The sequence below is a fragment of the Mesocricetus auratus genome, unplaced genomic scaffold (genome assembly GCF_017639785.1).
Source record: "Mesocricetus auratus isolate SY011 unplaced genomic scaffold, BCM_Maur_2.0 Super-Scaffold_100037, whole genome shotgun sequence".
NCBI lineage: Eukaryota > Metazoa > Chordata > Mammalia > Rodentia > Cricetidae > Mesocricetus > Mesocricetus auratus.
Window position 1 is genome coordinate 137,708 of NW_024429215.1, and position 141,920 is coordinate 279,627.

At 41.2% G+C, this 141,920-nt stretch overlaps 3 protein-coding genes and 3 pseudogenes across 4 annotated transcripts; all 6 read left to right on the plus strand.

Annotated features, from left to right (window-relative positions):
• Positions 1 to 1,590: 1,590 nt before the first annotated feature.
• Positions 1,591 to 24,464, plus strand: LOC101826584 (zinc finger protein 54-like). The gene is made up of 9 exons (XM_040734074.1): positions 1,591 to 1,877; positions 5,689 to 5,925; positions 7,034 to 7,130; positions 10,878 to 11,001; positions 12,818 to 13,551; positions 15,378 to 15,468; positions 20,179 to 20,273; positions 21,809 to 21,935; positions 22,470 to 24,464. The coding sequence occupies exons 2-9, from the start codon at positions 5,819 to 5,821 to the stop codon at positions 23,693 to 23,695; spliced, it is 2,601 nt and encodes an 866-aa protein (XP_040590008.1). The 5' UTR covers positions 1,591 to 1,877; positions 5,689 to 5,818; the 3' UTR covers positions 23,696 to 24,464.
• A 14,201-nt stretch (positions 24,465 to 38,665) lies between these two features.
• On the plus strand, positions 38,666 to 50,601 carry LOC101832947 (zinc finger protein 54-like). 2 transcript variants are annotated; one of them, XM_013125660.3, is made up of 4 exons: positions 38,666 to 39,002; positions 43,867 to 43,958; positions 45,293 to 45,419; positions 47,777 to 50,601. In XM_013125660.3, the coding sequence occupies exons 2-4, from the start codon at positions 43,929 to 43,931 to the stop codon at positions 49,468 to 49,470; spliced, it is 1,851 nt and encodes a 616-aa protein (XP_012981114.2). In that variant the 5' UTR covers positions 38,666 to 39,002; positions 43,867 to 43,928; the 3' UTR covers positions 49,471 to 50,601. The 2 variants fall into 2 exon arrangements, with proteins under 2 accessions (XP_012981114.2, XP_021079030.2); XM_021223371.2 differs by having other exon boundaries at positions 43,872 to 43,958.
• Positions 50,602 to 66,500: 15,899 nt separating this feature from the next.
• LOC101832688 lies at positions 66,501 to 80,285 on the plus strand (annotated as a pseudogene).
• A 5,401-nt stretch (positions 80,286 to 85,686) lies between these two features.
• LOC106020764 (zinc finger protein 54-like) lies at positions 85,687 to 98,374 on the plus strand. The gene is made up of 4 exons (XM_040734076.1): positions 85,687 to 85,824; positions 92,297 to 92,388; positions 94,375 to 94,501; positions 96,133 to 98,374. Exons 2-4 carry the CDS (start codon positions 92,359 to 92,361, stop codon positions 98,124 to 98,126), a joined length of 2,151 nt encoding a protein of 716 aa, XP_040590010.1. The 5' UTR covers positions 85,687 to 85,824; positions 92,297 to 92,358; the 3' UTR covers positions 98,127 to 98,374.
• A 6,114-nt stretch (positions 98,375 to 104,488) lies between these two features.
• LOC106022586 lies at positions 104,489 to 108,036 on the plus strand (annotated as a pseudogene).
• Positions 108,037 to 117,134: 9,098 nt separating this feature from the next.
• Positions 117,135 to 118,211, plus strand: LOC121135377 (annotated as a pseudogene).
• The last annotated feature ends 23,709 nt before the right edge of the window (positions 118,212 to 141,920 follow it).

The following is a 141,920-nucleotide window of genomic DNA, read 5'->3' on the forward strand; positions in this document are numbered from 1 at the left end:
AACTCCAAGGCGTTTATCATGAAGGGGTGTTGGATTTTGTCAAAGGCTTTTTCAGCAACTAGTGTGAAAATCATGTGGTTTTTCTTTTTCAGATTTTTTATATGGTGGATTACTTTGATGGCTATTCGTATGTTGAGCCATCCCTGCATCTCTGGGATGAAGCCTATGTGATCATGGTGAATGGTTTTTCTGATGTGTTCTTGGATTTGATATGCTAGTATTTTATTGAGTATTTTTGCATCAATGTTAATGAGGGAAATTGGTCTGAAGTTCTCTTTCTTAGTTGTGTCTTTGTGTGGCTTGGGTATCAATGTTATTGAAGCCTCATAAAAAGAGTTTGGCAGCCAGGTGTTGGTGGTGCATGCCTTTAATCCCAGTACTCGGGAGGCAGAAGTAGTCGTATCTCTGTGAGTTCGAGATCAGCCTGGTCTACCGAGCGTGTTCCAGGACAGCCTCCAAAACAATACAGAGAAACCCTGCTTCGAAAGACCAGAGTTCATGAAATGTCTTGCCCACGCAAAGTTGATGACGTTGCTTGTCATGGAATGCCAGCTATTCGACTGTTAATAGTGGAGATGGGATAAAGATGGCTTTTTAGCTTCGTTTGCATCATGAAGGACATGGTCATCCAGCTTCCCAGGAAGACTCTCCATGGGGAGGGACAGTTACTGTGTCAAGCTTTAGAATGATATCCATCAGTGTAGACGATGTAGCTGGGATTTCACTGTCACATTTTACTAGTGCTCCTTGCCTGGAGCATCTTTTCTCTTTTTTAGTGCCCTTATTTGACTGAGTGATGCAGACCCTCTTACCTTGTCTCCGAGCACCCATCTTCTGTCTTCTACTTGATCTATTCTGGTGGTGAGACTTTTCGTGGATTTACTATTACGCTTATCGTGTTCTTTCCACTTCTTTCACTTCAGTTTGAATTTTCTAACTCCTTATTGCATTCAGTACTCACAGCCGGAATTGCCCTCATTTCTTGTCCTTCCATCACTTTGCTCCCGTCCTCTTTAATTGATGTCGGGGGCTTGCTTCCTCTTTAGGTACTTTGATCTCATTGAAAATAGTTCCATAAGGGGGGTGTGTGTGTGGGGGGGTGTTCTGCTTCTCATGTTTCATCCCCTTTGATCTCCTTAGGGGACACAGCTATGGAAATGGTGATACTTTTTTTTTTGGCAGCGATATTTCATCTTAGTTTGCGTTTTTGGTATGGAAGCTGAACATCTGGATTTCGGGTGGTTGCTGTCTTTTTCTGTATGAGTTTATAGGTCAGGAGCTGGAAACCCAAAATGAAGTGTTAGACTGAACAATTTCAACACGAATTGGTCAAAACTCAGGATAAGAAGGTCAGACCCCGGGGTGCAGCGTCCTCCCGGATGCAGCTCTGGTCTAGGCTGCAGCAAGCGTGTGTGGAGTCTGTGCAGAGCCGGTCCAGGGCAGCCTGACAGCAGCAGCCCTGGGGAAGGCGGGGGAGACCGAGTGGGAGGGGCGGGGCCGTGGGGGCGGGGACACGAAACCGGAAGCAGTGCATGGAGGAGGTTGGACCTTAGGTGGGTGTAGATGAAGGGTGCAGAGTTGGATGGGTTTGGGGAGTGACGTGAGCGGAAGCGGGAAAGTCTCGTGAATGAGGACAGGGAAGTGGACTGAGGAGCCGCATCCAGCAGTGACAAGTGTCCGTTCCCTGTCGTTGCCCGGGGGCCTGCACGGTGGGAGCCGCGCGCTGCAGACCCGGGTGCGGGGGACGCGGCGGGCGCCGCGGGGACCTGGAGACTCCGGAGCCGCAGTGTCCGCGCGGGGCGGGCGGCCTGGGAAAGTCAGCGTCAGCAGCAGCGCAGTGGCGGGAACCGCAGCCCGGCGGCCCTGGAACCTCCCAGGTCAGAGGAGCCGCGGGGCTGGGACCCGGGAGGGAGGGGACAGGGGGTACGAGCGGTTTCTCTGCTGCTGATCTGGAAGCCGGCTCCCAAATTCTGATGTGGGTGTCTTCCCTTGGTACATTTTTAGCTCATGTGATCTGAACTAACCCTGATACTTTTTTTTCATCGATCTTCACTGCCAAAATATTATCATAAAAGCAATGTAGTAGAATATTGGAATTCATGTCTTGATGTTTGCAAACACGGTTCTCTTTGCTACGATGGATAGCAAAGAGCTCTTGAAATTCGCATTGAGCGTGCTAACTTCCCTCTTAAGCCACTTACCTATTCAAGACAGTGGCATATGGACCTGGGGACTTGGCATTCCCAGAGACCTTTTAGATAATAGTCCTCAAATGAATACTTGCAAATTTGATTGAATCTGAAAACATTTTTGTTTCGAGCTCCACAGGTATGGTTGTAAATATTAACATTTAAAAGCAAATGTTTAATCCATCATTAATTTTTCATCTTCGATCATGCACTTTGATGTAAATACAGCAGTCTGAAAAGTGTCTTTGCCAAGCTCCGTGGCACAAGCCTTGAATACGAACACTCAAGAGGCAGAGGCAGGCTTATGTCAATAATTTCGAGACCAGCCTGGTGTATGTAGTGAGTTGCAGGACATCCATAACTACATGGTGAGACCCTCTCAAAGAACAAAAATGAAAAAAGAAAGAAAGGAAAAACAATGTCATCTTGTGCTGAGTTCTTAGTGTTGCTACTTAGAGTCTGGAAAGCACAGGCTTTCATGGTATCAGATCACAGTATTTTCACAGTTAGAAAAGACATTATTAACCAGGTGGTGGTGGCACAGGTGTTGAGTACCATCATTAGAGAGGCAGAGGCAGGTGGATCTCTGAGTTCGATGCCAGCCTGGTCTAGAGGGGAAGTTTCCGGATACCAAGGGCTACACAGAGAAACCCTGTCTTGAAAAAAAAAAAAAAACCCAAAAGGAAAAAGAAAAAAAAAAAGATACAGATGAAATTGAAAAACCATCTACATCAGATAAATGTCTAGATTAGTCTTTTCTTTCCTTGGTTTTTTTTTGTGGCGAGGGGGGAGGTGGGGGGAGGGGGGAGGGGGTCGTTGTGTTTGCTTTGTTTGAGACCTGAACTCTGTGTTGCTCTGCCTGGCCAAAAAGTCACCAAGTAGAACAGGTTGGACTGGAACTATGAGAGTTCCACCCACTTGTCTCCTGAGGGCTAGAATTAAAGGTGTGAATGTCCAAACTGTTGTTTATTTTATGATCTGTTGACAACCAGTGTGGACTTCTCCCAGGAGGAGGGGCAATGCCTGGACCCTGCCCTGAGGGCTTTGTACAGAGAGTGGATGTTGCAGAGTTGCAGCCGCATGGTTTCTGTGGCTAAGAATTGTTTCCTAGCAGTCTCCCTTGCTCCTGGCTCACACAAAGCTCTACAAGTGTGTGAGCTTTGTGTGAGCCAGTGTTACATCCCACAGACTAGAGTGAAATCCTCCAAGGAATAGGGAACGACTTCAAGAAAAGTTCTCTCTTCTTTGTGTGTGTCCCTTTGACAGGTGTGAGGTTTCCATCATCTTGGGCCTGTGATGAATTCAGAACCTCAGTAGTATGTGATATTCTCATCCCAATCATTCAGTTCCATTTCTGCCCCTGAGTTTTGACTGAGCTGTGATTGGAAGTGGGATTCAAGTTACGAAAAGTAAAAATGCTTTCTAACTGTTTTCAGTATTCTGACAGTGCAAGAGAGTATAATCCTGTATTTAGTTTTTTCATCTACTGTGTGAGAAATCCAGGAGCTTCCTGAACAATCTCTTTCTCATGTGCAGGGCTCACTGATCACCCTGACCTGCTCACCTGTGCAGCAGAACAAAGGGGCCTGGAAGGAGAGAGGAGACGGAAGCTAAGGATGCAGGTGTGGGGGAGGGGTTGGCGAAGGAGAGGAAGGGGTCAGGTGATGTGGAAGTAGAACAGGAAATCAGTTTTGCCATACTGTGTTTTGTTTCACTAGAAAGAATTCTGGAGACTTGCACTGAGAAAGGTCTCCTCACGATTACCTAATTATAGGTATGAGAAGAGGTCCTAAGTCAGAATTGACACTGGGAGGAAAATAAAATTGAATTCCACTATGCATACAAGTGCTGCTGTCATTCACATGTCATCATATATTAATTGTTCTCATGTCAGATTTTAATAAATGACAAAATAGTGAAAATAATGTCTCTAGGTGTATTTATTGTATTTAGAATTTTTGAGCTTTGGTATTCTAGCACATTTTCTACGTTTTAGTTTTTTTTTTTTCTCCATTCCTGAAAATAATGCCAACAGAGGGAAATAAACTGGGTGGTGGTGGTGCATGCCTTCAATCCCAGCACTTGCGGGAAGGTGTCAGGAGGATCTCTGAGTTGGAGACCAGCCTGGTCTAGAGAGTGAGTTCCAGAACAGTCAGGGCCGGCCATACAGAGAAACTCTGTCTCAAAAAATCAGGTATACATATATGTATATACGTATATACATACACACACACACCACACACACGTATGTATGTATGTATGTATGTATGTATGTATGTATGTATGTATGTGGATCAAACTCATGTAGCCCAGGTTCAAGGCCACCCTTGGCTACTTGAGTTTGATCCTGTCCGAAAGAGAAACAGAACAGGGTGGTGGTGGCTCACACCTTTAATCCCAGTACTCGGGAGTCACACTGCTTTATTCCCAATGCCAGGGAGGTGGAGATGGGAATGATAAGGCTGGGCAGAGAGAAGAATGTAAGGTGGGAGGAGACAGGAGCTCATTCACAGCATTCAGTCTGAGGATTCATTGGGGCAGAATTGCCCATTTGGTCTGAGGGTTCGGTAGACGTAAGAGCTAGTGTCTGGCTGCTCTGCTTCTCTGATCTTTCAGCATTAACCTTTGTCTGACTGGGGGTTTTTATTATTAAGACCAATTAGAATTTGTGTTACCATATGGTGTGCTCTTCTCCGGGGAAGACTATTTCTCCAGCTTTCAGAATTCATTAGGGTTTGACCAGGAATTAGGCCTAATGAGCTTTCTCTCTTCCATGTTATCACGTCTCTTGGTGTTATCCTTGTTGAGCTCATGTTTAGTCAGCCATGTTTGTAAGATTTCATGCACGTAGCTTCTCTGACATTGCTAGGAGACACAATCTTGCAGCAAGCATCCTGTTCCTCTGGCTCCTACACTATTCCTGCCCCTTTCTCAGTGATCCCTGAGCTGAGGTGAAGGAGTTGTGTTGTTTGTGTGTCAGTGGGGATGGAGCATCACAAGTCTACATTTTGACTGATTGTGCTTTTCTGTGATAATCTCCATGTGTTGCTAAAATAACTTTCCCTGATAAAGGGTGAGGACTACATTCATCTGTGAGAATAGGGGTAAATATTTAGAATGCAGCTAGGGATTAGGCTGATTTAGTAAAGCAGTAGCTGTCTATCCCCTTCCAATATCCTTGACTTAGGGAAACTGGCTAGCTTTCCAGTACCAGGTATGTTCTCCCTCTTGTTGCAAAGGTCTTAATCCAATTAGAAGCTGTTGGTCACCACCAAGGTGTGACACTCTTGCACCCTTAGGACTATCATGCAGTGTAGATCACTGTTGTGATTCATAGGTGTCATATCTGGTAGGACTGTTGGCTAGCTCCCTCCTTTGGAGAATTGCATGTTACTTTCTGATACCATGAAAGCTAGTCCCCAGGGAGGAGGCTAAAAGGTCATATCCATCTCAAGTCTTCTGCGTTTTTTTTGTTTTTGTTTTTGTTTTTTGCACAAAGGGCATGGCTTCTTCAACAATAGGGACTCACCTTCTACCTCTCTGAGGCAAACATGGACAACAGCAATAGCCTACAATGATTTAGGTGTATCTTGGACAGCGGTGACCAACAACTTCAAAGCAGGCCTCTCATGCCCGACGTTGGTTGCTTTGTTAGAAAATCCATGGCTCTTGTGAGGAGCATCATCAGCCCAGATGCAGTTTTCATTTTCATCCTAAACGTATATGCATTTTTTTGGTAGGTGGACAATAGTAAGACTCCTTACGATATTTTAGACATCCTTACTGTTCTTTTACCCTCCTTTGTCTCTGTTTGTATCTGTCCCTTCCCCATAGTTTAATGTTTCCCTTTAGACCACTTATTCCCTGTTACTGCCATGCCTATTCCTTCCCCACACACCACAGTGCTCTCTTGTTTCTTTTCTTGTTACTGCAGTCACTCCAAGTCGTGTACTCACATCTGAAGATTTGGAGCTAGGACCTTCCTATGAGAGAGATCATGCAATGTCTGTCTCTCTGGGTCTGGGTTACCTCGCTCAATTTGTTCTTATCGGCATCCATCCATTTACTTGGCAAAGCTCGTGATTTCCGTTTTTTTTTGGTTTTGTTTTGTTTTGTTTTTACAGCTGAATAGTATTCCGTAATGTATGTTTGTACCACACTCTCACACTGCCCATTTGTTGGGTAAAGGATATTTAGGTTTTTTCCATTTTGTAGGTATTGTGAATATAGCAGCAATGTCCGTGGCTGAGCAAGTGTCTCTGCAGTAAGATGTTGAGTCCTTTGAGAATTTGCCAAGGAATGGAACAGCTGGGCCAACGTGCCGAATTAATGTAACTTGAGAATTTGCATATTTACTTCAGGATTCTCCATTTTCCTTTCCAGAGTGCCTGAATTCTTTTGTTCATAAAGTTTTTATTCCACATGCTTTTTTTTTTTGATGGTGATGTTGCTGGTTGAATTATTCATAGTAATCCCTCTTCCTTCTCTGTGAGTACTAATGGTTTGCTGTCCTGCTCATAGATGATTACTTCACAGTTCTTCTATATTTATCTACTCTTCCTGTGAAATTTGTTATTTCCCATGTTCTCGTGGATGATTCCTCTAACTCTCTGTGTATGTTTTGTCTCTAACTTATTATCTGCAGTGCTGCTTTAGTGAAATCAGTTTGATTAATTCATGACTTTTAAAATGCATTCATGTCTCCCATCAATTTTTAGATAGGATTTTTCTTCAACAATATGGTAATTTTCTTCCCATGCTCTCCTGGCCGTTGTGTCATGATATTGTTTCTTGTGTGTTTTCATTTGGTTTGACATTTCTTTTTCTTTTTGACTCCTTAATAGTAAAGGGCAGCAAGCCATCTATTCTGTGTTTCTGAAAGAGAAACTCATAGAAGAGAAACAGAAGGAAATGGCCGATTCTTCAGTAAGCTTGTCCCAGGTCAGTGATCATGTCTCCTTTATTTATGGAAGTGTTATATTATAGTTTGAGATATTAGAAGTCTTTCATTTTCTGCTTCTGACTTTTTTTTTAACTTTCTCATTAAAAATGTTACAAACATACAAACAGTCAAAATGTGACATGCTGAAATTTACCAGACCATAGCGTATACAACTCAATGTACTGTTATACAGTTAGTCATTGGGAACAGAAGCTCTGGAGCCTCACATGGAAATTTATAGTTTTGATATTCCAATTTGTTGTTGTTGTTGTTTGTTTTTGTTTTTGAGACAGGGTTTCTCTGCGGCTTTGGAGGCTGTCCTGGAACTAGCTCTTGTAGACCAGACTGGTCTCAAACTCACGGAGATTTGCATGCCTCTGCCTCCCAAATCCTGGGATTAAAGGCGTGCGCTTCCCACTGCCGCCGCCACCACCACCACCACCACCACCACCTGACAATATCCAATGTATTTGTCTACCACCAAAAAAAAAAATGTGCAACAGAATTAGAACTAGAAAAACACGTAGTTTTATATTCTTCTTCATAACTGGTGTTAATTGCCTATATCCAGTCGTACCTCAACCACTGGTTATTTAACATTTCTTGTTCTCTTTTCTCCATGTTCTACTGTGTCCACGTGTACATTCTGTCTATAAACACATAATCATTGGCTAGATTCTTTCTGCGTATGAGGGAAAATAAGATTTCTTTCTGACACTGTATGACCTCACTAATACATGTTCTGACTGCAGCCATTTTCTTGCATGTTTTTATTATATTTTTCTCTTCAGATGAATGGTATTTCCCTATATATGGATATCATTTTAATTATCTATTCATCTGTTAGTAGACAATTAGGTTGATTCTAGTGTTTTGCTTTCGTGAATAAGCAGCAGTTAACATCAGTATAAATGTCTCTATAGTGGGCTGTGGAGTTCCCTGGGTAAATAGCCAGGAGTCAAATAGCTGGAACATACATTGGTTCTATCTTTAATTGTTTAATAATCCTCAGAATGGTTTCCATTTGAGTGTATTAGTTTGCACCCTTCTATACAACACAAACAGCGAATAAGCATATTTCTCTCTCCACATCCTCGCTAACATTTATTGTTAGGTTAGTTGGTGCCTGAGGGGAGGCAGTGTATCAAAGTAGGTTTAATTTAGATTTCTCTAGGGGAACTTTAGGGATCCTGAACACTTTTTGCCGCGTTCATTGGCCATTTATGTTTCTGTCTTTGAAAAGTGTCTGTCTAATTCATTTGCCCATTTGGCAACTGGCAGTTTAATTTCCTTGGAATTTAATTTCTTTAATTCTCAGTGAATTCTAGGTATGAGCTCCTAGCCAAAGTGTTGCTCGTTCAGATTCTGTCCCATTCTGTGGGGTGTCTCTGTGATCTGCTGATTGTTTCTGATGTTGTACAGAATCTGTTTATTTTCATGTAGTCTTGGCTGTTGATACTTGGGTTAGTTTCTATGCTGTTGGTTTTCTAATAAATAAATTCTTGCCCATTCTAATGTATACATGGGTATTCCCTACGTTCTTGTGTATCTTTTTTTTTCCTCTGTGTAGTGTCGGATGAGATTAAAGGCATACGACACCACCATCTGCTGTGTATCTGGTTTTCAATGAGGGTTTTGTTTTTTTTTTTTTTGTTTTGTTTTTGTTGTTTTGTTTTGTTTTGAGACTAGGTTTCTTTGTACCTTTTGAAAGCTGTCCTGGAACTCACACTGCAGACCAGATTGGCCTTGAACTCACACAGATCAGTCTGTCTCTGCCTCCTGAGTGTTTGGGGATTAAAGGTGTGCATCACCATCACCTGGCATAATCATTTATGTATTTTTATTTCCTGTGCATTGGCGTTTTGCCTGCATGTATGTTTGTGTGATGATGTCAGATCTTGGAATAACAGACAGGTGTGAATTTAACCTGGGTCCTCTGGAAAAGCAGTCAGTGCTCTTAATCACTGAGCCATCTCTCCAGCCCTTTGGATAGATTTTTATAATGTGAAAGATAAGAATCTAATATAATTCAAACAGAATTTAATATAATCATTTTCTCACAGGAAATCTAAGTCACTCCCAAATGGACGACAATTAATATAGTTATGTATGCATGCTGAGCTGCAGCTTAAACATTGTTTGATGTGATTTTGGACTTCCCTCAATTTTTATAATTCTTTGTGAGTGAAATCTTCAAAATGTCTGAAGTTGTTTGTCTAAGTCAGCTTCTTAATATTTTCAGAAAAATTTGGATGATACTAATTGTGGCTGATGCTGATTTTTCTATCTGCTTGCAAGTGGCCCAGTGTTATCATAAAATTAATTCTATATACTACTTGTTCTTATATATTAGCATTAACATTTGCAGTACCCAGTGTCACATTCAATGTTACCGTGGGAAAACACCAAACTCTTTGACTATCCAGGCAATCATAAATTTTGCTTTCCACACCTGCTTCCTTGCTATTTAATGATGTGCTTTTGGACCTAGAGTTTAAACATCCCAACTGAACTTGGTAGAATAGAATCATGTAAGGCCCAAGTACATACAGGATTGATTTGGTACCAGTATTGTAGCATGAGCTTCAGGTACAGCATTTAAAAATCACATTTTCTCATCAAGGATTTTCCTTTTGAAACACATACACTATCATCCTGCATGACACACACAGAATCCATAACAGATAGATAACCATGTCCAAACCTTAAATGCCTGTCTTGTTGCAGAGATATGCTTGTGAGACTATTATGTCATCCTGTTTTCTTTTCTTTTTTTTAATTAATTTTTTTGTTTTGTGTTTTTGTTTTTCAAGACAAGGTTTCTCTGTTTTGTTTTGTAGCCTGTCCTGGAACTCTGTAAACCAGGCTGGCCTTGAACTCACAGAGATCTGCCTGCCTCTACCTCCCAAGTGCTGGGATTAAAGGCATTTGACACCAACGCCGGCTTTAATACATTTTTATTTAAACTAGAAACAATCTTATTACCCAGTTCTGTCTCCCTCCCATGCCCCTCACCCATCCCATCCTCCACCCACTCCCCAGAGAGGGTGAGGCCTTCCATGGGAGATTTGTGGCAGGGCTTAGGCCCTCCTTCATCTATCTGGGCTGAGAGAATATCCGTCCATGGGAAATGGGCTCCCAAAGTCCATTCATGCACTAGGGTATAAATACTGGTTCCACTGCCAGAGGCCCCATAGACTGGCCAGGCCTCCCAACTGACACCCACATTCAGGTGGCATGGTTAGGTCCTATGCTGATTCCCCAGCTGTCAGACTGGGGTCAATGAGCTCGCACATGCTCAGGTCAGTGAGTTTTCCCAGCATGGTCTTGACCCCTTTGCTCATCACTCCTCCCTCTCTACAACTGGACTCCAGGAGTTTGGCTCATAGTTTAGCTGTGAATCTCTGCTTCTGCTTCCATCAGCTACTGCATGAAGACTCTGTGATGGCATTTAAGGTAGTTATCAATCTCATCATAGGGGAAGGTCATTTAAGGTAGCCTCTCCACTATTGCTTAGATTCTTAGGTGTCATCCTTGTGGATCCCTGGACACTTCCCTAGTGCCAAATTTCTCATCATCCTGTTTTCAGAGTTAGAACATTCATTGTACAGTGTGACTGTATTAGAAATCATCTTTTTCAGTAATTCTCTTTGCTCATTTACACCTCTAATTTCGTTATGTCTCCTTATAGCCAGAAAAAGCACTCTGCCTAGTGTCACATGATCAAGCTCTACCTTTTGTTTCAGGGTCTATCAACATTCAGAGATGTGACTGTGGACTTCTCCCAGGAGAAGGAATGCCTGGACTCTGCTCAGAGGACTTTGTACATTGATGTGATATTGGAGAATTACAACAACCTGGTTTCTCTGGGTGAGAACATTTTGCTTATAACATTCCTAACTCAGTCTTTGTATATACCTACTTTATAGGTTGTGAACTGTCAGGCTGTCTTGGAAACGACATGAGACTAGAGAGTGCGTGGTAGTAAAAAGAAGTTCTTTCCTTGGTATTTGATTTTGCTTTTTTTTTTTTTTTTTGCATTTTTCATTTTAGTCCTTCACCCTTCATGTTAGTTCCACAATGCATTCAGAAACTCACTGGCATATAGTATTTCCACCCCATCTTATAGCCTACTGTCCATCGTTACACCCGACATTGTTTTAATTGTGAGAAAAACTAAGGATGTGGAAACTTAAAATTCTCCCTCAATGCATTAAAGACTCTGATAGGAAATAGAAATTGGGACATCATTCCAGTGTTGTTCTACTTTGTATTCTCTTCATGTAATGGGCAGAGTACTATGTTAGATATCTGTATTTCTAAAAATTCTAGCATGGGTCACGGGCTACCTCACAGAACACATGGATTATTGTATGCAAGGCAGGCCTGGTCAGCTGTCTGAAGTAAATGAGATTGCCCTGGAATGTGGAGAGGAGAGAGAACCACAGCCAGGGTGGACTAGTGAATGAGCAGGACAACAGTGAAGACTTCAAGTGAAAGAGAAAGCCAGAGCTGAGAATGTTTTTTGCTTCCTTTAATTCTACTTGAAAGGGCTCCTCATCATTGAAATTAGTGTAGTGTCCTGGCCCCAGAATGCATGTGGCCTGTGGAAAATATTAGAATGCATTGTGCCTTGTTGCACCTGAATTATGGTGACACTATGTGTACAAAAATGCAATTTTATTTCAGTATGTTGGCAATAGATTAGAATAATTTTACGAGATATAAGCCCAATGTGAAGAGGGATTATTATTTAGTTGCCTACCTGCATGTATGTCAATGGTGGCTAGAAATAAGCAGTGACTTTTTGTGATAGCCCTGCCTCAAATAGTCTTGAGCAGCGGTTGTCAGCGTTGGTAATGTGACGACCCTATAATGCACTTGCGTACATTGTAGTGATCCCCAACCATAAAATTATTCTGAGTTCCACTTCTTGCCAAATTTTGCTACTAAGTGATGTCTCAGTTCCTAAGATCATCAGAATACGTGTTTTTTAGATGGTCACGACCCACAGGTTGAAAACTGCTGATCTAGAGCTTCTGACATCTGGCAGAATCCTTGCGTTTGCATCCATTACTTTTGAAGAATCTTAATTGGATTTTTTTTTTGGAGGGGGAACCTTTTGCTTTTCAGTAAGCCTTTGATCTTAAAAGGCATTGAGTCTTCTGAACTGTAGTCTTCATTACTGTTCATTAGTAAGTACAAAGACTGAACCTGGGATTGAATTATATTCTTCTTCAAAAACTTCTGAGAAAAAAATGTTTAAAAATACGGAAATGTATTCTGAATATATCCAGTCAGTGATTATTTGTTTCAAGTTACTTGAAGGCTATCACTATTTTTGTGAAAATCCATATAATTATAGTGAAAGGATGAGGTTAACTATTGCGAGCTCTATTCTAAGTAGTTGTTGGTTAAATTATCTTAAGAGAAAACTTAGGCAGAAAGTTATTTATCAAATGTTTAATCTTGGAGTGGGGCATTGGTGACGCACGGCTTTAATTCCAGCACTCGGGAGGCAGAAACAGGTGAATCTCTGAGTTTGAGGCCAGTCTGGTCTACAGAGAGAGTTTCCAGGACAACCTCCAAAACAATACAGAGAAACCCTGTCTTGAAAAACAAAACAATAAAAAAAAAGTTTAATCTTGGAACAAACCCTATTAATCTAAATTATCCTTGTTTTCAGAGAACTATTACATATGTGATCCTGTCCATCACCATGTAAAGACTGAAAAGGAGTCTTGTCAGTGTGATGAGCTTGACAAAGTGCTTCATGACCCCTCCACATGTGCACTTCATAGAACAAGTGAATCTACAGAAAACTCTAATGACTACACATGCAGTAGTCACAGGGATGCCTCTGTTGACTTATCAAACCCAGACAGACATGAAAGCATGCACTCTGGAGAAGAACCTTGCAGACCTAAAGACTGTGAGAAATCTGTAAATTTGTGTTCTAGCATTACTCAAGATCAGAGATTATATTCTGCAAAGAAACACCATGGACGGGGAGAATATGATGACTATTTCATCTCTGCATACAGTCTTATGCAGCAAACAATCTGTATTAGAGAGAAGCAACACCAGTGTAAGGAATGTGGGAAATCCTTCAGTAGTGCCTCAAACCTCAGTGTACATCGGAGAATTCATACTGGAAAGAAACCCTACAAGTGCACTTTTTGTGAAAAATCCTTTACCCAGCGTTCAACTCTTAAAATACATCAAAGGCTTCACACTGGGGAGAAACCTTACAAATGCAAAGAGTGTGGAAAGTCATTTCGCCAGTTGTCAGGATTTAAGAGCCATCAGAAATTGCATACTGGAGAGAAGCCTTACAAATGCAAAGAAAATGGAGAGTCTTTTATTGAAAAGTCAAGTCTTAAAGGGCATTACAGAATCCATGCTGAAGGGAAATGTGAGGTAAGTGACACATCCTTTCCTCTGAACTCAACTCTTGGAGCATATCAGAAAATGAATACCAGAGAGAGACCTTGCAGATGTAGGGAATGTGAGAAATCCTTTACCTCTAACTCGTATCTTAGAATACTGTTGGGGGTTCATAGAGAGAGAGAGAGAGAGAGAGAGAGAGAGAGAGAGAGAGAGAGAGAGAGAGAGAGAGAGAGAGAGAGAGAGAGAGACGTTACAGTAGTAAGGAATGTGACAAGTCTTACTAGGTGCTCCTATCTCAGAACACATCAGAAAATTCACACTGGAGAGAAACATACTATTTAAAATAATGTGACATGGCAGTTATCTGGAATTCTCTGCTTACCAATCTCAACAGTATACATAATAGAAACACAAAGGTCAGAGACTTGAATGCCTTTAGAGAAGATCTAAATCTTAGAAAAATATCATGGAGTTTATATTAAAATTAAACTCTGCAAAATAACTGGGAAGTTTTTTTGTGTTTTGTTTTGGTTTTGCTTTTTTTCCCCCTGTGTATGGTGGCACTGCCTGCAAATATTTCTCTACACTACATGTCTTCATTGTGCCTGGGCAAAAATCAGGCCAGAAGACGGCATCAGGTCTTCTGAAGATTGATTAACAGAAAATTGTGAGCTGCTGTGTGTGTTGGGACTTGAACCCCATCCTCTGAAAGAGCATCCACTGCTCTTAACCACTAAGCATTATCTCCTGTCCTTGGAGAATGCTGCAATAAAAACCTTTATCTTTTTCAACATGCAAAAATTCATAATAATGTCAAGCGATGTACTCCTTTAATGCCAGCATTTAGGAGACAGAGGCAGGAAGATCTCTGAGTCAGAGGCTATATTGGTCTACATTAGTTTTAGGACAGTCAGGACTGCATAAACTGCCCCAATAACAGCAACAAATAGTCATAATGAGCACAAAATGAATTAACAAAAAAATGTGACAAAATACTCCCATTTTGCTGTATGTCACAAAACTTGAAGTTCTGAGGAACCGTATAAAAATATAGCGTGTATATGTAAACTCCACGTGTTGCTGTTCATTGGAAATTCCAACCCCAAAATGTATTCATTTGGGTAAATCCTTTCCCTGGTTCTGAAATTGTACACATAAAAAGGATTCATCATGAAAGAAACAAATGGTCTAATAGAGCTTCGCCTTTTGTTTACCTTTAGAATCTTTGTTCTAGAGTGGAACCTTAAAAATAGCAAGGTCAGAAACTGTAGAGGGTTAGCGCATGTGACGTCTCTGGCATGCTTGCATACAGCTCACAAAACCCAAAGGCTTTCTACAGAGAGTGGGTGCTGCAGAGTTGCAGCAGTCTGCTTCCTGTGCGGGAGAACAGTTTGCTTGCAGTCTCCCTTGCTCCTCCTCAGGGTTTCTTGCCACATTAACCTGCAAGTGTGTGAGCTTTGTGTGAATGAGTCTCACAGAGTAAAGTGAACTCCCCAGAGGAGCAAAGAAAATCTACATGAAATGTTCTCTCTTCTTCTTGTGTGTCCCTTGGGAGGTGAAGTTTCCATCATCTTGCATCCATGATAAATTCAGAACGTCACTAGTGTATGATATTCTCATCCCAATCATTCAGTTCCATTTTTGCCCCTGAGATTTGACTGAGCTATGATTGGAAGTGAGATTCAAGTTACACTAACTGAAAATGAACACTTCTAAATATTCTCAGCATTCTGATATTGCACGACAGTTAGGAAATCATTTGTATAACCCGGTAATTCGTTTTCTCTTCATCTACTGAGCACAGCACTGTGTGAGAAATCCAGGGGCTTCCTGAACAATCTCTTTCTCATGTGCAGGGCTCACTGATCACCCAGACCTGCTCACCTGTGCAGCAGAACAAAGGGGCCTGGAAGGTGGAAAGAGAGGAGACAGAAGCTATGGATCCAGGTATGGTGGAACCATTGGTGAAAGGGTGGAAAGGGGTTCAAATGAATGTGGAAATGGGACAGGAAATCAGTTTTGCCGCATTCTGTTTCACTAGAAATAATTCTAGAAACCTCTACTTCGAAAAATCTCGTTATCCTGATGTAGCATACCTATAATAGGTATGCAGCAAAGGCATGTAGAAAGGAGACGGTTCTACAGAAAAATTGATACTAGGATACAAAACAGAATTTTATTTGAGTATGCATGTGAGTGATACTATCCATATCCATTTACATCACTGATCATGTCCCCATACCAATATTAGAAGTTCCCATTTCTATTATTTTAACATGATTATAAGAGGATGAAAATAAATACGTCTAGATTTATTGACTTTCAGAATTTTTGTGCTTTGTTATTCTAACACATAATCTTAGGTTAATGTCTCCCGTTCCAAAAGAATTTTGATAAGAATCAGGAAATATTTGCCGACTTTTAAACTCAGTCTAAACTGTCTTCCAATGGATATCTCTTATTGTCTGTGGTCATAACAATTCCATCTGGTTTCCATTGCTGTAATTGTAATATACTGTGAGATCACCTCTAAATTTTATCCTCTTAGTATTGTATGACTCTTTACTGTTTCTTGGTGCTCTGGGGATTACTTTCTGTAAAATATGCAAATAGGATGGTGATAGGAATTGCTTGGAGTCTTAGACAACACAGAACTTCTAGGTTGTCTTGTGTCTGAAAAGAACGTGAATTAACACATCAGTTTTCACTTTTTATTTTTAAGAATAATTTATTATATATACAATATTCCACCTGCAAGTATGCCTGCAGGCCAGAAGGGGGCACCAGATCTTGACGGATGGTTGTGAGCCACCATGTAGTTCTTGGGAATTGAACTCAGGACCTCTGGAAGAGCAGCAAGTGCTCTTAACCTCTGAGCCATCTCTCCAGCCCCAGTTTTCACATGTTCTATGTATTCTACTGTTTTCTGTCTGCTGTGGATGTCTGCATTCTGTTTAGGTGACATGCACCTGTGTTGAACAAGAACTTTCTATCTAATGAACCATTCTATCATTTGATAAGAATGATCACTTTGTATTTTGATGCTTTAGTCTTGATTTTTCTGTCACTATTTTAATTATGATCGACCGTCTTCTTTACTGCTGTCCAGATTTAAAAAAGAATTCCTTCTTTGTCAATTTGTTGTGTATTTAGATGTAAAATGAATTATTGGTTTAAAAAAATACATTTTTAAAGATTTGTTTGTTATGTATACAGTGTTCTGCCTGTGTGTATACCTGCAGGCCAGAAGAGGGCACCAGATCTCATTACAGATGGTTGTGAGCCACCATGTGGTTGCTAAGAATTGAATTCAGGACCTCTGGAAAAGCAGCCAGTGCTCTTAACCACTGAGCCATCTCTCCATTCCCAAAAATATGTTTTAAAATCAGCTGTAATCTTGTGTTTTATTTGATGAGCTTGGAAATATTACCTGTTTACATTTCAAGAAATTACTGAAAGAAATGCATTTGTTATGTTTTAGGAACTTGAATGTGTTCACTGACTAGGCAGAATTAAGATCTCTGTATATTAAATTTACAATGTCTTAAGACAACAATGTAGAACTTTTTAATATGTACATATTGGCCATTTCATTGGCTTATTTATTGATTATATTATCATTTCTATTTTTTATGGATCCTGGGTTTTCATCCATTGTACTATAAAAAGATAGTTAATAAATGTATCTGCTCAAATAGATAACTAAATAAATACATAAATCTGCTGTTTAGGCTTGTCATTTAATTATTTCCCTGGATATTTTTAATTTTACACAGAACTATTTGTCTGTCCCTGCTGCTGTATCAAGTATTGCCCCTTTGTGTTACTCTGTAGGATTCACTGTTTCAGATCATACATGAAGGTCTGTGATTGATTCATTGTATGGTAGGAGCGTCTTGGATGGAGGATTTTGTTTTTGTGTGAACCTTTTCCCAGTACCTCTGTTTGAAGAGGCTATGTAGTCTGCAACACATGTTTGTGGTATTTTGGTGACATTTATGTGGTCATGGCTATTGGGCAAGTTCTAGATCTCCTGCTCCATTGCATTGGGCTGATCTGGAATCACACTGGGATAACTCGAGCATTACATTTTCTTCTGTTACCCAGTAAGTGGTAGGTTTCTCTACTATTTTTGTTAAGTATATTATAGGGAATTGAATCTCATGTGCATTCAATTAGCTATATAAACCACTTTCAGGAACACTGCATATTTCTCAATGTTATGTCCCCTTCCATCTGTGTAAAACATCTTTCCACGTTCTAGTTAACATCTTCCCCAGTTCTGTCAGCAATTCATCATCATAGAGGCCTTTCATCTGCTTAGTAAGTTCATTCCAGGGCATCTATTTTGTTTCTTCCCTGTCTCTCCCCCCTAATTTTTATTTTCTATTCATTTTATTAAATTTACACATATATATGTGTGTGTGTGTGTGTGTGCTTTTTTTTCTTGCATGAATGACTATATCATGTGCATTCTGAAATTGTAGTTGGGGACAGTTGGATTCACAGTGTAGATTCCGGAATGGAACTTGAGTCTCTGCAAATCAACAGGTATTCATAACCATTAAGCTTTTTCTCTAACACCCTATTAAGTGTACTAGCAACTATAGAAAATATTATAAAGCCATTCTGATCATTTGTTTTTTTCATCTAGATGATCCAAAATCTTGACGTTACACGGGCATATGTTATTCCTCTTTCTTTCCTTCTTTCTTCCTTTCTTTCATTCTTTCGTTTTGTTTCTGACATTTCTAAGAGACACAGCAAATACCATTTTCCTCTGGCTCTTACTGAGGCTTAGGTGCAAAAGATGTATTTTGTAGTAATCTCCATGTGTTGCTAAAATAATTCCCCTTGCTTGAGGGCGAGGACTACATTTATCTGTGAGAACAAGGGTAAATATTTAGGATGCAGTTAGGGATTAGGCTGATTTAGCAAAGAAGTGGCTGCAGATCCTCTTCAGGATCACTGACTTAGGGAAAGTGGCTAGGCTTCCAGTACCAGGCATGATTTCCCACTTGCGGAGAGGGTCGTAAGTCCAACTGAAAGGCGTTGGTCACCACCACGGTGTGTGTCCACTCTTGCACCCTTAGCACTGTGATACAGTGCAGATTTTTGTGGCTCATCGGTGTCATAGCTGGCTTGGCTCTGTCCTTTGGAAGGTTACATGTTGCCTTCTGCTACCATGAAAGCTTGCCCTCAGTTAGGAGGTGTTAGTATCGGTTCCATCGTGAGTCCTCTGCAAGTTGTGTCTGAAGTGCATGGCTTCTTCAACAGTAGGTGTACTCAACTTCTACCTCCAAGAGGCCAATATGAGCAATAGCAATAGCCTGTAATGTTTGCAATTCTCTTGGAAAGTTGTTATCACGACTTCAAAGGCGTCTCATGGCTACTCTTGGTACTTTTGTTTAAATATCTCTGGCTCTTGTGTGGGGCATTATCAGCTCAGTTGGGACATTGCTATTTATATTCTAAATGTATATGCTTGCATAGACTCACATGTTATAGGCATGTTTTTGGTAGATGAATGATAGTATGATTCCATATGACGTTAGGCATCTCTACTGTTATTTTACCCTCCTGTGTTTATATCTGTCCCTTCTCCATCCCTGCCCATTTTTTTCCATTTTCCCCTGCGGATCACTTGTTCCCTATTACTCCCATCTCTGCTACTCCTGCACACCCCACCGTGATCTGTTTTTGCTTTTCTTGTTGCTGCAGTCAATCCAGGTCGTGTACTCAAATGGAAAGATTTGGAGCTAAGAACTTCCTGTGAGAGACATCATACAATGTTTGTCTTCCTTGTTCAGGTTACCTCATTCAATATATTCTTTTCGACATCCATCAATTTATTTACAAAGCTCGTGATTTCAGGTTTTTTTTAACAGCTGAATCATATTCCATATTGTAAATGGACCACATTTTCACTATCAATTTGTCACTTGAAGGAGACTTAGATAGGTTACTCTTTATAGCTATTGTGAGCAGAGCTCTGATGAACATTGCCGAGGACATATCCCTGGAGTAGGATGTAGAGTCCTTTGACCATATACCATGGAGTGGAACAGCTGGGTCATGTGCTGAATTCATTTAACTTGAGAGTTTGTGTATTTAATTGAGGATTTCTCATATTGATTTTGGGAGTGGCTAGATATTTTGTTGCTAGGGCTTTTATTTCCTATCCTTTTGTTTTGGGTGCTATGACAGGTTGGGTTATTGGGGGTGCTTTTTTCCCCCTTCTGTGTGAGAATTAGTGGTTTGCTCTCTTCCCATTTCTCCTGTATTTTTCTCTTTTAGTATGAAATTCATTATTTCCCATGTTGTCATGGATAATTCTCTGATACTCCTCAAATTTATTGTGTGTTTGCTGCTTTCATGAAGTAAATTGTCCAATGTTAATTCCTGACTCTTCTCAACTGCACTTAGGTCTCCATCAATTTTAAGAGAGTATTATTCTGAGTGCAACAATATGTATGGGTGGCAGTGATTTTTCTTCATAAGCTTTAAATTTGGTCCATACTCCCTTGGCTTTGGGACCACTGACCACATACATGGTAATATTCTGTTTCTTAGGACCTTTCATGTGGTTTGACATTGTTACTTAAAAGCTTTCCTTACTGATTTTTGCTTTTCTTTTTTAACTCCTTTATATGAAAGGGCAGCAAGACATCAGACATCTATTGTTCCTGAAAGAGAAATTCAACAAAGAGAAACACCATGAAATCACTGATTCTACAGGACATATGTCCCAGGTCATTCATTGGTCATGTCAATTGTGTTTTCTGGAAATGTTGTATTTGGAGACATTGAAAACCTTTGATGTTCTGCTTCTGATACTGTTTTAATTTTATTATAAAACCCCCACCCAACCCCCACCCCGTTCTCCCAGGAGGGTAAGGCCCTCCATGGAAGACCTCTAGAGTCTGTCATTTCTCAACCCTAATATTGAACCTTTCTTGTTATCTGCTGTGGCCACGTGTATGTTGTTTCCATAAACATACACCATTGGCTAGATTATGCATATGAGGGAAAACATGATTTCTGACACTGTATGGCCTCACTTAATATTACATATTCTAAATCAATACATTTTCCTTCACATTTTATTATATTTTTCTCTTTAGCTGACTAGTATCACACTTTCATTATCCATTCGTTATTCCATTTTCATTATCCATACATTTGTTGATGGGTGTTTAGTTTGATTCCAATACTTTGCTATGCTGAATACCCAGCAGTAAACATGGGGAATAAGTATCTCTACAGTGGGGCTGTGAAGCTTTCTGGGTATATGCCCTGGAGTGAAAAGCCTGTGGTCATTTTTGGTTCTATCTTTAAGTTTTCAAGAATTCTCAAGCTGATTTCCATTTGAGTTTATTAGTCTGTTTCCCCACTCACATACACAACACAACAACAGTTTATGAGGGTTCCTTTCTTGTCACATCCCCTATAACATTTGTTGTCACATTGGTTGATGACAGCCATTCTGCCGAGAATGAGGCAGTATATCAAAACATTAGTTTACATTTCCACTGTGGCATGTTAGGGATCCTGAACACACTTTCCTACATTTACTAGCCATTTGTTTCTGCCTTTGAAAGATACTTGTTCACTTCACTTGCCCATTTGTTGATTGGCAGTTTCATGCCCTTGGAATTTACTTTGGATAATTCTCAGTGAATTCTAGGTATGAGCTGCTATTCAAAGTGTCGCTGGTACAGATTCTCTCCCATTCTGGTGGTGTCTGTATGCTCTCCTGACTGTTTCCGTTGACACACAGAAACTCAGTACTTTCATTTAGTCCCATCTTTTGACACTTGGGTCAGTTTCTGTACTGTTGGTATTCTTTCTAATCCAGAAGTCATTGCCCATCCCAATGTCCTCCCGGGTACTCCCTATGTTTTGTAGTTTCTTTGTTTCTGGGTTTTAGTAAAGCTTTGATTCATTGTAGCATTATCTGTAGATACACTATTTAAAAGCACAGTATTTCCTCATCACATATTTTCCTTCTGAGGCATGTACACTCTTATTGCTCATGACACAAACATAGCATTTGTTACAGACAGCCATGTTCAGACTTCAAATGTGTTTCTTGTTTTATGTATATTGCTTGTAAGAATATTGTGTCATCTTGTTTTCACAGGGTTAGAACACTCATTATAGAGTGTGACTGTGTTAGAAATCATTGTTTTAGTAATGGTCTTTACTCATCAACATGCCTAGTTGCTTACATCTCCTTATTTCCAAAAAGAACTCAGTCCAGTCAAACTGTAATTTTTTGTTTCAGGGTCTGTTGACATTCAGGGATGTGACTGTGGACTTCTCCCAGGAGGAGTGGGAATGCCTGGACTCTGCTCAGCAGTCTTTGTACATTAATGTGATGTTGGAGAATTATAACAACCTTGTCTTTGTGGGTGAGAACATTTGGCTTGTACTGACTCAAAGGTTGTGAAATCTCTGTTAAACTATCATGAAAATAAGAGGAGACAAGGCAAAGTTTGGTAGTAGGAAAGAACTTTTTCATGGTATCTGAAAAAGACAAATAAACCTCTTTGATTCTTTTAAGTAGGCCTCTAATCTAAAAATGAACAATACTCTTCATGGCTGTTCATTAGTAGGTACAAATACTGTGAACCTGGGATGGAATTAAACTATTCTCCATCAATTTCTGAGGAAAAAAAACATAAAAATGGAAACATTCTAAATACAATCAATGACTGAATTCCTTCCCAAATTCCTCAATCATTTGTTTCGTCTTCCTCGAAGGCTATTACTGCCTTTTGTGAGAATCCATATAATTATAGTGAAAGGAAAAGGTCAATTACTGTGAACTTTATTTTGAATATTTGCTTTTGATTTATATTATAAGAGAATTTAGGGAGACAGTCATGTATCAAATGTTTAATTTTGGAACAAGCCCTATTAATATGACTTGTACTCATTTTCAGAGAACTATTGCAAATGTGATCCTGTCCATCACCATGTGAAGACTGAAAAGGAGTCTTGTCAGTGTGATGAGCTTGACAAAGTGCTTCATGACCCCTCCACATGTGCACTTCATAGAACAAGTGAATCTACAGAAAACTCTAATGACTACACATGCAGTAGTCACAGGGATGCCTCTGTTGACTCATCAAACCCAGACAGACATGAAAGCATGTACACTGGAGAAGAACCTTGTCTGTCTAAAGACTGTGAGAAATCTGTAAATTTGTGTTCCAACATTACTCAAGATCAGAGACTCTATACTGCGGAGAAAGAGCACAGGCAGGGAGAATATGATGACTATTTCAGCTCTCTATTTGATCTTTGGCATCAAGCAGTTTATATAGGAAAAAAACCACACCAGTTTGGTAAATTTGATAAATGCTTCAATACCACCTCAAACTTCACTTTACATAAGAGAATTCATACTAGAGAGAAACCCTACAAGTGCAGTGTTTGTGACAAATCCTTTACCTGGTGCTCAAATCTTGAAAGACATCAAAGGGTTCATACTGGAGAAAAGCCTTACAAATGTGGGGTGTGTGGCAAATCCTTTAATGTGAACTCAAGTCTTGAAAGACATCAGAGAATTCATACAGGAGAAAAGCCTTACAAATGTGGGGTTTGTGACAAATCCTTTAATGTGAACTCAAGTCTTAAAATGCATCAGAAAACTCATACTGGGGAGAAACCTTACAAATGTAGGGAATGTGACAAATCCTTTACCCAAAACGCACATCTTAAAAGACATCAGAGAGTTCATACTGGAGAGAAACCTTACAGATGTCAGGAATGTGACAAGTCCTTTACTAAGTGCTCAACTCTTCAATCACATCAGAAAATTCATACTAAAGAGAAAACTTACAAATGCAAAGCCTGTGACATATCCTTTACCCAGTACTCAAATCTGAAAAAACATCAAAGAGTTCATCCTAAAGAGAGACCTTACTTCTGTAAGGAATGTGGCAAATTTTTTACTAGCAACTCATATCTTAAAATACATGAGAAAATTCACACTGGAGAGAAACCTTACAAATGCAAAGAGTGTGGCAAATCCTTCACCCAGTGTTCAACTCTTAGAGTACATTACAGAGTTCATACTCGAGAGAGACCTTGCATATGTAAGGAATGTGGCGAATCTTTTACTAAGTCCTCAAGTCTTAGAGCACATCAGAAAAATTCACACTAAAGAGAAAAATACTGTTGTAAATAAAATGACATAGCATTTATCTTGTATTCTCTGCTTACAAATCCTAACAGTTTACATAAAAGAAACATAAGGATTAGAAACTTGTAAAAGCCTTTCAAGTTTTAAATCTTGAAAAGTATCAGAGTTTGTATTAAATTAAAATTCTGCAATTCTGAGTGAAAATCTTTTTTAAATATGTGTAGGTGTTTGGACTGCATGTGTGTCTGTACATTATATGTATGCTTCCTGTGTGTGGAATCCAAAAGAGGGTATCACATCCACTGAAGCTGGAGTTAAAGGCAATTGTGAGCTGCTGTATGTCTTGGCAACTGAAACCTTGTTCTCTGTAAGAGCAGCCAGTGCTCATAACCGCTACACCATCCAACTACTGGGGGAAAGATATAATAAAAACTTATCTTGTTCAGTATCCCAAATTTCATAGTAATGCCAGGCATGGTGGTTGTAGTGGTTTGAAAGAAAATGGCCAACAAAGAGTGTGGCACTATTAGGCAGTATGGCTTTGTTGGAGTAGGTGTTGTCTCTTTGGAGGAAGTGTCACTGTGGAGGTTGTCTTTGAGTTCTCATATATGCTCAAGATACCACGAAGTGTCTTGGGTCCACTTCCCTTTGCCTTTGGATCAAGATCTAAGGACTTTCACCTCAAGTACCACCTCTGACTGCCTGCTGCCTTGCTTCTCCCCATGATGATAAAGGACTAAACCTCTGAACTATTAAGTGAGCCATCCCTAATAAATGCTTCTCTTTGTAAGAGTTGCCGTGGTTGTAGGGTCTCTTGACAGCAATGGAAAACCTTAAAATAGAAATTGGTCCCAGGGACTTTGGTGTTGTTGGGAGAGGCCTGAGTATGTTTTTGTTTGAAGGAATGTAGGTAGGCCCGAGCGCTGTTGGTTAGGAAAGCAGTTATCTGCTTTAAATGGTGATTAATGGGGTATTAGTAGGAGCATGGAAGACTGTGGTAACGTGGAGAAGAATGTTAGTATGTGGCCTAGACATTGTTCTTGTGATATTTTGGTGAAGAATGGCTGCCTTTTGCCCTGCCCAAAGGGTCTGCCTGGGAGTAAAGGGGAGAGTTTGGGTTAATTGCATTGACAGAAGAAATCTCAAAAAAGCCTAGTATAGACTCTGTCTTGTGGTTGTAAGTAATAACTGTAATGAAGTATTTATAAAAGATCAATCAAGCTGGTCAAGAAAAAAAATATGGGATGTAAAACAATTTGAGAAAAGCAGCAAGAGGAATGCAGTTAAATTCTGTGTTCAGGGAGATAAACAGGTTAATAAATGGTACAAAGGGAGTGGGACCTCAGGACAAGATCCCACCCAGATAAATTTCTAACTTGTGAAAAGGTATTAAAGAAAGCTTAGAGCCAGTTATAGTGATGCATGCCTTTAATCCCAGCACAGGGATGGCAGAGGAAGGCCGATCTCTGAGTTTGATGCCAGCCTGATCTACAGGGTAAGTTCCAGAACAGCCACCCTTAGGCAGTGAAGAAAACTATCAAATACAGAAAGCTGGTGAAGATGTAAATTAAAGAAGGGGCATTGTTTCAATTCCAGTAAACCCTAATATTTCTGAATTCAAGGTTAGAAGAAAGTCTTGAATGGAGGGCCAGGAAGGTAATTGTGTGAAGCTGTTAAGAAGCCTGGGTTGCCATGGAGACCCCAACATGTTAGAGATGCCAGAATCATGGGATATCTTCTGAGGAAAGTTGCCAACAGGGACTGGAACCATCCAAGAAAAAGAATTATGTTGCAGTCAATAAAACTGAAGGAAGTTGAAACTCTGAAGAGCATTTTGACATCAGATGTGGAAATGCGCAGTTTGGAGTTTTGTCTTGCATTGGTCCAGTTTCTTCACTATGCTCCCTTCTCTGTGTTTTAGAATGGCAGTGCATGTCCTGTGCCATTATATGTTGGAAATATTTGATCTATTATTTGATTTTGGTTGTGTAGGGGATTACAGTTAAAGAAATTTCATGACTCTAAGAAGAGACTTTGAACTTTGGAATTTTAGACATTGTTGAGACTGTGACAGACTTTGGAGTCTTTTGAAGTTGTACTGAATGGATTTTTCCATAATGACATGGCTATAAGCCTTTTGGGGCCGAGGAGTGGAATGTGGTATTTTGAAAGAAAATGGCCCCTAAAGTGAGTGTGACTGTTAGGGAATGTGGCCTTGTTGGAGTAGGTGTGGCCTGTTGGCAGAAGGATGTCACTGTGGAAGTGAGCTTTGAAGTCTCATGTACAAGCCATTCCCAGTGAGATCATTCACTTCCTGTTGCTCTGGATTATTAAAAGACAGCTTACTCTGTTTCCTTTTTAGTTAAACAGATTTTGATCATGTCCTTAGCTAGAGGTTAAGTTTTTTAAGTAGTTTTTCCTCAGTAACATTGTGAATTGCACATTGCAAATGGTTTCCATTCTTTGGAGAATTGACTGACCATAAGATGTTTTGTGGTATTTTAACTCTCTGACCATCAACCCATAACATGCATCGTTCTCATGATCATAAAAATAACTTTTAATCATTTGCTTGGTGGGTATAGAGAGACTACTCTGCCTTTAATCTGGGCTGTTTTCATTCCCCTACTATGGGAGCCTGCAAACATAACAGAACCATTAATAAATTTTTCCTTTGCTATATCTTGGTGTTAGCTCCTGGTTCTTGACACTATAACAGGATCAAGATCTAAGGACTCTCACCTCCAATACCACCTGTGCCTGCAGGCTTCCTTGCTTCCTGCCATGATGATAATGAACTAAACCCCTGAACTGTCAGTGACTCACCTTTAATCCCAGCACTTGGAACACAGAACTAGAAGGATGTCTGTGATTCCGAGGCCAGACAGATCTACATAGTGAGTTCCAGGACAGGCAGGACTATATAAACCCTGTCCAAAAAAATTATAAAGACAAAATATCGTATCCCCAATGTGACAAAGACTTTAGTTTTCCCTATATTTTTTATACATAACAATATTTATGCTTCTAAAAAACCATATGAATGTATGCAATATATAATCACCGTGTCTTGCTGTTATTCATTGGAACTTCCACTCCCCAAGCCCATTTAACTTGACAAATCCATGACTTAGTGCTGAAATTGTAGACATAAATGTAAGTTCATGCACAAAATGTTTCAGTGCATTCTCATCTGTTATTCACTTTCCAAATCTTCAAACTATGGTCAAACCATACAAATGTCAAGAAGATGGGAAACTGTTGAGTTACTCTGTGATTGTGATAATGTGCATTCACACATAGCTTAAAAATAACCAAAGTCAGGGCTGGAGAGATGGCTCAGAGATTATGAGCTCTGATTGCTCTTCCATGGAACCTCTGTTTGACTTAAATCATTTACAAGACAGTTCTCAAGTGTCTGTAACTCTAGTATTAGGGGATCTGATGCTTTCTTCTGGATGTTGCAGGCACTGCATGTGTATACTGTAGCAGTCTTGCAGTGAACTTGTAATGGTGGCCACATCCCCTTGGGTGTGGCCTCTGGCAGGCAGAAGCAGAAAGAGGGAAGCTTGAGGTGTGGCTTTCCTTTACTCTTTCCTTTCTGGTGGGTCAGCCAACCAGGTAGGAAGAGCGGAGAAGCATTCCCGTGGTTCTTTGTATTTTTCTGTGTAATTGTTCCCCGATAAACACCTATTTGTCATGTATCTTGAGTCTAGAGAAATAATTACACCCTTGCCTTCAATATACTGAACAGACATAAGTGGGCAAAGTACCCATACACCTAAAATTGAAGAATTATTTTTTTAATCCAAAAGATGGAAAGGCATGGTAGCATATACCTTTAATCCCTGCAATCTGGAAGCAGAAGAAGGTGGATGTCTGTGAGATCAAGTTCAGACTGGTTTACAGAGCAAATACCAAGACAATCAGGGTTATACAAAGAAGCCCTGTCTAGAAAAAAGAAGAAGAAAATCCCTGGATATGTGCAGGAACTCATTTTGAAGTGCTGTAGAAACATGGGGAAGTATCTACTCCAATCTCTAAAAGAATGCACCTGCCCTTAACTGCCAGTACACTTTCACTGAAGGAAAGGAGACTCCTGGGACCCACCCGAACCATGATGAAATGGTAATCGTCCCAATCTTCCACAAATGCTCTCATTCCTTTTTGAACAGCTATTTAATCTGGATTAATCACTACTCACTGGAAGAGGAGACTCCTTTAACCAAGGGTGAGAGTAGTACAAATCATAATTATAAGCATGAATATTTAGATGGAAAATTAGCAACATGATCATTATCAAAACATCTATAGGTAATGCCCCTGGACCTGTAATTCCCCCACCATGGTTTTTTACCATATTTACTATTCCAGGCATGAATTCCCTTCTGTGGAGCTGATGTCAATCCTGTCAAGGGAGAGGATGGTTATGCCCATAAGCAGTAGTGATTATCACACCAGTACATACATCTTGACTAATGTTGGTTTTGTTAGTTCAGGATAAAGGTTGTGAATTATATTCCAAAGTTAAGGAGATAAATGCATTTGATTATCCTAATTCATCAATTATGAGTTGTAGGAGGAAAACAATGCCGCCATTAACCATGTGACTTACTAGAGGCACATACAGATGAGGTAATAAGAGAGCAGTTTACCACACCACTAACCACACCCACTTTAGGCATGACTAAAGACTTATACGGACAGATGTAAAGACGTATACGGACATAGACTGTGAACTATGTCACTAGCCAGGCCGACTTTTGGGCATGGCTAGGGGCGTTATGGGGGAAGGTATAAAAGACTGAACAACGGAAGTCTTGGTCTCTTTTTCTGGCTTTCGGTTTCCAGTTTGGCGGCAGAAAACTACTTGGTTCATCTGGGTTACTTGTTTGGTATCTTGTGAGTAATTTCTACAATAAATACTTAGTTTTACTTTCAGTAAGTGTGCCGTTTATCGGTAGAGCATCAGTGAGTGACAGTGTATTTAGGGACCCTGTATATGAAAACTTGGACAGGTTAAGGAAAATAATTTTGCTGGATGGTTGTTCTTAGCATTTCCAGAAAAATTGATAAAGATGGGGATGAGCTTCATGATAAAATTAACCAACTTCTAGCATCTCAAAATGCCAAAAAGGACAACCAAGAATCTAGTGACAAAATTGACAGTCTCCAAATGAAAATAAGCAGCCTAAAGGTTTCTAAGTGTGCCTTGGAAGGGAATCTCCCCTCCAGCAGCCACAGAGCTTGAGTTGCAGAGAATCACAATGAAGTCCTCACTTTGGGCTAATCTAAAGCAAAAATTCAGTCTCTGCCTTAGAGAGTTTCAGTGGTTAAAGGAAGGGCGTTAACTGGTAAAGAGTGGGATCATGTAACTTGGGATGGGTTTCTATTGGAGGACCCCAGTGAAGCTGAGAACTTTGAACACTAAATCCTCATAGGTGTATCTCACCTGAGGAATAGTAGTACCCTTGAAATGTTGCCATTTTTGACAGAAACTCAACGCAATTCCTCTAAAATCAGGAACAAGACAAGGCTGTCCACTCTCTCCATACCTTTTCAACATGGTACTTGAAGTTCTAGCTATTGCCATATGACAACAAAGGGGGATCAAGGGGATACAAATTGGGAAGGAAGAGGTCAAACTTTCACTGTTTGCAGATGATATGATAGTTTACATCAATGACCCAAAGAACTCTACCAGGGAACTCTTACAGCTGATTAACACCTTCAGCAAAGTGGCAGGCTACAAGATCAACTCAAGAAAATCAGTAGCCCTACTATATACAGATGATAAAAGGGTTGAAAAAGAAATCAGAGAAACATCACCCATTACAATAGCCACAAACAACATAAAATACCTTGGGGTAACACTAACCAAACAAGTGAAAGACCTGTATCACAAGAACTTTGAATCTTTAAAGAAAGAAATTAAAGAAGCCCTCAGAAAATGGAAAGATCTCCCATGCTCTTGGATAGGTAGGATCAATGTAGTAAAAATGGCAATCTTGCCAAAAGCAATCTACAGATTCAATGCAATCCCCATTAAAATCCCAGCACAATTCTTCACAGACCTTGAAAGAACAATAATCAATTTTGTATGGAAAAACAAAAGGCCCAGGATAGCCAAAACAACCCTGTTCAACAAGGCAACCTCCGGAGGCATCACCATCCCTGACCTCAAGCTCTATTATAGAGCTATAGTCCTGAAAACAACTTGGTATTGGCACAAAAATAGAATCGAATTGAAAACCCGGATATTAACCCACACACGTACGAACATCTGATCTTTGACAAAGAAGCTAATAATATACAATGGAATAAAGAAAGCATCTTCAACAAATAGTGCTGGCATAACTGGAGGCTGGCATGTAGAAGAATGCGGATTGATTCATGCTTATCGCCATGCACAAAACTTAAGTCCAAATGGATCAAAGAACTCAACATAAATCCAGCCACACTGAACCTCTTAGAAGAGAAAGTGGGTGGTACCCTTGAACGAATTGGTACAGGAGACAGCTTCCTGAACATAACACCACTAGCACAGACAGTGAGATCAACAATTAATAAATGGGACCTCCTAAAACTGAGTAGCTTCTGTAAGGCAAAGGACACAGTCAGCAAGACAAAAAGGCATCCCACAGAATAGGAAAAAATATTCACTAATCCCACATCTGACAGAGGGTTGATCTCCAAAATTTACAAAGAACTCAAGAAGCAAGTCTCCAAAACATCAAAGGACCCAATTAAAAAGTGGGCTGCAGAACTAAATAGTTTTCAATAGAGGAGTCTAAAATGGCTGAGAGGCACTTGAGAAAGTGCTCAACATCCTTAGCCATCCGGGAAATGCAAATCAAAATGACTCTGAGATACCATCTCACTCCTGTCAGAATGGCTAAAATCAAAAACACCAACAACAATTTATGCTGGAGAGGATGTGGTGAAAGGGGGACACTCCTCCATTGCTGGTGAGAGTGCCAACTAGTTCAGCCACTTTGGAAATCAGTATGGAGATTCCTCAGAAAAATGGGAATAAACCTACCACAAGACCCAGAAACTCCACTCTTAGGCATATATCCAAAAGATGCCCATTCATACAACAAAGATGTCTGTTCCACTATGTTCATAGCAGCATTATTTGTAATAGCCGGAACTTGGAAGCAACCTAGATGTCCCTCAACCAAAGAGTGGACAGAGAAAATGTGGTATATTTACACAATGGAGTACTATTCAGCAGAAAAAAACAATGTAATCCTGAGATTCGCAGGCAAATGGATGACACTAGAAGAAACCATCCTGAGTGAGGTAACCCAGTCACAAAAAGAGAAACATGGCATGTACTCTCTCATATATGGATTTTAGACATAGATCTGGCGAGTGCCAGCCTACAATCCCATGGCCAGAGAGTCTGGGAAACAGAAACTTCATTTAGTGGCTGATTGAAGAAGAGGCAGACTCCCTCGGTTAAGTACAGAGCTGAACTCAAGAAAGCCAGTAACAGAGAGGGAGGACTGATGACCAAAGGGATTAAGACTGGGCTGGTTTAACCCCCAGAAACAGCTGACCTGACAAAGGGTAACTCTTGAATCCCAGGCATCAGCCTGGGAATCCAGCATGGGACTGATCAAGACCCCCTGAATGTGAGTGTCAGTGAGGAGGCCTAGGTAATCTATTGAGCCTTGGGCAGCACATCAGTACCCATCCCGAGTATACACACAGACTTTGGACTCCCACCCAACAATGTGAGGTGCACTCTCACCCTGAACTCTTGGGGAAGGGTCTAGGCCCTGCCCTATATGAAATGACAGACTATGGGCACCCCCATGGAGGGCCTCACCCTCCCTGGGGAAATGAGGGGATAATGCGGGGGATTGCGGGGAGGGCATGGGAGGAGGGAAGGGAAAGGGAGAGGGACCTGGATCTGACTTGTGAAGCAACCTTGTTTCTTATCTAAATTTAAACTGAAAAATAAAAAAAAGAAATGTTGCCATTTTCACCTTTCACCTAAGAAAATAATCCTTCTGTTATCTGATAAACCAGCAGTGACTTTCTCTGAAGAAAATCTCATGTAAGACAATACCCATGTCCTTCAACACCCACCAATATTTGCTTCTAACCCTATAGCCAGGCTTAAGGCAAAGCAGGCTCCAAGAGGGAAGGTAGAAAGTGTAGTCCATGAAGAGGTATGCTACACTGCTAAAGAGGTTAATGATTTTGCTAATTCACTCAAGCAGAAGTCTGGGGAATATGTGTGGGAATGGATTTTAATGGTGTGGGACAATGATGAAGGAAACATAAAACTAGATCGGGCTGAATGTTTTATATGAACCCTATCAGTGGAGATTCTAGGTTTAATGTGGAAACTTTCAGAGTTAAAAAATATGTCAAAGCTTTGAATTATTGGCTGAAGCATATCAAAAGATGGCCTCCTGGAAAAGAGTTGAAGATACCTGATATCCCTTAGGTTTAGCATTGATGAAGGGCTTTTAAGGTTCAGGGAAATTGCAATAGTAGAGTGGGTGTCTTGGGATTTCTATTGCTATAAAGAGACACCATGGCTATGGCAACTCTTATAAAGGAAAATATTTGAGATGTCAGCTTATAGTTTAAGTGGTTTAGTCCATTATGGTGGGGAACATGGTGGCATGCAGGGAGAGGTGCTGCTGGAGAAGGAGCTCTTATATGTTGATATGCAGGCAACAGGAAGTAGACTCTCTCACTGGGTGTGGCTTAAGCATATACGTACCCTCCAATCCCATCTCCATGGTTGCACACTTCCTCCAACAAAGCCACACTTCCAAATAGTGCCACTTCCCTTGGAGGCCATTTTCTTTCAAACCACCACAGTGGGTATGCTGTAGAAAACCAACTCCTACACAACAGGAAGATCCAGAAGACATGCCCTTCATAATTCATATAAAATGCAAAATGATGAGAGGAGCACACATTTTAAGAGTTTTGTTGTTGCCCTTTTTCTTGTGCTAGCAATGCTGCTGCTCATTTGGATGAATTAAATGCAATTTGTTTAATATTAATAATATGGTCCCTAAGGTAGAAGGGGCCAGGTAGCAGTACTAAATTGCCAAAGGCAAGGTATCATAGTTATTATATTGGGCAGCTCAGACAAAGTAGAAACAATTATGGACATTTCCATAATTGCCTAACCAGTAATAGTCAGCACAGGCAACGTGAATTTAATGATGGCATGGCTCATGAACTTTTTGATACTGGCTAATGTAGCAACACAAAAATATAAGAGACTCAGAGACGAATATTGGGGATCAAACTTGAAGCGAAAGACCAGAAAAGCAAAGGAGCTGGTCACTGCTCTCCCTCTACCTCTGACTGAAATGGCTGATCCACGAGTGATGCTGCAACGATAAACAGCACACTTACTGAAAGTATAAGTAAGTATTTATTGTAGAAATTACTCGCAAGAGACAAACAAGTAACCTAGATGAGCCGAGTAGTTTTCCACCACCGAACTGGAAACCAGAAAGCCAGAAAAAGGGTGAGACTTCTGATGCTCAGTCTTTTATTCCTTCCTCCGTACACGCCCCTAGCCATGCCCAAAAGTGGGCCTGGCTAGTGATGTAGTGCACCGACTAATATACGTCTTTAGTCATGGCTAAAGTGGGTGTGGATAGCGGTGCAGTAATCCGCCCTTTTATTGCCTCTTCTGTATGCGCCTCTAATAAATCACATGGCTAATGGCAGAGCATTGTTTCCTCCTACACACGAGCTCTCCCAAACCTCAGACTGAAACCTCCTCACTCAACATGACTGAAGAATCCTGAGACTTCAATGTTTTCCTACCTGCTGTCAATGTGGCTGGAGAATGAATGCCCGATACCGACCCTGCTCCTAACTATTATACCCATCTAGTGCCGGCATTAAAGGTACGTGATCCCAGGAGCTAAGATAATCTTTGTATGAGCTGTTTCTCTTTAGTACTAGATCTATCTGTATAGATCTGGATGGCCTTGGGTTCACAGAGATCTGTCCACCTCTTAATCCTGAGTCCTAGGATTAAAGGTGTGTGCCACCACCTCCTAACTTCTGGCTGCTGAGACAGTCAATGTATCTCTTTGCCTTCAGGGAATATATGGAGGGGCCTCTAACAGGCCCTCGTGACAAATTTGGTTCAGTTGTTTCCTAACCATGAAGGAAACTCCTTCCTAGAGCAATTAAAGAACCTAATGCCTGTTATGAGACACCATATTGCTCTGTATAATAGGAAATTTATAAAAGAGAGAACAAAAATTCAGAAGAAACCATAAAGCAAATATTTTTGCAAACTTCTATAAAGGAAAAAAGAACAAAAGTAAAAATATGAATGGCACAGGTGCAGATTTCCCGATAATTGTACCAGCCTCTTGGAGTCCAAATTGGCTGCTTCAGGAGGTAAATGTTCAGCTCTTAAGGATTGTAACTTTATCTCAGATAAAACAGAGCACGACATGGATTGAATGTATAGGGCCAAAAGGAGACACAGGAAAATTAAAACTATATGTGGCTAATATAGCAATGAACTTATGGGGACATGGTTTGTCACAGCAATGGAATACTCAGATTAACATTGCTCCAATCTCAGAAACAAATCATAAATTAACATATGTTTCTGGAGAAAATATTAGAGAGGATTATAAATAACAGTCACCAACCATGCAATAATGCAGAAGCAATATTATCTTAGAATGGATCATTTTACCACATAAACATGGTAAAAAATTAAAAACTTATGTGGAAAGGATCTCTGATTTGATTCTAAAAGGAAAATTGAGACTTCATCAATTAGCAGGAATAGATGATGCAGAAGTTGTAGTAACTGCCAGGTGGTGGTGGCCACCCCTTTAATCCCAGCACTTGGGAGGCAGAAGTAGGTGGATCTTTGTAAGTTCAAGGCCAGCCTGGTCTACAGAGCAAGTGCCAGGATAGATTCCAAAGTTACACAGAGAAACCTTGTCTTGAAAAAAAAGAAAGAAAGAAAGGAAAAAGAAAGAAAGAGAAAGAGAAAGAAAGAAAAAGAAAATAAAAGGAATTGTAGTACCTTTCACTAATTGATAAATTATGGGCAGAAAGTGAACCCTGAAAAGACTTTGCCATAATTTTGGGGGGAGAGATTAGCAAATATGACAAAAGAAAGAGAATTCAAATAATAAGAACTAACTGGATGCTTCCTTGCACTGTACAGGTAACACCAACATCTGGAGTCCCTACATTCTATGCACATAAATCAGGAAAAGATTACTAATCAGGAAGTTTAAGCAAAGTGTCTCAATGACCTTGTAATTCTGTCCAAAAGTCAGAAATATACGCTATTCTTACGGTGTTAATAGATTTTACAGAACCTCTCAATATAGTTACTGATTCATAATGAGCAGAAAGAGTTGTTTTGCATATTGAAGCTGCTGAATTTATACCAGATAATACAGAATTGACTTCATTATTTATTCTGTTACAAGACATAATCAGTAATAGGAATCATCCCATATATATAACATACATCTGATCCCATAAGGCACTGCCAGGTCCTCTCAAACAAGGAATTGATGAAATTGATCAACTATTAATAGGAAATGTGCTGGAGAGCTCAGAATTTCATAAAAATATCATGTCAATAGGAAAGGTTTGAAAAAAAGAATTTACTTTGACTTTTGGGCTGAAAAAAAAAGGTTTTCAAACACTTGGCAACAAGCTAAGGAAATTATAAGGAATTGTCCTACTTGTTCTTTATACAACCAAACTCTACCACCTGCAGGAAGTAACCAAAAGGGTATTCAAAGGAATACAATCTGGCATATGGATGTGTTCCATTTTGCAGAATTTGGAAAATTAAAACATGCACACCACACCATTGATACTTATTCAGGATTTCAATGGGCAACAGCTTTGATTTCAGAAAAGGCTGACTCAGTTATGACACAGTTGTTAGAAGTTATGACCATCATGGGAATACCTATACAAATTAAGATACACAATACTGCAGAATATGCCTCTAGTAAGATGAAACAGTTTTTCCTTATTACAATATAAACCATATTAAAGGTATACCACACAATCCTACAGGTTAAAGCTTGCTTGTTAAATTAAAACTCAAAACTTGCCGGGCGGTGGTGGCACACGCCTTTAATCCCAGCACTTGGGAGGCAGAGGCAGGAGGATCTGTGTTAGTTCAAGAAACCCTGTCTCGTAAAAACAAAAAAACAAAAAACAAAAAAACCCTAAAAACTTCTGTTTCATGTCAAAACAGCCACCTGATATGCAACAGAAGAAAATAAAACTAAAGGACTATTTTATTACCAATTAGTATTATTTATTATTATTAATGTAAGTAGCAATGATAGCAAAGCAGTAATAAAATGCCCCCTTAAGACAACTCCATGGCCAGATTGACAGGACTCTATCAAAACTTCAAAGAACTAACATCTAATCTCCCTAAAATACTTGATTCAAAATTTAACACTTCCTGATTCTTGGTATTACCTGATATTAAACCAGGTACTGATACAACCAACAGGCAATTACAGAACATTTAAAAAACTATTATTAGCTATTTCACATAACACATGCAGTGTGTTTCTCTGCATTTTGTGTGCCTCAAACACTGCCCACTCTCACCTCCTACCACTCTAAAATCCTGGTCCTCAATTCCAACCAATTTCTCTATTGTGTTCATCTCTATTAATTTTGCTTGGGACCCAATGAGATTGTCCAGGGCTATCTGTGAGACTGTGGGTTAAGAGCTCTCTTTTGTAGCCTGAAATCCATCCTACAATCCATCCATGGACAACATTTGAGAGGTTAAGGGTGGGGCCCTGTGAGCCTTTCCCTTTCCTAGATTGACTGTGTCTAGTGTGAGGTCAGTGCAGGTCAGTACCGTTGCTGTTGGTTACTGATCACAACAGCTGTGTGGAGTCTAGAGAGTGGCATGTCTTAGTCCATCCTGATCTTTCTCTTCTTACTCCCTTTCCTTGTCCTACTACTTTTCCTCAGTGTTCCCACAGTCACTGACTTTTTTTAGGACTGGGTCCACATTCCTTCTAAAGGTCTGCTTTCACCATTGCATTAAAAAAAAAAAAAACTCTTACACTGACCAGAATGGCTAAAATCAAAAACACCAATGGACAGTCTATGCTGGAGAGGATGTGAAGAAAGGGGAACACTGCAAAATTGTGCAACCACCTTGGAAATCAGGATGGCGGTTTCTCAGGAAAATGGGAATCAGTCTACCTCAAGATCCGGCAATTCCACTTTTGGGCATATACCCAAAGGATGCACATTCACACAACATGGATATATGTTCAACTATGCAGCAGCATTGTTTGCAATATCCAGAACCTGGAAGCAACCTAGATACCCCTCAACTGAAGAATGAATGGAAAAAATGTGGTACATTTACACAATGGAGTATTACTCGTTGAAAAAAAATGAAATCTTGAAGAAACCATCCTGAGTGAGGTAACCCAGTCACAAAAAGACAAGTATGGTATATACTCCTCATGTATGGATTTTAGACATAGAGCAAAGGACTACCAACCTACAATCCACACCACCAGTGAAACTAGGAAACAAGGAGGACCCTAAGAGAGACATACATGGACCCCTGAAGAAGGGGAAAGGGACAAGAACTCCTGAAAAAAATTGGGAGCACGGGTGGGGAGGCTCATGGGACAGGGGAGGTAGGAAAAAGGGAAGGGGAGAAGATGAGGGGGAGGAGAACAAGAGAGATCAGGAAGACTGAGACAGCAGAGGAATAGAAAATAACAAGAAAATAGCCACCTTAACAGAGGGAGCCAGTATAGGTTTAAAGAGAAATCTGGCACAAGGGAAATGTTCAGATATCCACAGGGATGACCCCAACTAAGAATCTAGACAGTCGTGGAGACGCCGCCTGTGATGCCTTTCCTCTATAATGAGATTGATGACTACCTTAATTGTCATCCTAGAGCTTTGACCGGTAGCCAATGGAAGCAGAAACAGGCACCCACAGCTAAGTACTGAGCCGAACTCCTGGAATCCAGATATATAGAGAGAGGAGTGATGAGCAAAGGAGCCAAGACCGTGTAAGGGATACCCACAGAAACAGCTGACCTGACCTAGTGAGAGCACAGAGACTACAGCTGTAAAGCTGGAGAACCAGCATTGGACCCAACCAAGCCCTCTGAATGTAGGTGCCAGTTAGGAGGCCTGGGCCAGTCTATGGGACTTCAAACAGTGGTGTCAGTGTTTGTCCCTAGTGCACAAATGGACTTTGGGAGCCCATTCCCTATGGAGGGATACTATTGAAGCCCAGATACACGGAGGAGGCCAGCCCCCCAATGATGTGACAGACTTTGATGATCCCCCATGAAAGGCCTCACTATCCTTGGGCAGTGGATGGAGGGTGGGTTGGTGGGGGGTCGGTGGAGGGCATAAGAGGATGGGAGGGAGAGAGAACGGGGGATTGTTATGTAAAATAAGATTGCTTCTAAATAAAAAAATCTCTATCTAAAAAGCATCTTTAACATGAGTCACACAGGACTTAACTTGTTTCTGAGTTAGTTAAACGACAATACCGCCATCTAGTGGTGAAATCAGTACAGTGAGGGATGAGCTAAACCCTGGGCAAGTTCATGAAAAGTCTCTCCCCAAGGCACAATTAATTGTATTACTTGGTTTTGGTTTGTGATGTTTCTGTCGGGGATGGTACTCTCGCTTCGGAATTTAGCCTGTTATCCTTTGCTGTAAGTGTGTATCCGGGGAGTCTGGTAGTCAAGCAGGTTAGGCTGCCTGTGTTTTCTCTGAAGGTTTCAGAACTCACTGTGGGGTCAGACCCCGGGGTGCAGCGTCCTCCCGGATGCAGCTCTGGTCTAGGCTGCAGCAAGCATGTGTGGAGTCTGTGCAGAGCGGGTCCAGGGCAGCCTGACAGCTGCAGCCAGGCGGGGGAGACCGAGTGGGAGGGGCGGGGCCGTGGGGGCGGGGACACGAAACCGGAAGCAGAGTTGGGAAGAATGTGACACCCGAGCTCAGTGTTGCTAGGGTGCAGAGTGAGGGAGTTGGAGAGGCGAAGTGAGGGAAAGACGAGAACTGTGTGCGAGAGGTCAGGGAAGTTGCACCGTGGAGCCAAAATCAGAAGTGACAAGTGTCCGTTCCCTGCCGTTGCCCCGGGTCCCGCACGGTGGGAGCCGCGCGCTGCAGACCCGGGTGCGGGGGACACGGCGGACGCCGCGGGGACCTGGAGACTCCGGAGCCGCAGTGTCCGCGCGGGGCGGGCGGCCTGGGAAAGTCAGCGTCAGCAGCAGCGCAGTGGCGGGAACCGCAGCCCGGCGGCCCTGGAACCTCCCAGGTCAGAGGAGCCGCGGGGCTGGAACCCGGGAGGGAGGGGACGGGGTGCGAGCGTTTTCTCTGCTCTTCATCGGGAAGCCGGCTCCCAAATTCTGCTGTGGGTGTCTTCCCTTGGTGTGTTTTAGATCCTATGGAATAGGCCTGGCTTTTAAAATTGATCTTCTGATTGTGAAAAAATTGATATAAAAATAGTCTAGTAGAATATTTGAAGTCATTTCTTGATATTTGCAAACACAGTTCTTTCTGCTGTGGTGGAAACGACAATGCTCATCCATGCTAACTTCCGTGTTATACTTGGGGACTAACATCTCGGGAGAGTTTGTAGATATTAGTCATGAAAGTAATGGCTGCAGATTTAACTGAGTATGAAAATGTCTGTTTGTGAGTTTTATTTGTATGGTTGGTAACATTAACGTTTAAAAGCAAACTTTTTACCTATCGGTAATTTTTCATCTGAGACATACCCACTCTGTTAGATAAACACAGCATTCTGAAAAGTGTCTTAGCCATTGCACAGGTTTTCAATGCTAGCACTCAGGAAGCAGAGGCTGGTGGATCTCTGTGAGTTTGAGACCAGCCTAGTGTATGTACCTCGAAGTCGGGAGGGAGCGGTGTAATGTTTGAGGGTGTCAGGTCACAATATATTCATAGTGGTGTTGGCACATGCCTTTAATCCCAGCACCCTGGAGGCAGAGGCCCATAGATCTCTGAGTTTGGTACAAGCCTCGTCTACAGAGTGACTTTCAGGACAGCCAGGACTAATGACAGACCAGCCTGACTCCATCTTAAGGAAGGAAGCCATTTTGTTATGAGGTCAGAGGTTTATTTCTGTTTTCTGCCAAATTCAAGTTGACTGTGCTTTTAGCCTGTTTCTGGAATTTGACATGCTCCCTACCCTATGGAGTCTGACTCTCAGCTGGAACATACCTTGATATGATAAGATGTTCTGCCAGATAATTATAAATGTTCAGCCAAGTTCCTACTTAACAAAAGTTCGTCTGGAAATCCAGCAGCCCTTGAAAACCACCCCAGCCTTGCAGTTTGGGGGTATATAAGCCCCGCTTTATCCTTTATCAATGCTGCATTTTCAAAGCCTGCTTTGGGAAGATAACCGTGCCTTACAGGAAATAAAGCTCGCTTAATTTGATCAAAGAATTTGGGTAATGGCCGTTATTCTTGCTCGATGGGATTACACTACATAGAGGAAACCTGTCTCAAAAAGGAATTAAGGTATAGGATGATACTACAAAGCATCTTCTCAATAATTATGATCACTTATTTACATTTGAAAAATATCTGCATTAGTCTTTTGTCTCCTCAGTTCAAGGAAAGCACTCTGTCCATGACACTTGACCAAACTGCTATTTATTTATTTATTTATTTATTTATTTATTTATTTATTTATTTATTTTGGGTGCTGGGGTTTGCTGAGTTTGAGAGCTGAACTCACAATATTGCTCTGGCCCAAACTCACCTTGTAGACCAGGCTGGACTGGAAAACACTGTTCCACATACCTCTTTCTCCCAAGTGCTAGGATTCAAGGTGTGTACCAACAGTAAGATGTAAACTGTTGTTTTTTACTTTGTGGTCTGTTGACAGCCAGTGGTGTGACTGTGGCCTTCTCCCTGGAGTAGGGCCAATGCCTGGAGCCTGCCCGGAGGGCTTCGTACAGACACTGGATGTTGCAGAGTCGCAGCAGTCTGGTTTGTGTGGGTGAAACGAGATTTCTTGCTGTCTCCCAGCTCTACCTCGTGGTTCCTAGAGAAAACTTGTGTGTGACCTCTGTGTGAAGAGTCTCACATCTCAAAGAGTAAAGTAAAATCATCAGAGGACCAAAATAAAGCAGTGTCATTTCCCCTTGTGTATGTTCCTTTAGGAGCTGTGAGGCTTCCGCCGCTTTTGGTCCATCACCAGTGTAAAATATTCCCATCGCAACCATGCAGTTCCATTTCTCCCTGAGATTGACTGAGTTATGAATGAAAGGGGGTTCCAGTTACAATGACTGAAAATGCTCTCTGAATGATATCAGTATTCTGACACTGCAGGACAGTTGCCAAATCACTTGTGACTCCTCAGTTTATCTACAGGGCACCGTAGTGTGTTGGAAGTATGGGTGCTTTCTGGAGAATCTTTCTTGTGTGCAGGGCTCACTGGTCAACCAGTACTCTCCTTACCTGTCAAGCAGAGCAAACAACCCTGGATGGTGAAGAGGGAGGAGGTCATGGCTAGGGATGCAGGTGTGGTGGAGGGTTTGGTGAAGGAGTGGAAAGGAGATCAAATGTGTGTGAAAGTGGGATGTGAAATGAGTTTTGCCATGAATGTTTTGCTGCATGTATGACTGTATATCGTGTGCATTCTAGAATTGTACATAGGGACAGATTGGAGCCACTTTCTGGGGTGTGGAAAGGAACCTGAGTCTCTAAAACAGTTACAGACACGAATACCATCTCTCTAGCCCCTATTAAGTTTTGTGTATAGGAGTAGCAATAATAGAAAATTGTATAAGGCTCCTATAAACATTTTTATGTAGATGCTCTAAAATCTTTACATAGGCATTTATTATCTCTTAGTAACTTTTTCTTCCATTGGTGTTAAAATACAACCTACTCAGTCTGTTTTCACGGATGAACATTTGGTATTGGATAATCATCTAGTGCACTCTTCTCTGGGGAAGACCCTTTCTCTAGCTCTCAGAATTCCTTAGTGTTTGACCATGGTTGAGGCCTAGTGAGCTTTCTCCCTTCCATGTTATCGTGTCTCTGGATGCTATCCTTGTTCAGCTCATGGTGAAGCAGCCATATTTGTAAGATTTCATGCACGTAGCTTCTCTGACATTTCTAGGAGACACAATCTCAGCAAGCATCCTGTTCCTCTGCCTCCTACAATGTTCCCTCCCCTCTTTCTAGTGACCAGTGAGCCTGAGGTGAAGGAGTTGTGATATTTGTGTGTCAGTGGGGACTGAGCATCACAAGTCTGCATTTTGACTGATTGCGCTTCTCTGTGATAATCTCCATGTGTTGCTAAAATAACTTTCCCTGATAAAGGGTGAGGACTACATTCATCTGTGAGAATAAGGGTAAATATTTAGAATGTAGTTAGGGAAAGGCTAATTTAGTAAAGTAGTAGTTATAGATCCCCTTCCAATATCCTTGACTTAGGGAAACTGGCCAGGTTTCCTGTACCAAGCACGATTCCCCTCTTGTTGAGAGGGTCTTAATCCCATTAGAAGCTGTTGGTCACCACCAAGGAATGTGTTTGACTCTGGCACCGTTAGGGTTATTGTGCAGTACAAATTGCTGTGGTTCTCAGGTGTCATACCTGGGTAGGACTGTTGGCTGGCTCCCTCCTTTGGAAGCTTAAATGCTGCTTTACGGTACCATGAAAGTGAATCTCCAGGGAGGAGGCTTTAAGGTCAGTTGCATCTCGAGTCCTCTAGGATTTGTGCCTGAGGTGTGTGGCTTCTTCAGCACTAGGGACTCAACTTCTGCCTATGGGAGACAAGCATGGGCAACAGCAATACCCTGTAATGTTTGGAAGTCTCTTGGACAACTGTGACCAACAACTTCAAAGCAGGCTTCTTACGCCCGGTGTTGGTTGTTTTGTTACAAAATCAATGGCTCTAGTGAGGAGCATCTTCGGCTGAGAGATGGAAATTATATCATGTATACTCTAACTGTATATGCTTAAAGAGGCATATATGTATTGTAGGCATTTTTGGTAGATGATAATAGTAAGATTCCTTATGCCTTTTTCAGGCATTCTTACTGTTATTTTATTCTCCTGTATTTGTTATCTGTCCTTCTCCATAATTAAATCATCACCCTGGTTTTCCATTTCCCCTTCAGATCATTGGTTCCCTTTTACTCCTGTCGCTTTTACTCCCCCACACTCCACAGTACTCTCTTTTTTACTTTTTTGGTTACTGAAGTCACTCCAGGTTATATACTCACATCTGAAGATTTGGAGCTAGGAACTTCCTATGAGAGAGATCATACATTGTCTGTCTTTCTGAGGCTGGGTTACCTCAATATGATCTTTTCCAAGTCCATCTGTTTACCTGCAAAGCTCATGATCTCAGTTTTCTTTATAGCTGAATAGTATTCCATAGTGTATATGAACCACATTTTCACTATCCATTTGTCAGCTGAAAGACATTTAGGTTGTTTTTATTTTGTAGCTATTGAGAGTAGAGAAACAGTGAACATGACTGAGCAGTATCTGTGGAGTAGAAGGTCGAGTCCAGCCAAGGAGTGAAACAGCTGGGTCATGTGCTGGATTTAAGTTGAGGGATTTTTGTTTGTTTGTTTCTTTGTTTAATAGAGGATTCTCCATATTTATTTCCAGAGTGGCCAGGATTTTGTTGAAAAAATTTGTGTACCCTATGGCTTTGTTTTTGCTGTTGTTGCTAGCTTGATTATTAAGAATATTCTTCTTTCTCTATAAATAATAGTGACTTGCTGTCTTCCCCATGAGTACTTCCCAGTTCTCCTGTATTCAGCTGTTCTTCACATGAAACTTATTACTTCTATGTTCTAATAGATAAGTCCTCTTATTCATGTGTGTATATTTTTCCTCAAAATTACTATGTGCTGCACATCTTTAGTGAAATCAATTGTTTTAATTCAGGATTATCTTGAAATTCATTTATGTCTCCATCAATTTTAAGAGAGTATGTAAAAATATGGTTGATGGTGATTTTCTTTCTAGGTTTTAAAATGTATTTATATGTTCTCTGGGCATTGGGATCACTAACCAGATACCTGGTGTACTCTGTTGCCTGGGTCTTCATGTGGTTTGACATTGTTCTTTAACAGTTTTCAGTATTAATTATCCCTTTTTTCTTTTGTACATCTTTACATGAAAGGGCAGCAAGCCATCCATCCATTGTTCCTGAAAGAGAAATTCAAAGGAGGGAAAGAGAAAGAAATGGCTGATTCTACAGTAAGCATGTGCCAGGTCAGTGGTCATATCTACTATTATTATACAAATGTTATATTTTGAGACATTTAATTTTCTGCTTCTGCTTTTTTTGTAAACTTTGTTATAAAAAAAAGTTGCAAACAAACAACAAAAAATTCACATACTGAAATTAGCCAGACCCAAAGACTATACAACTCAATGTACTTTTATACAGTTAGTTATCAGAAACGGAAGCTTTGGAACCTCACATGGGATTTTATATCTTCATTATCAAATATATTTTGTTGTAATTATCACCCAAAACCAAAAAAAAAGGAAAAAAACTGTGACAGAATTAGAACTAGAGAAGCAATTAGCTTTATATCCTTTTTCATAACTGGTGTTCATTACCTGCATTCAGTTCTGACTCAGTCCCTAGTATTTAACCATTTTTGTTCTTTTTTCTCATGTTCTACTGTGCTCACATGTACACTGTTTCATTTGTCTTATGAGGGAAAAACGTGTTTTTGTTCTTTTTGGCACTGTATGACCTCGTTGCATACTCTAAATCCAACCATTTTCCTGAAAATTTGTATTACATTTTTCTCTTCATCTTAATATTATTCTGTTTTATATGTAGATCAGTTTCATTATCATCTGTTAATAGATAATTTGATTGATTACAATACTTTGTTATGGTGACTAAAGCATATGCCCAGGTGTGAAAGAGCTGTTCATGTGTCTGTTCATACACAGCTTCATTTATTTTCATTAATTTCCAAACTGATTCCCATGATGACTGTATTATTTTGCAACACACACACACACACTCACACTCACACACACCTACAATGAATAAGGGTATCTTTATCTCCTCATCTTCTCTAACATTTTTTTGTCAGATTGGTTGATGCCACTCTGCCTGGGGTGAGGAAGTGTTTCAGTGTAGTTTTAGTTTGCATTTCCATGATGGTATTTTAAGGATTCTGAACACTTTTAGCAGTATTTACTGGCCATTTGTGTTTCTGTTTTTGCAAAGTGTCTATTCATGTCATTTGCCCATTTACTGATTATCAATTTTATTCCCATGGTTTGTTTTTAAAGATTTTATTTATTATGAATACAACATCCTGCCTCCATGTATGCCTGCAGGCCAGAAGAGGGTACCAGATCTGGTTGTAGATGGTTGTGAGCCCCCATGTGGTTGCTGGGAATTGAACTCAGGACCTCTGGAAGAACAGTCAATGCTCTTAACCTCTGAGACATCTCTCCAGCCCGATTCCCATGGTTTTTAATGTTTGAAATTTGTTTATAAATTCTAGGTATAAGCACCTATCCAGGAAATCACTTTACCTTGGATCACATGATCAAAATGTAATTTTTCATTTCAGGGTCTATTGACTTTCTGGGATTTGTCTGTGGACTTCTCCCAGGAGGAGTGGGAATGCCTGGACTCTGTTCAGAGGGCTTTGTACATTGATGTGATGTTGGAGAATTACAGCAACCTGCTCTATGTGGGTGAGAACATTTTGATTGTAGAATTGCTAATTCATCCTTTGTTTGTACCAACTTTATAGGTTATAGCCTCTCTGTTGAGCTGTCTTGGAAACTGCAGGAGACTAGGGAAATATTAGGAATAGAAAAGAACTTTTTGATGGTGTTCATTATTTTCATTTCATTTTCTATTTTATAGGTGTCGTGCTCCCTTCATTTTGGTTGCAAGATGCATAATATTTCTATTATTATCTGTTTCATTTTTCCCTTTTATTGTTATAGACTCTTTCCTTATACAGTGTCTCAGTTAGGGTTTCTATTGCTATTAAGAGACACCATGACCATGGGAACTCTTAGAAAGGAAAACATTTAATTGAGTTGGCAGCATATATTTTTCAGAGGTTTTGTCCATTATCATCATGGCCAGGGACCATGTAAGCTGTGAATATGGTGAGATGTAGGCAAGTATGATATTGGAGAGGTAGCTGACAATTCTACATCTTGTGCATGCTACTCCAGTCTCTGTGAGTTCACTTTCACTTGGATTTTGAAAGTCTTGTTCTGTTGGTGTTCTCCATCCCTCTGGTTCTTACATTCTTTTCCCCTCTTCTACATAGTTTCCTGAGTTCTGAGGGGAGGGATTTGATGGAAATGTCCCATGTAGATTCTCTTTCCACCTACTATCTGGCCGTTGCTCCCTGCAGCTGGAGAAAATGTCTTTGATGATGACTGCATAAGGCAGCTATCTTCACTGCAGCAGAATATCATTAAGATTTATTTTATTGATTATTTTTTAGGTCAGTAGCATTTGGTATTACACTAAGTCTCTAGACTGTCTAGTCTCTGTCTTTGGTTATGCAAGATCTGTCTAGTATGTGTTCTGTCTTGTGGATTGGGCCTTAAGTCAAATGAAACGTTTGTTGGCTATTCCCACAATTTCTGTACCCATATTACTCTAGTATACCTTTTAGCATGACAGATTACAATCTCTGGAATGTGGAGAGAAGAGAGTAGTCACACATTTTATAGCGGATTCCAGCTAAATCTTAAAGCTCCATGTCCATCATTGAATTTCATATTGTCTTAATTCTGAAAAATACTTAAGATTTACAACATAAAATTCTACCTTTATATACCAAAGATTCTGATAGGATATATCAATTCCTAGATTCCTCTTCATGTTCTGAGCCCAGTACTGTGCTAAACTTCTGTATTCATCTTGAAAATGATGCCATGGGTCATGAGCTACCTCACAGTACATTACTGTTTGCATGGTCAGTCTGGTCACCTGTACAGAGCAAATGAGATTGCTCTGGAATGTGGAGAGGAGAGAATAGCCAAAACCAGGGTGGGCTAGTGAATGAGCGAAAAGCAGTGATGGCTTCAAGTAAAAGAGAAAGCAAGAGCTGAGAATGTTTTTGCTATATTCAATTCCACTTGAAAGGGTTCCTGACAATTGAACTTAGCATAGTGTCCTGGCCCTAGGATGCATCCTGTCTGTTGGAACTAGTAGAACACATTGTACCTTATTTTACCTGAGTTATGGTGACTTAATCCTGGTAGAAAATGTTATTTTCTTTGAATGTTCTGACATCAAATTGGAATAATCTTACAAATTCTAAGACTAATATGAGTCAATGAAGTAGGAGTATTCTGTAATTGCTTTCCTTGTATTGTATCTTCGTATTACACCCTTCATTTTCTTCCCAGTGGAGAATACACAGTCACCCTTCTGGGATAGTTCCAGGAGTCAGTGTACAGAGTGGACTTGAGAAATAACCTTATGAGGAAAGTTAAGAGACACAGCAGTGTGTGGAGCTCAGACAGTGGAGGAGAGAAATGGGCAATCGCTGCCCATGACAGCTCTGCCTCAAATGATCTAGAGCCTCTCTGGTGTCTACCAGGATGCTGTCTTTGCTGCCACTACTTTTGGAGAATCTAATGTGTTCGTCTTGAGAGAAAAACAAACCCCATGATGCTTTTAGTAAGACTTTAATGTTCAGAGGAATTCTGAACTATAGTCTGGGTTGCTGCTCATTAGTAGGTACAAATACTGTGAACCTTGGATTGGATTAAATTCTTTTTTATCAATACCTGTGGAAATAAATATTCATAAAGAGATGCATATTCCAAATATAATAAGCCAGTAAATTCCATCCAAGGAACTAATTACTGACTCTTCAAATATTTGATTAATCTTCCATGAAGGGTGCCACTCTGTTTTTATAAGAATCCACATAATTATAGTAAAAGAATATGATGACTTCTGGGAGCTCTAATTGAAATAGTTGTAGGTTAACAGAAAACTTAAAGAGAAATTCATTTATCAATTGTTGAACCTTGGAACAAGCCCTAATAATTTGAACTGTATCATTTTCTAGAAAACTGTTGCAAGTGTGATCCTGTCCAATACAATGTGAAGACTGAAAAGGAGTCTTGTCAGTGTGATGAGCTTGACAAAGTGCTTCATGACCCCTCCACATGTGCACTTCATAGAAAAAGTGAAACTACAGAAAACTCTAATGACTACACATGCAGTAGTCACAGGGATGCCTCTGTTGACTCATCAAACCCAGACAGACGTGAAAGCATATACACTGGAGAAGAACCTTGGCAATGTAAAGACTGTGAGAAATCTGTAAATCTGTGTTCCAACATGACTCAAGATCAGAGAGTCTACACTGCAAAGATAGAGCACAGGCAAAAAGAATATGATGACTCTTTCAGCTCTGGAAAGAGTCTTTTGCAACAACCAATCTACATTGCAGAGGCGCCACACCAGTGTGGGAAATGTGGGAAATGTTTCAGTACTGCCTCGAGCCTCACTGTACATCAGAGAATTCATACTGGAAAGAAACCCTACAAGTGCAGCGTTTGTGACAAATCCTTTAACCAGTGTGCAAATCTTAAAACACATCAAAGACTTCATACTGGGGAGAAACCTTTCATATGCAAAGAGTGTGGAAAATCATTTCGTCAGTTGTCAGCACTTAAAAACCACCAAAAAATGCATACTGGAGAGAAGCCTTACAAATGTCAGGAATGTGACAAATCCTTTACTGTAAAGTCAACTCTTACAAAACATGAGAGAATTCATACTGGAAAGAAACCCTACAAGTGCAATGTCTGTGACAAATCCTTTAGTCAGTGCTCAAGTCTTAAAACACATCAAAGACTTCATACAGGGGAGAAGCCTTACAAATGCAGAGAATGTGGAAAGTCATTTCCTCAGTTGTCAGCACTGAACAGCCATCAGAAAATGCACACAGACAAAAGGCATGCTGGAGAGAAGCTTTACAAGTGCAGTGAATGTGACAGATCCTGTAGACACTATTCATCCTTAAGAAGGCATCAGAAAATTCATTCTCTAGACAAACTATACAAATGCAAAGAATGTGGCAAGTCCTTTCTTGAATTATCACATCTTAAAACTCATTACAGAATCCACACAGGTGAAAAGCCCTACAAATGTGAGGTATGTGAAAAATCCTTTACTACAACCTCAACACTTAGAACACATCAGAAAATCCATACTGGAGAGAAGCCATACAAATGTATGCATTGTGACAAATCTTTTACCCAGGACTCACATCTTAGAAGACATCAAAGAGTTCATACTGGAGAGAGACCTTACAGTTGTAAGGAATGTGACAAATCTTTTTCTAAGTGCTCAACTCTTAGAGAACATCAGAAAATTCACACTGGAGAGAAAACTTACAAATGCCAAGACTGTGACATATCCTTTACACATTACTCAAATCTGAGAAAACATCAGAGAGTTCATACTGAAGTGAGACATTACTTCTGTAAGGAATGTGGCAAATCTTTCACTAGAAGCTCATATCTTAGAGTACATCAGAAAATTCATACTGGAGAGAAGCCTTACAAATGTAAAGACTGTAACAAATCCTTCATCCAGCGTTCAAACCTTAGAACACATTGCAGAGTTCATAGTGGAGAGAGACCTTGCGTGTGTAAGGAATGTGGGGAATCTTTTACTAAGTACTTAACTCTTCGAGCACATCAGAAAATTCATACTAGAAAGAAAAATGCCACTGTTAACAATGTGTTGTAGCAATTACTTGGTATTCTCTGCTTACATATCACAACAGTATAGAAATAGAAACATAAATAAGAAACTTGTGAAAATCTTTAATAAGGTTTTAATATTAGAAAAGTATCAGAATGTATATGAAAATAAAATTCTGCAAATGTAACTGTGTAAACATTTGACTGCAGGTATATCTTGCACTCCATGTATGCTTCCTGCCTGTGGAGGCCAAAAGAGGGTATCATATCCCTTGAAGCTGAAGTTATAGGCAATTGTGAGCTGCTATATGTGTTCTGGGAATTGAACCATCAGTATCTGGAAAAAGAATAAGTGCTCTCAACCAGTAAGCTATTCTCCAGTTATAATAGAAACATTTATCTTCTTCAACATCTAAAATTCATACTAATTCCAAGCATGGTCGTGCTCACCTTTAATCACAGGATTCCAGATACAGAGGCAGGAGGATCTCTGTGAATTTGATGCCAGGCTGATCTACATAGTAGACCAGGACAGACAGGACTATATAAACCTTGTCTCAAAAAAAAAAAGTCATAAGTAGGAGAAAATGACATGTCAGAAGTTGTGACAACGCCTTTGTTTTTCCTCTAATCTAGCTGCACATCCTAAATGCAAGCTTCTGACAAACCATATTAAAAGTAAACCATATAGAATCCCTAAGTCTTGTTATTCATTGGAAGTTTCCCAAGTATATTTAATTAGACAGACCCTTTGCCTAGTGCAGAAATAGCAAACATAGAGAAATTCATCATGAAAGAAACACACACACACATACAATGCTCCAAGAAATTCTCATGTTTTATTCACCTTCAAAATCTCCAAACTATATTTACACCATACAAATAGTGAGAGGGTGAGAAACTGTAAACAGTAGGGCTATGGTTGTGACAATACATACGTGCTCACATACAGTTTAGAAATCCCCAAGGTCAGGGCTGGAGGGGTGGCTAAGAGCATTGGTTGCTCTTCCATAGGACCCTGGATTGACTCACAGTAAATGGCAGCTCTCAACTGTCTGTAACACTAGTACTAGGGGATCTGATGCCGTCTGGATCCCAAAGACACTGCATCTACAAAATGTACAGACAAACATATATAAAATAAAATTAATTACTTAATAAAGAATTTCTAAGGTCAGAAGGCGTGATAGCACATGCCTTCAATCCTTGCTTTTAGAGGTAGATATAGGTTAATCTCTGGGAGATGGAGGCTAACTTCATCTATAGAGCAATTACCAAGACAACCAGGGTTAAAATGAGACACCCTATCTCAAAAAAAGAAATTCTCAAAGGCATGAAGAAATTACTTTTGAAGTATTGAGGGAAATGGAAAAGTATTTACTCTTAGTTAGGGTTTCTATTTCTGTGAAGGGACACCATGACCACCACAACTCTTAGAAAGGGAAACATTTAATTGGGGCTTGGCTTACAGTTTCAGAAGTTTAGTCCATTATCACCAGCATGCAGGCAGGCATGGTGCGGGAGAATGAGCTGGGAGTGGATAAAGAGCTATGTTTTTGACTTGTCGGTGGTCTGAATGACACAATGAACTAAGCTTGATCAAAACAGACCTCAAAGCCTACTCCCACAGTGACACTTCCTTTGGGGACCATTTTATTTCAAACTACCACATACTCCAAACACTAATGTACTTGCCCATAACTGGCAGTAGACATTCATTGAGGGAAAGGAGACTCTTGGGACCTTCCTTCAACCATAACGAAATTGTAATTGTGCTAGTCTTACACAGTTGCTTGTTCTCAGTATCATTTTTACTTTTAATTTTTTTTATTATTTTACATAAAACCGCTATTTCCCCTGCTTCCCATCTGTTTATTACCTCCCCTGCCCTCCTCTACACCCCCATCCACTCCTCACAAAGGGTTAGGCCTCTCACAGGGAGTCAACAAAGCCTGGCATGTCGAGTTGAAGCAGGACCAACCTCCTTCCTTCTGTATCAAGGCTTAGCAAGGCATCCTACCATAGGGAATGGATTCCAAACAGCCAGCTCATGCACCAGGGACAAATCCCAGTCCCACTGCTAGGGACCACACAACTGTCACACACATGCAGAACAACTGGGTTGGCCCCATGCAAGTTCCTTAGCTGTCAGTCTAGAGTTCATGAGCTCCCACAAGCTCAGTTCAACTGTCTGTGTGGGTTTTCGTTTCATGACCTTGACTCCCTCCCCTAGCTCATATAATCCCTCTCTTCCACTGAACCCCCAGAGCTTGGACACTGCTTGGCTGTGATTCTGCTTCCATCAGTTACTGGAATGAAGGGTCTATGATGACAATTAGGATAGTCACCAATCTCTTTACGGGAGAAGGCCTGTTTCCACTATTGCTAGAAGTCTTATCTGGGGTCATTCTTGTATTTTCCTGGGAGTTTCCCTGGTACCATGTTTCTCCCTCACCCCATAATGACCCCCTCTATTAATATATCTCTTTAATTCCTGTCCCTCCCCCTACTCAATCATCCTGTGTCTTCATGTTCTCATCCCCTATCACTTCCCCTCTATATCCCCCATCCTCAGTTTACCTAGGAGATATATTTACCCTTCCCAAGGCAATCCATACATCCCTGATTCAGTCCTTGTTAACTAGCTTCTCTAGGACTGTGGATTGTGTGCTGGTTATCCGTAGTTGTTTATCTAAAGTACACTTATGAGTGAGGACACACTGTATTCGTCTTTCTGGGTCTGTATTGCCTCAAAAAGGGGTTTTTTTTCTGTTTCTATCCATTTACCTGAAAATTTCATGATGTTGGTTTTTTTTGTTTGTTTTTTGTCTGTTTTGAGGGTTTTTTGCCACTAAGAAATACTCCATTGTGTAAATGTACTAAATTGTCTTTATCCATTCTTCAGTTGAGGGGTGGCTAGGTTGTTTCCAGGTTCTGGCTATTACAAATAATGCTGTTATGAACATGGTTGAGCAAGTGTCCTTGTGGTATGATTGAGCATCATTTGGGCATATGCCCAAGAGTGGTATTGCTGATTCTTGAGGTAGATTAAGTGCCAGTTTTATGAGAAACCACCACACTGATTTCCAAAGTGTCAGTAAAAGTTTGCACTTCCACCAGAAGTGGAGGAGTGTTCACCTGACTCCACATCCTCTCCAATGTAAGCTGTCTTCAGTATTTTTGGTCTTAGCCATTCTGGCTGATGAAAGATGGTATCTCAGAGTCATTTTAAGTTTGCATTACCCTGAACGATAAGAATGTTGAGCAATTCCTTAAAAGTCTATTGGTCATTTGAGATTCCTTTGTCGAGAATTCTTTGGGTAGATCTGTACCCCATTTTTAAATTGGATTATTCAGTGTTTTGATATATAGTTTCTTAAATATCAGCCCTCTATTAGATATGGGGTTGGGGAAGATCTTTTCCCATTCTATAGGCTGTTCTTTGCTATGTTCTTTGCTTTACAGAAGCTTCTCAGTTTCAGGAGTTCCCACTTGCTAATTGTTGCTCTCAGTGTCTGTGTTATTGGTGTTATATTCAGGAAGTGGACTCCTTTGCCAAGGCATTCAAAGCTACTTCCCACTTTCTCTTCTATCAGGTTCAGTGTACCTGGATTTATGATAAGTTCTTTGATCCACTTGGACTTCAGTTTTATGCTTGGTGATAAATATGGGTCTTGTTTGCATTCTGTATGTTGACATCCAATTATGCCAGCAACATTTGTTGAAGATGCTTTCCTTTTTCCATTGTACAATTATGGCTTCTTCATTAAAAATCATGTATTCATAGGTATATGGATTAATATCATGGTCTTCAATTCTATTCCATTGGTTCACCTGTATGTTTTCATGCCAATACCAACTTGTTTTCATTACTTCAGCTACATAGTAGAGCTTGAAGTCAGGGATGGTGATGTCTCCTTGAAGTTCCTTTAAGGTACAGGATTGCTTTAGCTGTCATGGGTTTTTTGTTTTCCCATATAATATTGAGTATTCTTCTTTCAAGGTCTGTGAAGAATTGTGCTGGCATTTTGATGGGGATTGCACTGAATCTGTACATTACTTTTGGAAGGATTCCCATTTTTATTATGTTGATCCTACCTATCCAAGAGCATGGGAGATCTTTCCATTTTCTGATATCTTCTTTAATTTCTTTCTTTAAAGACTTAAGTTTCTTGTTATACATGTTTTTTACTTGATGGTTAGAGTTACCCCAAGACATATTATGTTGTTTGTGGCTATTGTGAAGGGTGATGATTCTCTGATCTCTTTCTCAGCCCTATTATCATCTGTATATAGGAATGCTACTGATATTTTTGAGTTAATCTTGTATCCTGCCACTTGACTGAAGGTGTTCCCTGTTAGAAATTTTCAGGTCACTTATGTAAACTATCATATCATCTTCAAATAGTGAAAGTTTGACCTCTTCCTTCCAGTTTGTATCCCCTTGATCTCTTTTTGTTGTCATATGGCTCTATCTAGAACTTCAAGTACAATATTGAAACGGTATGGAGAGAGTGGACAGCCTTGTCTTGTTCCTGATTTTAGCGGAATCGTGTTGAGTTTCTGTCCATTTAGTTTGACGTTGGCTGTTGGTGTGCTATATATAGCTTTTAATATGTGTAGATATGTTCCTGTTATCCCAGATCTCTCCAACATCTTTATCATGAAGGGGTGTTGAATTTTGTCAAAGGCTTTTTCAGCATCTAGTGAGATGATCATGTGACTTTTGTTTTTCAGCTTGTTTATATGGTGGATTACATTGTTGAACCACCCCTGCATCTCTGGGCTGAAATCTACTTGATAGTGGTGAATGATGGTTTTAACGTGTTCTTTGATCCGATTTGCCAGTATTTTTTTGAGTATTTTTGCATCAATGTTCATGAGGGATATTGGTCTGAAGTTCTCTTTCTTAGTTGTGTCTTTGTGTGGCTTGGGGATCAAGGTTATTGAAGCCTCATAGAAAGAGTTTGGCAAAGACCCTTCTGCTTCTATTGCATGGAATAATTTGAGAAGAATTGGTATAAGCTGCTCTTTGAATTTCTGGTAGGATTCTGCACTGAGGCAATCTGGACCTGGGCTTTTTTTGGTTGGGAGACTTTTGATGACTGCTTCTATTTCCATAGGGGATATAGGTCTGCTTAAATTGTTTATCTGTTCTTGATTTAATTTTCGTAAGTGATAGCTATGGAGAAAATTGTCCATTTCCTTTAAATTTTCGAATTTTGTGGAGTACAGATTTTCCAAGTATGACCTGTTGATTCTCTGAATTTCCTCAGAGTCCATTGTTATGTCCCCCTTTTCATTTCTGATTTTGTTAATTTGCATGTTCATGCTCTGCTGTTTGGTAAGTTTGGAAAAAGGTTTGTGTATCTTGTTGATTTTCTCAAAGAACCAACTCTTCGTTGCATTGATTCTTTGTATTGTTTTCCTAGGTTCTATTTTATTGATTTCAGCCCTCAGTTTGATTATTTCCTGGCATCTACTCCTCCTGGGGGAGTTTACTTCTTTGTGTTCTAGAGCTTTCAGCTGTGCTGTTAATTGTCTAGTGTAACTATTCTCCAGTTTCTTCATGTGGGCACTTAGTGCTATGCACTTTCCTCTGAGCACTGCTTTCAAAGTGTTCCATAGGTTTGGGTATGTTGTGTCTTCATTCTCATTGAATTCTAGAAAGTCTTTAATTTCTTTTTTTATTTCTTCTTTGACCCAGGAATGGTGCAATTGTGCATTATGCAATTTCCATGAGTTTGTACGGTTTCTGCAATTTGGGTTGTTGTTGAATTCTAATTTTAACGCATGGTGGTCTGATAAGATGCATGGAATTATTCCAATTTTTTGTAGCTGCTGAGGTTTGATATGTTGCCAAGTTTGTGGTCGATTTTTGAGAAGGTTCCATGTAGTGGTGAGAAGAAGGTATATTATTTTTTATGTGGATGGAATGTTCTATAGATGTCTGTTAATCCCAATTGGGTCATAACTTCTATTAAAAACTTTGCTTCTTTGTTAAGTTTCTGTCTGGTATTCCTGTCTAGTGGTGAGAATGGGGTGTTGAAGTCTCCCACTATAAGTGTGTGGGGCTTTATATGTGATTTGAGTTTTAGTAATGTTTCTTTTACAAATGTGGATGCCTTTGTGTTTGGGGCATAGATGTTCAGGATAGACACTTCATCTTGGTGGATTTCTTCTGTGATGAATATGTAATGACCTCCTTCATCTCTTTTGATTGATTTTATTTTAAAGTCTAATTTGTTAGATATTAGGATTGCTACCCCTGCTTGTTTCTTGGGTCCCTTTAATTGGAAAATTTTTTCCCAATCTTTAACTCTGAGGTAATGTCTGTCTTTGAGGGTGAGGTGTGTTTCTTGTATGCAGCAGAAGGATGGGTTCTGTCTTCAAATCCATTCTGCTAGCCTGTGTTTTTTATGGGTGAGTTAAGGCCACTAATATTGAGGGATATTAATGACCATTGATCGCTCATTCTTCTTTGATTTGGAATACTTGTTGTTGGTGGAATTATGTGTGGAATCCACCCCTTTGTTCTTTTGGCTGTTGGTAAAGTGGGATTATCTAATGTCTATGTTTTTCTGGTTGTAGTTAACTTCCCTGGGTTGGAGTTTTCCTTCCAGAACTTTCTGTAGGGCTGTCCTTATGGCAGATAAGAAAGAGCACACTGGCAATGAACTTGTTTTGTTTGGGGTGACAATGCTATCTCCATGCCCAGTAATTCTTAGATAGATAACCAGTACCTAGTACAGAGAGTTCTCCTCCTTTTTTTATTTTCTTATGAGGCATTCCTGTCTTAGGCCAAATAGGGTCGCCCTCTCTTTCCTGTCCTTGAGGTACCTGGCTACCCCTGTCTTAGGTGGAAGGTCTCTACCCCACAGGTTGCCCGTCATCAGAGAAACCACATCTTAGAATCATCTGTAATCAGGCTTTATGGCTACCGGGATTGCTGTGGGCTTAGCTGAGTAATGTTTGAACTCAGCATGAAGCCAGAATGCCTACCATCACTGTCACCATTCCCAGGATCCCCACTGACATAGCGCTTCTCTGTCGCCTACCCATCCCCCGATCTGGGCCATAGCATTTTACCACCAGCCTTTCTCTGTTACAAAGGTGATTTACAGTTACAATTTGACAGTCAAAACAGTGATAAAGTTTACAATCATTTTAAGATCCACTTAAGAAAGCATTTAGAAGGCACACTTGCATAGATACATTAGGTATACTCATTGATGTTACACATGCATAGTATGATAAAGTATGAACAAGAGTGGAGAGAGGCCAAAATCAGTTTAGAATACGTATCCACCGAAACATGCATGTATTTTAATTTCCCTGCCTGCGGCAGGTGAGTGACATCCATTTGCCAAAGATGGTTGGCCCTGAGGCCCCAGGGATTTACCCCCTCATTGGGAGGCACAGTCAGGGCACTGAGAGGTAATCTGTGTGGCTATGGATAAGGGGCACCCAGTGTGAAATTTAATGGAGCGGGCATTTAGATGATACCGCTCATGGAGCTGGTGGGCAAGCTGCTCCTGACTGCATAAGACCTTAGGGCAGGTCAAGGAGTCAGAAAATTGATTGCCTTAGGCAAGGGGTCCTGGAAGGTTAGTATGTGCATGAATAAATCCCACATAAGCAGGGTAGATGCACTGCCAAATAAGATGCTGGAGCTGCACTAATAAGGAACGAACCTGAGAGGTTGGAAGAACATATGGAGAGGTTTCTAAAGGTCTGACAATGTTGGCAACATAGACACTATCAGTATATAAATTAAAGGGCTCTCCCTCAAACATTTGGAAGGCCATAAAACAGGCAAACAACTCTGCGGCTTGTGCTGACATCTGCCCTATGGGTGCCCTCTTCTGCACCTGAGAAGAAACCACCACTGCGAAACCTTTGGAGGAACCATCTGCAAAGACTGAGTGAGCTCCAAAGAGAGGGTTCTCCTTTAAAACCTTGGGAAAAATCACAGGGTGTTGTTTAAAAAAAGACATCAAGGGGCTATTGGGATAATGGTTATCAAACTTGGCACCTGTAGATGTAATTAACAGGGTCCACCCATCATGGAAGGTCTGTAGATGTTCCACCTCCTCTTTATCATAAGGAAGAATAATTTTATCAGGACTCTTTCCAAAGATGCTAAACTTGTGCACCGTCCACAACAATTGCAAAATCAGATCATAGTAGGGGGTCACTACCTTCTTAGGGGAGGCTGACAAATGTATCCAATAAATAGGATCAGTCTGCCAAAACACCGCAGTGGGCGAAAAGCTAGATGAAAGTACAACCAGAACAAGGGGCTGCCCATAATCTATGTGCCGAAGGTGGGCTTGCTCTATACTTTTTTAACAACAATTGTAGGGCATCCCTGGCCTCTGGGGTAATCTGTCTAGGGGAAGTCAGAGTGGGATCCCCAGGAAGAATATCATAAAGGGGTTTAAGAGTCACTGTTTCAATAGAAAGAGAAGGGTGAATCCACTGCACCTCTCCCAAAAATCTCTGCCAGTCATGAAGCGTTTTTAAAGTTGAACAATCAATTTGGAGTCTTTGTGGCCGGAGGCCAGTTTGTTGAATTTGATGACCCAAGTAAGTATACGGGGGTCTCTTTTGGATCTTTTCTGGAGCCAAAATAAATCCACAGGCCTCCAGGAGCTCTTGTAGTTCTGCAAAGGCTATGTAACATTGCCTCTCCTCGGCTGCGGCCAAAAGAGCGTCGTCCATGTAGTGGATAATGTAAAGATCAGGGAACTTGCACCTGAGAGGATCTAAACAGGCAGCTACATAAATCTGGCATATAGTTGGACTGTTAGCCATCCCTTGGGGGAGCACCACCCATTGGAAGCAAAGCGAAGACTCCCTAAAGTTAATCGCAGAAAGGCTAAATGCAAACCGAGGACTATCTTGAGAATGCAGGGGAATGGAAAAGAAGCAATCCTTCAAATCAATGATAATCAAATGCCAGTCTCTAGGAATGGCCACAGGTGAGGGCAAGCCAGGATGGAGGGCCCCCATAGGCTGCATGGGCGCATTTACCGCCCTCAGGTCTTGTAGTAACCTCCATTTTCCTGATGTTTTTTTAATTACAAATATGGGGGTATTCCAGGGGGACATGGAGGGGACTAAATGGCCCGCCTCTAATTGTTCTTGAACTAGCTAAAGAGCTGCCCAGAGTTTCTCCGATGGTAAGGGCCACTGTTCCACCCATACCAGATCATCTGACAGCCATGTGATGGGTATGGGGGCTGGTGGCACAATAGTGACCCTCATTAAAAATGGCCAAAACCCTTCCTGTCCCCTGGGGCCCTGGTATCCAAAGGGAGGGATGCCACAGGGCAAACCTCTCCCTTCTCTAGTTTACCTAGTCCCCTCCTCTGACTCCAGCCCATTCCTTGCATCATCTGGGGGGGGGCCTTGCTTTTGGACTTGGGTGCCTGGGTGGTGAGGACCACTCCCATTTCTTGCAGGAGGCCCCGTCCCCAGAGGTTGGTAGGAAGGCCAGACAAAATATATGGCTGAAAAAGCCCTGTGTGGCCCTCAGAGTCTTGCCACTTTAGCATTCTGAGGCTTTTTGTGGCACAGCCTGTCCTATTCCCTGGAGGGTCACTGTCCCTTCCTGTTTAGGCCAGGCAAGGGGCCAGAATTTGTCTGAGAGGACAGAAATGTCCACGCCAGAATCTAAAACGCCTTTGAAGGACTTGCCTTTTATATTTAATGTAAGCTGGGGGCGGTTCTCCATGGTGGCTACCCAAAATACTTCCAAAATCTTGGTTACCCCTTTTCTCTTTAAATTTTCAGGCCTCACAAGGAGCTGTAGGGAGGAGGAGCAACTGAGCAATCCTCTCTCTCCTGCTGGGATGGCAACAACCCCACCGGCCACTGATGTCATTATTTTAATCTCTCCTTCGCTATCCTGGTCTATAATTCCGGGTGTACCTGGATGCCTTGAAGGATAGTACTGGACCGTCCCAAGAGTAGTCCAACCATGCCTGGGGGCAATGGTCCATGTACCCCAGTAGGGAGGACCTGGATCCCCATCTCAGGTGTTAGGACTGCCCGGGTGGAGGGACCGATGTCCAATCCTGCACTCCCTGAAGTGGCTCTGAGGAGATCTGAGAGATGAAGAGGTTGCTCTGGGGGAGAAAACGAATCTTGCTGCTGCCCACAGCAGGGGTCATTGCCACATATACATTGGTTTTGGGGCCCTGGGGCGAGGCCCTCTTCCAGTTTCCCTGATTATTATTAGCAGAAAGGAAATTGCCCCCCATGTCAGTTCTAGAGTGGCAGTCATTGGCCCAATGATATCCCCTTTGGCAACGGGGGTATAAACCAGGTCTCTTGAGAGGGCACTCTCTACGGAAGTGTCCCTCCCTACCGCAGCAGAAACATGTTTTTCTCCCTCCCTGATTAGATCTTTCTTTTCCCCCTTGGGGTTGAATAGCAGAAGCTAACACTTGGCCCTGAACGAAATTACTATCAATGTCTCTACAGATCCAGATGTAGTCATTTAGACTTTTGTTGCGATGGGGGTGAAGGGCCTCCTTACAGTACTTATTTGCATTTTCGAAAGCCATCTGTTTGATGGCTGGCATCACAGGCCCAATGCCCCCAAATATTCTCTCTGCTACCTGAGTGAGGCGGTCTACAAAGTCTTGGAAAGGTTAGGAGGGTCCTTGAAGGACTTTGGACAGGTGATCCCCTCCTTCCTTGGAAGGCAATGCTTTCCAAGCACCTTGGGCCACCACTGCCACTTGGGCATAGACAGCGATGTCATATTGCATTTGTTGTTGAGCGGTGGCATATTGACCACTCCCAGTAAGCATCTCCACATTTCTCTGGGGCTGTCCAGCCTGTGCATTTCTTTGGGCTGTCTGGCAGCATCTTTCTTGAAACTCACCTCTCCAAATCAAATAATCTCCCCCAGATAGAGCTGCTCTGCAAAGCTGCTGCCAATCGCCAGGTGTCAAATTAAGAGGCACAAAAGATTCCATTAAGGAAAGTGTAAAGGGAGCCTGTGCTCCATAGTTTAGAGTTGCCTCTTTAAGTTATTTTATGTCTTTGAAACATAAAGGGTCATGGCACTGAATGACCTGCTCAGGATTGTTTGGGTCTGGAACTTTCATTACTGGGGCCATCACTGGGCAGCATTGGACACCTTCTCTGGGTCTTCCCTCAAGGTCTGAGAAGGAGGAGTCCCTTATTTTAGAGTATAGAGGAGGGTTTCTCTCCCTGTCCTGTCTTTTTTTAATTCAAGTCCTTTTTAGTGCTTTTTTAAGGGCCGAGACCTCAACAGAGTCTGAGTCTGAGCTATTTTCATTTTCTAGGTCTGACAGAGTAGGATATAACCAATTCTGACTGGAGCCCTTCTTTTTGGGTCATGCCCCAAGATCTCTATCATTCTTTTGTTGTTGCTAAGAGACTCATCCTCATCTTCACTAACAATGGAGCCTCTAGTTTCAGGCAGGGTTTCTTCAGATGATTCATCCTCACTCTCTGCCTCAGAACTCAGGGAGGCTTGAGTCTCAGTCTCTTCTAATTCTGAAAAAGCCTCTTTTGTGGCCTGGACTACCTGGCAGTGGCTAACCTTATCTGTCAAAAAAGAACCCCTCACTAATCTCCATAAGGAGAATGTGGATGGGGGCAAGGACTCAGGTCCATTTTTTCGTAAAAGTTGATGAAGATCATGGTGAACCTCCTCCAATCTGGGATATTTAAGCTTCCCCCAGTAATGAACAATGGACTTGCTCGTTCAATCGATTTTAGAAAGCCTTCTAGAGTTTTAGCCTTGACTATGGTCCCCTGTCCTTCAAGTAACTTTTTTACTTGATACTGTAATTCAAGCTTCCCAGAACTGAACTATTCCCCATCGTTTCTTTTCTTATTTTCCACAATCTGTCCCTGGCCGGCAAAAGGAACAAACCCTCCCACTTACCTCGCTTTCACGATCTCGGTGGGACCTCCAATTGCCCACCCTCTTTTCCTTCTTTCTTCTTGCACAATCTCCAATTGAACATTTAACACATCTTCATTATATATTTTACTTGGAATTCCAAATGATGTGTTCCCATGTAGTTTCTTCATGAATATCCCGTTTGAGTGTACCTTTCAGCAGCCCTCTCTCTTCTCCATCACTGCACTACATATCTGAACTATTCTGATGCTAGGGTTCCTACTCTCTAATTACACATCACCTATATTCACTATCCTCCCTCTCTTCCTGCATCTCTGCACTACTGGTCCTTCCCTAGTTTCCTGGCTTCTGCATGTAGTCTAACTAGAATGCACAAAACAGAAAGTTTAAAGCTAGGACACAAAGTTTTATTTTTCCATGTGTCAGTTGATGAGCATCTAGGGTTGATGGGGGAAGTCCTTCTACCTTGTTGCAGTCAACAAAGCATCAACAGATATAATGGGGAAGTGTTCATTGGTAAAATGGAAAGTCATTGCTGGGCATTGGTGGCACATGCCTTTAATCTCAGCACTAGTGAGGCAGAGGCAGGTAGATCTCAATGAGCTGGAGGCCAGCCTGGTCTACAAAGTATGTTCCAGGATACCAAGGGCTGTTACACAGAGAAACCCGGTCTGAAAAAAAAAACAAAAACAAACAAACAAAAGAGGATGGCAAGTCATTGAATTTCATGGCCAGGAGTAGTTATTGTGTAACTGCTTCCTCTAAGATCAAACCTTTCTTCCTTGGAGAAATCTTTTTTTTTGTTTGTTTTTGTTTTTGTTTTTCGAGACAGGGTTTCTCTGTATTGTTTTGGAGGCTATCGGTCCAGCCCAGCCTCGAACTCACAGAGATCCGCCTGCCTCTGCCTCCTGAATGCTGGGATTAAAGGCGTGCGCCACCACTGCCCGGTGAGAAATCTCTTTAAAGCCAGATATTCCAATAGAGGAAAAGGAACAGTATGTTCTAAGACAGTGGTTCTCAACCTTCTTGATGCTGAAATTCCTTATTACAGCACCATATGTTTTGGTGACCCCCCATCCATAAAAGTAATCTGTTACTTCACATCTGTAACTTCTCTGTTATTATTAATTTAATGTAAATATCTGACATACAGGATATCTGATATCCAACACCAAAGGGATCATGACACAAGATTGAGTGCCACAGCAAAAACTAGAGATGAAATATTTCATCCTGCAGAAAACATCCTGCAGCATAGAAATAGAAAATTTAATAGATACTGGAAGTCGCATAAAATACAAGTTTCATTAGTGCCCTCTTGCCTCAAGCATATATAATCGGTAAGGGCTGCTGACATTGTCAGACAAGCTGAGCTGCACAGAAGACACTCAAACCAGTCATGAAGCAGACACCAGTCATGCTGCCTGAACTAGACAAGATAAGCTACCTGGGGGAGGTAGTGAGTAGCTTGAAAGATACTTCAACCTCCCTTGAGCTGCCTGTAAGCTGTGCAGTGATCCCCAGGTTTCCAGCTTCATTAGACATCACCCTGACATGGTGATACAGCTGCCAATGAGTCCCTTGTGCTTCTATGAGTAACCCCTCACCCACGCTCTTGTAAGTGACCCCAATAAAACTCACTGGTAGGCTTATCTTTAGAGATGACTCAGTGATTATGAGCACTGTCTGCTCTTTCCGAAGGCTCATTTTAAATTCTCATCACCGTCATGTGGGTACTGAACTTTAATCTTATCTCCAGGGCAGGCAATTTTCCCTTCTTTGTTAACACTAGGAACAAACATGGTACACAGACATCGATACAGATAAACACCCCTAAAAACGAAAACAATTTTCATTGGTTCACCAAGTAAGACTTCGTTGGCTCCCACTCTGATTTGTCATTGTCTCCACAGGAAGAGTGTCACATATCAGTATTGTAATTGGGCCATACAGTACTTTTTCTTCTTTCATTTATTCAGTTTTTATTCAAACATCTAGACTGATTTCAAAAGTTGATTCTCTAGTTCTCACTCCACAGCAGTGTATGATCTCCTGCCCCACATTTATGCCAATGTTAGTTTTCATTTCTAGTCCTGATGGTGGCCATTTTACCTAGGGAGACATGGAAGTTTAAAGAAATCCCAGTCTGCATTCTCTGATAGGTATATAATGTTTGCTTTTTTGGATTTAGTATGGTTTTGTTGGTTATTCATTTGTTTTATTTAGTTTCTTTTTGGGGTTTGTTATTGTTGTTGTTGTTCTTTTTAAATTTTGAGTAGATAATATAATTACAACATTTCTCCTTTTCTATTCCTACTACCAAATCCTTCACATACACTCCTTCATCTCTTTAAAATCCAGGGCCTCTTTTTTTTTTGTTATTGCATACACACACGTGTGTATGTATATTCATATCCCTAAATATACCCATGTTACTTGGATGTATGTTTTCATGCTAACCATTTAGTATTTGATAAACAAAGATTATGCTCTTCCTCGGGGAGACCATTACTCCTGTTCCCCGTATTCCTCAGTTACCTGTCCTTCTCAGTGTACAGCTGAGGCCCTGTGGACTTTTCACCCCTCAATTCGGCTGTTGTTTGTATCCTTGCTCAGCTTCCCCTTTGGGCAGACATGAGGTGAAACTTTTATGGATGTAGCTTCTTTCATTGCTGAGAGACATAATCCTACAGCAAATTTCTTCTTCTTCTGTCTTTTATAATATTTCTCTACCCTCTTCAAAAATGGTCCTAGGGCCTTTGATGCAGGACTGTTTTGTAGATGTACCTACTGGGCATGGAATCCACAAATTTGTGTTTTGATTACTTGTGGGTTTTTTGTAGTAATTTCTGTCTGTTACAAAGAGAAATTTCTTTAAGAAGTTAAGACTAAATATATCTGTGGGTAGAAGGACTAATGTTTATATTTTTGGAGGGATTATGCAGGTTTAGTAAATTAATTGTAGGTTCCCCTGGAAGATTCATAACTTCAGTAGCACTGAGTAAGTAGCAAGGTTTCCAGTACAAGTAACAGTGTCCCTGTTGATAAGAGGTAAATTATGTTAACTGATTTTTAAGCACAGTGACAGAGCTGTTGGTTGCCACCACAGCACCCTTAGGTTATCTTGCCATGATGACATTCGATGTGCCTCATTAGGCATCATAGTTGACTAGAACTGCTGCTTGGTTCCCTCTTCTGAAAGCTTACATTGTGCTTCTGGTAGCATAAATGTTACTCATCAGGGAAGCATTTGCTTTATTTTGAGACAGAGTCTCTCTTTGTATTGCCAGATGTCCTAGACACAATATTAAGGGCCAGTTGACCCTGGACTTAGGTTCCCCTTGCTTCTGCTTCCTGAGTACTGGTTTTCAGTTTTGCATGACCTTGTACAACAATATGTAACTTTTCCTTTTTCATGGCTTGAAAATTATCCCAGGTAACCTCACAACCTAAATGTTAGACATGAGAAATCAGGTGGGTCCTATTTTGCTGACATTAAAAACTATATTCCCCTGAAATGGAGACTCTAATTGAAAGAGATATGCTGCCAGGTGCATGCAACATACCAAATGTAAACATAAAATAAATAATGGAAACTACAAGCAGCAATGAGATGGAAGCATGAATAAAATGCCCCCTAGGACAGCCCCACAACCAGATTGACAGGATTCCATCAGCGCTCCAAAGAAAAACCATAGCAAAGCTACTTAAAGTGCTTCTTGACATGAAAAAGCAAGACTGCCTGACTCTCAGTATTACCTGATGTTAAATTAGATAATGATACAACCGAAAAGAAATTACAGACTTATGTGGAAATTTAAAAATTTGTTATTAGCTATTTCACAAACAAAGAGTGTGTGTGTCTCTGTGTCATGTATGCCAAAAAAATACTGCCAAACCTAACCTCCTACATCTCTACTATCCTGGCCCACAGTTCCAACAAATATCTCTGTTGTCTTCATCTCCATTCTTTTAGTTTTGAGACCCACTGAGTATAACTAGGTCCATCTGAGAGACTGTGGGTTTGGAGCTGTGGGTTGGAGCCTGCTGGGCTCAGCAGAGGACTGCAGCCAAAGGCAGTGATTCTCCTCCTACAATATTTGAGAGTTAAGTGTGGGGCCCTGTGAGCCTTTCCCTTTCCTAGACTGACTGTGGTCTAGTGTGAGGTCAGTGCAGGTCAGTACCGTTGCTGTTGGTTACTGATCACAACAGCTGTGTGGAGTCTAGAGAGTGGCATGTCTGAGCCCGTCCTCCTCTCTTCTTACTCCCTTTCCTCCTCCTCTTCCCCACTGTTCCCGGAGCTATAGACAAGAGGGTATAACTGGCTTTTTTTTTTTTTTTTGGACTGGGACCGCATACATTACTTATTTCTTGCATCTAGGACAGCAAAGAGTCTAGGCATTCACCACTGCATTTAAAGGCGGGGAAAAAAAAAACAGTTGTATCCAAAAGGACCTTAAGCATGAGTCACACAGACAAACTTGTTTCTCAGTTAGAAAAAGGACAAGTCCACCACTTTGGGATGAGAGCACGGAATGAACTCAGCCCTGGGCCGTTGGCAATGGGCTGACCACTGACTTCTGGAAACTTCAAACTCCAACTTCCTGAAATGTCTCTCCCCCAGGCACAACTTCAGTATTTGGTTTTGTCTTGTGATGTTTGTGTTGGCGATGGGACTCTGGCATCTGAATTTAACCTGTTAATCGTTTGGTGTTAAGTTGTAGCCCTGGAGTCTGGTGGTCAAGTCGAGGTTAGGCTGCTTGTCTTTTCTCTGAAGGTTTCAGAACTCACTGTGGGGTCAGACCCCGGGGTGCAGCGTCCTCTCGGATGCAGCTCTGGTCTAGGCTGCAGCAAGCATGTGTGGAGTCTGTGCAGAGCCGGTCCAGGGCAGCCTGACAGCTGCAGCCTTGGGGAAGGCGGCCGGAGACCGAGTGGGAGGGGCGGGGCCGTGGGGGCGGGGACACAAAACCGGAAGCATCCATTGGGAGGCTGTGGACCATTGGCGGGACATTGGCGAAGGATGGAAAATGGGTAGGTTTAGATTAGTGATGAAAGCGGAAGCTGGGAAATATCGTGGATGAGGACCAGGAAGTGAGCTGCGGAGCCGCAGCCCGCAGTGACAAGTGTCCGTTCCCTGTCGTTGCTCTGGGACCTTCACGGTAGGAACCGCGCGCTGCAGACCCGGGTGCGGGGGACGCGGCGGGCGCCGCGGGGACCTGGAGACTCCGGAGCCGCAGTGTCCGCGCGGGGCGGGCGGCCTGGGAAAGTCAGCGTCAGCAGCAGCGCAGTGGCGGGAACCGCAGCCCGGCGGCCGTGGAACCTCCCAGGTCAGAGGAGCCGCGGGGCTGGGACCCGGGAGGGCGGGGACGGGGTGCGAGCGGTTTCTCTGCTGCTCATCGGGAAGCCGGCTCCCAAATTCTGATGTGGACACCTTACTTTTCTCGGAAATTTTTAGACCATATGAACTGGACTAATCTTATTTACTCTTTTTTCATAGATCTCTGGTTTCCAAAATATTCTTATAAAAGCACTCTAGTAGAATATTTGAATGTATCTGTCGATGTTTGCAAACACGCTTCTCTTTGCTATGGTGGAAAGGACAAAGCTCTTGAAATTTACAATCCTCCACGGTAACTTCTGTGTTACCTGGGGACTTAGCGATTTAGCATCCCAGGAGAGCCTTTAGAATGAATAGATGCAGAGTTAATCGAATATACATTTGGGAGTTTTGGGGGTTTTGAGACAGGGTTTCTCTGTGTATCCTTGGTTGTCCTGAAACTCACTCTCTAGACCAGGCTGGCCTCGAAAGTGGCACAGGCCTGGAATCTCAGCGCTCCAGTGGCAGAGGCAGGTGAATCTCTCTGTGTCAGAGACCACCATAATGAGTTCCAGGTCACCCATTCCTACATGGTTAGAGACTCTGTCTCTAACGAAATAAACAAATACAAAAACAAAACAAAACAAAAAGAATAAAAAAGGAAAAGAAGGTACATATGTCTTCTTGTGCTGAATTCTTAGTGTTGCCCCTTGAAATCTGAAGGGCACTGTGTGGTGTTTGATTATTTTGACAGTTAAGAAAGGCATTATGAGCCAGGTGATGTTGGCAGACAAATGAACAAACAAACAAAAAAGAGTGAGTTTCCAGATAGCCATGGCTTAATGATCGACCAACCTGACTCCATCTTAGGAAGGAATCCAGTTTGTTATAAAGTCAGAACAAGTTTATTTCTGCTTGTTGCCAAATTCAAGTTGACCGTGCTTTAACCCATTTCTGGAATTTGACATGCTCCCCGAGCTATGGAGTCTGACTCACAGCTGGAACATACCCTGATAAGTCAGTGTTCTGCCAGATAATTATAAATGTTCAGCCAAGGCCCACCTTAACAAAAGTTCATCTTGAAATCCAGCAGCTCTTGAAAAAACCCGCTTTGCCCTGCAATTTTAGGGAAATATAAGCCCCACTTTTTCCTTTGTTCAGCACTGTATTTTCATACTCTACTTTAGGGATATAGCCCTGTCTGACAGAAAATAAAGCTCGCTTAATTTGGGCAATGCTCTTTACTCTCCTTCAGTGGGATTATACTACGTAGAGAAACCCTCTCTCCTAAAGAAGAAAAAACATTATAATATAGGATGTTTCTAGAAAACATCTTTTGAATAGTTATGGTAACTCATCTATATCAGAAAAATGTATGCAATAGTCTTTTGTCTCCTGGGTTCAAGAATAGCACTCTGACCATGGACACATAACAAAACCATTGGTTTTGGTTCTTGTGTTTGTTTTGTTTGAGACCCAAGATACCGTTGTTGCTTTGTCGAGCCCAGAACTTTCTCTGTAGACCAACTTGGACTGGAAAACACAGGGTTCCGCCCATCTGGTTCTTCCAAGTGCTAGGATTAAAGGTGTGCATCAATGGGACCTTTCAAACTGTTGTTTTTTATTTTGTGGTCTATTGACAGTGGTGTGACTGTGTCCTTCTCCCAGGAGGAGGAGCAATGTCTCAGCCCTGCTCAGATGGCTTTGTACAAAGATTGGCTGTTGCAGAATATGCATCTTCCTTGCTCCTCCTTTGGCTCCTAGGAAAACTAGTCTGTATTTGTATGAGCTGTGTGTGAATGAGTCTCATATCACAGTGTACAGTGAAATCTTCAGAGGACCAATGAAAATTTTCATGAAATGTTCTCTCCTTTTGCGTGCTTTTCAGAGGAGTAAGGTTTCCATCATTTTTGTTCCATGATACATTCAGAACTTCCCTAGTGTATGATATTCTCATCTCAATCATTCACTTACATTTCTGCCCCTGAGATTTGACCAAACTGTGATTGGAAGTGAGATTCAAGTGACACTAACTTAAAATGCTTTCTAAATATTTTCAGTATTCTGACGATGCATAACAATTGGGGAATCATTTGTATAATCCTGTATTTAGTTTTCTCTTCATCTACTGAGCACAGCACTGTGTTAGAAATCCAAGAGCCTTGAGGGAGGACCTAGGCCCTGCCCTGGATGAAATGACAGACTCTGGAGATCCACCATGGAGGGACTCACCCTCTCTGGGGATTGGAGTGGGGATTGAGTGGGGGGCTAGGGGGCCTGGTCGGGAGGGCAGAGGAGGAGGGGAGGGAAAGGGAGCTGGGATTGACATATGAAACAAGCTTATTTCTAACTTACATTAAAAAAATGTTTTCTTCCCCACAGGGGAAAAAAAAAAAAGAAATCCAAGGGCTTCCTGAACAATCTCCTTCTCATGTTCAGGGCTCACTGATCACCCAGACCTGCTCACCTGTGCAGCAGAACGAAGGGGCCTGGAAGATGGAGAGAGAGGAGACCGTGGCTAAGGATGCAGGTGTGGTGGAGAGATTTGTGTAGGAGTGGAAAGGGCTTCAAGTGAATGTGGAAGTGGGATGTGAAATCAGTTTTTCCGTGAGTGTTATGCTGCATGTATGACTGTATATCGTGTGCATTCTAGAATTGTATGGACAGATGGGAGCCACTTTCTGGGGTCTGGGAATGGAGCCTGGGTCTCTAAAACAGTAACAGACGCTCGTACCTATATACCATTTCTCTAGTTCCTATTAAGATTTATTTATATGAGTAGCAATAATAGAAAATTGTATAAGGCCCTTATAGACATTTTTATGTAGATGAACTTCAATCCTGACTTAACAGGCATTTATTATTTCTTAATAACTTTTTCTTCCATTGTCATTGTGTGTTTATGTGTATTCCTAAACATAAAAATGTAACCTACACAGTCCATATGTTTTGAGGGATGAGCATTTGGTATTGGATAACCATAAGGTACACTCTTCTCTAGGGAAGACTATTTCTCCATCTCTCAGAATTCCTTAGTGTTTGACTAGAGTTGAAACCCACTGAGCTTTCTCTCTTCCATGTTAGTGTGTCTCTGGATGCTGCCCTTGTTCAGCTCATGTTTAGCAGCCATGTTTATAAGATTTCATGCATGTAGCTTCTCTGACATTTCTAGGAGACACAATCTCATAGCAAACATCCTGTTCCTCTGACTCCTACAATGTTCCCTCCCCACCTCTTACTCAGTGACCCCTGAGCTGAGATGAAGGAGTTGTGTTGTTTGTGTGTCAGTGGGGACTGAGCATCACAAGTCTACATTTTGACTGATTGTGGTTTTCTGAAATAATCTCCCTGTGTTGCTAAAATAACTTAGCTAGATGAGAAGCAAGAACTACACTTATCTGTGGAAATAAGGAAAATATTTAGAAAAGTAGTAATTGTAGATTCTTCTCTAAGGTAATTTACTTCACTACCCCTGGGAACACTAGCTTGGTTTCCAGTAGTAACTATGATTTCTCTCTTGTTGACAGAGTATTAATCCAATTAGAAACCAAGGCATGTGTGCTACGCCTGCACCCTCAGGGTTATCATGCAGTACAGATCATTGTTGTTGTTCGCTGGTATTATATCTGGGTATGACTGTTGGCTGACTCCCTCTTTAAGAAGGTGACATGTTTTCTTCCGTTGCCCTGAGAGCTAGTCCCTAGGGAGGAGGCTTTCAGGTCAGTTCTATCCGGAGTCCTCTGGGTTCTGTGTCTGCAGTGCAAGGCTTCTTCAAATATAGGGACTCACTTTCTACGTCTTGGAGGCAACCATGGGCAACAGCAATAGGCTATAATGTTTGAAAGTCTTCTAGACAACTGTGACCAATTACTTAAAACAGGCTTCTCACACGTGGTATTGGTGGTTTCACCAGAAAATCTGTGACTCTTGTGAGGAGCATTATCAACCCAGATAGGAAAATTTCCATTTATACTCTAACTGTAACTGGATATCCAGACTTACATGTTATAGGCATTTTTGGTAGATGGTAATAGTATGATTGCTGATGACTTTTTAGACATCCTTATTGTTATTTTACCCTGCTTTTATGTTTATGTCTGTCCCTTCTCCATTATTTGCATCTGTCCCATTTTTCCATTTACCCCCTTAGATCACTTGTTCCCTGTTCCTGCCGTCTCTATTGCTCCCTCACAACCCACAGTGGTCTCTTTACTTTTCTTGTTACTGCAGTCACTTCCTATGAGAGACAACATGAATCGTCTGTCTTTCTGGGTCTGGGTTACCTCATTCAATATGGTCTTTTCTAGGTCCATCCATGTACCTGCAAAGCACATGATGTCAATTTTCTTTACAGATAAATACTATTCCATAGTGTATGTGCACCACACTTTCACTGTCCATTTGTCAGTTTAAGGACATTTAGGTTGTTTCTTTTCTATAGCTACTGTAAACAGAGCAGCAGTGACCATGGGTGATGTAAGTGTCTATGAGTGGGATGTCAAGTCCTTTGAGCATGTGCCAAGGAGTGGTGTGGCTGGGTCATGTGCTGGAACTGTTTAAATTGAGGATCTGTAGATTTAAAATTCTCCGCATTGATTTCCAGAGTGGCTAGAATTTTTGTTCATAGGTTTTGATTTTCAGGTTTTTATTTTATTGTTGCTGTTTGTAAGCATGAGGTTCCCTGTCCTGTAGCTGCTCTCAAATAATCTCTCAGGGGCTTATATTAATTATAAATGCCTGGCCAATAGCTCAGGCTTACTACTTACTAACCCTTACAGTTTAACCCATTTCTATTAATCTATGTTCTGCCCCAGGGCTCGTGGCCTTTATCTCTATCCCATTTTGTGTGTCGGACTCATTTTCCGTCTGGTCAGCAGCTCTCCTAATGCCACCCTTCTTTTTCCCAACATATTCAGTTTGATTCCCCCCCCCCAGCTTTATCCTGTCCAGCTACTGACCAATCAGCTTTTTTATTAAACCGATACAGTGACAAAGCTTCACAGTGTGCAAAAGGTTTTTCCCCATCCATTGCTGGTTAGATTATGGGTAGTATTATGTCTTTACTGTAAGAGTTAATGGTTTGCCCATGAATGATTACTTCTTCTTTCTCCTATATTCATCAGTTCTTCATATGAAATTTATTATTTTCCATGTTCTCCTGGATAATTCCTCTGATTCTCCTCTGTATATTTTTTCTCTAATTTATTATCTTCAGTGCTGCTTTACTGAAGTAACTTGTGTTAATTTGTAGCTGTTTTGAAATACACTTATGTCTGCGCATCAATTCTAGAGAGTGTTTTCTGGTTGCAACAATATGGTTGATGTTGATTTTCCCTCCAGGCTTTAAATGTATTTCCATGCTCTGTGTTTTTGGAATCGTTTATTGGACAACTGGTATTATTCTGTTTATTAGGCCTTTTCATGTGGTTTCACATTTTTCTTTAACAGCTTTCAGTATTAATTTATGCATTTTCTTTTGACCTGTTATGTGAAAGGTCCACAAGCCATCTATTCATTGCTCATGAAAGAGAGACTCAAAGAAGAGAAACAGAAAGAAATGGCTGATTCTCCAGTAAATATTTCCCAGGTTAGTGGGCAATGCCTCCTATTTTGTCTAGAAACGTTATTTTTTGAGACATTGGAGGCCTTTAATTTTCTGCTTCTGATATTTTTTTAACTTTATTATAAAAATCGTTCCAAACAAACACACAACCAAAAATTACACACTGAAATTAACCAGACCCAAAGGCTATACAATTTAATGTACTTTTATACAGTTATAGTTGTCATTGGGAACAGAGGCTCTGGAGCCTCTCATGGGATTTTATATTTTCACAATCGAATATATTTTGTTGTAATTATCCACCACCCAAAACCAAAAGACATGTGACAGAATTAGAACTAGAGAAGTAATTAGCTTTATGTCATTTTTCATAACTGGTGTTATTACCTGCATTCAGTCATACCTCAACTCCTGATATTTAATGTTTCTTATTCTCTTTTCTCCATGTTCTAGAGTTTCCACATGTACATTGTTTCTATAAACACGTATCACTGGCTAAATTCTATGTATGAGGGAAAATGTAGTTTTCTTCTTTCTAACTTGTATGACCTCACTTTCTAGTATACATTCTAAGTCCAATCACATTATTCTGCAATTTTTTTTTACATATTTCTCTTCAGCCATATAGTATTCCATTTTGTATGTATACTATATTCATTATACATTCATCTTTTGATAGACAATTAGGTAATTCCAATTCTTTGCTTTGGTGAATAACCAGTAACATATATGGTGTGTAAATATATCAGTAATAAAGTGTGGGTATATGACCAGAAATGAAAGAGCTGTTCATACATTAATTCTATCTTTAATCACTAATCTGATTTCCATGATGGTTGTATTAATTTACAGCACACACACGCACACGCACTCACGCACGCACACATGCACACACCCTAGCAGTGACTAAGGGTAACTTTCTGTCCACATCTTCTCTAATATTTGTTGTCAGGTTAGTTGATGACAGCCATTCTGCCTGGGGTGAAGCAGTATTTCAAAGTAGTGTGAGTTTCCATGATGGTGTTTTAGGGATTACAGACACTTTATTGTCAATTTGTATTTCTCTCTTCACAAAGTGTCTATTCAGCTCATTTGCCAATATATTGATTGGCAGTTTTATATCCTTGGATTTCTGTAATTATCAGTAAATTCTAGATATGGGCCCATATCCAAAGTGTCACTGGTACAGATTCTCTCCCACTCTGTGGGTGTCTGTGTGCTCTGCTAATTGTTTCCTTTGATAAACAGAAACTTTATTTTCACATAGTTCCATCGGTTTTGCTTGTTTTTTTCTATTCAAAAAGTTCTTGCCCATCCCATATCCTGAGGGTACTTCCTATGTCTTTAGGTTTCTGTGATTCTCATTTAAATACAGGTTGTGATCCACTGTAGCATGGTCTACATGTAAAGAATTTAAAATCACATTTCCTCATCACAGGTTTTCCCTCTGAGACATGTACACTGTAATCCTATGGGACATAAACACAACATCCATAACAGATAGTTATCCATGTTCAGACCTTAAATATGCATTGGTTCATGTATATTGTGTGTGAAATGATTGTGTTACCCAATTTTCACAGAGTTAGATCATTCATTTACAATGTGACGATATTAGAAATAATCTTTTTGAAAAATTGTCTTCTCGCATCTACATTCCTAATTTCTTCAAGTCTTCTTATACTTACGAAAGCACTCTATCTGATATCACATGATCAGTCTGTGCTTTTTGGTTTCAGAGTCTGTTGACATTCTGGGATGTAGCTGTGGACTTCTCCCGGGAGGAGTGGGAATGCCTGGACTCTGCTCAGAGGACTTTGTTCATTGATGTCATGTTGGAGAATTACAGAAACCTGGTCTCTCTGGGTGAGAAATTATACTTGTAAAATTCCTAACTCATCCTTTGTATGTACCAGCTTTATAGGTTGGAAACTTTTTGTTATGCTGTCTTAGAAACAATGGGACTGTGGAAACTTCAGTAGTAGAAAAGAACTTTTTCATGATATTTTTTTTTTTTCCTTCTGTTTTCCATTTTAGAGGTGTCATACACCCCTCATTTTGGTTCCATGATGCATTCAGAAAATTAGTAGCATATACTATTTCCACCCATGTCTTCTTTTTCATTTATTTCCTTTTGTTGAAAGACTCTTTTCTCAAGCAGTATATTCCAATTATACGTTTCCCTCCCTCTACTCCCAGTTCCGCCCCACATCCTTTTCCCTCAATACCCACTCGCTTTCCTTCTCTCATTAGAAAAGAACAGTTTCCCAGGAGATAACAAACACACATGACAAAATAAAATAATAAGACAAAGCAAAACCCATCATATTGATGCTATACAAGGTTACCCAACAGAAGGAAAAGACTCCTAAGAAGAGGCACAAACATCAGAAATCTACTCATTTTCACACTCAGGGGTCCCATGATAAGACTAAGCTTAAGCTATAGCACACATGCATAGGACCTCGTTCAGACCCCTGTAGGCCCTGTGCCTGCTGCTTCAGTCTGTGAATTCACTCGCACTTGCCTAGTTGGTTCAGAGGGCCTTGTTCTTCTGTTGTCCTCCATCACCTCTGGCTCTTACACTCTTTTTACCTCCTCTTCTGCGTGGTTCGCTGAGCTCTGAAGGGAGGGATTTGATGGAGACATCCCATGTAGACTCTCTCCACATACTGTCTGGCTGTGGTTTCTGCATCTGTTCCATCTGCTGGAGGAAGCTTCTCTGATGATGACAGAGTAAGGCACTGATCTATGAGTGTAGCAGAATATCATTAGGAATCATTTTATTGATACTTTTTTTTAAGCAGTAGTTTTTGGTTTTACTGTTTGTTCTCTGACCTATCTACTCTTTGCTTCTTGGTTGCCCAAGCAATGTTGACTATGGGTTCCATCTTGTAGATTGGGCTGTAAGTAAAATAAGATGTTTGTTGGATTCTCCCTCAATTTCTTTTCTACTATTGTCCTAGCATATGTTGCAGGCAGGATAGATTGTAGGTCACAGGATTCTGAGCTATTTCTACCCATATTTTAAGCTCCATGTCCATCATTGCATTTGACATCATTTTAATTGTGAGGAAAAACTCAAGGTACACAAACTGAAAATTCTCCCTAAACATGTTTAGAATACTTACAGGATGTACCATTGGGAAATCATTCCTACATTCCTCTACTTTGGGTTCTCCTCATGTACTGAGCACGATACTGTGTTAAATGCCTATATTGTTTCTAAAATCCCTGCCATGAGTCATGGGCTACCTCACAGAACATGTGGATCATTGTATGCAAAGCAGACATGTTTCCCTGTCAGGAGCAAATGAGATTGCCCTAGAATGTGGAGAGGAGAAAGTATCCACAACCAGAGTGGGCTGCTGAATGAGCAGAACAAAGGTGATGACCTCAAGTGAAAGAGAAAACAAGAGCTAACAATGTTTTTTGCGATATTCAATTCTACTTGAAAGGATTCCTAATCCTTTAACTTAGTGTAGTGTCCTGGTCCCAGGATGTATCGTGTCTGCTGTAACTAATAGATGTTGCACCTGAATTATGGTGACTTAATACTAGTATAAAATGCAGTTTTATTTGATTATGTGACATCAAATTGAAATAATTTTACAACCTTTCCATCTAAAATTAGCCCAGGGAGTAGGATTATTCTGTAATTGCCTTTCTGGCTATCTTTATATTACATCCTTCATTTTGTTCCTAGTGGGGAATACACAGACATGCTCTGGGAAATAATCTCAGGAGTCAGTGTACAAAGTAGACTTGAGAATGACCCTGATGGCAGCCTGAGAGCCCAGCTCCGAAGCCTACCTCCAGCGTAACCATCAGAAGGCCACAGGGAAGCAGAAGGGACTTGGGGATACCTCTGATCTAGGGGTAAGGGAATGAACTCACACACATGCTGTTGGAGTCATGTTCTTTATTCATGTATCCCTAGTTTCAAATCTCTGCACACACAACAGTATTTTGGCAATAGAAAAGTTACAAGGCTACTTCTCAGAATCACAGAGGATTCCTTGCAGAAAGATATGAGTCATACAAAGCAATACTTATCAACTCAACTGTTTTTATGGCTGACTGCAGTCCTGGCTGTAAACAGTTCCAGTTATTTCTTAAAAGAGAAGGGAACACAAAGGGGAGAAAACTAAACCAAAGAGGAATTTAAGGAGTAAACAGTAAAGTCTTGCACTAACCTACATATCTTAAGTGTGACTAAATTTATAAGCTAAAAGTGTGTGTTCAGTAAACACAAAAAAAGCAAACACCATTTATCTCCCAAGTAGAGAATGCAGGTTCACTTAGAAACAGTGTCAGAGTAACCACGGCAACCTGCATAAGGCATGGGGGAACATACAGTGCTGATTCGTATTAGTATAGTCATCAAATGTTAACCGGCAATAAAAATCCTTTCAATTCTAAAAAAAAAAAAATTGCATCTTCTGCCCTGCGTGATTAGAACAAAGAGGGAACCTGTATCTATTTTGTACAAAATCGGGGACTTGACATTTCCCAGCTGTTCTGACCATCTGCCTGTATTTCTCGGGGTAATCAATAACTATGTGAGAAAGCTTTCTTTCTCCAGAGATGGCTAATCAATTAACAGCCTCTTCCTGTAAATCACACAGACCTCAGAGCTAAAACGTAAACAGTTTCCTACACTAAAATCTTGTGTCAAGAAATGAGGTGGAAGTGTGTACAAGGTGTTAATAACCTTCAGGGTCAAACCAGGTCAGTGTTGCATTTTCTGGAATGGCAGGCAGGCTAAGTTATGGGCACTTCTTGGTCTTTTTAATCTCTGAAAGACTTTGATATAGCAAATCCAGATACACTGATATTCTGTCCTTGGGTATTATCTGGGAAAGTCCCACTTCTAATTTTTCTTACAAAGACACCTCATCTGGCCAAATTGTCCTGTCATTAAGATAATTATAGAGAATAGACTTCTAAGGTTTTTATTGCAATGTGGAACACAAGCGTGACTGTGACTTATTTTATTCACCAGAATTACACAGTGCGGGGAGAAATCATCCTTCTATTAGTACACAGAAATAATTGTGCCAGACATAAGAAAAGTACACTTCTAAGGTTGTGGGACAAGTCCCAGTGCTGGAATCAGAAGGGGACCATGTTGTCACACAAGAGAATCTCAGGTAGAGGCAACCAGCTATTTAGAAGGCAGTATTCTTCACAGGACATGCCTTGTGAGTTTTGTCCTCCAACAGATCACACACACACACACACACACACACACACACACACACACACATTTGGTGGGTTGGCCTTCTAAATATCAGTTGTGGTCTACTGTGTAATCTTGTAGACTCAGTGTGTGGAGCTCAGACAGTGGAGGATAGAAATGAGCAATAGCTGCCCATGACAGCCCTGCCTCAAATGATCTAGAGCCTCTGGTGTCTGATAGAATTGTTGAGGAAGTCCTGTGTATTTGTCAATAAAGCACTGTTGGCCAATAGCGAACTAAGATAGGTGGGACTAGGAGTCGATGAATCCCACTTCTGACACCATTATGTAAAGGGAAGCCTTTTCCTTGAGAGAAGCCTTCCCGCCAGCCTGTTTCTAGAGCCGCATGAGTCCCAAATAAACGCACAGGAGGCTATATTATTATGAAGCTGTTGGCCTTGCTTGTTTCTTACTGCCTGGCTCTGACTTAAGAAATTACCCCATAATTGTTAATCTAAGTATTTCTCTTACCAGAGAGGTTTCCGGGCTTCCTACCCCATGGCGTTACATCTTGACTCTCTGTGTTTCTCTTTCCCAGAGTCCTTCTGTACTCCTAGTCCCACCTATCTTAGTTCGCTATTGGCCAACAGTGCTTTATTGACAAATACACAGGACTTCCTCAACACAGAATAGTTGCTCGGCATCTATAAATTTGAAGCCTCTACTACATTTTTTAAGAAAAAAAGGAAAAGAAACCCTCTGATGCTTTTAAGTAAGCCTTTAATTTTAAAAAGAATTATCAACAGTATTCTTCATTGCTGTTCATTGGGACGTATAAATACTATAAATCTGGGATTGGATTAACCTCTTTTTGATCACTATCTAAGGAAATAAATATTTAAAAATAGATACATGTATTCTAGATATAATCAGTCAGTGAGCTCCATCCCAAGGCTAATCACTGATTCCTCTAATATATTTTTTATCTTCCGTGAAGGCTGTCACTCTGTTTTTGTGAAAATCCATATAAATATAATGAATAAGGTTGACTACTAAGAGCAATATTCTAAATAGTTGCTACTTGACATATAAGAGAGAGCTTAGAGAGTCTCATTTATCAAATATTTAATCTTGGAACAGGCCCTATTAATCTGAACTGTATCATTTTCAGAGAACTACTGCAAGTGTGATCCTGTCCATCACCATGTGAAGACTGAAAAGGAGTCTTGTCAGTGTGATGAGCTTGACAAAGTGCTTCATGACCCCTCCACATGTGCACTTCATAGAACAAGTGAATCTACAGAAAACTCTAATGACTACACATGCAGTAGTCACAGGGATGCCTCTGTTGACTCATCAAACCCAGACAGACATGAAAGCATGTACACTGGAGAAGAACCTTGTCAATCTAAAGACTGTGAGAACTCTTTAAGTTTGTGTTCCAACATTGCTCAAGATCAGAGAATCTACACTGCAAAGAAAGAGCACAGGCAGGGAGAATTAGATGACTATTTTGGCTCTACATACACTCTTATAAAACAAACAGTCTACATTGGAGAGAAACCACACTCATGTGGGAAATGCAGAAAATGCTTGAATACCTCCTCAAGCCTCACCATACATCAGAGAATTTATACTGGAAAGAAACGCTACAAGTGCAACATTTGTGACAAATCCTATAACCAAAGTACAAGTCTTAGAAGACATCAACGACTTCATACTGGGGAGAAACCTTACAAATGCAAAGAGTGTGGAAAGTCATTTCGCCTGTCAGTCGTACTTAAAAACCATCGGAACATGCATACAGGAGAGAAACCTTACAAATGTAAGGACTGTGATAAATCCTTTCCTGTGAAGTCAACTCTTACAAAGCATCAGAGAATACATACTGGAAAGAAACCCTATAAATGCAATATTTGTAACAAATCATTTAATCAATGTTCACATCTTAAAACACATCAAAGACTCCATACTGGGGAAAAACCTTACAAATGCAAAAATTGTGGGAAGTTATTTCATGACTTATCAGCACTTAGAAGCCATCAGAAAATGTATACTGGAGAGAAGCCTTACAAATGTAAGGAGTGTGACAAATCCTTTACTCTAAAGTCTACTCTTACAAAACACGAGAGAATTCATACTGGAGAGAAACCCTACAAGTGCAATGTCTGTGACAAATCCTTTAGTCAGTGCTCAAGTCTTAAAACACATCAAAGACTTCATACTGGGGAGAAGCCTTACAAATGCAAAGAATGTGGAAAGTCATTTCCTCAGTTATCAGCACTTTATAGCCATAAAAAAATGCACACAAACAAAAGGCATGCTAGACTGTAGCTTTACACATGCAGTGAGTGTGACACATGAATAGCCACTGTTCATCATTTGGAAGACAGCAGAAAATTCATTTTCTAGAGAAATTATATGAATGGAAAGAATGTTGTAAATCCTTTCTTAAATTATCACATCTTAAAATGCATTACAGAAATCATGAAATGTGAACTATATGACAAATCCTTTACTAGGACCTCTACTGTTAAAACACTTCAGAAAATCCATGCTGAAGAGAAACCTTACAAATGCAAAGACTGTGAAGGACAAATCTTTCATCTAGAGTTCATATTGGAGACAGAACTTGCATATGTAAAGAACAGGGTGAATCTTTTACTAAGTGCTCAACTCCTCGAGGACATCAGAAAATTCATACTGGGGAGAAAAATGCCATTGTGAATAATGTGATATAGAATTTATTTGCTATTCTCTGCTTACAAATCACAACGATATTAGAAACATAAAGATATAAAATTTGCGAAAGCCTTTAATGCGGTTTACATATTAAGAAACTATCAGAATGTATACTCAAAGAAAATTTTGCAAATCTAACTGTAAAAAGTTGTTTGTTTGTTTGTTTTAATTGGAATTTTGACTGCATGTATGTCTGTACACTCCATGTATATTACCTGCCTGGGGAGGCAAAAAAAAAGGGTATCAGATCCCTGAATGTGGAGGTATAGGCAGTAATCAGCTGCTATATGTATACTGATAACAGAACCCTGATTCTCTGTAAGAGGAGCCAGGACTCTCAACCACTAAGCCATTTCTCAAGCCCCTGAGAAAAGCTATAATATAAACATACTTCTTGTTCAGCCTCTAAAAACACTAATTCCAAGCATAGTGATGATCATCTTTAATCCCAGCATGTCAGACACAGAAGCAGGAGGATTTGTGTGAATTCAAGGCCAGCCTAATCTTTCTAGTTGATCAGGATAGGCAGGACTATATAAAACCTGTCTCCAAAAACAAATAATAATGACAAAAGTACAGTATCAAAAATTGTGACAAAGCCTTTAGTTTTTCCTCTTTTTCTACATCACTAAATTCATACTCCCGACAAACCTTATCAAGGTATACCACATATAATCCTCATGTCTTGCTGTTCATTGGAAGTTCCACTCCCCCCCACACACAAATGCATTCAATTTGACAAATCCTTTGCCTAGTGCTAAAATAGTAAACATGAAATTCATAATAAAAGAAAAAACACACACACATGCTCCAATAAATTATTTTATCCACCCTCAAAAATCAAACAATACAAATAGGGAAAAGATGAGAAATGTAAAAAGATTGAATGTGACAACATGTACATGCTCACATACAGCTTATAACTGCCCAGCTTGGGGCTGGAGAGATGGTGTTGTGATTGAAAGCAGTGTTGCTCTTCCATAGGACTTGGTTGATCACAGCACCTACCTGGCAGCTCACAACTGTATGTGACTCTGGTACTAGGGTATCTGATGCCTTCTGGATTCTGTAGGCACTGTATCCACATGCTGCACAGACATACATACAGGAAAAACACCCATATATATATAATTATATATATATAATTAAGTTAAAAATCCCCACTTTCTCAAGGCATAGTACAACATTCTTCTAATCCCTGTGTGCTATAGGTAGAGGCAGGTTGATCTCTGAGAGATCAAAGCTAGTTTGGTCTACAAAGCAAATAACAAGACAACCAGGTTACATAGACACTTTACCTTGAAAAAAATAAATCCCTGAAGGCATGCAGAAATTACTTTTGAAGTAACAGAAGGAAAATGGGGGAGTACTTACTCTGTTAGGGTTTCTATTGCTGTGAAGAGACACAATGACGATCACAACTCTTACAAAGGAAAACAATTAATTGGGGCTGGCTTACAGTTTCAGAGGTTTAGTCCATTATCACCATGGCAGAATGCAGGCAGACATGGTGCTGGAGAATGAGCTGAGATTGGAGAAGGAGTTACATCTTGACTTGTAGGCAACAGGAAGTGGTCTGAGTATCACACTGAGATAAGCTTGAGCAAATCAAACCTCAAAGCCCGCCCCCACAGTGACACACTTCTCTTTTTTTGTTTTGTTTTGTTTTGTTTTGTTCTCTGTATTATTTTGGAGGCTGTCGATCCAGCCCGGCCTTGAACTCACAGAGATCCGTTTGCCTCTGCCTCCCGAGTGCTGGGATTAAAGGCGTGCACCACCACCGCCCAGCGCAGTAATACACTTCTAACGAGACCAAATCTACTTTAACAAGACCAAACTTAATATTACCACTCCTTTTAGGGGCCACTTTCTTTCAAACCACCACATACTCTAACTAAATTAGTATACCTGCCTGTAGACCTTCATTGAGGGAAAAGACTCCTGGGACCCTCCCTCAACCATGAAATGGTAGTTGCCCCAATCTTGCACAATTGCTTGGTCTCAGTACGTTTTGAACAGCTATTTCAACTCTAAATTTCCTACTGCCATCTGCAAGAGAAGACTTCGCTCACCAAGTTTGAGAGTAGTACAAACTGATCATTATAAACATGCATATTTAGATGATAGATTAATAACATTATTGTTAACAAAACATCAATAACTTCTGCCCATGGACCTGTAATTTCCAAGCTATGATTTTTTTTTTAACTCTGTCTACAGTACCAGTCAAGAATTCCCTTCTCTGAAGCTGAAGTCAATCCTATCAAGAAACAGGTTGGTTATGCTCTTAAGCAGTTGTGCCAGAATTGCACAGATTTGTATTACTGATGCAGGGTAAAGGGTAAGACCATTAGCATTTCTTCTCTGCCATATACCTGAACAGAACCTTGCAGTTCTATAAAAGCTAGTTAGCAGGGAGAGTTCCCTATTAAGTTCAAGATTGCTTTTGATCTTGTAACCAAAGGGTTTTGTGTCTTCAGCAACACTATATAGTTATGGTGGTCAAGGAAGAGCACTGGCAATGAATGCCTGTTTTGGTTAGTGTGCCACTGATGTATCCATGACCAGTAATTCTTAGGCAGACAGCCAATACCTTGTAGATAGCATTTCAATTAATAGCCCTGGTATGTAAAAGCAGCATCATTTACCTGTGTGGGATACCACTGTTCAAAGTTTTAAAAACTGTATTTCCTATTATCTTGTAAGACAGTGCAATTACATAAGGCTTCTCCATATATCCTTCATTTTGGTTAACCCACCCACTATTATTCCTTTTTGTCTCATCCTCTGTTAAACACCGGGTATACATTATCCAATGGCCCATCCTTTTATATCATAGGTATTCTCCTATCCTCTGATTATATTGTTTTCCTTAATGGCAAAATGATAGATGCCCTTCTAGCTTTTCAGAAACATCTCATTTTAGTTGACATTTCTGCTATCCTTTCCCATCCCCAAGACTACTGGGTAGTTTGAATGTAATTGGCCCCATAGACTCTTGGGGAGAGGTACTATTAGGAGATTTCCAGCTTACTTAGCTATCATCCTCACAGGGTGATGCAGCTGTCATTGAGTCCTTTGTGCTTCTATGAGGAATGCCTCACCCACAATCTTGTATGTCACCCCAATAAAACTCACTTTTGCACTGGGCTTAGGGATGATTGAGTGGGATAAGAGCACTGTCTGCTCTTTCAGAAGACTCAACTTGAATTCCAAGCACCCTCACCTGGCACTCAATCTGTAACCTCACTCCAGGACATCCAATGCCCTCTTCTAACCTCAGGGGCCATGCTGTGAACCACAGAATTATGCAGTGAGAAGGCAGTTGACAAATCATGGAGCTAATCCACCGGAATCATTTTCCAATGGAGGAGGCCCAGGCACAGGGTGGTGGGAGGACTTGCTTTGTGAATAGTCACTGTCCTTACTGTAAGTTCCCTGTGAAGCCATAGTGCTCCCCTTCTGTGGTGGAACTCATCACAAAACCTCCAGGAGTGTATCAATCATTTACTGGGGACATTTATCCCTATGCACTGGTATATTGGATGACTCCCCCCCAGCACTGAGTGATTCTGGCAAGAAAGTAATCACAATGAATACCCTTATGGGAGGACTTGCTTTGTGAATAGTCACTGTCCTTACTATAAATTCCCTGTGAAGCCATAGTGCTCCCCTTCTGTGGTGGAACTCATCACAAAACCTCCAGGAGTGTATCAATGATTTACTGGGCACATTTATCCCTATGCATTGGATGACCCCCCCCCCAGCACTGAGTGATTCTGGCAAGAAAATAATCACAATGAATACCCTTACTCTCTCAACCAGGTCCTTGTGTAAACATAGAAGTTTGCGCCTGGCAATTATCTTCCTTTTGTAGACAGTTGGTCTATGTTAGTGTCCAGGAAAAGAGAACTCAATTAAGACATTCACAGACACCTGAGGACAAGAATTACAGAGTGCCTGAAGTTGCTGAGTCTTCAGATGGAGAACAAGAGTGTCCCGGATTCACTCTGCCAGCAGATAGGGAAGTGCTCTCCCAAGCTAACCTCACATTAACCAGAAAGCAAATCCTTAAGCCTTTGTACTTAGTTTTACCTTAGTCCATTATAGGAAGAGATTTACTGCTTGTATTTTACCCTGAGAGACAGCATAGAATGTAATCCTTAGAGCCAAAAAGGCTTTCGACCAACTAACATCTGGTGAAAGTGCTAACAGGAACAAAACACCACATGTTTCCTTTGTTTGTTTACAAACATTACACTCCCTTGGCCTTCTGGAGAAAAGCATCACACTTAGAAGAAAGATGATTCTTGTCTTGCTCATGATTTTCACTGATTATAACCTTTAGCTCATTTACCTAATTACAGTCAAGATAACCGAGAAAGCATACATATTCCCTCCTTAGTTTTCCCAAATGACTTAGCATCTCTCTCTATGTGTCTCTGTCTCTGTCTGTGTCTCTGTCTTAACCTCCTTTCCTTTGAAGAAATTCTTGGAAGCTTAAACCACTCCCACTCTTAGCCACACAGAAAGGCTGACGGTTACTGCTTTTATCTGTTTCTATGACCCTGAAAAGCTCTAGCCCTGCACTTGGATAGAGCTGGAGAATTGCGGATTGTTAAGTGTATATAAAGGGAAACTTTTGCAGCACAGCAGAGCAATAAAGAGCACATGTGTGGAAAGAATGTGCGCGAGAGACGGCTCTTTTTCCGTAACCTCAGACTAGCTGCAGTTACTTATTTTCTGCATCTGGGACAGCAAGAGTCTCCGAATTCAGCATTGCGTTTTCGAAATTTTGTTTATTTATTTTATGCTTTGCCTAAAACCTGAAGCCTGAGTCAGAGAAGCCAAACTTGTTTGAATCAGGAAAATGACAAGAACCCCATCTAGTGGCGAGAGTTGTTCAGCTTAGGACGAACTCAGCCATAAGCTGACCACCAACAGACACCCTGAGACTTCAAAATCCAAGTTCCTGAAATGTCTCTCCCCAAGGGACAATTGCAGCTTTTGGTTTTGGCTTGTGATGTCTGTGTTAGCGATCAGACGCTGGCATCTTAATTTAGCCAGCTATCGTTTGTTGTAAGTTGCAGCCCTGGAGTCTGGTAGTCAAGTCGGGGTTAGGCTGCCTGTGTTTTCTCTGAAGGTTTCAGAACTCACTGTGGGGTCAGACCCCGGGGTTCAGCGTCCTCCCGGATGCAGCTCTGGTCTAGGCTGCAGCAAGCATGTGTGGAGTCTGTGCAGAGCGGGTCCAGGGCAGCCTGACAGCTGCAGCTGTGGGTAAGGCGGGGGAGACCGAGTGGGAGGGGCGGGGCCGTGGGGGCGGGGATACGAAACCGGAAGCATCCATTGGGAGGATGTGAACCATTGGCTGGGTTTATGGAAGAGCGGACCGTGGGCGGGTTTCAAGCAGTGACGTAAACGGACGCTGGGACACAAAGTGAGCGCCGGGAAGTTGGAGATGATCGGAGGCCGGCAGTGACAAGTGCCCGTTCCCTGTCGTTGCCCGGGGGCCTGCACGGTGGGAACCGCGCGCTGCAGACCCGGGTGCGGGGGACACGGCGGGCGCCGCGGGGACCTGGAGACTCCGGAGCCGCAGTGTCCGCGCGGGGCGGGCGGCCTGGGAAAGTCAGCGTCAGCAGCAGCGCAGTGGCGGGAACCGCAGCCCGGCGGCCCTGGAACCTCCCAGGTCAGAGGAGCCGCGGGGCTGGGACCCGGGAGGGAGGGGACATGGGGTGCAAGCGGTTTCTCTGCTCTTCATGGGGAAGCCGGCCCCCAAATTCTGCTGTGGGTGTCTTTCCGTTGGTATATTTTAGGTACTTTATTTTTTTAATTGATGTACTGATCGCCATAATATTCTTGTGAAAATATTCTAACCGAACATTAGGATTCGTCTCTTGAGATTTGCAAGCACGCTTCTCTTTGCAATGGTGGAAACAACAAAGCTCTTGAAATTTACAGTCATCCGTACTAATTTCCATGTTACACACTTCCATATTCAAGAGAGTGGCACATTTACCTGGAGGCTTGGATTCGCAGCGAGCTTTTAGATTATAGTCATGAAAATAACACCTGCAAATTTCATTAAACCTGGATGTATGTGTTTGTGTGAGTTCAACCGCTTACTTGTGTACATTAGCTTTTAAAAGTAACCTTTTATCCACAATTAATTTTCCATCTGAGACATATGCACAGTGGGATGTAAATACAGCGTTTTGAGCAGTGTCTTTGCAAGGCCTGGTGGCACAGGCCTTTAACCAGAAGGCAAAGCCAGGTGGATCCGTTGGAAGCTGACAAGGTGTCCACAGTGACTTCAAGGACAGCCAGCACTATGCAGAAAAACGCTGTTTCAGGAGAAAATAGATAACGAAAAAGAAATGTAAATGCATTATAATATAGAATAATGTTAGAAAGCATCTTTTGAATAATTAGGATAACTCATGTATATCAGGAAAATGTCTACAATATCCCTTTGCCTCCGTGGTCCAAGGAAAGCATTCTGTTCATGGACACATGAGCAGACGGTTATTTTTTGGTTCCGGTGTTTGCTGTGTTTGAGACCTCGACTCACAGTGTTGCTCTGTCTAGCCAAACCTCACCATGTAGACCAGACACGGAGTTCCAACCAGTTCTTTCTCACAAGTGCAGAAAGAGGATGATGTAAAACTTTTTTTTTTTTTTGTGGTCTGTTGACAGTAAGTGGTGTTACTGTGGACTTCTCCCAGAAGGAGTGGCAATGCCTGGACCTTTCCATTGAGGGCATTTGCATTGGGACTAGATGTTGCAAAATGGCAGCAGTATGGTTTCTGTGTCTGTGATTCATTTACTTGCTGTCTCCCTTGCTCCTCCTCGGTATTTCTTGACAAACAGATCTGTGTGGGCTTTGAGTGAATGGCTCTCACATCCCACAGAGTAAAGTAAAACCCTCAAAGGAAAAAAGAAAATTTTCATGAGGTGTTCTCTCTTCTTCTTGTGTGTCCCTTTGGGAGGTGTAAGGATCCATCATTATTGGTCCGTGGTCATTTCAAAACCTCACTAGTGTGTGACACTCTGTTCCCAATCATTCAGTTCCATTTCTGTCCCTGAGTTTTGACTGAGCTGTGATTGGAAGTAGGATTTAAGTTACACTAACAATGCTTTCTAATTGTTTTCAGTATTCTGACAGTGCAGGAGAGTTAGGAAATCAGTTGTATAATCCGGTAATTAGTGTTCTCTTCATCTACAGAGCACAGCAATGTGTGAGAAACCCAGGGGCTTCCTGCACAATCTCTTTCTCATGTGCAGGGCTCACTGATCACGCAGACCTGCTCACCTGTGCAGCAGAACAAAGGGGCCTGGAAGGAGAGAGGAGACAGATGCTAAGGATGCAGGTGTGGGGGAGGGGTCGGTGAAGGAGAGGGAGGGGTCAGGTGATGTGGAAGTGGAACAGGAAATCAGTTTAACCACATCCTGTTTCACTAGAAATAGCACTCCAGGTTCCCAGTGAGAAAATTTTCAGGATTATCCTAATGTGGGCATGAGAACACTTTCTTCAGAACAATTGATAATGAAATCAAATAAAATTTTATTTGACTATGATTGTGAGCGATGCTGTCCTTATTCATTCACATCACAGATCATGTTTTCATACCAAGAGTGAATCATTTTCATTTATATCATTTTAATATATTATGAAAATGTTTGACAATGTCTTTAGGCTTATTTCTTGTTTTCAGAATTTTGGACCTTTGATATTCTAGCACATTCTCTCCCTGTTAGTGTTTTTTGTCTCTGTTCCTGAAAATAATGCCAACAATGTTTTGGTGAGAATCAGGAAGTATATTTACAGCCTTCTACACTCCATCTATACTGTCTCCTATTGTCAGTTGGCAATTAGGATACATATTTTTATGTTGATAAAGTAGTGGTTGTAGGTTTTCCTCCAAGACACTTGCCTTTGCTAGCCCTGGGGAAACTGTTGACTAAAGTCTTCCCACCAGCCTGGTTCCAGAGCCACATTAGTCCCAAATGAACACACAGGAGCCTATATTAATTATGAAGCTGTTGGCCGTTTACTTGGTTTCTTACTGGCTATCTCTGACTTAAGTATTTACTGCATAATTGTTAATCTAAGTATTCCTCTTACCAGAGAAAGGGTCCGGACCTTTTACTCCTCTGGAGGCTACATTGTGACTCTCTGTGTTTCTCTTTCCCAGAATCCTCCTGGACTCCTAGTCCCACCTATCTTGCTTCCCTGTTGGCCAACAGTGCTTTATTCAACAACCAATAAGAGACAGATTTCAGAATGACATCTCCCATCATCTCCTCTTTTCTGTCTAAACAAAAGAAAGGTTTTAACTTTAACATAAGTCAAATTATATGTAACAGAACAGTTATCAAGTAAGAACATAGTTACAATATTTTATCCATTAACATTTAGTAAGATTTAAAGAAAGTATCATCTATCCTATCTTTGTGAGTCTAAAGTCTTATACGTAGCTCATCTTTTATCATAACTAAAGAAAACTAAAACTACAACTATCTGTCTTCAACTCCATCAAAGACCACAGATGGATAATATATAAACACTAGGATTGACAGAGACATCTCACTACCTGGACAGTCACCGGAAGTTCCTCTGTAATGTTGGGGCATCCATCTTCAGCCCATAGACCGGAAGACTGCTGAACAAAGCAGGAAACTTCAAACTGTCCATCTGCATTTGCAGTCTGTCATTCATTTTTTTGGGTCCTGCAGAATGTCTGGTAGACTCTTCCATGAAGCAGGAACCCGGAAGGACGGTTTGAGTTCAGCAGTCACATTCCTATGGGTCCTGCATATCCAGTTTATACAGCAAAAGTCAAATGGCCCAGGCAAGAGCAGTTTCTTGCCCAAATGGCTAATCTTGCCATGTTGAAAGCAAACTTCATAACAAGTTTCTTTGATGCCCATCTTCCTCTCAAACGTAATTGATGTGCCAGGAGCCGACATTTCTCATTGTCAAGAAAAACCCTAAACCATTTTAAATACCTTTTTCTGAAGGTTTTTGAAAGGTTTGAAGACTGTCTATCTATCTCAAATATATCTCTATATCTAGAAAACTTAACTTACCTACCTATAAGTTCTGACTATTATAAGAAACTATCTATAGTTTGTATTTAATTATGCATTACACTTTAAAAGATCAGTATAAGTGCAATACTTAATCAAGAGGAGAAATATACACATTACAAAATTGACTTTAAATTTGTATCAATAAGTGAAAACCCATACCCATGCAAAGTATTCATTTCCATACCATAATTTCCCTTTTTACCATTAAAAAGAGATTGGTTGTGATCATTAACCAATTATAAGCAACCCCATTTAAATGAAAACAAAGATTTATAAATAATATGGGAATTTGGATGTCGCTCATTCCAAACTTCTTCCTGCTGATAGGGGATGCTGTTCATACCATGGGGATCATGACAAAACTCAGAAACCTGTGTAAGTCCTTAATTTCGGTGACTATAAGGCTGCATCATCTTAACTGTCTTAATTCTTGGAACACCTGGCCCACTGCTTCCCGGGTTCTTGGTTCATCAAACCACAGAAGCCTGGAAGGAATCCACAGCTTTCCATTTTCTGTGGAAACATGAACAAAAACGTTTTTCCCAAGTAACTGGTCTTTATATTTAAAGTTAGAAGTCAAAGCATTTTTGAAATATATAAGTTGAATTAATTCAGCAGCATTTATAATCAAGTATACTTTAGCAATTTTCCCTTCTCTGGCAATCAAAAAACTGAATAACACAATAGCATACAGTATCCAGACTCTGTGTATTTTCCATCTTTACATGGCTTATTTATTTATCTATTATTATTACTCTATTTGTTTTACTTTTATTTATTTATTTCTCTGAGACAGGGTTTCTCTGGAAATCTGCCTGCCTCTGCCTCTGGAGCAAATGTGCCACCACAGCCGACTTCTCTATTTATTTACCACTATGTCGTTTCTTTTTCTTTACCAATCCTACGTATATTTTTAAACACACTGTAAACCTTTAGAGGTTTTTCTTCATCTGAATCTGACTTTACTGTAAATCTTTATGTTTTTAGGCCATGTGTCTTATCTGCTAAAAAGCATGGCCATTTTTCCAAGATGGCGGGCGTAAGTTTGCCTCCAGCTCACCGCCTCAGTCTATCCTGACATCCAGCAGCATAGTGCCAGCTTGGAGATGTGGTCACTGCCACTTCTAGCTGTAGATACATACTTTTCAATTGTTAGCAGAGCCTCCTAAAAGAACCTTGCTGGGTTTTTTTGTTTTGTTTTGTTTTGTTTTGCTTATGTTGAGTCAGGAAGACTCCCTTAAGCAAGCCCTGTGAGTCTCTGCTTGTCACTAGCAAAACAGAGCCCACCTGAGAAAAATGCTGCTACCAAGAAGCTGTGCCTCTCTCCGTTCTTTTGTTTCTAAAATTCCTTTTAAGCTCTTGTCATTCTACATGGAAATTCAATCCTACTCCTGACAACCAAAACTGGCTAGCTTTCCAGTACCAGGCATGTTCTCCCTCTTGTTGGGAGTGTCTAAATCCAACTAGAAGCTGTTGGATACCACCAAGGTATATGTGCCACTCTTGCACCCTTAAGGATATCATGAAGTGCAGATCACTGTTGTGGTTCACAGGTGTCATATCTGGGTAGGACTGTTGTTTGGCTCCCTCCTTTGGAAGCTTGCATGTTGCCTTATATGCCATGAAACCTAGTCCCCAGGAAGGAAGTTTTAAGATCAATTTCATCCCGAGTCCTTTGGCATTTGTGTCTGAGATGTCTGGCTTCTTCAGCACTAGGGACTCTCATTCTGCGCTGGGAGGCAACCATGGGCAACAGCAATACCCTGTAATATTTGGAAGTCTCTTGCACAACTGTGACCAAAAACTTCAAAGCAGGCTTGTGTGGGTTGTTTGTTAGAAAATCCATGGCTCCTGTGAAGAGCATCATCAGCTGAGATGGGAAATTATCATTTATACTCTAACTTAACTGCTTACAGAGACTTAGGCATTTTTTTTTGGTGGGTGGATAATAGCTAAGCAATAGATGGATTCCTTATGAATTTTCCAGATATCCTTACTGTTATTTTACCCTCCCCCTTCAGTGTTTATACCTGTCCCTTCTCCATAATTAAATCCTCACCCTTATTTTTCGTTTCCCCCTTCACATCACTTGTCCCCTGTAACTCTTGTCACTGTTACTCCCACAAACTCCACGGTACTGTCTTGTTTTCTGGTGACTGCAGTCTCTCCAGGTTGTGTACTCACATCTGAAGATTTGGAGCTAGGACCTTCCTACGAGAGAGAACATGCGTTGTCTGTCTTTCTGGTCTGAGTTACTTCACTCAATGTGATCTTTTTAAAGACAACCTGTCTGCCTGCAAAGATCATGATTTTAAGCATCTTTACAACTTAATAATATTTATAGTGTACATGTACCACACTTTCACTGTTATTTGACGGCTGAAAGATATTTAGGTTGTTTCCATTTTGTAGCTATTGTGAGCAAGTATCTGTGGAAAAAGATGTCGAGTACTTTGAGGAATGGAACAGCTGGGTCATATGCTGAATTTATTTAACTTGAGGGTTTGTTTATTTAATTGAGGATTCACTATTTTGATTTCCATGTGACTAGTTTTTTCGTTCTTGGCGTTTTTATTTCCTGTTGCTTTGTTTTTATGTTGTGGATGGTTAAACTGTTGGTAGTATTCTTTATTCCTTTTGAGAAATGGTGGTTTGCTGTCTTGCTCATGGATGATTTCTTCCCAATTCTGTATTTCTCTGCTCTTCACATGAAACTTATTTCCCATGTTCTCATGGATGATTTCTCTGACTCTCCTGTGTATGTTTTCCCTCTAATTTATTATCTGCACTGGTGCATTAGTAAAATCAATGGTATTGGTTGGTGACTGTCTTGAAATGCACTTATGTCTTCATCAAACTTAAGGAAATAGTTTTCTTTGTGCTTGATGTTGACTCTGTCTTCAAGATTCAAATGTCTTTCTATGCTCTCTTGTCTTTGGGATCATTGACTAGACACCTAGTGGTATATTTTCGCTTGGGTCCTTTCATGTTGTTTGACATTGTTCTTTAACAGCTTTCAGTATTAACTTTAACTCTTCCTTTTTGACCCTTTTTTTAATCTCCCAAAGGAAAGCAAGCCATTTGTTCTTTGTTCCTGAAAGAGAAACTCACAGAAGAGAAACAATAAGAAATGGCTGATTCTCCAGTAAGCATGTCTCAGGTTTGTGGCCCTTCCCACTCTTTATATAAATATATTATACTTTGATATATTAAAAGCCTTTAACTTTCTGCTTCTGATAATTTTTAAAATTTTATTATGATCAATTCTGCAAACAGACAACAACAGAATCACACACTTTAATTACACAGGCCCAAAGACTATACAACTGGATGTACTTTTATACAGGTAGAATCATCATGGGAAAAATAAGCTCTGAAACCTCACATGGATTTTATATTTTCACAATCGAATATATTTTGATTTACTTACCCACCACCCAAACCCCAAAAACCTTTTTGGCAGAATTAGAACTAGAAAAGCACTTAGCTTTTCCATAACTGGTGTTCATTACCTGCATTCAGTCCCTGATAATTTAACCCTTCTTGTTCTCTTTTCTCCGTGGTATACTGTACCTGCATATACATTGTTTTTATATACATATATTATTGGGTAGATTCTGCATATAAGTGAAAATGGATTGTCTTCTTTCTAAAAATATATGACCACATTTAATATTACATATTTTGGGCCTGTCAATTTTCCTGCAAATTTTTATTGTATTTTTCTCTTCAGGTGAACAGTTTTTGTATAAAACTTTAAAAAATAATAATTCTTTAAACTTCTATTTTATACAATTTTCATTATCCTTTCATCTGTTGATAGATAATTAGTTTGATTCCAATTCTTTTAATTTGGTGATTAAACCAGCAATAAACATGTGGTATAAATATCTCTGTAATGGGCCGTGTTGTTCTCTGGGTATATGGCCAGGAATGAAAGAGCTGAGTCATATGTTAGTTCTGTCTTCAATTTTTTCAATAATCTCCAACTGATTCCTACAATAATGGCTGTGTTAATTTGCACTCTCCCCTTCATCAGCAGGGAATAACACTTCCTTTCTCTCCATATCCCCTCTGACATTTGTTGTTAGGTTAGTTGATGACAGCCATTCTGTCTGGGGTCAGACTGTATTTTGAGGTAGTCTTAATTTGTGTTTCCACAGTTGCCTTTTTGGCATCCTGAGTGATTTTGCAATGTTTATTGGCCATTTGAGTTTCTGTCTATGAAAAATGTCTATTTAGTCCATTTGTTCATTTGCAGTTTTATTTCTTCAGTATTTAACTAAGTTATTTTTTGGTAAATTTTTGCTATGAACCTTAATCAAAGTGTCACTGGTACAGATTCATTTCACTCTACTTTGAACATTTTTTGATGTATGTTTTGGACTTCCCTCAATTTCTACTACTATTTGAGAGTGATGTGAAAGTCTGTAAAACTTCTGAAATTGTTATTTGTCTTTGTTGGATTATGCATATTCTTAGGGAAAATATTAATTATATCAAATATGGCTGATACACATTTTTCTATCTGTTAGTAGTGGTCCTAATCTCATAAAATTAATTCCACATACTACTTATCTGTCAGTGGTAAAATAGACAATATGTAGTACTGTTACAATCCTTGCTACTATGGAAAAAACCAAAATTCTTGTCTATAAAATCAGCATATATTCTATTTTCCATACCTACCCCTTTGATATGTAATGGTGTGCCACTGGATCTCAAGTTTAAACATTCCAGCTGAGAGTGTTAGAATATAGTCATGTAAGGCCCAAGATAACACACAGGATTTATATATGTCAATGTTTTAGCATGATCTACAGGTACAGCATTTAAAGTACATTTCCTCATCATGAATTTTCCTTCTGAGACATGTACACTGTGATCCTGTGGGACATAAACACAGCATATATAGCAGATACATAACTGTGTCCAGACCTTAAATGTATTTCCTGTTTCACGTATACTGCTTGTAAGACTATTGTGTCCTTCTATTTTCTCAGAGTTAGAACATCCATGATAGAATGTGACTGTATTGGAAATCATCTTTTTGAGTAATTATCTTAGGTCATCGTCATTCCATCTCCTTATATCCAGGAAAACACTTCCAGGTAGCACTTGGTCAACCCATACTTTTTTATTTCAGGGTCTGTTGACATTCATGGATGTAGCTGTGTACTTCCCACAGGAGGAGTGGGAATGCCTGGACTCTGCTCAGAGGGCTTTGTGCATTGATGTCATGTTGGAGAATTATAGCAACCTTGTCTTTGTGGGTAAGAAAAATTTGATTGTAGAATTCCTAACCCATCTTTTGTTTGTTATAACTTCTTAGGATGTAAAATCTGTAGAGGCATTCTCAGAAATCCAACAGAAGATAAGGCAACGTGTAGTAGCAGGAAAGAACTTTTTCATGCTATTTAGTTGTCTCTTTCCATTTCCATTTCAGAGCTGTCATCTACTCTTCGTTTGGGTTCCAAGGTTCACCCATAAAACAGTAGCATACAATATTTCCACTCATATCTTAAAGCCCTATGTCTGTTATTGCAGTTGTCATAGTTTATTTGTGAGAAAATTTTAAGATATACAAACCAAAAATACTGAATATACTCAAGAATTTGATAAAAAGTATCAATAGGGAATCCTTGACTAACCTCCTCTGCTCCTCTTTTCTTGTACTGAGTGAAGTACTGTGTTAGACTTCTGTATTCTTTCTAAGTGTTCGACCATGGGTCATGGGCTGCCTGAAAGAACATATGGCTTATTGCATGAAAGGGATTTGGGGTAACCTGTCTAGAAAGAATGAGATTACCCTGGAATGTGGAGAGGAGAGAACCCCTACTAGGATGAGCTAATGAGTGAGCAAGGGAACAGTGAAGGCATCAGGTGAATGAGAAAGCCAGACCTCAGAATGGTTTTTTGCAATGTGCTCTTGAATGGATCCCTGATCATCTAACTTAGTGTAGTGTCCTGGCCCCAAAATGCAACCTGTCTGCTGTGATAACTGCAACAAGGCATCATATGTTTTAGTGATATAATACTATTACAAAATGCGGTTTTATTTGACTGTGCTGAAACTGGATTGGAATAATTTGACAAAATTTTAAGTCTAAAGTGAGTCCATGGAGTAGGATTATTCTGTAATTGCCCTTCCTTGTTTGCATATCTTCATACTACATCCTTCAGTTTTCTTCCCCTTGCTAAGTACACAGACATCCTTCTGGGAAATAATCTCAGGCGTCAGTGTACAGAGTGGGCCTGAGAGCAGACCTGTGAGGAAAGTTAAGAGGACAGCAGTGTGTGGATCTCAGACAGTGGAGGACAGAAGAAAAAGCTGCCCATGACAGCCCTGCCTCATATGATGTAGACCCTCTGATGTCTGGAAGAATGCTCTGTTTGCATCCATTACTATTGAGGACTGTAATGTGTTTTTCTAGAGAGAAACATAAACACTTCGATGCTTTTAAGTAAGACTTTAATCTTTAAAGGTATTGGGTATTTTGAAGAGTACTCTTCATTGCCTATCACCTATTATAAATCCTGTGTACCTGGTATTGGATTAAACTCTTCATCAGTATGCAAGAAGAAACATCTAAAGATAGAGACATGTATTCTAAATATAATCATTCATTGAGTTCTATCCCAAAGCTAATTCATGAACGTCAATTATTTCATCCATCTTTTTCCCAGATAGAGATTTTTGAGAAGGATGAAATATGTATTATAACTCACTGGCCTTTGAAGGCTATCATGCTGTATTTGTGAGACTCTATACAGTTACAGTGGATAAAAACTGTTACTGGATTCTCTAATCTAAATAGGTCCATGTTCACTCATGTTAAATGGCAATTTAGGGAGACAGTCTTTTATCACAAGCCCTGTTAATCTGAATTATACTCATTTGCAGAGAACTATTGCAGATGTGATCTTGTCCATCACCATGTGAATACTGAAAAGGAGTCTTGTCAGTGTGATGAGCTTGACAAAGTGTTTCATGACCCCTCCACATGTGCACTTCATAGAAAAAGTGAAACTACAGAAAACTCTAATGACTACACATGCAGTAGTCACAGGGATGCCTCTGTTGACTCATCAAACCCAGACAGACATGAAAGCATGCACACTGGAGAAGAACCTTGTCAATCTAAAGACTGTGAGAAATCTTTAAATCTATGTTCAGGCATTACTCAAGATCAGAGAGTCTACACTGCAAAGAAAGAGCACAGGCAGGAAGAATATGATGACTATTTCAGCTATGCATACGCTTTTTTTCAACAACCAATCTACATTGGAGAGAAACCACATCAATGTGGGAAATGTGGGAAATACTTTAGTACTACTTCAAGCCTCAGCGAACATGAGAGAATTCATACTGGAATTAAACCTTACAAGTGTAACAATTGTGAAAAATCCTTTACCCAACGTTCAAGTCTTAAAACACATCAAAGACTTCATACTGGAGAGAAACCTTACAAATGCAAAGAATGTGACAAATCCTTTGCCCACTATTCCAATTTCAGAAGACATCAGAAAATTCATGCTGCTGGGAGACACTATAGTTGTCAACAATGTGGCAAGGTCTTTCATCAGCTTTCACAATTTGAAAGCCATTACAGACTCCATACTGGAGAGAAGCCTTACAAGTGCAATGAGTGTGACAGGTCCTTTCCCCACTATACATCATTGAGAAAGCATCAGAAAACTCATTCTCTCGAGAAATTACACAAGTGCGAAGAATGTGGTAAGTCCTTTCTTGAATTATCACTTCTTAACAGGCATTACAGGATCCATACTGGTGAAAAGCCTTACAGATGTAAGGTATGTGACAAATCGTTTACCTGGAACTCATACCTTTCCAGACATCAGAAAATTCATACTGGGGAGAAACCTTACAAATGTAAGGAATGTGACAAATCCTTTCCCGAAATCTCATATCTTAGAAGACATCAGAGAGTTCACACTGGAGAGAAACTTTACAGATGTAAGGAATGTGAGAAGTCTTTTACTAGCTCCTCGTATCTTAGATCACATCAGAAAATTCATACTGGAGAGAAACTTCCTAAATGCAAAGAGTGTGATGTATCCTTTATTCATATGGCAAATCTTAGAAAGCATCAGAGAGTTCATACTGGAAAGAGACCTTATACTTGTAAGGAATGTGACAAATCCTTTTCCTGGGACTCACAACTTAGAACACATCAGAGAATTCATACTGGAGAGAGACCTTACAATTGTGAGGAATGTGACAAATCCTTTGCCCATTCTTATGGTTTAAGGAAACATCAGAAAATTCATACTGGAGAGAAACTTTATAGATGCAAAGACTGCGACGTATCCTTTATTCATATTGAAAGTCTTAAAATACATCAGAGAGTTCATACTGGAGAGAGACCTTACAGTTGTCAGGAATGTGACAAATCCTTTACCACTTGCTCACATCTTAGAAGACATCAGAGAGTTCATACTGGAGAGAGACCTTACAGTTGTAAGGAATGTGACAAATCTTTTACTAGGTGGGAACATCTTAGAACACATCAGAAAATTCATGCTGGAGAAAATCCTTACAAATGTAAAGACTGTGATAAGTCTTTTAGTGACTATACAATACTTAGAACACATCAAAGCATTCATGCTGGAGAGAGGCCTTACAGTTGTCAGGAGTGTGACAAATCCTTCACCACTTGCTCACGTCTTAGGAAACATCAGAGAGTTCATACTGGAGAGAGACCTTACAGTTGTCAGGAATGTGACAAATCCTTTACCAGTTGCACAGATCTTAGAAGACATCACAGAGTTCATACCGGAGAGAGACCTTACAGTTGTCAGGAATGTGACAAGTCTTTTACTAGGTATGAACATCTTAGGACACATCAGAAAATTCATACTGGAAAGAAACCTTAAAAATGCAAAGACTGGACATATCCTTACCCATATTACAAGTCTTAGGGGACATTAGAAAATTCATACTAGAGAGAAAAATCACCATTGTAAATAATGTGACATACCATTTTCCTGTATTCTCTGCTTACAATTCACAACAGTATATATAATAGAAACATAAAATAAGAAACTTATGAAAACCTGTAATGAGGTTTAAATCTTAGCAAATATCACAGAGTTCATGCCAAAATAAAACCCTCCAAATGTTACTGTGGTAAAATCTTATTTCTTTTCATGTGTATGGATGCTTTGCCTGCTGGTTCTGCTGTGCACTCTATGTAGCCCTCTATGTGCGCTCTATGTGCAGGTGGAGGCCAGAGGACCATCGATTCCCTGAAGCTGGAGTTCCAGACAATTGTGAGCTGCTGTCTTTTGGGAATTGAACCCCGAGTCCTCCGAAAGAGCAGCCAATCCTAAATGGTATCTCCAGCCCCTGGGAAAAGCTGTCATAAAAACATTTCTCTTGTTCAACTTCCAAAGATTCATAGCAGTGCCAGGCATGATGGTACAAGCCTTCAATCCGTCACTCAGGAGACAAGGGTTGGAGCAATCTCTGAGTTTGAGGGCATCCTGATCTATATAATGAGTTCCATGACAACAAGGATTACACGAACCCTGTCTCAACAAAAAAAAATCATAATGAGGACAAAATAAACTAACATAAAAATGTGGAAAGGCGTGAGTTTTGTCTCTAAGTTTGCTGTGCATCACAAAATTCATGCTCCTGACCATCCGTATGAAAGCATACTTTTATAATTCTCTTTGTTGGAAGTTCCCTCCTTGAAATGCATTATTAGATTTAACAGATTCTTTGTGTAGTTCCGAAATTGTACGCATAAAAAAATTTTGTGGGTGACCACACGAGAACCGCCCCACTGATGCCATTTAAATGATGACATACAAAAGGACTTGGGTGGAGGGGATTTTTATTAGGGGAAAGTGAACGAGAAAAGTGGAGGGAAGAGAGGAAACCGACCTCTAGGGACAGGATCCTCAGAAGAGAGAGGGAGGTAGGTAGACAAGCTCAGAAAGATGGGAGGTGAGGTGGGCAGGGCCATTTAAAACGGAAAGTAGTGAATGTGCACAGGCGGTGCTCTTAGTGACTGGAGCTGAGGGCGTATCCTGTCAGAATCCCAAGGGGCAGGTCAGTATAGATGCCCGAATACCAACACCCATTCCGGTGGGAGGGGGGGCTGCGGTGGTATGGAAGGGTTGAGTAGGATTAGTAGGCCTGGAAGTGATGGGGGCTGTGAGGGCATCCAGGACGCTGGAGTCACCTGGTTCCTTCTGAGGAAGCTAGGCTGCTCGGCTTGTCAGGAGACTCACAAGCGGTCTGATTAGCCCTGTCACTGACTGTCTCACTCCAGGTTCACTGGATGAGGCCAGCATGTGTGCCCTGACTGCTGCGTGTCCATTGCGGTTGCCCAGCACCCACAAGCGACGGCTGCTCCTTGCCAGGTTCCCCGTGCCCAGCACAGAACTCGGGCAGGTGCCTGGGCACCTCATTGAAGGCTGCAGGGCCCTTACCGGGGATGGATCAAGGAGGAAGAGGAAGACAAGCCAGGGTCTTGAGTCCCTGCGTACTTTACGGTGAATAGTGGGAGCTTGCACATAGTAGGTTCTTAATCTTCTAAACAGTGGATGACGTGGGGAAAATGTGGAACAACTTGAAACACTGGTGCCAGGTTCTATTTAGCCATGAGGGAGGAAGCATCACTAAATAGTGTGGATGTGAACTCCAGCAGGTGTCTGTCTGACCAAGAGAAAAGCATCAGTCTGGGAGAGTCCACTCCCCAGCAGCAGAGCAGTCCCTTAAGAGAAAACATTGCCTTGCAGTCAGGACTCAACCCTTCAAAGACCTTCTCGAGACAAAAGCAAAACTATGCCATAGAGATCGCTTAGGTTGTTGAAGTAAACATTGAGAAGGACTCATGTGCTACCCCGGGAGCAAGGCTTGTGCAAAGACATTCCTACTATTGGCATGCCACGTTGTGAGGGAGGAAGAAACATTCCTATCCTACAAACACACAGAGTTGATTGAATATTGAGAAAATGTTTGGTCAAACTGGAAGTGGCCTTCAAAGTCAAGAGAGGCGCTATGGAGTTATGTCCATCAAAGATATGGACCGTGTTTCCAGCCCTGCAGTCTGGAGCCCCTCTCTGAGGCTGAGGCTCCAGGACACTGGGTTTGTGTTTCTCTGTGAGACCTTACAGCAAGCAGTCAATGCCTCTCTTTCCAATAAAAGAAAAATCATCTTTCTCGATTAATGCTGGAGAAATGCCCTTTTTCTGCTGGCTCAGATTTAGCACAAGTATGGCATTTGATTAAACAGCATACAGCTCCTGTGAGCCATCATTCAACGTTTTTGATTCCTTACTAGTGTCTCCAGAAGATGAAGAGGATAGGCTCTGAGACAGAAGATGGCTTGGTGTCAAGGAAGGGGTGGACCCCCCTCCCAAGCAGCAAGTACATATATTTGAAGCTACTGCACTGATCAATGCATTATATAAACTGGGGCCAAAGTTAGCCAATTGGGATAACAGAAATAAATGGAGATTGTTCAGTAGTGCCACAAATGAGTTATGACTCAGAAGAGGATTCAACCACTCTGTGCCTTGAATCACAGAGACAGAGCAGCACCAGCTGTCCTGGGACAGCCACTTGCACCTTAGCAGACAGGAGCTTGGAAAGTTCATGTGCAGATCTATTACACCCACTGTTTTGTGCCACGTTTGCTTCCAGAACACAGGGAATCCCAGTTATTGGGGTGTGATGGGCCAATAGGAAGCAGAAGCTATTCTGCAAGGGAGACCTGAAGACGGTTTTGCTCAAGAACTCTGATCAGGAGGACTACCTCGTCTTCAGGTGCTTCTGCCTCCTCAACACGTTTACAAATGATCTTTTGGTTGGAAGTCACAACTTCAGTCTAGGCCACACCTCCCGGAAGCTTACAAAAGGACAGAGAAGAATAATCTATTTTGCTCATTGTCTGCTTGCTGGCTCATTTCTTTGCTAGTACATCCACTGAAGCCTATTTCTTTAGAACTCGAGCATTTGAGAGATATTTGAAAACCAGTCAAATAATCGAACATTGTAGATATAGCAACTAAGCTAGCTATCAATTGTATTAGCTGCACAGCAGCCTGTAAGCCATTCCAATCAATCCCCTGTCTGTCTCTGTCTCTGTCTCTGTCTCTCTCTCTGTATATATGTATATATATATATATGTGTGTGTATGTATATATGTATATATACACATACAGAATGAACACACACATCCATATATATACATATATGTATATATATAGAGAGAGAGAGAGAGATTCTATAAATTCTATTGCTCTAAAGAACCATATCTATATAGATTTTGAACCAGAAGTGACTCTAGAACTATGTATGGACTATGAGTCCAGCTCCAGCCCCTACCCAGGGTTCCAAAGGTGAAACACTTTTCAGGAATAAAGGAGGGGGTACATATTTCTTAGTAACTTCACACACAATATGAGGGTCATGCTCTTTATTTCATTTGTTCTTTATTATTCTATTTCTACTCTAATAATCATGCCCTGCTTCTAACTTATTTTTCTTTGCTCCTTCTTTTAGCTTCTAATTTCAAAACTCTGCTCCTTCAGGAGCCTTGAAGTGATAAAGAAATATCTCTCATTGGTCAAAAACACATTCCTAGAGCAAGTGATAAGGATATGATCCATTTCCATGGCAACACAATTATACAAGGCCATAGGAGCACGACCATTACCAGACAGGGACCACAGTGTCCAATCACAGCCTTGAGACACAAATCTGTTGTGAGTAGACAGGCAGGTGAAAAATTGGTACGATTTACTTAGTAACCTTGGTTGGACTTCTGTAGCTCTGAACTTGTACATATCTGGAAGGATTTAAATTTATGATTTATTTACAAAAGGCCTTTAGACTAGTTTCAACTTTCTCTGAGGCGAGAGTGAACTAATTATTTGAAGTTAGTCTGAGCAAGAGAACAAGGCAGACTGTTAAGTGTTCACAGTTCTTGTGGGATAAATAGATCTGGTTATGAGGCTTATTCCAGTATATATTCTATACATCAAAAATTACATAGCTAAATAAAAAGTCTTCTGCACCATTCACAGATATATGTGCCCAGTAGATGAAATATTTATTTATATGAGATAAACAAGCAGTGGGAAATACCAAAAGCTGTTGTTGATGGGGGATGTCTTTCTGTATGTGTGCCCCGACCCAAAGGACACTCAATATGGGTCTGGTGGACACCTAGGGAAAATATGGGGGGCAGGGGATACAAAGACGGACGCCAAGACAAGAGTCTGATCAAGGCGACAACGTTATTCATCCCAAAGGGATTTATATAGAGGAAGGGAAGAGGGGAAGGAATGGGGGATGTGCTGTAGCTGCGATGAACCTGGCGGAGCAGAAGGTCAGTGGGATGGGTAGGGCATCCTGTGTCCTCTGGTAACCTAACTGCAGACTCTAACTTTATCTTTCATACTCCACCTTCTATTAAGCCTATGCCCTAGATAAGCCGCAGGTCTGTTTCTGGAATTTGGCAGGTAGCAGGGTAGTCCCGAGTCACGTACTTTCTATGAGGGTCTTTTCTTATGAGTACATGAGGCAGCCGTACCTGGTTGATGGCCGGAGGTCCCTGGCATATGTGTTTCTCTTATTGGTTGATGAACAAAGCACTGTTAAGCCAATAAGGCAGGAAGATAGGAAGGACTAGGAGATGAGAATTCTGGGAAAGGTAGGCAGGATCCTGCCAGAGTTGCAATGTTGCCAGAGGAGTAAGCCACAGCTTCATGGAAATACATAGATTTATAGAAATGGATTAATAATTAAGACAGAACTGGCCAATAAGAAGCGCTAGTCATCAGCCAATAGTTTTATAATTAATACAGCATCTGTGAACTCATTTGGGATTCTCAAGGTTGGTGGGACCCTGCTGAGACAAAGAGCCTCCCATTATAAAATGGAGCTAATATGGGTTGCACAATTTTTCACGTGAAACCTGACAAAAGCATAAAAAGGAATTCTAAAAAAAAAAAATAGTGACAAGCACAGCTTCTGGGTAGCAACATTTTCTCCAGTGGGCTCTGTTTGAGACAAGCAGAAGTTGGAAGCTCCTTTAAGGGAGGTTTCCTGATACAGCATAAGGGGCAAAAAAAAACCCTGCAGGGCTCTTTTAAGATGCCCTGCTACCAAAGAAAACTAGTGTGTATGAGAAGCTGGCGGAAGCAGTGACCAGCATGCTGTATGGCAGATTTAGCATTTACTCATAAAGGTTTAAGAGTGGAGGCAGTGAGCACAGCCCCCAGTGCTGGCAGTAAACTTATCCCCGCCATGTTGGAAATCCAGCAGCTAAAACATCCTAGCAATGCTGCTTAGCAGACAAAAGACTCATGGTTAGAAAAAGATAGAGATATGCAATAAAGACAGATTCAGAGGGAGGAAAAAAAAACCTCCTGAGGGTTTGCAGTGTGTTTAAAAGTATACGGAGACTTGGGAGAGAAAGGGGATAGAGAACGTCCTTAAAAAATTAAATAAGAAATAATGTAATAAAAAAACATATAAAGATGGAAAGTGCATAATGTGTGTGGATACTGGATGTTATGGCTTTGTCTTTGAATTGTCCAATTGCTGAGGAAAGAGCAACAACTGCTAACAGATATTTGATTATAAATGCTGCTGGATTAATCTAACCTATGGATTTTAAAAAATGCTTTGACTTCAAAATTTAAGTCTAAGGACAAATTACTTTGGAAAAGAAGCTTTCTTTTTGTTTCCACAGAAAATGAAAAGCCGTGGATTCCTTCCAGACAAATATGGTTTGATGAAGCAAGACCCACTGAAGCAGTGGCCCAGTTGATACAACATCCAAGACATCTTGGATGATGCAGTCATGCAGACAACTACAGCCAGGATTTGGACAGGTCTCTGAGTTTTCTTAAGATCCCTACTTTATTGACAGCACCCCCAAACAGCAAGAAGCTGTTCGGAGAGGACAACGCCCAAATTCCCAAATATTGTTTATAAATGTTTGTTTTTATTTAATGGGGTTGGTTATAAATGGTTAATGATCACAACCAATGTCTTTCTAAATGAAAAAAAGGAAATATTATATAGAAATGAATACTTTATTGGTATTGGTATTGATTTTGATTTATTGTTACAAATTTAAGGTCAATTTTGTTATGTGTATATTTCTTGTCTTTTTTGATATTGTGTTTATACAGCTCTCTTAAAAATGTAATGTGTAATTAAATACAGATTGTAGTCACCTGTAATAGTCAAAACTTATAGTTAGGCTAGTTAGGTTTTCTAGATATACAGAGATATATTTGAGATGGATAGTCTTCATACCTTTCAAAGACCTACAGAATATGGCATTTAAAATGGTTTAGGGTTTTTCATGGCAAAGAGACACAATTGCTCCTGGCAACACAAATTACTTCAGAGGGGAAGATGGGCATCAAAGAAACTTATTATGCAGTTTTCCTTTGACATGGCAGAAATAGCTATTTGGGCAAGAAACTGCTCTTGTCTGGACTGTTTGCATGCTGTCCAAACTGGACATACAGGACCCACAGGAAAGTGACTGCTGAACTTGAAAAAAAAAAAGATGGACAGTCTCAGCGTTCCTGCTTCGTGGAAGAGTCTACCAGACATTCTGCAGGATACAGAGACAAATGACTTACAAACTGCCAATACAGATGGAACAGTTTTAAATTTCCTGCTTCACTGAGAAATCTTCCAGACACACTATGTCCTATGGGCTGAAGATAGAGGCTCCACTGTTACATAGAAACTTCAGCTACCTGTCCAGACATTGAGATGTATCTGTCAGTTATAGAGTTTATAGATTATCCTCATATAGTCTTTGATGGAGTTTAAGACAGATAGTTATGCTTATAGTTTTCCTTAGTTATGATAAAAGATAAGTAATAAACTTTAGACTCACAAAGATAGGACAAATGATAGAATATTTTCTTTAAATTTTCCCAAATGTTAATGACTAAATATTGTTTACTATAGTTCTTACTTAATGTTTTGTTATATATAATTTTACTATGTTAAAGTTAAGACACTTCTTTTTATTTAGACAGAAAAGAGGAAGGAGATAATGGGGGATGTCCTTCTGTATATGTTTCTCTTATTTGTTGATAAAGAAAACACTGTTCAGTCAATGACTCAGGAAGATAGGCAGGAAGGGGAAGTGAGGGGAACACTGAGAAGGGTAGGCAGGAGCCCACCAGAGTCACAATGCTGCTGGAGGAGAAACATCATGCTGGGCATTACTGAGTAAGCCACAGTCTCATGGAAATGCATAGATTAATAGAAATGAGTAAAAAATTAAAACAGACCTAGCCAATAAGAAGCTGCCAACAGTTTCAGAATTAATATGACATCTGTGTGTTCATTTGGGGGCTCTCAAGGGTGGCAGGACCCTGCCAGGACAAAGAACCTTTCATTACATATTGTTAGGGAAGAAAAGTTCTTTAGGAAGAATAAAGTGACTCATGAGTGAAATTACAGATGGAACAACTGATTTCCACAGACAGTGACCCCATGGCCTTGTCAAGTGAAGCTACTGCATCAAAAATCATGTGTCTGGTGGGTTGACCTGTTAATGTGAACACCTACTGTGTCTCTCATGGCCCCTGACAGAACAACAGAAGTATAAGAATGAATCCTTCAAATACCAGAAATAGGCTTTTCAATTTACCAGCACCTTCAGGTACTGAAACCTCTTCAGTCAGTCCCTCTTCTGGGAGCTTGGAGGGTACTGAAAGCCCAAGGTGTGAGCTATATTACAAAGTTAAGGAGATAAAGGCATTTTATTATACTGATTCATCAATTGAGAGTAGCAATATATGAGGACCCTGTATATAAAACTTTTGATGATTTGTAAGAAAATAAGGGAAATTATGCTCTTAGCAACTCTGGATAAATTAATACAGGATAGGGATGAGTTCTGTGATAAAACTGACCAACTTCTAGCATTTCAGACTACTGTGAAGGACCATGAAGAACTTAGTGATAAAATTGACCAGCTCCAGATGTAAATAAACAGTCCAAATGTTTCTAAATGTGCCCTGGAAGAGAATCTTCTCTCCTGCTTAAGTTGTAGAAAATCAAACTGAAGTCCTCATTGTAAGGTGAACTGAATTGTGGCAAAAATCCAAGTCCTGGCCTCAGACAGTGTAGACATTGGAAGTAAGGGTTCTAATTGGTAAAGAATGAGATCCTATACTTGGGGCGGAGGATGCTATTGTAGCTGAGAACTTGAATCCTCAGAATCTCAAGGGTTTATCTTACCTGAGAAAGTAGTACCATGAGTGCCACCTCTGTAAATAATGTCTTTTCCACATTTTATGAGGAAACTTGTAGTAGAATCTTGTTCCATTAAGAAGTTGGGGGACGATGCGGGTCTGGGAAATTCATGTGGAGGTCAGCGTGAAAGCAGGTGTGAGTGGGTGCCACAAGAGGAATCTTGGCTGTCATAGTGTTGAATCCATCGGAAAGTCCGGCCTGACTTTAGCAGTTGCAGGAGGCGTGGTGAACTCTGCTTTATATAATGTCGATGCTGGGCACAGAGCCGTCATCTTTGACCGATTCCGTGGAGTACAGGACATTGTGGTAGGGGAAGGGACTCACTTTCTCATCCCTTGGGTAAAGAAACCTATTATCTTTGACTGCCGCACACGACCACGGCATGTACCAGTCATCACTGGTAGCAAAGATTTGCAGAACGTCAACATCACACTACGTATCCTCTTCCGGCCAGTGGCCAGCCGGCTTCCTCGTATCTACACCAGCATCGGTGAGGACTTTGATGAGCGGGGACTGCTATCCATCACCACAGATATCCTCAAGTCAGTAGTGGCTCGCTTTGATGCTGGAGAATTCATCACCCAGCGAGAGTTGGTCTCTAGGCAGGTGAGCGATGACCTCACAGAGAGAGCAGCGACATTTGGGCTTATTTAGATGACGTGTCCCTGACGCATCTGACCTTCGAGAAGGAGTTCACAGAAGCTGTGGAAGCCAAGCAGGTGGCTCAGCAGGAAGCGGAGAGGACCAGATTCATGGTGGGAAAGGCTGAGTAGCAGAAGAAGGCGGCCATCATCTCCGCGAAAAGCGATTCCAAGGCAGCCGAGCTGATCGCCAACTCCCTGGCAACTGCAGGTGATGGCCTGATTGAGCTGCGGAAGCTGGAAGCTGCTGAGGACATTGCTTACCAGCTCTCGCTCTCTCGGAACATCACCTACCTGCCAGCCGGGCAGTCGGTGCTCCTCCAGCTTCCCCAAAACTTCAGTAGATCCCAGCATCTTCCTGGAAGATGGGGCAGTTCAGCTGGGACACGAGTCATCTGTTCTTCCAACTGGTATCGCTGACACTTGTGCCTACAGGGTCTGATGATGTTCTGCAGAGGGCTGCCCATGGGGAGGATGCTGGAGTATGTGGGTTTGGATGGCAGGGTGGGTCTTGTGTGGTCTTAGTCGAGTGGGTAGCGGTGGTGGTAGTGCAGCCTGCCTACAGGTCTCTATTCTGGTGATCGGCTGCTGGGATCTACTGAAGTTTGTTTTTTGTTTTTGTTTTCTTCCACTTGTCCTTGTGCCAGACCTTAGGTTTACAGATGTTGTTGCTCTATTGGATGAATTAGATGCCCGGGCAACCAGCCTTGTTTCATGACTTAGAAGCAATCTCAACCATCTGTCTCTTCCACAGAATATCAAACTAGTGCACTATATTGATGGCATGCTGCCTGAACCAAGTAGGTGGGAGGGAGAAACCACTTTAAAATCATTGGTAACATATATGTGCAACAGAATATACGAAATAAATCCAACCAAAATTCAAGGTCCTTCTGCCTCAGTAGAACTCCTAGGAATTCAGTAGTGTGGGGCATGCTGAGATATTCCTTCTAAGGTGAAAGATAAGATGTTGCCCCTGGCTTCTCCCACCACCAAGAAAGAAGCACAAGGCTTAGTGGGCCTACTTGGATTTGGAGACAGCACATTCGCCACTCGGATGTGTTGCTATGGTCCATATACCCAGTGAGTAGGATATCCACTACCTTTGTGTGGTGACTGGAACAGGAGAATGTTCTTCAACAGTTCCAGGGTGCTGTACAGTCTGCTCTGCCACATGGACCACATGATCCAGCAGACCCTATGCTACGAGTTTTCTTTCCTGCCAGGTTCTGCAGCCACCCTGCCCCAAATAAACACACAAAGACTTATATTAATCATTAAACAGTTGGTTGCAGTGCTGGGTGTTGTTAACTCTGGGTTGAAGAAACCCACCCAGTTAGACTGCGGAAGCACTGGGTCAGCCACATGGACCAGTCGCGGGAATCCACCCATGCATGTTGGAGTGCCAACTGAAGGGAGTGTTACCTAATTCACTAGACCCACGATAAATGATAAATGGGTGTTTTATCTTAGAACAATTTACACAGAACAATAAAGAACCACCACAGTGTTTTCTCTGCCCTTCTGATCCGATCCGTGACCTAAGAGAAAAAGAGACCATACCTCACGCTTTCCTCTCTCTGCTTCTGTCCACAATTGAAGCCACACCCAAAGGGAGTTTGGCCACCATTACATGTTCACAGGCAAGATACTGCTACAGTTGGCCGATGTCTAGGGCTTCTTATTGGCTAGCTCTATCTTAATCATTAACCTATAACTACTAATCTATGTATTTCTACATGGCCTTATCTTACCAGAGAACATCTGGTGTGTCCTATCCTCCTGGTCCCTCCATGGCATCTTTTGAGGTCTCTCTCTGCCTACCTTTCCCAAAATTCCTCTTATCTCTTAGTCCTGCCTATCTTCCTGCCTCTATAAGTCAGTGTTTTATTCACCAGACAACAAGAGAAACATATATAAAGAAGGACATTCACCCATCAAGTATCAGTAGCAGATAGGGATGTTGCTTGGGGCCTTTGACAGGCTGCTATATGTGAATCACAGAAGAGACCGTGGGACTTTGGAGCACAGGTTCATCATCATCTGCAGCCAACTATCCTCCCTCTCAAAGATATCTCTTGTGGCCCCCAGGTCATGAGAGTGAGAGAACTAGCCCTGCCTTTTTCCAGCTACAGTACACAGGAGAGCAGGTGCTGTAACCAGCCTGGGCAGCATAATAGAGTTGACCCTGTTATTGTGGTGTTGGGGGGAAGTAACACACCCATTTGAGGAATGTCTTGTGTCCAGAATCTAAATAGGCCCACTAAACCTTGTGGTTCTTTCTTGGCAATCAAAGCTGACCCTGTTGACCTGGTCACAGCTGAACCATCCCTGAGGGAATGAGAGCAGAAGAGCTGACCCTGGCGCCCTTCATACGCTACCTACAGCAATTGGGAGAGAGGACCCTCCTCCTTGCCTGAGCAAAAGAGTAGAGCTGGCCCTGGTGATGTGAGTGAGGGGTGCCTGGATCTGAGGGCCCAAGAGCAGGAGAACTGGCCCTTATGCTCTACTTGCTGGGTTGGCTGAGCCAATGCTGGAGAGTTCATCTGGGTAGTGACGATTAAAGAAAGCTAGCAAGCTGACCGACCCAGCTGCCACCAAGGCCTAGAACCAGGGCTATGAGTTGGCTCACCCCAACATCCACCTCATCTATGAACTTTTGAAGCAAGTGAATGGGGCATGGCCATAGACCCAAAACAGCAGGACCTCCATGACACAGGACAATCAGATATCCAAGAGGAGCCCCTGTAAAGAGAAGCTTTTTCTTTGAGAGAAGCCTTCCCGCCAGCCTGGTTCTAGAGCTGCATCAGTCCCAAATAAACACACAGAAGGCTATATTAATTATGAAGCTGTTGGCCTTGCTTGTTTCTTACTGGCTAGCTCTGACTTATGTAATTACCCCATAATTGTTAATCTAAGTATGTTTCTTACCGGAGAATAGTTCCGGGCTTCCTACCCCATGGCGTTACATGTTGACTCTCTTGTGTTTCTCCTTCCCAGAGTCCTCCTGGACTCCTAGTCCCACCTATCTTGATTCCCTATAGGCCAGCAGTGCTTTATTGACATATACACAGGACTTCCCCCCCAACAAGCCCCAGTGAGAGTCTGTCATTGGTAGGGTAGCAGAAACCAGATGCCTCAGATCAGACCAGTGCTTCATGGTACTGAACACTTGCAAGTAAAGATGAACAGACTAGAGGGTAAACTGTGCCTCATAGGGCAACAATACAGCTTCCAAGACAGGAATCTTCTTTTTCTTTGTTTGAATGTTATTGAGCTTTTTGTTTTGTTTTGTTTTGTTTTTTTCTTTTGCATTTGAAATAGATTTTGTTTGGGGTGGTGAGGATGCAAGGGAAGATGGCAGGCACAAGCAGACAGGGAGACAAGTGGGATCAGAATGCATAATGTAAGATCCACACAAATCAATAAAAGTAAAAAAAAATAGCTCTTAGCCCCCTATTGGGCCTTAGTGGAAACTAAATGTTTCACAATGGGAAACCAAGTGACCCTGTGACCTGAGGTGCCTATTATGATCTGGGTGTTATGTGACCCACCAAGTCATAATAGGGCATTCGTAGCAGCAATCTATTATCAAATGGAAGTGGTACATAAATGATGCCCTAAAGGCAAATTACATGGAAGAAGTTGCCCTAATGTCCATGGTTTCTATTCCTGCAACAATGCTGTCTGCTGACAAGCATGATCTTTATTCTCATGGGGTATGCCCTAGTAATGGTTGACTGAGGGAGAGAAGACTACAGCGTGGTTTACTCATTGCACTGCATATTATGAAGGCACCAATCAGAAGTGGACAGTTGTGGCATCATAAGCCCTTTCTGGAACATTCCTGAGAGAAACAGGCAAAGGGAATTCTTCACAGTTGGCAAAACTTAAGAGTAGTACACATCATTACACAGCTTGTGTGAAGGAGAAATGCCCAATGTATTATTGTTCACTGACTCCCAGGTTATAATCAATGGGTTGGCTGGATGGTGAGGGATCTAGAAAGATCCTGACTGGAAAGTTTGTGAGAAAGATATCTGGGATGTATAAGGATAGATCTCTCCAAGTGGGCAAATACATGAAGATTCTTGTGTCCTATGCAAATACTCATCCAAAAGTGACTCAACTCAAGACTACTTCAATAATGCAGTAGATAGGATTACCTGTTCCATGGACAGTCAGCCTCTTTCTCTATCCACTCCCAATGTACCCACAAACGAAGTGGACATAGTGACAGAGATGGGGGCTATGCCTGGGTTCAGCAATGTGGACTTCCACTAACAAAGGCTGACATGTCTACAGGTGCTGCTGAGTGACAGATCTGTCCATAGCACAGACCAACATTCATTCCCAGATTGACTAGTTAGCACCCAGGTTGATAGCATTGAACCACATTTTCCATGGAAAGGACAATGCTTTGTACTTATTGGAGTAGATACCTATTTTGTTTATGTGTTTGTCTTTCCTACATGGGATGCTTCTGTCAAAGCCACCATCTGTGAGGTACAGAATGCCTAATCTACCATCATGGTATTTCATATGGAATTGCTTCTGACCAAGGAACTCACTTCAAAGCAGAGAAGTGCAACAGTGTGCCCACGATCATGGAATCCAATGCTGTTACCACATTCTCCACCATCGCGAAGCAGCTGGCCTTATAGAAAGAAGGAATGACTTTTTGAAGAAGCAGTTACAGGGCCAATGTCGTGGGAGTGGCCTGGAGGCCTATAGCAGGATTCTCCAAAGGCAGTATATGTAGGGACTCAGGCATTTTATTAACTCCGCCCCCTGATGACCAGGCACGCACAGTGTCATCACTATGTCGCTTGTCGAGGGACTCAGTGCGCATGTACACCATCCCCTTTACAAGCCACCAATCAACGCCCCCTCACTCTCTCAGCTCAGCACGGGTTGGTTACCCCTCACCTGTCTTTCCTTCCCTGTCCACCAATAAAACTCCACGTGGGACCATTGACTCCCGGTTTTTGTCTTGTTACTGGGTAAACCTAGACATTTTAACAACAGTATATGCTTTGAATCAGTGTCCAAAGTTTCTCCCTTAGTCAGGAACCAGCTGGACCAGAAATCAAGAGGAGGGAAAGGGAGGAATAGTTCCTCTCACTATCACCCTTAGCGCTCCATTTCTGTTTCCTTAGCCTTAAATTCTGCAGGTCTAGAGTTTCAGTTCCAGACAGTGGAGAATTCATGCCAGGAGCTGAAACAAACATTCCATTGAACTGGAAGATCACACCCCCCCCAAATGCCCTTAAACCAACAAGCTAAGACAGGAATAAACAGGTGAGGAAGAGTGATTGATCCAGCTTACCATGGAGAAAGTGGTTGCCTCTCCACAATGAAGGTTAGACGGATCATGTCTGCAGTGCAGGAGATCCTTTAGTCTATTAGTCTATTAGTTCTACCATGTCCTGTGATTAGAGTCAATGGAAATCCACAACTCCCTAATCCAAGAAGGATGATAATGAGCACAGACACATCAGGATGAAAGAAAGGGTCCCATCCCAGGAAAGGAGCCAAGACATGTTGAGAGTAGAGAAAATACAGAATGGGTAGTAGAGGAAGGTAGTACTAAACACTTGCTAAGGCCATGTGACCAGAAACATAAGGAAGATTATGGTTGACATTAGTGTTTCTATTATATTTTCCTAAGAATATTTTTGTACAGATATTTGGGTTTTCTTTCAACTTCTTTATCAAGTGATGTAGCATCAATTAAGACAATGTAAATGGTCACCATATTTAAATTCGAGATACTAAAGTCATGTTCCACAAAAGACATTGACACCTATTCTAAATTCCAAATGTGTTTGGTGTTGTAGAAGCACGAGTTATATCATGTTTGTAGTGATATTTTGTTTGTGTTTTAACAAATAAATTTTGCCTGAAGATCAGAGTGCAGGGCTAAACCAGTAGAGGTCAAGCAGTGGTGTGAATCACCTTTAAGCCCAGGATTCAGGAGACAGACAGATCTTGTTAGTTCGGGGACACCCTGGGCTACACAAAACTGATCCAGGGCAAAAGAGAAACACAGCTCACACAAAGTCAATCCCAGCACTTGGGATCACATGCCTTTAATCCTAGCACTAGGGAGGTAGAGGCTGGGCAGAGAGGAATGTAAGACAGGCAGACACAGGAGCTCAACGCAGTCTGGGGAGCAGTGAGTGCAGTCTGGGTAGTCAGTCTGAACAGTGTGAGGTAGCAGTCAGTCTGAGAATGCAGTCTGAGGAGGCAGTGTGGGACCAGGATGGCTCGTTTGGTCTGAGCATTGGTAGAGGGAAGAACTCCAATGGCTGGCTGCTCTGTTTCTCTGAGCCGTCAGCTTTCAGCCCCTGATAGCTGATTACGAGTTTTCAGTTTTAATAACAATTAGAGCTGGTGTTGCACGTGTTAGGTGTTATTATGATGTGGTTAAATACATAATGCATTTGTGATTGTAATTAGACAGTTATATAATGTTTAGGTGTTATGTGTATTGTTTTCATTTCAGAATAAATCATGACATAAGGAGATACGATTGTGTGTCAAGTTGACAGAGGATTTGCAATGGCTACTCTTGGTTGTCTAATTTTCAACACCTGGATTGAACTATAATCCAAAAATGGAGGGCACACCTGTGAGAGATTATTTTTCTTTGGTTTGAAATGTGTGAATTCACCACTAGTCCAGACCTTAGAGGTAACATGACAAATGCCTTTAATCCATATCTTGAGGTGGGAGGACCCACACCTCTGAAAATGATCATGAGGCTGGAAGACACTCCTTTAATCTGAGACCCTCCTTCTTCTGGAAGCCTACATAAGGGCATAAAAGACTGAAGTATCTGCTTCTAGTCTGCTTGCCCTAGCCTCTTAAGCTTATCCATAACTTCACTGGCATTGGAGCCTCTTTCTTTGGGATTCCATCATACAAATACACTTAAGGCCAGCTGAGAAATCCAACCTTGTGGACTAGGCAACGAATAGATTGTAGGACATTCTGTGCACCCCTAGCCATTTTTGGATTATCTGGACAGCAAGCTGTAAGTCATTCAGAGATATATATATATATGTATATATATACATATATATACAGACTGTGTGCATATGAGTGTATGTGTTTGTATCTGTCTCAAATGCCGACTATTCTCACTTCCTACCTCTCTTCTCTCCTAGTCCACAATTCCAACAAAAGTCTATTTTGTTCATCTTCGTTCATTTAGGTTTCAGACCCACTGAGATTGACCAGGGCCATCTGTGAGACTGTGGGTTTGGAGCTGTGTGTTGGGTCCTGCTGGGCTCAGCAGAGGACTGCAGCTAAAGGCAGAGATTCTCCTCCTACAATCCATCTATAGACAGCATTTGAGAGGTTAAGGGTGGGGCCCTGTGAGCCTTTCCCTTTCCTAGACTGACTGTGGTCTAGTGTGAGGTCAGTGCAGGTCAGTACCATTGCTGTTGGTTACTGATCACAGCAGCTGTATGGAGTCTAGAGAATGGCATGTCTGAGCCTCCCTTTCCCTTTTCATTTCCTTTCTTCTTCCTCTTCCTCAGTGTTCCCAGAGCCATAGAAGGGAAGGTGTAACTGGCTTTTGAGAGCTGGGACCATATACCTTATTTATTTTGTGCATCTGGGACAAGCAAGAGTTTCTGCACTCGCCACTGCATTAAAAAATTATTTCCTATAGTTTATCTGAAAGAACCTTTAGCAGGAATCACAGAAGACAAACCATTTCTGAGTTACTAAAATGAGACGACCCCCATCTAGTGGTGAAAACCGCGCGGGATGAACTCAGCCCTGGGCTGTTAGCAATGGGCTGATCACAGACTTCTGGAGACACCGATTTCTTTTCAAAATGCAAGTTCCTTAAATCCTCCGCCCCTGGCAAAATTGCAGTATTTGGTTTGTGCGTGCCATGTTTGTGTTGGTGATGGGACGCTGGCATCTGAATTTAGCCTGTTATCGTTTGGTGTAAGAAGTAGCCCGGGAGTCTGGTAGTCAAGTCGAGGTTAGGCTGCCTGTCTTTTCTCTGAAGGTTTCAGAACTCACTCTGGGGTCGACCCCGGGGTGCAGCGTTCTCCCGGATGCAGCTCTGGTCTAGGCTGCAGCAAGCGTGTGTGGAGTTTGTGCAGAGCGGGTCCAGGGCAGCCTGACAGCTGGAGCCCTGGAGAGACCGAGTGGGAGGGGCGGCTCCCTGGGGGCGGGGACACCTGTCAATCAGAGGTTATTAAGCGAAAAGAAACAGCGGAGTGGACTTAGGAAACTAATCAAGAAAACGAGCCAGTGGAAGGCGGTTTTGCAGCAACTAGGTGACCGGAAGTGGATTTAAAGTGGGAAGGCCCAGGAGGAGCTGTTCCAAAGAATTTGGCTACGCTGCAGGAAGGAGCCCTGTGGTCTGGAAGTAGGGGATGAAGCCCCAGCGCGGAGCTCGCAGACCTAAAACCTCTATCTATACAGTGTTCTGCCTGCACTTATCCCTGAGGATCAGAAGAAGTCACCAGATCTCATTGCAAATGGTTGTGAGCTACCTTGTGCTTGTTGGGAATGAGCTCAGGACCTTTGGAAGAGCAGCTAATGATCTTAAGCTCTGAGCCATCTCTCCAGCCCAACTGACTTGGCTTTAATTGTGATAAACATGCAAGATATACAAACTGAAAACACTAAATACACTGAAAAATTGGACAAGAAATGTCAATCGAGTAATCTTAACTGAATTGCTCTACTTTTTTTTTTTCATGTACAGAGAACAGTACTGTCTTGGACATAGCTATTCTATCTAAAAGTTCTAGCATGGGTCATTGCTACCTCAAAGAACACATGGATTATTGTATCAATGCAGGCATGGTCACCTGTATGGAAAGAATGAGATTGCCCTGGAATGTGGAGAGGAGAGAGAACCACAGCTAGGGTGGACTAGTGAATGAGCAGGACAACAGTGAAGACTTCAAGTGATGGAGAAAGCCAGAGCTGAGAATGTTTCTGTGATGTTCAATTCCACCTAAAATTACTCCTGATCTTTTAACTTAGTGTAGTGTCCTGGACCCAGGATACATCCTGTCTGCTATACCTGTTTGAAGGTGTCATGTCTTATTACACCTGAATTATGGTGACTTAATACTAGTTCAAAATGCAGTTTTATGTGACTATGCTAAAATCAGATTGGAATAATCATACAAAATTTTAAGTCTAATATGCGTCCATGAAGTAGGGTTATTCTCTAATTGCCTTCCTTGCATGTGTACTTCATATTATATTCTTTATTTTCTTAGCAGTGGAGAACATACAGACACAGTTCTGGGAAACAATCTCAGGAGTCAGTGTACAGACTAGACTTGAGGTTAACCCTGTGAGAAAATGTAAGAAACTGTAGTGTGTGGAGCTCAGATGGCAGCATTCAGAAATAACCAATGGCTTCCCATGACAGCCCTCACTCAAGTGATCTGGAGCTTGAGATGTTTCCATTACTTTTGAGGAATCTATTTTGTTTCTTTTTTATAGAGAGGAAAATAAACTCTCTCATGCTTTTGAGGAAGACCTTAGACTTCAAAGGGATTGTGTCTTCTGAACAGTACTCTTCATTGCCTGTCACTTAGTGTAAACACTATGAAGCTGGTATTCAATTAAACTCTTCTTCATCGGTTTCTGAGAAGAAATATTTAAAGATAGAGACAAGTATTCTAAATACAATCACTCAGTGACTTCTACTCCAAAACTAATTCACAGCAATCCATTGGTTTTTTTTCCTTCTTTTTACAGTTAAGAGTTTTTTGAGATGGATGAGATAGCTGTTAAAACTCACTGACCTTTGAAGACTGTCATGCTGTGTTTGTGAGAATCCATGCAATTACAGTGAATGTAAAATGTCCATTAATGTGAACTCTAATCTAAATAGTTCCAGGCTCACTTATGTTAAAAGAGAACTTAGGGAGATAGTCATATATCACATGTTTATTACTGGAACAAGCCCTATTAATCTGAACTGTACTCATTTTCAGAGAGAACTATTACAAATATGACCCTGTCCATCAGCATGTGAAGACTGAAAAAGAGTCTTGTCAGTGTGATGAGCTTGGCAAAGTGCTTCATGACCCCTCCACATGTGCACTTTATGGAAAAATTGAAACTACAGAAAACTCTAATAACTACACATGCAGGAGTCACAAGGATGCCTCTATTGACTCATCAAACCCAGACAGACGTGAAAGCATGCACACTGGAGAAGAACCTTGCCAACATAAAGACTGTGAGAAATCTGTAAATTTGTGTTCCAACATTACTCAAGATCAGAGAGTCTACACTGCAGAGAAAGAGTACAGACAGGGAGAATATGTTGACTATTTGGACAATAATACAGTCTTTTGCAACAACCAATCTATATTAGAGAGAAACCACACTGGTGTGGGAAATGTGAGAAATGCTTCAGTACTGCCTCAAGCCTCACTGTACATCAGAGAATTCATACTGGAATTAAACCCAACAAGCACAAGATTTGTGAAAAATCTTTTACTCAGCGTTCAAGTCTTGAAATACGTGAAAGACTTCATACAGGGGAGAAACCTTACAAATGCAAAGAATGGGGAAAGTCATTTCATCTGTTGTTAGTGTTTCATAGCCATCAGAAATTGCATACTGGAAGGAAACCTTACAAACTTAAGGAATGTAACAAACCATTTGTCCTCTATTCCACTTTCAAGAAACATCAGAAAATGCATACTGCTGGGAGGCACTATAGTTGTCAAGAATGTGGCAAGATTTTTCATCAGCTTTTACACTTTAAAAGCCATTATAGACTTCATTCTGGAGAAAAGCTTTTCAAGTGCAATGAATGTGACAGGTCCTTTCTCCACTATACATCATTGAGAAAGCATCAGAAAACTCATTCTCTAGAGAAGTTTCACAAATGCAAAGAGTATGGTAAGTCCTTTCTTGAATTATCACATCTTAACAGGCATTACTGGTGAAAAGCCTTACAAATGTGAGGTATGTGACAAATCATTTACCTGGGACTCAACTCTTAGAACACATCAGAAAATTCATACTGGGGAGAAACCTTACAAATGCATGGAATGTGACAAATCCTTTACAAAACACTCAGATCTTAGAAGATATCAGGAAACCCATACTGCAGAGAAACTTCCTAAATGCAAAGACTGTAACATAATCTTTATCCATATTGCAAGTCTTAGAAAACACCAGAGATGACATACTGGAGAGAAACCTTACAAATGTCTGCAATGTGACAGATCCTTTAACCACATGTCAGATCTTAGCACACATCAGAGAGTTCATACTGGACAGAGACCTTACAGTTGTCAGGAATGTGACAAATCTTTTGTCCAATATTATAGTTTAATCAAACATCACAAAATTCATACTGGAGAGGAACTTCACAAATGCAAAGACTGTGACAAATCCTTGACCCATATTGAAAATCTTAAAATACATCAGAGAGTTCATACTGGAGAGAGACCTTACAGTTGTTAGGAATGTGACAAATCCTTTACCACTTGTGCAAATTTTAGAAGACATCAGAGAGTTCATACTGGAGAGAGACCTCACAGTTGTAAGGACTGTTACAAATCCTTTACCAGTTGCTCAAGTCTTAGAACACATCAAAGACTTCATACTGGGGAGAAACCTTACAAATATATGGAATGTGACAGGTCCTTCAGCCAGGTCTCAAATCTTAGAACACATCAGAGAGTTCATACCGGGGAGAAACCTTACAAATCTATGGAATGTGACAAGTCTTTTACCCAGCACTCACAACTTCGAACACATCAGAGAGTTCACACTGATAAGAATCCTTATAAATGTATGGAATGTGACAAATGCTTTACCCAGGACTCACATCTTATTAGACATCAGAGAGTTCATACAGGCAAGACACCTTACAGTTGTGAGGGTTATGACAAATCCTGTATCAGTTGCACAGATCTTAGAAGACATCAGAAAGTTCATTCTGGAGAGAGACCTTACAGTTGTAAGAAATGTGACAAATATTTTGCTAGATGTGATCAACTTAGAACACATCAAAAAATTCATTTAGGAAAGAAACCTTACAAATGCAAAGACTGACATATCCTTTATATTGTTGGAGGTAGCAGGAGCATCTGTCTGAGCTGGAGTCCCCAGGCCCCACCTGGAGGAAGCAAGGCTGAACAGATTTGGTAGGTGCCCTGAATGAAGTCGCCTTGTGTGTCTTGACTGCTGAGTGTCCCTCACATTTGCTCAGTGCCCCCAAGAATCCACTTATCCTTGCCAGGGTCCCCGTACCTGGCACAGTCCTCCTAGGGTAGGCACCTGGGATTCTCTGCTCAAGTAGCGCAGCTCCTGGCCCTCGATGGAAAGACTGGGAAAAGGAGGAGAAGCCAAGGCATTCTAATTTGCATTGTCAAAATTATCTTTTAATGGCTCTCAACACTACACTTTATACTTCTTAGTGAGTTTCTTTTCTGAATCTGTTCACAAGAATAAATATAACTATATTGTCTTCAGCTCCATCAGAAAGCTAAGTAAGAAATATCTCAGTAAGCAGGAAGTGCAAACAATCAACCTCTAAAAAATGTGAGAAATGTTTCTTTTCTGAATCTGTTCACAAGGATAAATATAACTATATTGTCTTCAGCTCCATCAGAAAGCCAAGTAAGAAATATTATCTCAGTAAGCAGGAAGTGCAAACAATCAACCTCTAAAAAAATGTGAGAAATGACAACAGTTGGCTACCTGGACAGTCACTCAAGGTTCCTCTGCAACATTGGGGCATCCATGCTTGGCCTACAGGCCTAGCATATCTGATAGGCTTTTCTGTGAAGCAGGATTTTCTGAAAGGCTGTCCTATCTTGGCAGACTTCAGCAGTCCTTTCTTATGTGGCCTGATTGTCCCATTTGGATAGCATGCTGTCAGCAACTGAGGCAAGGGTACTTTCTTGTCCTGTGGCTAACTTACCACAAAGAAAATAAACTCCATGTGGAGTTTGTTCGATGTCCGTCATTTCTTTGAAGTAGATTGTTGCTGCCAGGAGCAGACATATCATTGTCAGAAAAAAAAAGCTATTTTATTAAAATATCTTAAGTGCCATATTACATAGATCTCTGAAGTGTATTTAAGGATGACCTGTATGTCTAAAATATAACTGTTTGACATTTTAAAAAATACCTAATATGGCTACAAGTTTGATTGTAACAAGTGAATAACTACTAATCTGCATTTATTATCCTAAATAGTTGGTAATAGTAATTTTCAAGGACTAGAAATTTGCATTACACCATTAAATGAACTGTATAGGTACAATACCTTGAACAAGAGTAGAAATGTCTGTAGAATATGTTCTAACAAAAAATTACCCTAAATTTGTATTAGTATAAAAAATCCATATCAATATAAAATATATAAAACTATTATTTGATTTTTTTGTTTTAAAGGTAGATTCAATAATCTACCTTTTTGTCCTATTTATATATATCCCCTCTCCTCTTCAGAGTAGATTCAACAATCAACTCTTAATTATATCTATATCCCCCCTTTTTTCTTAAAAAACCCTAAACAATGACAAATATGCATAACCCAATGAAGAAACAAAAACAAACAAGCAAAAAAACAAACAAAAAAAACAACCTCTTGGGAATGTGAGGTAGTGTTCTTAAATTTACTTCCTGCTGTCTGGGGGCAACAGCATCTTTAGGAGGTCATAAAAAGACAAGAAATTTGGGTTAATTATCAAGTAGTGGGAGAGGTAGCTGTGTCATTTATTGCCCAGTCTCTGTGAAATGGGAAAGTACAAGGCTTGTCTCAAGTCCTGGCTCGAGTAGTCTGTGGGGCTGGATCATCTCAGCTAATCACCTTGAAGTTGTCCTTAACAATGTGTAGTCCAAAGCAGTGATGATCTCTTTAGATGATGATCTTAGTGGCATTATCACAGTCCTGGTGTAATTAGCATTACAGGGTCCATCTTCCTTTTGGAGACTTCAGAAGTAGCTTTTAGACACAGTCATGGTTTCCTGCAGAACACTTAAACATTTTATATGTCATATGCAGCATATAGATCTCCAAGAGATTAAAGGACCAATCCATTTTTATGTAATTTAATTACGTTGTATAATTCTTAGTTACCTGATAGAGACTCAAACCTGAAATCATGTACAGGAACCTAGATGAAGGCTTTTTTTTTTAAAAGAATTAGTTAGTACTCTATTTTTATTTTTATGTGTGTTGGTGTTTCTTTTGTATGTGTGACTATGCATGTTAGGATGCCAGATCCCCTAGAACTGGAGCTACAGAAAGTTGTAAGCTGTCATGTGGGTGCTGGGAATTGAACCCATGTCCTCAGGAAGAACAGCCAGTGCTCTTAACTACTAAGCCATCTCTCCAGCCCCCTAGTTAGTACTGTAATGACCGTTAATAGCATGACAAAAAGTTTAAGTTTAATATAAATTTTGTGATATTTATACCTTGAGAAAGCTGTTAAAGATTCAAAATAAAGCCAAAAAATTATGAGATTAGTGGCAATAAAATAGTCCTTAAATATTTGTTTTTCTTCTGTCCCATGTCAGGTGGCTCTTCTGACATGAGACAGAGATTTTGGATTTTACTTTAAGCAAGCATGCTTGGGTTTAGAGGAGGAGAAAGCCTCGCACCAATTCAAAAGCCAGCTTAATTTTCAATTGAACTGTGACTACAAAGAGGCCATATGTGTCATGTGTCTGCAAGAGAAAAGTAGAAACAACCATTTAGGAAGATTTATGAAATTTTGTACTGTTGAGGATTTGATATGCCAATAGATCAATTTACTCTTCTTGTGACATTATCTTTGGTTGGTTCCTCCTTTTTCTTAAAATGTCTCATTTGTCTAGTGGTCTTCAGATTCCTTAGCCGATGCCTTCATTATCCTAAAAGGCAAGAACAAAACAATTCCCCAACTCTAATTTTGTAGAGGTTCCCTTACGGTAAGTTATATCTGATCAAATGAAAAGGTTTGTTAGTTTTATAGATTAGTTTAGATTGAATGGTCATTCTGTTGGATAAACTATCATCTCTTCTAATTAAGAGGTGTCTCTTCAAATTGATTATCAATTTTGATGATATCCATATATTTTCTTCTCCTGTGAAAACAAAAGAAAAATCCCTTCCCAATGTAACATATGTCCTGGTTTCCATTCTGAGGTCAGTATATCTTTAAAGTATACCCGCTGACTTAATTCTGAGTGTTTCTATTATCTAATGTCTCTCTGCAGCTTTTATTCCTTTCTCATTAGTGTTCAGAAAATTCAAAGTTAATAAAGCATTATAAATCTATTTATGGGAGGCCTTTATTACTCTTTTAGCATACACTTTAGAGTTTGATTTGACCTTTCTATAACTGCTTGTCCTGTAGGATTGTGTGGTATACCTTTAATATGCTTTATTTTGTAAAAAGAAAAAAACTTTATTTTACTAGAGACATGCTGGAGCATTGTCACTCTTAATTTCTACAGGTATACTCATGATGGCCATAACTTCCAGCAAATGTATGACTACCAAATCAGCCTTTTCTAAACTCAAAGTCATTGCCCATGCAATATATATCAATGGAATGGTGAACATATTTGAATTTTCCAAATTCTACAAAATGGAACACATCAATCTGCCTGATTTCATTCCTTTGATAATCCGTTGGGTTATTTCCTGCAGGTAGTAGAGTTTGGTTGTATAAAGAACAAGTAGGACATTTCCTTATGATTTCCTTGACTTGTTGCCAAGTAATGAAAAATGTTTTTTGAAACCTTTGCTATGGACATGATATTTTTATGAAATCCTGGATCCTCCAGCACATTTCCAATCAATAGTTGATAATTTCTTCATTCCTTATGCTAGAGATACTGGCAGAGCCATATAGGATCAGATGTGTATTAGATATATATGGAATGATTCTTATTCCTGATTATTCCTTGTAACTTAAAAAACAATAAAGCCAATTATGTATCAACTAGTATAAATTCAGCAGTTTCAATGTGCAAAATAACTCTTTCTGCAATTGATAATCAGTAACTATGTTAAGAGGTTCCATAAAATCCATTAAAACCATGAGAATAGCATATAATTCTGACTCTTAGAATTATAATGACTTAGATACACTTTACTTAAATTTCCTATTTGCAACTTGCCTTTCCTGGGTTGTTTGGATCAGAATAGCATATAGGGGCTCCAGTGGTATTTCTCATACAATTCGAGGAAGGATCCACCTAATTCTCTGTAAGTTAAATTCTCTTTCTTTGGGGATATTTGTTGTTAATCTCTCCCCAAAATCACGGCAAGCTCTTTGCCAAGGTTCTCTTTGTACCCATAAATTGTCAATATCTTTCTTATGAAAAGGAGCTACGGTTTCTGTTGTGTCTATTCCTGTTAATTGATGAATTCTCAGTTTTCTCATAGAAATAGATTTTTGACATATGTTTTTTAATTTTTTGCTGGGTTTATGTGGTAGAAACAACCCATTTTAAGATAATATATTTCCTCTGCATTAATATCCTTGTAGAATGCTTAGAAGGTAAAATAACCAAAATCCAATCTAGCTTTGGATCCAAGTGATCCACATGTGAATCCTGTAGCTACATTTTCACCAAAGCCAATTCTATCTCAGGTTCAACTTATAATTCCCTTGAGCTATTTAAGTATTTGTCACCATCTAATTGTGGGGACAGCAGACCTTGGCCAGAGACCCACTTCCCCATCAGCCTGGGGGCAGGCAGCTGTAAGACAATGTTTACTAAAAACATGTTTACTGAAAACAATCCTGTGTCCATAAGAAATGTTTACCGGAGTAATAAATTCCTGAAAAGGGACAGCCCACAGGAACGCCCTGACCTCAACCTTTCCAAAGACTAACCACCTCTTCCTGACTGACCCACCACAGTCTCTGTGTCATCATTCTCGGATACAGGCTTGCAGTGGGCGGGGCATCTAATGTTTTGAACAAATTGCTTGGTTCGTTATTTTTTTTTTATCCCAATAGTGGGCCATTGATTGGAAGTGTCTTCTTGCAACCTTTGAAAGTCATTTATAGTACATAATTGATCTCCCCTAACTTGCACTTTTTGGGATCTGATTTTTATAGGCTTATTTTATATCCTAAGTAATTAATAGAATTTCATCTTTGTATTTTTTTTTTTGAGGAGCAATTTGTAATCAATAGCAAGGCAAAATGTTCTTTGCCTCTTCAAGCATTCTTTCCAAAGTGTCTATATTTGAATCAGTTAATAAGATGTCATCCATGGGGTCTGGAGAGATGGCTCAAACTGAAAGACCCCGGCCCAGCACAGGTGGCTGAGGCCTATGGAAAATTCCTTTCCCCCACAGATCAGCCGAATAGTCATTTTTTTCGATCAGAAGGAAGCTCAGCTCAAGGTCTTTACAGCTGCATAGTCACTACTATCTCTGTCCAGATAGGGGCCCAGGTGTCTATGGTCTGCACAGCCAGCCCAGAAAGATTGGGCAGGCACAGAAACCTTTGTTCTTCAGATAGGGCCAAGGCCGAGAATTGAGTTATGAGAGAAACCTTAATTGCCTCTCTGTCCAGATGAGAGAAACCTTAATTGCCTCTCTGTCCAGATGAGAGAAACCTTAATTGCCTCTCTGTCCAGATGAGAGAAACCTCGTTCTGAGCCCCCGCCTCATTTAAATTACCCAATCAGGGTCCTGTAACTAGGCTTCTCGCTTCTGTACTGCGCTTTTTGCTATAAAAGAACCCCTGAGTCCCCAGCTCGGGGCTCTCAGTTCCCGAGACTGAGACGCCCCGGGTACCCGTGTATTATCAATAAAGCCTCTTGCTGTTTGCATCCAAGCTCGTGGCCTCGGTGTTCCTTGGGTTCGGGTCTCCCTCCCGTGAAAGTCCCCCGCCTGGGGTCTTTCAAAACATTAAGACCACTGGCTGCTACTCTTCCAGAAGTCCTGAGTTCAATATTCAGCAGCCACATGGTGGCTCACAACTATCTATAATAAGATTTGGTGCCCTCTTCTGGCCTGCAGGGGTACATGCAGGTAGAACACTGTATATATAATAAATAAATCTTTTTTTTTCATTTTTTAAATTCTAATTTTAAATAGCTTGTTTTACATGTCAATCCCAGTTCCCTCTCCCTTCCCTCCTCCCATACTCCCCCACCATCCTCCCATCCTCCCACCCTATTGCCAATTCCTTCCACATAGGGGATATCTAGAGTCCCTCATTTCACTCAGGGTAGGGTCCAGGCACTCCCCTAAGAGTTCAGGCTGAGAAAGCATCCCTCTTTGTGCTGTGGACACACAAAGTCCATTTGTATGCCAGGGATAAACACTGATCCACTGCTCAGGACCCCATAGGTTGCCCAGGCCTCCTCACTGACTCTCACATTCAGGGGGTCTGGAGCAGTCCCATGCTGACCTCCCAGCTGTCAGTCTGGGGTCCAAGAGCTCTCCCCTGTTCAGATCAGCTGTCTCTGCTGTTTTTGCCAGCCCATTCTTTGCCAATTTGCTCATCACTCCTCTCTCTCTGTCGCTGGGTTCCTTGGGTTCAGTTCAGTGTTTAACTGTGGGTGTTTGCCTCTGCTGCCATCAGTCACTGGATGAAGGCTCCAGGATGGTTATAGACATCAAGTTCATTATCAGGAATGGGCATTCGGGGTTGTCTCTACACTGTTGCTTAGCTTGCCAATTAGTGTCATCCCTTTAGATCACTAGAGGTCACACTGGTGCCTGATCTGTCTTCTAACCTATGATTCCCTCTTCCCCCATCCTACCCCCCCCCAGTCAACCTTCCTGTTCCCCCATGACATACTCTCTCATCCTCTTCTCCCCCTCTCTATTTCCAAGTTCCCCCTCCCCCCCACCCCTCGCCATGTTCCCCATCTGTTCAGAGGATCTTGCCTCATTTCTCTTCTCTTGGGTACCATGCATATATGCATATCTTTTATGTTCTTTCCTGTTTCCCAGACTCTGTCAGTGGAAGTGCAGACTGACACTCTCCTGATCCATGTCTAAAATCCATATATGAGTGAGTACATACCATGTTTGTCTTTTTGTGACTGGGTTACCTCACTCAGGATGGTTTCTTCCAGTGCTACCCATTTACCTGCGAATTTCAAGATTCCATTGTTTTTTTCTGCTGAGTAATAAATACTCCATTGTGTAAATGTACCACATTTTCTCTATCCACTGTTCAGTTGAGGGGCATCTAGGTTGCTTCCAGGTTCTGGCTATTACAAATAATGATGCTATGAACATAGTGGAGCAGATGCCCTTGTTGTATGAATTTGCCACTTTTGCATATATGCCTAAGAGTGGAATTGCTGGGTCTTGTGGTAGATTGATTCCCATTTTCCTGAGGAATCTCCATACTGATTTCCAAAGTGGCTGTACGAGTTGGCACTCCCATCAGCAGTGGAGGAGTGTTCCCCTCTCTCCACATCCTCTCCATCATAAATTGTCTTCGGTGTTTTTGACATAATAAATAAATCATAAACAATAGAAAAGTATGCTGTTCATGTAGTGGTGAATGATGGATTGAGGAAATTGCTTATGTATCATTTCCAATGGCTGACATACAAAATATTGGTACAGGCTGGGGCTATTTAACATTATCTGTGGGAAAACCTCTCATAGGTATCTCTTAGCAGGCTGAGAATTATTGTAAGTACACACTGTGGAGGCAAATTTTTCTGTCTTTTTCTTGTAATGGTATAGTGAATAAACTACCTCGTAAATAACTGTAAGAGGTCATTTTTAGATAATAGGGAAGGCAAAAGGATTCCAGAGCCCATTGGCTGAATCACCTTATTAATAGCTGTAAGATCTGTTACCATTCTCCATTCTCCTGATTTCTTTGTAATGACAAATATAGGAGTGTGGGGACACCAGACCTTGAGCAGAAACCCACTTCCCCTTCGGCCTGGGAGCAGGCATCTATGTAATGTTTCCTGAAAACAATTCAGTGCTTTAAAGCTTGATAGGGCTCAGATAAGGGCTGGCTCACTGAAATACCATGCCTTTCACACCTCCTACGGCTAGATGCCTCTTCCTGTTTCCCTGGGGTGTCTCCCCGATTCTGGGGCCGGAGATTAGACCACCAGCCAGGAGGAAAGAATGGTATGTAGATGAATGGCAGGAGTCCTTAAAAAGGGAAGCTCCTTTTTCTTAGAGGGACTTCTCCTGAGATTTCTCCTGAGAGCTCTCCTAAGCGGACTGGGGTCTCCTCCTAAGCTGACTTGGGAAGCATAAAGTTTTCTTAAAGCAACCGACCGGTCTCTGTGTCATCTATCCCAACCACCTCGCTACATTCTTGGATGCAGGCCGCACAGCAGGTGCGACATAGGAGAATTCCAAAGCTGATTGATTCTTCAATATGAGCATTTAACTGCTTCTGTACCAGCTGTTCTAAGATCTGCTGTTTCTCTGCTGTTAAAAGCCATTGCTTAACCCATCCAGGTTTATCCATTAACTGTTTTAGAGGTAGGGCTGTTGGTGCCTTTGAAGAATCAGCTGTTGTGTCCTGTTCTTCTGTGACCTGAATTGGCGGTGACTGTTCTTTACAATACCTTCTAATATTTTCCCCAGCAATATAAACTAATTTATGGTTTGTTTCTAAGATTGGTGAAATGTTAATCTGAGTATTTCATGGCTGTATCAAATTATCCCTAAAAGACCTGAGGTTTTCAGGCTTCAGGCTGAATACCCTGGTGACGACCTGAGCTCAATAACCAGACAATTGGATGCAAACTGCAAGAGGTTTATTGTTTACACAGACTTCTGTAGGCTATTCAACACTATTAGCTAACTGAACGTGCTGGACTCTAGGACAGTTTTCTTTTTATATACATACTTTTGGCAAGCAAAGCAACAGGGGTGTTGTAAGGAGTGGAGCCATTGCAGGTGCAGATCTGGGCAAGCAATAGGGGATTGTCAGAAGCGCGGGCATAACTCATCCTTCCTGGAGAAACCACAAGGTCAAGATTAAACTTACCTTAACAGCCTGCTGGTGTCCTGTATCAGCACTCTGGACCAGATGTTCTTTTCAATTCAATCTTGTTCCCTGTCTAGGAGAAGGGACCTTGGGGGAATTTTCCACTGAGGCAACCTTCTGAGTCTCAAAAAAAGGGGGGTGTATTGAGGTTTTTCAATCCCCACAAATTCACTGCCATATTAGCAACATGGGGCTTTAATTTTCTTCTCCATCCTTTTTGCCCTATACTTTCAGCCCTTCCTATGCTCTGTTTTAACTGAGATAAAGCCCCTAAAAGCTAAACATTTACCTCCTGAAGAGGAATTTGTTTGCCAAGATTCTGTAATATGCACATCTGTGTCTACAAGACCTTCAATGGCAATGCCATTTATTCATATTTTTAATTTTGGTCTTTCTTCATTTATAGAAGTTTCCCAAAGTTTTTGTTTTACAATTGCTCCTGAATTTTTTGTTCTCAGTTCTATACCTGACCTATCATCCAGAGCAGCATGTAGCCCACTGTGGCCTTGCACCCACAGAGATCTCTCTGCTTCTGTCTTCTGAGTGCTGGATTAAAGGTGTGCGCCACCACTGCCTGGCCTCTATGGCTAACTAGTGGCTTCACTCTGCACTCTGATCTTCAGGCAAGCTTTATTGTTACAACACAAACAAATGGAGTATTTTCTCTCAATTTGTCAAATGCAAATTGAATAGCCATTGTTGATGTATTTATTGCCTGTATAAATTTTATATAGTTATTATACTGATTTGGCATGGTTTTTCTTATGCTATTTGTAGCCTCCTTTTATATTAGAGAGAAAAGGGGCAATTGTGGTGATATACTGTTTATGATTTAATAAAGCCACTGGAGATCAGAATGCAAAGCCACATAGAAGCTGGGCAATGGTGGCACACACCTTTAATCCCAAGACTCAGGAGTCAGAGGCAGATGGATCTCTGTTAATTCAACGCCCCCCCGAGATACTTGAGAGTGATTCGGTTTAAAGGAGAAACAGAGCTCACACGTTTAATCCCGGCACTAAAGAGTTACATAAGATAGGAGTGGGACATTCAGTCTTGAGCAGTTGAGATCTGGATCTCAACAGCTTTGTTAGAGGTAAGAGCTCTTTGGTGGCTTGGCTGTTTTCCTTCTCTTATATTCAGCTAGAACCCCAATATCTGTCTCTGGGTTTTTATTATTTGCGTTACATACAGATCTAAACAGAATTGTCAATAGGAGAAACTCAAATGGCCGAAAGCATTTAAGGAATTGCAACTCAAAATAACTCTGAGATACCATCTTACACCTGTCAGAATGGCTAAGATCAAAATCACTGATGACAGCTTATGTTGGAGAGGATGTGAAGTAAGGGGAGCACTCCTCCACTGCTGATGGGAGTGCTAACTTGTACAGCAACTTTGAAAATCAGTATGGTGGTTTCTGAGAAAATTGGCAACCAATCTAGCTCAAGACCCAGCAATACCATTCTTGAGCATATACCCAAAGGATGAACATTCATACCACAAGGGCATCTTTTCAACTATGTTCACAGCAGCATGATTTGTAATAGCCAGAATCTGGAAGCCACCCAGATGCCCCTCAACCGAAGAATCGATAAAGAAAATGTGGTACATTTACACAATGGGGCATTACTCAGTAATAAAAAACAATCACATCTTGAAATTTGCAGGTAAATGGATGGACTTGAAAAAGCCATCCTGAGGAATCCAGACACAGAAAGATAAACATGGAATGTATTCACTCATAAGTGGATCTTAGATGTAAAGGAAAGGATAACCAAGCTACAATCCAAAACCCCAGAGAAGCTAGGCAAAAAGGTGGACCCTAAAAGGAACATATAAACAGGACCCCAGGAAAGAGAATGTAGTTAAGATCTCCTGGATAAACTGGGAGGGCAGTATAAGGGAGAGGTTGAGGGATGGGAACATGAAGGATCAAGAAGACTGAGTTGGGGGAGGGGAAGAGGGGGAGAACAATGAAAGGGATATCTTTATTGAGGGAGCCATTATGGCCTTAGGGAGAAACTTGGTGCTAGAGAAATTCTCAGGAATCCCCAAGGATGACCCCAAATCAAATAAGAAAAGCCTGCCTTCCTTTGAGAGAAAAAATGCAATCTTTCTGGCCACGTGGTATTGATGTGTTTTATGGTCAGTTTCCCTTTCACCTCAGAGAAAGAGACTCTCAGGTAAACCAAGGTCTCTAATGTAGTTCCTCCAGGGTCAGAGCAGAAGGTTAGTAGAGTTGTGTTGCAGAACTCTCAGTATTCATCTGTGATGACGGCTCTGGCTTCAGACTGGCGTGCACTTGGAGATTCCAGTGGTATTTTATTTCTAAGCTGGCACATTCAGTCTGCACATTTTCATCAGAGTTGGATCTGTTCCTGTGCTCTTGAACTTGTGAACCTGGAGGGACATGAGACTAGAAGATTCCCAGACACACCAGATGAGAGGGACTCCGCTGGTTGCTGATGCCGAGTTATGTTAAATTACAGCTGAATTACCTAAGTACAACTTATATCATTTTTATGCAGTTAACTCTTCAGAGAAAACCCAAATTCCAGATTTAAAAGGTACTGTACAACCATGGTGTCTGTACATAATGTTACTTGACACCTTTTTGTTCCTTAGAATAGCACACACCACAACTTGAGTGAAAGGTTTGGGAAGTATTGTCACATTCTAGTGTTGCTGCTCAGTGTTGGACTAAGTTCTGGGCTCTGTCCTAGACATTTGAACTACAGCAACAGAGTCCATTTTCATAGTCTGTCACTGCACCCTCTAGGGATTACTCCAGGGGTCCACAGCAGCTGTTGTGGGGGTTGTTTTCTATCCTTGTGGCTATCTTCAGGGCGTTGAAAAGAAACACTGTGTCTGTATGCAACACTAACCCTTTGACTGCTATTGTCTGTGTTCTGCTCGCTGTGCTTTGTTCTGGCTGCTTTTCCAATGCTAATCAAGTGTGTTGGCTGATGCCTGGTCACTGGGAGGGGGGGTGCCCCAGGTGGGGGATGGGTGGGGGATGAGGCCCAGAGAGCAGAGCTCTACAGCTGGAGTCTTAGGCCCTCACTTGTCCCTCCAGGTACCATTGGCTCAAGTGGTCACTGTGAGGTGGTGGGAGATGGTTGACAGGAGAGGGTGCTGCTGCCTGGTTGCTGGGCAAGCCATGGCTGGAGGGAGCAGGAGGCTAGGCCTAGAGGAAAAGGCTTTCTAGTCAGGACTGGGACACTCACTTGTCCCTCCAGGTGCCCCAGAGCCATTGGACCCCAGGTGGTGGTGGGAGAGGGTACAGCTTGGTCCTAGGGGTGGGTACATAGGGGAGGGGCAGGGGCAGGGGCTGAGGCCTAGAGAGCAGTGCTCTGCACCAGGAAACACATCAATATCAAGGATACTCCCTAAAAACACAGGACATTAAAGGAGAGGTAAAATATTGGGATGAACGGATTTGAGCCAGTACATCCAGCAGAGAAACTTCAGAAAATCAGAAACAGACACCATCATACATACAGAAAGTCACAGACACTGGCAAGATGCACTAGTTCCCTGCTGAATCAAGCATATACAATCAGTAAGGACTGCTGACACTCTGGGACAGGCTGAGCTGCATAGAAGATGCTCAAACCAGCCATAAAGCAAGCAGCCTTCAAGTTGCCTGGACCAGACAAGACAAGACAAGACAAGATGCCCAGAGGTAGTAGTGAGTGGCTTGAACCTTGCTTGAGCTGCCTGCAAGCTGTGCAGTGATCCCCAGCTTCCAGCTTCATTAGTCATCACTCTCACAGGGTGATGCAGCTGTCACTGAGTCATATGTGCTTCTATGAAGAACCCCTCACACACACTCTAATAAGTCACCCCAATAACTGGTCCCCTTAGCTTTAGAAATGACACAGTGGAAAAGGGGACTCTGCATTTTCAGATGACTGGCTTTGAATTCCCTGCACACTCATATGGACACTTAATCTTTAACCTCACTCCAGAGCATCCAATGCCCTCTTCTCATTTTCTAGAGAAAGTAACACGCACGTTGCACAGACATGCAGACAAAACACCCAAAAGGAGAAAACAAATTGAATCATTTGTTTACCAAGGTAGAGTTTTTTTAATTCCCAACTTTGGTGTGTTATGGGATTCTTGTCTTCAGTAAGTAGATTTCTGCCATTGTCCTACAGGAATAGTGTCACACATAAGTGCAGTGATTTTCATTCATTGACTCATTTTAAAGAACATTTTAAAGAAATCAGAAAGACTGATTTCAAAAGTTGACTCTCTAGTTACAGTGTATGACCTCCTTCCCCCTCATTAGTTAACATTTCTATTTCTAATCGCTGGCATTGTAGCTAGGGCAACATGGAGACTTAAAGGAGTCCTAGTCTGTATTTCCTGATAAGGATACAACTTATTCTTTTGGTTTGGTCCACAAAACCTTCCAGTATACCCACAGTGCTATCTTTCAAATACATGGCCTTCTTTTTCATTAATAGTTAATACATACACATATGAGTAGGTATATGCTGAAAAACCTCAATACACCCCCCCTTTTTTTGAGACTCAAAAGGTTGCCTCAGTGGAAAATTCCCCAAGGTCCCCTAGACAGGGAACAAGGTCGAATTGAAAAGAATATCTGGTCCAGAGTGCTGATGCAGGACACCAGCAGGCTGTTAAGTTTAATCTTGACCTTGTGGTTTCTCCAGGAAGGATGCCTGCGTTCTTACAATACCCCTATTGCTTGCCCAGATCTGCACCTGCAGTGGCTCTGCTTCTCACAATACCCCTATTGCTTTGCTTGCCAAAAGTATGTATATAAAAAGAAAACTGTCCTAAAGCCCGGCACGCTCAGCTGGCTAAGGCTGCTGGAGTGCCCACCAGACGCCTGTGTAAACAATAAACTTCTTGCGGTTTACATCCAACTGTCTGGTTATTGAGCTCAGGATGTCACGGGGTATTCAGCCTGAAGCCTGATTACTTCAGGTCTTTCAATGCATATTCATTAGTAGACTAATCAGTCAATATAATTTTACTGGAATGTATGCATTCAAGGTGGAATATTTGGTATTCAATAGCCCGCTACTGTGCTTCTGTGGAGGGGAGACCATGTCTCCTGCTCCCAGCATTCCCTGGTTGACTATAGTTCTCTGTGTATGGTGGAGGCCTGGTGGGCTTTTTCCCATGCACTGGTGATGTCCTTTGTGCTGCTGCTTTGCTCACAGTATGTGCTCATGTGGGTTAGATTATAGAGACGTAGTTTCTGGCATCACTAGGTGTGATAGCTACTCTCTGTTGTCAACTTGACATCATCTGGAAAAACTACAATTCAGACAGCACATCTGAGAGAGATAAGTTTTACTTTGTCAAAGGGGGTGAATGCACTTGCTGTCTATACCTTTGAAGTTGGAAGACATGCACCCCTGAAAACACCAGCAACATAAAGTACACCTTTTCCTGGAAGCCTCTATGAGGACAGAGAAGAAGAAAGCATTTGGCTCATTGTCTTCTTGTTGGCTCATTTCTTTACTAGCCATCCAATCCTTCGCTGACATTGAAGCCTGTTTCTATGGGATCTGAGCATATACTGACGAACAGCTGAATCATCCAGCACAGTGAACCAAACAACTACTGGATTTTTGGATTTTCTCTTCGAAGCTAGTCATTGATGGATTAGCTGGACAGCAGTCTGTAAGTCATTGTGATAAATCCCCTACACACACACATATACATATAAATATATATTTATATTTACATACATAATACACATATATGTGTATTCGGCCCTGTGCAGGTTCCCCAGCTGTCAATCAGAGAGAGAGAGAGAGAGAGAGAGAGAGAGAGAGAGAGAGAGAGAGAGAGAGAGAGAGAGACTTATCCTGAAGCAGCTGGCTTCATAGAAAGAAGGAATGACCGTCTGAAGAAACACATATAGCGCCAGTTAGGTGGCAGTGGCCTGTAGGTCTGTGGCAAGGTCCTCCAGAAGGCAGTATATGCTTTGAATCTGTGTCTATTACATGGTAAGGTTTCTTTCATAGAGAGGATTCAGATGTCCAAGGATCCAAGGAGAGGAAAGGGAAATAATAAATCATCTCACTATCAACCCTAATGATCCACTGGGAAAATTTTGCTTCCTCTTCCCTCAACATTAAGATCTGCTGGTCTAAATCTATGGGGCCTCAGGTAGTAGATCAGCATACAAATGGACTTTGGGAGGCCATTCCTCATGGAGGGATGCTCTCTCATCCTAGACCCGTGGGGGAGGGCCTAGGCTCTGCCCTGGATGAAATGACAGACTCTAGAGATCCCCCATGGAGGGCCTTACCCTCCCTAGGAATGGAAATGGGGATTGGATAGGGGATTGGGAAGTTGGAGGGGGGCAGTGGAGGAGGGGAGGGAGAGGGAGCTGGAATTGACATGTAAAACTAGCTTGTCTCCAATTTAAATAAAAAAGTCTGCTGGTCTAGAAGTCATGGTAAAACACAGGGGAGCATTCCTGCCAAGAGGCAAAACAAAGCAGAGACTGACTGCCCATGGTCACATTGGGCTTCTAATGCCCTTCAACCTACAGACTAAGAAAGCAATAACAATGGAATATTCCTTTACTGTTTGTGAACATGTGTTACTGTGATTGGGTTAATAATGAAGCTGACTGCCCTAGGAAGAGGGACACGCATGGATGGCCCCAAGAAGGGAAAATAGTTAAGACCTCCTGGGTAAATTGGGAGGGCGGTATAAGGGAGGGGATGGGGGATGGGAACATGAGGGATCAAGAAGACTGAGTTGGGGGAGAGATAGAGGGGGGGAACAATGAAAGGGATATCTTTATAGAGGGAGCCATTATGGGGTTAGGGAGAAACCTGGGGCTAGAAAAATTCTCAGGAATCTACAAGGATGACCCCAGCTAAGACTCCTAGTCACAGTGGAGAGGGTGCCTGAGTTAGGGACTATCCTAATTGTCACCTTAGAACCATATACAAGCTGATCCAGTGACTCACAGGCAAGCACTGGGCTGAGCCCCTAGAGTTCAGCTGAAGAGAGGGAGGAGGGATCATATGAACAAGTGTGGTCAAGACCACGGAGGGGAAAACCCCAGAGACAGAGACAGCAGACCGAGCTAGTGGGAGCTCATGAACTATGGCTGACAGCTGGGGAACCTGCACAGGGACGACAGTCATGTGGCTTGATCTGCTGCAGGGGGACCTAGCAGTAGAGTAGGTTCAGGACCTATCCTGGGTGCGTGACCTGGCATTTTGGGGTCCATTCCCTATGATGGGATACTTTGCTCAGCCTTGAAACAGGAGATGGGGTGGGGTCTTGGCTCAATTTGATATGTCAGACTGTCTTTGCTCCCTGAGGTGGGTCTTACCCCTCTCAGGAGTGGATGGGTGGGTGTGACAGGAGGGAGGAGGCAGCCTCTGAGAAGTAGAGGGTGGAGAAACTGGGAGTGGTATGTAAAACGAAAAATACATTTTAAAGAAAAGAAGAAGAAGAAGAAGAAGAAGAAGAAGAAGAAGAAGAAGAAGAAGAAGAAGAAGAAGAAGAAGAAGAAAGAAACTGCCTGTCCAACAGCTGGACAGGTAGAGTTTAGGTGGGACTTGCAGAAAAAAAAAAGAGGGCATGAAGAAGGGGAGGAGTCTCTCCAAATCTGAAGGAGATGAGGAGAGAAGATGAACTTGCCTTACTGGGAAAAGTTTCCAAGCCACATGGTAGAGCATAGATAAGAAGATCCATTAATGTAAAATGTAAGACTCAGCTAGTAGCAAGCCTGAGGTTTTGGGTGACCATTTATAATTAATATTTAGCCACTTTGTGTTTATTTGGGAGTAGTGGTTGAAACTCAATGAAAGTCCACCTATAACAACTACCAACTCCTAACAATGTTAGGAGGGGTGATTGAGCCACATTACCAGAGGGAAATTAGATTGTCTCTACACAACGCAGGAAGAAGGATTGCATCTGCAGTTCAGTAGTTTCTTTAGGGTATCTCTTAGTGCTACCATATCCTGTTATTAAAATCAATGGGAAACTACAACAGCCTAATCGAGGAGGGATGATACAGGCCACAGACCCATCAGGAAGGAAGGAACAGATATGGAGCTAAGACCTGGAGAAAATAGTAGGAGAAGGTAGTTATAAATTCTTCTTAAGCCATGTGACCAGTAAAAGAAGAGAAGATTACAGTTGGTAGTAGTGTTTCTATTGTATTTTCCTAAGAATGTTTCTGGGCAGATATTTGTGTTTTCTCTCATTATCTTTATCAAGTGGTGTAACATCAATTAAGAGGATATCAATGGTTACCATACTTAAATTCATGATGTTAAAGTCCTGTTCCACAAGAGATGGTGATACCTATTCTAAATTTCAAACGTTTTTGTGCTTGTACTAGAGCGAGTTATATCATCCTAGGTGTAATTATAACATGGCTAAATATATGACACACTTGTGATTCTATTTAGTATGGTTATATAAAATATATAGGTACCTATAAATTATTTAGGTATCATTATGAACTGTTTATTGTTCTCAATTGGGGTGTTTTCAATTGCCATAAGGAGTGATTGTGCTTCAAGCTGACAAGGGGTGGAGTTGTCATGGCTACTCTTGGTTGTCAGATTTCCAACATCTGGAACGAACTACAATCTAGATATTGGGCACACCTGTGAGAGATTATTTTCCTATGGATTGAATTGGGTGGATTCACTCCTAGTCCAGACCTTAGAGGTAGAACAAATGCCTTTAATTTACATCTTGAGGTGGGAGGACCCACGCCTCTGAAAATGACCATGAGTTTAGAAGACACTCCTTTAATCTGAGACCCTCCTTCTGCTGGAAGCCTATATAAGGGCCTAGGAGACTGAAGTTTTTGCTTTTAGTCTGCCTGCCCTCGCCTTTTAAGCTTATCCATCCCTTTACTGGCATTGGAGCCTCCTTCTGTGGGATTCCAGCACATAGGGAAGACCAGCCTTGTGGACTGAGGAACTACTAGATTGTAGCACTTTCGGTTCACAGTTATCCATTGTTGGATTAGCTGGACAGCAGACTGTAAGTCATTCATATAAATCCCATATATATATGTATATATATATGCACATGTATGTATATGTATAGATATGTATATATATTAGTGTGTGTACATGAGTGTGTGTGTATGTGTCTATCACATATGTCCTTTCTCACTTTCTACCTCTCTGCTATCCTAGTCCACAATTGTAACAAAAGCCTATCGTGTGCATCTTCATTCATTTAGCTTTCAGATGCACTGAGATTAACTACGGCTCTCTGTGAGACTGTGACTTTGAACATATGTGTTGGAGCCTGCTGGGTTCAGCAGAGGACTCCAGCCAAAGGCAGTGATTCTATTGCAACAATCCACCAATTGCCAAAATTTGAGAGGTAAAGAGTGGAACCTGTGAGCCTTTCCCTTTCCTAGACTGACTGTGGTCTAGTGTGAGGTCAGTGCAGGTCAGTACCGTTGCTGTTGGTTACTGATCACAACAGCTGTGTGGAGTCTAGAGAGTGGCAGTCTGAGCCCGTCCTCCTCTTTCCCTTCTTACTCTCTTTCCTCCTCCTCTTCCTCAGTGTTCCCAGAGCCATAGAAGGAAGGTGTAACTGACGTTTTCCGGGCAGGGACCACATATCTCTCTTATTTTCTGCATCTGGGACTGCCAAGAGTCTCCTCACTCACCACTGCATTAAAAGGCATTTTTCCTATATTTTATCTGAAAGCACCTTTTCGTTTTTTAAGGTAGTAAAATGACAAGACTTCCAACTAGTGGTGAGAACAGAACAACGCAAGATAAGTGTCACCCCAAGGGCAAATTGCATCATTTAGTTTTGCCTTGACATGTTTTTGTTATCCATCGTATTGCTGGCGTCTGAATTTAGCCTGTTATCCTTGATGTAAATATGAAGCCGGGGAGTCTGGAAGACAAGTCGTGGTTAGGCTGCCTGTCTTTTCTCTAAAGGTTTCAGAACTCACTGTGGGGTCAGACCCCGGGGTGCAGCGTCCTCCCGGATGCAGCTCTGGTCTAGGCTGCAGCAAGCGTGTGTGGAGTCTGTGCAGAGCGGGTCCAGGGCAGCCTGACAGCTGCAGCCCTGGGGAGACCGAGTGGGAGGGGCGGCCCCCTGGGGGCGGGGACACCTGTCAATCAGAGGATGTTAGAGGAAAACAATCTGGAGTTGGGAAACTAATCCAAAAAATAAGCTCCACCACCCCCCACACCCTTAGGTGAACTTTGCCGCAGCCTCGTGATCGAAAGTCGATTTTTTTTTTAAGTGGGAGGGTCCAGAGGAGCCTCTGCAAGGGACAGGGCTGAAAGTACCGGAAATTCCGCCATTCCCTGTTGGACTCCGGAAGCCGTGAGCTGCAGACCCCGGTGCGGGGGACACGGCGGGCGCCGCGGGGACCTGGAGACTCCGGAGCCGCAGTGTCGGCGCGGGGCGGGCGGCCTGGGAAAGTCAGCGTCAGCAGCAGCGCAGTGGCGGGAACCGCAGCCCGGCGGCCCTGGAACCTCCCAGGTCAGAGGAGCCGCGGGGCTGGGACCCGGGAGGGAGGGGACCGGGGTGCGAGCGGTTTCTCTGCTCATCATCTGGAAACCGGCTCCCAAATTCTGATGTGGATGTCTTCCCTTGGTTTGTTTTAGATCTTACGAAATAAGCTTGCTTTTTTTTTTTTCAGTTGATCTTCTGATTACCAAAATACTCGTGTAAAAATAATCTAATAGAATATTTGAAATTATCTGAAGATTTGCAAGTACGATTCTCTTTGTGCTGGTGAAACGACAAACTCGAAATTTACAGTCATCCATACTAATTTCCTTGTTATACACTTCCACATGCAAGAGAGTGGCACATGGAAACGGAGACTTGGATTCGCAGGAGCATTTAGATTATATTGTAGCCAAGGAACACCTGAAAATTTGTTTGAATCTGAAAGTTTGTGAGTAGCACATCTGACAAAATAAATGAAATCCTCACAGGAAAAAAACTCATGAGATGTTCTCCCTCCTTCCAGTATGTCCCTTGGGAGGTGTAAGGATCCATCATTATTGGTCCCTGTTAAATTCAGAACGTGACTAGTGTATAATCTTCTGTTCCTAATCATTCACTCTCATTTCTGTCCCTGAGTTTTGACTGAGCTATGATTGGAAGTAGGAATCGAGAGATGCTAACTAACATTGCTTCCTAAGTATTACAACTATTGTGACATTGCACGACAGTTAGGGAATCATTTGTATAACCCGGTAATTCGTTTTCTCTTCATCTACTGAGCACAGTACCGTGTGAGAAATCCAGGGGCTTCCTGAACAATCTCTTTCTCATGTGCAGGGCTCACTGATCACCCAGACCTGCTCAACTGTGCAGCAGAACAAAGGGGCTTGGAAGGAGAGAGGAGACAGAAGCTAAGGATGCAGGTATCGGGGAGGGGTTGGTGAAGGGACGGGAAAGGGTCAGGTGATGTGGAAGTAGGACATGAGGTCAGTTTGGCCACATTGTTTCACTAGCAATAGTTCTGGAGTCTTCTCTTGAGAATAATCTCCTTAGAAGACTTTCTTCATAAGAATTAATAACGGAGTCAAATAAAATTTTATTTGACTGTGCATTTGATGCTGTCTTTATTCATTCACACCATTGACCATGTTTTCATACCATTACTGAATAATGTTTTTTGGAATCATTTTAATATATTATGAAATGATTGAAAATTAATACCTTTAGTGTTTTTTATTGTTTTCAAAATTTTGGACATTTGGTCTTCTAACACATTCTCTACCTTTAATTTTTTGTCTCCATTCCTGGAAATAATTCCAACAGAGTTTTGATAAGAATCAGAAAGTATATTTACAACCACCTACACTCCATCTATACTGTCACCTGTTGTCTGTTGGAAATTAGGATGACTATGTTCAGCTTCTAAAATTTTCACTCAGGGTTAAAAAAAAGAACTAAAATCTGAGGGGAAAAAGGAAGTGATCACACACAATTGCTCCTCTTCATGTTCTGTGTTCTTCTTCTTTTACTGTCTCCCTCTCTTGGTATTCTGTTTCTCTATTTCTGTCTATCTCTCCATTTCTCTGTCTCTCAATTCTTTGTCTACCCCAGTTCTTGGAGGTATAGGTGTACATATGTTTGAAACAGTGATTCTTTTTTTGCAGTACAGTGTGAGTCTTGAGTTTCTCAGGGAAGGCAAGGCAGATAAGATTTACACACAGTGCAATGAACTAAAACTTCTAGGAGAAGCTTTTAGCATCAGTTGCCTAGGGCTGTGGGCTGAGGAGATGGTCTAAGTGTAATTTCCACAAGAATCAAGACCTGGAGCCTTCCAGTGCTCTGGCCTCAGTAACAGCACAGGCCTTCAGGAAGGGTTACTTTTTCCTGATGATGAGCAAATGGGCTGACTACCTTTGTCTTTATCTTCTCAGGAGAAACAGGAGGGAGCTGTAACTCTCTGAACTAAAATCTTTCGTTAAAAAAAGAAGTTTGAGAATCATTCAGTGCAGAGTTAATGTAGGTTATTGCTTCTCTCTGCTAGTGAGGTAAAGCCCAGGGCATGCTTATTTTTTCTATTCATTTAGGCAGCTATGAGTCAACAACTTTGGACGCATAGTAATTATATGTCCTTGGATATCTGGGAATGTCTTAGATGGGATGGTTTTGCCTGGGCCCTAAACACGAACCAAATGCCTGTCAATAAAGGTAGCTGCCAGAAGGCAGATCTCTGCTATTACATCAGAGAGGGGAACCAGGACCTGGTCATGGGAAACAGGCCTCACACATAGCTGAGGAATATAATCAGTAAACTAGGACCTGCTAATGGAGAATAGGTATATACACATAGCTAGGGAGTGTAATCAGCAAAACTCCAAATTCATGGAGAAATTTGTTCCCAGTAAAAGATCAGATGGTGCTGAACTGTGGAAAGTAAATCCCAAGTTTTAAAAGAAAGGAATAAGCTACAGGAAGAATCTATAGCAGGACACAGCCAATTCATTCATGAGATTATAGCACCAGGTATAGCTTTGTGCTGGAATCATCCACCAGAAGAATCCTTAATCCTTAGTTGTCTCGTGACTCGAAGGCTGTATAATTACTGTGTGATCTTGCAGTTTGTAGCAGTACAGTAGTGCTTGTAGGTTTTCCTCGAAGAGCCATGCCTTTCCTAGCCCTGGGGAAATGGGTAGGTTTCCAGTACCAGACACATGTTTTCTCTCGTTGAGAGTGTCGCAGTCCAATTAGTAAATGTTGGTTACACTGAGGTACGTGTGCCATCCTTGCACACTTAGGGCTGCCATGCAATGCATTGTTTTGGTCCATAGGTGTCATAGCTGAGGAGGACTGTTGCTTGGCTCTGTCCTTTGGATGGTTGCATGTTGCCTTCAGGTACCATGAAAGGTCATTGCCAGGCAGGAAGCCTTAAAATTAGCTTCATCTCGAATCCTCCATATTTGTGTGGGAATTGTGTTACTTCTTCAACACTAGGGACTCAACTTCTTCCTCTGGGAGGCAACCATGGGCAACAGCAATACCCTGTAATGTTTGGAAGTCTTCTGGACACCTGTGTCCAATAAGTTCAACGCAGGCTTCTTACACCTGTTGGTAATTTTGGTGGAAATTCTGTGGCTCTTCCGAGGAGCATCATCATTGTGTTTGGCAAATTATCGTTTATTCTCTAAGAGACTTATATGTATCAAAGGCATTTTTTAGTTGGTGTATGGTGATATGGTGATAATCTTGCTTGTACAAATAAAGCCTGTCTGAATGTCAGAGAATGGAGCTTTCCTGGAGGTCTGTAGGTCTGTAGAGACAGACAGGAAGTGAGGTG

Coding starts and splice junctions, on each gene's coding strand:
- LOC106020764 (XM_040734076.1), top strand. CDS start 92,359: ATGGCTGATTCTCCAGTAAGCATGTCTCAG. Junction 92,389..94,374: donor CTCCAGTAAGCATGTCTCAG/GTTTGTGGCCCT, acceptor TTTTTATTTCAG/GGTCTGTTGACATTCATGGA. Junction 94,502..96,132: donor TAGCAACCTTGTCTTTGTGG/GTAAGAAAAATT, acceptor ACTCATTTGCAG/AGAACTATTGCAGATGTGAT.
- LOC101832947 (XM_013125660.3), top strand. CDS start 43,929: ATGGCTGATTCTACAGTAAGCATGTGCCAG. Junction 43,959..45,292: donor CTACAGTAAGCATGTGCCAG/GTCAGTGGTCAT, acceptor TTTTCATTTCAG/GGTCTATTGACTTTCTGGGA. Junction 45,420..47,776: donor CAGCAACCTGCTCTATGTGG/GTGAGAACATTT, acceptor ATCATTTTCTAG/AAAACTGTTGCAAGTGTGAT.
- LOC101826584 (XM_040734074.1), top strand. CDS start 5,819: ATGCCCGACGTTGGTTGCTTTGTTAGAAAATCCATGGCTCTTGTGAGG. Junction 7,131..10,877: donor CTTCAGTAAGCTTGTCCCAG/GTCAGTGATCAT, acceptor CTTTTGTTTCAG/GGTCTATCAACATTCAGAGA. Junction 20,274..21,808: donor CTACAGGACATATGTCCCAG/GTCATTCATTGG, acceptor TTTTTGTTTCAG/GGTCTGTTGACATTCAGGGA.